The 127,176-nt window shown below is 46.9% G+C and overlaps 2 protein-coding genes across 14 annotated transcripts; one reads left to right on the top strand and one right to left on the bottom strand.

Annotated features, from left to right (window-relative positions):
- Positions 1-11,845: 11,845 nt before the first annotated feature.
- On the bottom strand, positions 11,846-36,187 carry LOC115336421. 7 transcript variants are annotated; one of them, XR_003921764.1, is made up of 4 exons: positions 35,921-36,187; positions 26,292-26,483; positions 21,807-21,953; positions 11,846-12,500 (listed from the first exon to the last, which is right to left on the bottom strand). XR_003921764.1 is itself a non-coding variant. In XM_030003278.1 (4 exons), exons 1-4 carry the CDS (start codon positions 36,087-36,089, stop codon positions 12,465-12,467), a joined length of 480 nt encoding a protein of 159 aa, XP_029859138.1. In that variant the 5' UTR covers positions 36,090-36,187; the 3' UTR covers positions 11,846-12,464. The 7 variants fall into 7 exon arrangements, 3 of the variants coding, with proteins under 3 accessions (XP_029859138.1, XP_029859135.1, XP_029859136.1); XM_030003278.1 differs by lacking the exon at positions 21,807-21,953 and adding an exon at positions 33,606-33,688; XM_030003275.2 differs by lacking the exons at positions 11,846-12,500; positions 21,807-21,953 and adding exons at positions 18,884-21,234; positions 33,606-33,688.
- Positions 13,085-120,823, top strand: PSD3 (pleckstrin and Sec7 domain containing 3). 7 transcript variants are annotated; one of them, XM_030003268.1, is made up of 16 exons: positions 13,085-13,236; positions 25,922-26,030; positions 39,165-40,239; positions 41,647-42,039; positions 55,697-55,903; positions 56,008-56,088; positions 59,175-59,287; positions 61,889-61,947; positions 65,609-65,698; positions 88,340-88,383; positions 97,189-97,382; positions 99,904-99,974; positions 106,633-106,790; positions 107,675-107,819; positions 111,023-111,166; positions 117,305-120,823. In XM_030003268.1, exons 1-16 carry the CDS (start codon positions 13,216-13,218, stop codon positions 117,515-117,517), a joined length of 3,117 nt encoding a protein of 1,038 aa, XP_029859128.1. In that variant the 5' UTR covers positions 13,085-13,215; the 3' UTR covers positions 117,518-120,823. The 7 variants fall into 7 exon arrangements, with proteins under 7 accessions (XP_029859128.1, XP_029859126.1, XP_029859129.1 ...); XM_030003266.2 differs by lacking the exon at positions 13,085-13,236 and adding an exon at positions 23,174-23,898; XM_030003269.1 differs by lacking the exons at positions 13,085-13,236; positions 25,922-26,030 and adding an exon at positions 35,417-35,462.
- The last annotated feature ends 6,353 nt before the right edge of the window (positions 120,824-127,176 follow it).

The raw sequence follows: 127,176 nt of genomic DNA, 5'->3' as shown, positions 1-127,176 counted from the left end.
AGGCTGAAATTACAGGAAGGGAAATTTAGATTAGATGTTTTCCACTTGTTCAGATAGTGAAACATTTGAAAAGATTGCCTGGGAGAAAGGAGGACACACAGGCCTGGAAATAGTAGGGGTAGTTAAAATGGTGTTCATGCATTCACACAGCTGGTATGGGCTAGATTGGCATTTTTAACGTGTGGAATATGGACCACAGAGTAACAGTCCATGAGACATGCGGGGTCCATGCAGCACGAAAGGGCAATGGGAAAACAATTTAAAGAAACCCCTCAGTCCGCAGCTAGCAGGGATGTGGCAGATCTCTGCTCTCTGCTCCGAGGGATTATTTGACATGTTGGGGGCAAAACCGGTAAAAATACCACTTTGTAAAATGGTAACGCTTTGGCCAAATGCTGAGTAATGTACGCATGCATTACCATCCCTCCTAATTGCCATCATGTTCTGAAATGCTAGATAGCTTGTAGCCTTTTCTTTCCTGATTAAAGAAGGTTGAGACATTTTTGACTACCTGTCTTTCTGGGTTCCCCCCAGATATCTTGCCAAAGATAATGTCAATTTCTGAGAGAAATTAACTCATATTTATACCTGGAGATTTTTACAGTGTGTTGATAACAAGCAGCTACTGCCAAGAGCCAGTCCTTTGTCACTGAAAGGCCACAAGAGCCTTCTACATTTTGAGTGAGTACCGGAACAGCCAGGAATGCCTCAGGATTAAACATTGCAATGCAGCTCTGCCCCCTATATGCCACGAAGAAGTTCTTGCTGGGATTGACACAGACTCGGGAAAGGGTGGACAACGGTGAATGCCATGCCATAACTTAGTTCAGCTGTTTTCTTCATAATTCCTTCTCTGTGATGTTGAGGCAGGAACCTGGGTGTTTACCAAAGAGTTGGCCTTTGGTAACCAGGAGCTCTTCCCTCTGCCAGCAAAGAAAATTGAGTCCTCTAGTTAGAGCTGGCAGAATTTCAAAGGGACCAGCTGTGTTGTTGGTGTTGAATCACCAGGAAAACTATGGCCTTTTTTGCCTGCTAGCAGGGCACGTGAATCACAAGGAACTTCTACCAATAGTAACAAAAAGTACAATGTTTTGTGAAGTCTCCGTTCCTGTGGATTCACTCTTTTGGCCCTATCTCATGCACTCCTATTAGTATTTACTATCTCTCATTTGTGTCCTGGTGGATACCTCTGGCAGGCAAAAAAAGTGCCTAGATGAGTGGACCACTTGCCAATGCTGACTGCTGCCCAAAGGGATGTGCTTCTCCCTGTCTTTGCCTTGGAACAAGCATTAATAAAGCGCTGATTTCCATTAACCTAATTTTCCCTGAGACCTCTGTCCTACTTTTGTTTGGAATTAGCTAACCAGTTCAAAAGATATTACGGGAAGCAGAGAGATTAACAAATAGATAACAGGTAGCATAACCCGTAAGCTCCTGTTTTCATAGAAAACCAGGCTAAACCGAGCACTGTTCAATCAAATCATTGGTGCCGGTGAGTTGTTCAAGTCAGGCACTCAAGAAAGCCTGCACCTCAAAAACCAGGGGGGCCAAATCCAGCAGACTCCTTGGGAGGACACCCTGAATATAAAATCCCTGCCCAGGCTGGTCTGATTGAATCCTCATTGATCCAATGTTCAGCACTGCTGTGAGTACTGTTTCAGCAGACTGTGAGCACAGGAGATGAAGACACCTTTGTGGTTGAAGGACAGGACTGAATTCAGAAGGACTGGGCTTGGTCCCCATCTGTGATGGTGCCGCCTTTTGGGACTAGAGGGAGAAGCTAAGGTGATAGGTTAAAAGATATGGCAAGGGGGGAACTGCAAAATCTCAGTACGAAGTATTGCCTTCCAGGACACCTTTATTAGCCTCTTTGTCATGCGATTCATAGCAAAACATCATCTTTAAAAAAAACACCACTCAGATTGAACTGGGAACTTTTTGGGTATGGAGCAATGCTTAGAAAGCATTCTGCACATTTTGGTCTCTCCCACAGGGTAAACAGTAGTTACATTAATAGTTTTGGGTGGTCTGTACTGTACCTTATTTACTGCAATACGCCCTGGTCTTTGAAAGCATTCCACTGTGTTCATCTTCAGGATGGATTTCATTCTCCAGTCCACTCCAAGGATATGAGTTTTCCCCATAGTGTCTGTCACTGCAGTATCATTTGAATTACATAGTGCCATCCCCTAAGGATGATTCCAGTCCATGTGGGGAATTTTTGACTGGTGGCTTGTCTTGCCATCTTTAGAGAAGATCTTGGTAGCTTGACATCCGTTAGTTGTAGACAACAGGTTGTGCAGTGTGCATTCTACTATCTCCCAGAGCTTCTGTGGGCTCTGATCTATAGGAGAACCCATGCTTGTGGTGGCCATTAAGACAGATGATGTCGATCTGTCCACTTCCACTACCTTCCTCCACTACATCTCCAGCCACACACATTGGCCAAAATAAATTGCTGGAGTCTGTGCCCAGCCCCTGCCAATTCTTGTAAAGTATCCCTTAGATCCTAGAGATCTGCTGGTTTTGTTCAATTCAAACATGGCTTTCTAAAGAGAAGAAATAAAGGATCTTTGGCAATCTCTTTTTGCCAGGTTACCTCAGTGCACATAGCACAATGCTTCTTTCCATGTGTTTGAATGTTTTATATCCAGAAGAGATCCTTGGTGAGGTACCTGCAAATCCTCAGGCTGCATTAAATGCAGCTGTATGGCTTGAGGCCCATAGCCTTGATACAAAGATTGCCTTTGCAATGTTCATGTTGCATTCCAAAAATGCATTCCCTGCAGGAAATGCAGGGAGGATGCAGGAAATGCAAAAAGGATTCCTGTCATGGCACCAGGTGATATGGTAGTTGTGTGTCATCATAAGCCTGCAGTATTTGTTTTCTTTGGAAATCAAAGCCATTATTTAAGCAAGTCCATCATTAAACCAGTTATTTTAGCAATAATCACATTCCCATTATGGGAAGTAGAAGGGTTTTCCATTGTTCTCTTGGCTGTTGTTAACCTCCAGTGCAAATCCGTCTGCCTCCCATAGGTGTGTCTAAAGAACTGCTGCATGAGGTGTTCTTTGGAAAAGCTGAACCTTTATATTTTACCTACAGAAAACAGTGATCTTCTGTTGGTATCAAGGGATCTGCTAACATGTTGACAAATACTGACTTGCAGAAAGAGGCTAAAATCTCCCATCCAACTCAAATAATCCCCTCAAATTAAAATCCAAAATGTGAGTCACCTTTATTAATCTGAGGTCACTGATTGAAAGGTGTTCCCCATTCAAGCAGGAGGGAGGAGGGACAAACCTGAGTGCCTGGGAATATCAGTCTCTTCTTTTTCCACTCAATTCCAACAGCTCAAGCTCAGGCAACCTGGGGAAATTCAGGCCCTCCTTGGAGGCTCAGTTCAGCAAAGCTCGCTCCTGAGATACCTGGGCTGACTGGGTATTTTGTGGCCACTTTGGGAATGGTAAATGCACTGGACATCACGCTTCAGCACTGTGCTTGACCAGCATCTAAAAATGTGAATGTGAATCTGAGATATTTGGGTCCCAGTTTTATAAAGCAGTTGTGTGCCTGCCTAATTTCATGTATGTGACTATCTTCAGTAAGACTGAACCGTGTGTTTAGTAGGAACTGAGAGGCGCCAAGCTGAAAGACCTGGTTTATTGCCATGCAAAGAGCAGCCTTTTCATATTGACTGTAACACTCACTTGCATCTGTGGTTTGATCATGTCATTTAACTTCTCTTCCTCGGTTGTTTCATCTGAGAAGTCAGATTGCTAGGGTTTGCCTTTTTGACAAGTGATGTAGGAGGATTAATTCATGACTGTGCGCCCTGGACTTCAGAGAAGTCTGTCAGTATGAAAAACTATAATTAAGAATTGTTTGCCCTGCACTTGAAAACATTTGCACAACAGCCTCATCCTGAGCACAGCTGACTGTTTGCCACTACTGCTTAAAGCAGTAAAGGTTCAATGTGCTCAGCAGGATCAGAATCAGACTAAAAATTTACTTTTAAGACAGGCATTGGAAATCCAAAGTTTGGGAAGAACCTAAAGCTTTTAGAACCAAGGGAGACTCCAAAGGCCAAAGCAGTCAGTGATAGCTTTCCATGGATTCCAGCAGGCTTTGAACCAAGCTTGTATCTCCCACAGCTGTCTCAGATAGTTATCACTTCATCACCATACATACCTCTTCATCTTCTGCTTCTCTCAGAAAACAGGAATCCAGCAAGCTCTTCAAGCCTGGGGACGAGTCTTTCTGATGTCAAGGAAAGGGGAGAAAACAGTATGTTGCTTCTGCACCAGCTATCAAAAATCTAGCATCCTAATTTAAAAATAAAAATGGAAAAGAATTGTCAAGAATCAGAACACATAATTGTGGGAGTGAGCAGCTTTTTCCCTTGGGCTGAATTTGGACTTGGATTTGATCTTGAGATAGCTATGGAGTTGTAAAGCTGGTTTGATGGAGTTGTAAAAAGTCAGTATGATGTTGAAGGGAAAAAAAAATCAAGCTTTTGGAAACAGAATAAAGAAGGATTTTTGGATTTGAGGGAGTCAGGAGCAGCACATCTGTTTCACCTCTGTAGACGCTGGATCCACATGGAGATGGTGAGTGATAGGGAGTGGGAAATGACAGGCAATGCCCACCAATGCCCTCGGTTGTTCAGATAAAACCCGTTTTGCAGGTGATTGGATTACATGCTATTGTCCATTTCCTGCCTTCTGCACTCCTGGTGAGGCTTTCCTGGAATTAAGGGGAAGAAAAGAGATAGATGCTGTATAGCCTGCTAGCCTGGCTTTTAGTACAGTTATCTAGGGTGCGGAGGAAGATGTATGGAAATGGTAAAAACTAATGCTGAGGGCTATAACACAGGAGCAGGCAGGAGCTGTTTTATCCAGTTGTTGATGGAAAAGTAAGGTTGAGGTAAAGGGTGGGCGGAGCAAAGGTGATAGCAGCAATTCATTTGGGGGAGAAAATGTAGAAAAAAAGCTCAAATGGAAAACGATGCTTCTTGGCTAGAGCATTCTGTCTGCAGAGGGTGGGCCTGGCTAGATGTGGCATTTGGCACAACTGCCCAAATGTGGGCAGGAATGAGAGTGGGGCGGGTGGGAACTTCCTACTGCTTTCCTGCTGCTTCAAGTGATGTTGAATGTTGAGTCTCTGTGCCCATCTCACTGACAGAGGGTTGAGCCCTGGCTAGGGACAGGGTGGGAATGAACAATTAGCTAGGGAAGGAGCAATAATAGGAAGATAAAGGATTGCTGGGGAGGTAGGGAGCACGAGGCAGGGGACGTACGGCAGTGGGGCTGGGACCCTTCCCCGAGGGAGCAGCAGTGGTATATAGCAGGAGGGCAGGGGGATTGAGAGCTCCTGTGTTGGGGTCTGGGTTTGAGTGCTGTAGGAGGCCAGGGCTGTGAGGAGCAGGAGGTGGGGCTGGTTGCGAGGGAGAGGATGGAAATTTAGATGATGCATGCTGAGGTTGACATTTAGGGAGAGGGGAGAGAGAGGGGAAGAGTTTGAAAGGAGGTCTGGGGTCCTGCTTTGGAGAGGAGCAGGAAACTGTAGGAGATTTACATGAGAAGAGAGGACAGGAGTCTTTCCCTGGCAGCCCGTTTTCTACCCACAGCTTCAGTGGGTAATGCCAATGTCATCTGATGCAAAGCTATGCCTCCCTTCTCACTCTGTCCTCCCAAGTACCTCGGGGCTCTTGCTCCCCTAGGGCTTTCCATCTCTTCAGATGACTCTTCAAGGCTGATGTTAGCCCAGGAGGCTGTGCAGCCACCTTGTGCAGCAGGCTGCCCCAGGAAACCAGCTACAGAAGGAAAAAAAGCCGTGCACCCCCACACCTGGTGATACAGCCCTCCACACTGCAAACCGTGGCTGTTTCCATGGTGGTGCACCGTGAGACTGGCTGTCTCTGGTGTCACGCTCCAGCCAGACACACGATACCTCCGGCTTGAGTTTTTTTCAGCTTTGGCTCCCCTTCTCTGTTGTGGGAATGAACGGCGTCTTCCTTTGTTTAGAAAATCTGCTAAAAGACCTGCCAGCAGAGACCTTCCACTTCCGACCAAAGTCATATCGATCCATTCACGTTGGCTGGGCTTACTCTGTCCAAGTGAGGTATGCTTAATTGTTGCCATTTAACCTTCCACCCATCGTTTGTGAGCTGGGCAGGAATATGGATGCACCCGGCCACTTCCAGGTGTTTGTTGTCGACACCCATTGCAGGTTTGTTTAAGCAGAGGAAGCAGATCTTGTTAATACTTTTCTTGTCAGTGATGTTGATTCCCTTTTTGGCTGCAGCATTTCAGGCAGTGGCTGCTGTATGAATGTGCCAGAGTTGCGGGCCATAATGATCTCATTTTGGAGAGGACAGAGGGGTGATGTGGCTTACGTTTGCCTGACTCTGAAGGCTGCTTGTTGCATGTCAGTGCAGCCATAGTTGTAGCTGCAGCAGTCATCCTCTGACTTGAGTTTTCCAGATACTGGTAGTGCTGTAAAAAGCTGCTACCAAAAAAAAAAGGCCATTGAATAAATGTTCCCTTCCCCTCACCTCTCACTGGCTTGGTATCTGGTGTGCAGTCTCAGTCCAGTCTGAACCATCTGTAGCAGGAGAAAGAAGGCACACATGAAAAGGGGAAAACCATACAGGGGGACTTTACAGGAGGATGCCAGTGTGTAAGGAAGCCAAAAGCACAAAGCCACAGTATCTTGGCTTGAACTGTATGCTTCCCTTGACCATAGCATACCATACAGTTGCAGTATTTGGGATCTCCTTTTGGAGGTCAAGACCAGAATGATTTTTGTGAGACTGGCTAAGGTTTCCCTAGAAAGGAGTACCATTCTGTAGAGTCACATATGTTATTCAGGAGGGGAAAAGACCACCTGGAGCTTTTCTGTTCTTCTCAAATACAATGTGCTCCCCTCACCTGTAACCATGCTTAGGCAAAGGTTTTGCAGACTTATTTTGAGATGGCCTTTGATTAATTAATCTGATTCAACAAAGCACTGTTGACTTGATGAACATATGGCTGGGTGCTTCAGTCTGAGAGAGGAAGGTCTCTCTTTCCTTACATTCTTCCTTTGCTTTTCTGCTAGGCAGTGTATCCTCTGGGACAGAGCTGAGGAGCTGTGTGTCTCAGATTGACTTGCAGAGCTGATGGTGCTAGTGTGATGCATGCTCTGTGCTAGAAGGAAGTGAAAAACCCTCATATCTTCCCAAAGGCCAGATCTTCCCCTTGCCATGTGGATGACACTGCAAATAAACCAACCCGTGACTCTCTCCTTTACCCTTTATGTGGCAAGGTGGGAAAGGCAAGAAGTCTTGGTGATTTGATCCCAGAAACCTCCCTCATTAGCACAGATCCAGCCACAGAAACAACACTGAGCTCCTGGGAACTGGCTGAAATTTGCTTTTCCCTGCCTCCACTGTTGGCGTTCCCATTGCTGGAGCATCCTGGGCTCCTAGACCTGGCCTCTTGCTTCTGTGTCAGAAACAGGATGGAGGGCTTTATCCCACCCAGAGAGATGGCTGGGTTGCACCCTTAGTGCTGGGGAGCAGCAGGAGCAGGACTCAGTAGGACTTGGCAGCCCAGGAGTAACCAACTATTTCTCTGTCACTTTTGGAGGTGCTTGGAAAGAACATGGCCAACCTCACCCTGGCTGGGACCCTTCCTTGGGTTCTTCACTCTAAGGAGAGCATTTAGTATGGCCCTTAGGTGGCACAATGAATGCTGCATGGGGTTGCCACTTTTGGAGGGAGTCAGCAAGGAAAAGATTTATTGACCTGTCCCTGCTGTGGGCTCATCAGTCCCGTACAAACTCCCAGAAGCTGTGGCTGTTTGCTGGGGAGGGGATGGTGCCCTTGGCTGTCACTAGTGGCCTGCTCAGAAGGTACAGACCCACTGCAGATGGGCTGATTTCAGGACCCTGCAGCCCTTTGCTAAAGAGAAGGCCAAAAAGAGAAGTTTGCTAGAGATGGGGCAAAGGTTAAGATTAAGAGAGGAGGTGAGAGCAGAGACCCAGGGGGTAACCATAAACTTGCCAAAGCTGGGACATTCAGCAGGGTTTTCTGTGTCCTTCAGTTTGGCTTGGGCTAATAAGGAGATTTCTAAAGACTCACCCAGCAGGGGAGGTACGTGTGCTGTGAAGTCCCTGTTTTTCAGAGATAAATGTCAAATTGGAAATCCCCAAAGCCTGATGGGTGCCTCTGAGATTTCCCATCAAATGCTCTAATTATGGCCAGTTACAGGGCTCCCCAGGCAAGGAATGTCGGTCATTTCCTTTCGTCCCAAGGAACATGTCAGATGGAGGAGGGAGTGAAGTGAAATCTCTGGAGACAAGAGATGGAGGGTCTGGAAAAATTATGTTTCCTGGAGTCCTGGGCATGGCAAGACTCTAGAGAATTGTCAATAGGGGAAGGAGCAAGACAAGAGTCAGTTAACGCCTAAAAGGGAAGTTTCCGGGAGCTTTGGGTGCCAGCCTGACAATCTGCGAGGAAAGAGCCATGTGAAGAATGATGATACTGGCATGGCTTGCAGCATACCCTTCCTCACAGCCGTGCCAGCTAACTAGCCCATGCATGCACTAACCCATTCCCTGTCGTGGCTGTCACCCTGGGCATTACTATAAAGATTTATTAGTGCTATCTGACTCTTCTTAAGAAATAATAGAAAGGTTACCCTCTTTACACATGCCCAGTTGTTTCCTAGTCTTCGCCTTACCTCCAAATCAGCTGTTCTGCTTGTGCTGTTGCAGCTACTTTTCCACCCTTAATTCAGAAAGAAAGGGTTGTGATGGTGACTCTGTTTTTCTGAGTAAAACAAGGGGAAAAAAAAGTTTTCCCAGCTGTGTCCCAAAAAATCCAGACACACAGAGGAAAATCCAATAAATTATTAACTCAGTCTTTCCATCTGCAGATCATGGTGTTTCTGGTTGGGTTTTTTTATTATTATAATTTTTTTTTTTTTTTTTTTTTACTGCTAGCTGTCTTCTCCCTGATGGAAAGAGAGAATCTCTATTTGATTTGAGATGCAATGTCCTGAGCCTTTTTCTGGCAAGTACCTGGATGATGGCTTACATGTGGTTTTCTGCCTTTTGAATGAGGAGAAATAAATTGGAAGTGAGCTTCTTGTACTCCTCTCATCTCCCTGTGAGAGAATAATGAGCAAGAGAGCACCTTTATAGGCAAAAGATTACAGAGTTTATGCATTGGTTATTCTTTACAGACGACTGATTGCGATACACTCTTTTTTTTTCTGAGGGGGTGGGGTGGTGAGAGAAGGTATTTTCGGGCACGAATTTTTGATCCAGATGATTAATGTTTGTTTTAGAAAGTGGTGGGAAGAGGCTGGTGCAAGCTGCCTGGAACAGGCACTGACACAGCAGTGCCATGATGCTCAATCCATGCCTCCACCCAGGTGCTGCCCTGCTGATGAGGGAAAGCACCCTGTTGTCCCACATTGTGACCAGAGGCAGGTTTGATCCATGTGATAAGGTCAGAAAAATGGGTTTTGTTTGCTGCCCTGGTCGCACTCTCTTGATCAAGTGTGGGGCTGCTTGATGGAGACACCTCGGCAGCCCCTTGACACCGCATGACTGACTTACCCATTTTCCTGTTTTCCATCCAAGACTCCTTGCAAACAGTTGAGCAATCCACCATAATTACTTTTTTGCCTTGCGTCCCAGTTTTGCTACGTGGCATACCCAAACACAGTATTTTCAATACTGTTACCTAGACAATCTCAGCTGAAAGGACTACCAGAGCACCACTGGCCTTGCAAGGCTCCGACTCCCCAGAATAACCCCAGGAACTGCCTCTGCAGTTTGGCCACTTCTCACACAACTCCCCCTTAACCAAGCTGTGAGATCCAGCCATCCCTTGTGGTGCTTTCATGCTGCTACCTGCTGCGGCCAGCAGTTTCTGATGTCGCCTCCGGTTTCCTGTGTCCTGTTCACCTAGCTGAAGCCGAGGCCAGCACCCAGGCCACAGCCTGCCTGGTGTTGGCTCCCTGCTCCCCATCACTGCCTTTGGCTGGAGGATTTGCAGCAGCTTCGCCACTGGCCCAGGCTGGGCATCCTGTGGAGTTGACTGACCGCCGTCTTCACAGAGGCTGACTGCTGGGTGCCTGCCTCTGTCTTTTTTTTTTTTATTCTAGGTTGGGCTGTGTCAAAATACATGCTGTATGCTTGAACTTAAATTCTTAGGCAATTCAGAGTGCTCTGTAGCTGTCACAAGCCCTCATAACTACTTATCAAGCCACCAGTTTTTGTGTCAGCTTTTGCTGCAAACATTTTTTTGATCTAACTAACTGGAAACTTAAATCAAGCCTTTGGACAAAAAATACAGATTTCCTTCAGAAATGCACTAAACCCACCCCATTTCTTTGCTGATTGTTCACAGAAATGTTTTGGGATTTAACACAACCCTTGTGCGATGGTGCGAGACATACCACCTTCCCTTGTGCAAATCTCAGGATGGGTGGTGCCAACCCCCACCACTCTCCTTTAGAGTGAAGCAAACCAACAGCTAGATGCCAGCGTGGCAGAGGCTTGCAGGATCATCCTCCCCTAGGCTACAAAATGCTCTCCTCTCCCAGTCCTGCAGCACAGAGCATATTCCCGGCAGCCTAAATGTCTGGGTGACTCAGGCCAGATGCCTGGATCAGAGAGAAAAGGTCAAATTCTTCTCAACTCAATGCACATAGGGGAAAAAAAAACCAAATTGGAGTGCAGCGGCTGCAGCTGCCACCTGGGTGCCCAGGGCCGGGTGATGGGCAGCTGCATTGCAAGGCGCAGCACCAGCCCTCCCCTCAAACCCAGCTTTTGCTACCAGCTGTGTCCTGGCCCACAGCAGCATTACCTCAGCCCTGCTGGGGAGGAGGGAGGCAGAGCACATCACCTCCTCAGAGACCCAGGCGCTGGGTGTTTTCTTTTTCCGCCGCGTTAGCCAGCTCAGATGTGGCACAGATGGGGAATCTGCAGCCTGTGCCCCCGCACCGGCTCCCAGGGCCTCAGAGGCGCCTGAAACAGATGGGACAAAACCCTGCCAGGGCCCAAACATGCTTGGCATTGCGGCCCTGGCTGGGGGAGAGGGGCGAAGCCCTCCAGCACATCACCCTGCCCCGATGTGGCACTGCGCTCCGTGGTGCATGTTGGCCACGGATGGATGGGCGCAGGGCTGCATCACGTGGACGTGCTGCTCCTGTGGGTGCCAGGGTCAGCGCTGGCACAAGGGGCAGAGGTGGACGAGGCGGTGCCTGCGGGCCCGCCCGGGGACCTTTTTGGGACCCGTGCCAGCCATTTTGGGGAATGGAAACCCAGCTTTTCATCCAACTGTTCCCAGAGGACAGAAATGACTGGATTGGAGGGCTGCTGAGCAGGGCTAGGAGACAGATCCTGTGCTGCTCCTGAGATATGTGGGTGAGCACAGCTTGTGGTGCTGGGGAGCTGGAGGGAGACTTGGGATGGGGAAAGAGGAAGTTGCAGGGAAAGAGCAGGGTGCCTTCTCAGATCCAGGGTACACCAGGCTTGAGGCACCCAGATGACGGAGGCAGTGCAGTCTCCTGCAGGGTGGCATGGGTGGAAAGCAGGAGCCACACTGCTCAGGTAAGTATGGAGCTGGAGGTGGTGAGAAAGAGGGGGTTTGGGTTAGGAGGAGCAGCAGAAGCTCTGCGTGCCGCAGTCCTGTCAGGAGGAGCACGGGGAGATGCTGCTGGATGGAGCCTGCAGGTGAGGAGGAAGAGCCCAGGGATGGTGCTGCCACCCCTGTCTTACTGCCAAACGGGGAAGGCTCCAGGCTAGGGTGCACCATGCTTTATGCCTGGACTTACCTTTATCCTGCCAGAAATTGATTTTTTAAAATATTTTTTTTTTTATGCTGGAGAACTGAAAGGCTGAGGTCGCCGTGTGCTGGCAGGGACCGTGGCTCTGGCGGTGAGCCTGGAGGCCGATGGGGAGCAAGGCAGGGCTACGCTTTCTCCTCGACTGCAGAGATGCTGCTGTGGCCGGGTGTGGTACACTTATGTCAGTGACTTCATGGTGATGCACTTCTACCACCAGCACCATCCAAAGCCTTTCATAACAGCAAAGCATCCGGAACAACCTTGCCTTCCACCTAACATGCAGCTTTGTTTTCCAGTGCAGGGGAAGAGGCACACATCAAGTGTTTAGCGAGTCCTGGCCCCTGCTCCAGAAAGCCTATCCTCAGTTTTGGTGCGTTAAAAAAAATAAAGCTTTCAACTGCTACTGAACAAAATGCAAGTATGCTGAAACTACAGAAACTAACATCCTTCTTTCTCCAGTCTGTCAGCTGCTTGTGTAGCTAACTCCTGTAACTGGGCCCATGAGATTTGGGGCTATTTTCTAAAGCGCAGCTTCTGACAGGGAAACCCCGCTTTTATTAAAAAGGACAACTTGCAGAGTTCCTGGTTAGAGAAATCCTAACAACGTGACTGCGTGCTCAGAAACCTGACGATGCAAGGGAACTTCCAGTGAACTGTGGGAAAGAAAAAAAAAAAAGGAAAATCAGTTTTGAATGTTCAGATGGGGATACTCCAAAGACATCTGTGCTTTCTTCCTTTTTGAAGTTGGGCTGTGAAGGAAAGCCCCAGGGCTGGAAAAAGCTTTTGGGTTGGGTTTTGTTTGTTTGTTTGTTTGTTTTTTTGGGTGTTTTTTCTCCCAGCAGCTGGGAGCCGCACTGAAGGGATTTAGGAGGGAGCAGAGTACAGCATGTCCTGGCCCCCGCGGGCTTTGGACGTGTCCCTCCCCAGCGCCGTTGCTGTCGGCGCGCGGTCTGGGTTGTGTTTTTCACTCTGTTGCGTTGCTAATCCTGAAATAATACCTCTTTTTTCTTTTTTTTTTTAATCTTTTTGAGGAGCACGTGGTGTACTCCCTTCGCCACCACTCCACCGCGCCGCCAACCCTCCGGGGCGGCCCCCCCGCCCCCCCGGACCGAGCCCCGCCCCGCCCCGCCCCGCCCCGCCGGGCCCGGCCCGGCCCGCGCCGCTCCCGCGCCCGCGCCCGCTCCCGCGCCCGCCGCGCCCACCGTGCTGGGGCCGCCCGCCGCCGCGCTGCCCGGCTCCGCCGCCGGCGCTGCGGGCCGGCAGGGCGCCTCGGCCCGGCACGGCACGGCCCGGCACGGCCCGGCACGGCGCGGCTCGGCACGGTCTCGCGGGAGGGCGGCTGCGATCCGCCGCGGCCGGCGATGGGAGATGGAAGGAGCCGGTGGTGCGGTAAGGGGCGGCGTGTGCCCGTGCGGGTGCGGGGGGTGCGCTCAGCCGGGGCACTTTTTTCCTTTCGTTTACTTTTTCCTTTTTTTTTTGTTCTTTTTTAATCTTTTTTATCTTTTTTTTTTTTTTTTTTTTTTTTTTTTTTCCTTTTTTTTTTTTTTTTTGTTTTTTTTCTTTTTTTTTCTTTTTTATTTCCTTTTTTCCTTTTCCTTTTCCTTTTTCCCCTTGTTCCTTATTTTCATTTCCTTTTTGCTTTTCCCCTTTCTTCTTTTATTTCTTCCTTTTTCTTTTTCCTTTTTGATTTGCTTTTCCTTTTCTTTTTTTCTCCTCCCGTTTTTTTCTCCTTCTTTTCACACTACCCTAAGGGAAAAAGCTCGGAGCCCACTTCTGCACTTATTAATGCTAGATCCCCAGAGTCACCAACCGCACCAGGGAGGCTGCACTGGGACCTCCGCCCCAGGGCTGGGACCCCCAGCCTGCATCCTGTACAGTTGGTTTTGCTTCTGTCTTCAGATAACTTGTCTGTGTAACCAATCAGCACTGTTGCTGTAGTGACAAGCTCTCTTAATCATATCACATTCTCGAATTGAATGAGATGTTGTGAGAAAGCCAGCATCTTTGGCTGAGTAGTAGCATTGTGCTTTCTGGGGAGGAGTGGGGTTGAGATGAATTCACCAAAGATGTAAAGTTTTAGAACATTAAATGCACGCAGGTACACTCTTGTGCAATTGTGGTGTTATCTTCATCCTTGCTTCCGAGGACTGGAGCTACCCTTCTCGATGGGAACGTAAACATAGTTGTAATGAGCTTGAACTTCACGCAAACTCACTGAAGATGCTAACTTCCCATATAGACACAGTATTTCCGTGCCATAAACAACAATTACCTGGCTCCCACAGGGTGCCAGTTAGTACATTGTCAGGCAGAGCAGATCTATGCATTATTGAAGCAATTTGGGTGTGTAATAGGCAACTGCAATTACTACTGCTTTTGCAGCTTCAGTCAGGCTTTAATTCTGTCTGTGCATAGGGCCATTAAAACAGAGAGAAAGTCAAATGCAATATTTCTAATGAAACTGGTGGTTGCACACCCAGTGTTTGAAGCAATTGTAATAGGCTGCTGAGAATCATCAAGCCTTTCTGGTTTAGCTAGTAGAAAGAAACCTCTTTCTACTCCAAATGCTTCTTCATCAGTCATAGCCTTAGCTGATGTGTTTTCAGCAGATGTTACCAGTTTAATGCTAGCCATGAATCTGACCTAGCTCTGTTGATTTACACAGACTGAGAGTTTGGCTACAGAGATGTTGGTTTGGGGTATGCCTTTGGTGGGAGAAAAGGTGAGGTTAAACCATGTGGGAGTCCCTATGCAAATGCTCCCCTTCAATTACAGCCTTGGTTCACTGCAGAAAAGAGTATAAGAAAATCCTTCGTGGTAGTGGTGATGTTAAAAACAATTCCAAGAAACTTATGCGCTGCTCTCTTCAAAACTCGATGCAACAAAAAAATTAGGACTTATTGATACATAAAGAAAATTCTTGCACAGCTTACCTATGTTAAAGGGGTCCTCTTGTGCTACTGGTGCTTGAGCAGATTATCTGATTTACTATTGCTATTTCTGTGCCATCAAATTGAGAAGGAAAAGAGCAGTGAAGATCCTAATGAACACATTAGTGGGGTTTTTTTTCAGCAATTCAGTGCATTTCTTCACTGTTGTCAAGCTGCATAGCTGAAAGACCTGGATGTCATTCAGACTATTCCCCCCCCCCCCGCCCCTCCTCCCCGACAGTCCTTTCTATTCTTGCCCATCTTTCCAGGAAAGTTTGGCATTTGGTTTTGCAGCTTTGATTTAAGAGATGGTTTGGGGTTTGATTCCTGTGGGATGAAGAGGCAGTCTGTCTGCTGGAGTACTGTGGACCAGTGCCACAGAGCATCTCTGCAGACGAGTGGTTGTCTCCATGGGTGTGCTGTGAGCCAAGTGCTGGGAGCTTCAGCGTCGGGGCTGGCGGTCGAGGCAGCAGAAATGACACCCCGCACATGGCCATCAGTGCAGAGGAAGGATGCTTTGGCCATGGCTGATAAACTGTCCTTGCGCATGCAGCAGAATTGCTTGCTTGAAACGATCCCTGCTCCATGGAGAGGTGGGCTGGCAGACCTGGTGATTTTTTCTGAGGCGTTGTATGTGTTTCTTTTTGGAGTTCCTCTGTTTAGTTTCAGCGGTCCTGAGAGAGAGCAAGAACCTGGAGTACTGCTGGGTGCTGGTTTAAAGATAATTAGAGGTAGCACAATGTAGTGGCTTAGGGAAGAGAGCCCAAGGGAGGCGGTAGCATCTGGAGAGTAAAGATTAGGTGGGTCCCCAGGGTACAGGAGAGCCATCTGCCAAGCTGCTGTGCTCCAGCTGAGGCTGGGCAAACCTGTGAACTGCTGCCGAGACTGAAAGGTCAGGGCAGTCAGCCACCAGCCAGAGTACCCCGCTCCATGTCAGCTCTGCGACGCGGGCGCTAGGGATCCCCGGGGTGCAGCAGCTGCTAGAGTTGGTTGGTGCAAGGTTCACGGGCTCGGCCAGAAGAGGTGGGAGCGATGTCCTTGGGCTCAGCGACGCATGCCACCCATTCTCCTTGAAGGGATGTTTCCTCGCAGCTGGTTCCTGATGGAAAGCTGGCTTCTGGCAGAGCAGGGATTTCACAGTCTAGCTCTCCCACCCAGACCCGCTCCATGGCCTGGGGGGTTTGTCACATCCCGGTGGGTTGTAAGACTGTGTGGGTCCTTCCCTTTTGAAGTTTGGCTGAGAGGGGGTATGTCTGATAGAGAGCTCCTCTGGATCGTCACCATGTGGCGAAGTGGGGCCGCCGATGGACGAATTTAGCTCTTGAGCAATTTGTGTCTTAAGCATCTGAATCTCTTTCTGAAGGGATTCGTCTCCTCTGGCACCCATTGTAACAGAGGCTGTTTCCACTCCGTTTTTCCTGTTTTCACAGAGGTGAAGTTGGGGGAGTGTAGAAATTGTATGCTTGCATGGGATGAAAAAGCTACTTGAGACCAGCTCTAAGTGTCTGCCCGACACTTCAGTGCTGCTCTAAGTGTGCTGTTCCTCTCAGGAATGGCACTGTTTGAAGTACGCTTCTGCAGTATGTTTCCAAGTGCTTTTTCTGAGCCCAGCCACTCCCTTGCTCTGAGATGCCTCTTGCTGTTGTGGCAGCGCCTGTTAGAGACCACAGGCTCCTGGGATGGTAATGCATCCGAGCATTTATTCTCTGCATTACAGAGATGAGCAAGGCGGGTTGTGGATGGGGCTTAAAAGCAGGGTGGGGTGAGGGCACCTGCACCTCTGGGTGCGGGCTAGGTTGCTACCGGTTGAATCAGGAGTCAGAGCAGTTCAGGTATTATCTAGCCCTTGAAGCTTGAATTGCTCCTGAATTGACCGTACTTCCTGGATGCTGGAAGCAAACAAACTTGCCGGGGCACCGTATCAAGCTGTCTGTCAGGGATCAAGCTGTCCATCAGAGCGGGACCTCTGCACTTCCACCTCCACCGAGCGCCTTGGCCACCAGCTCTGGCTGCGGGAAGTGCGTGGCGTTTGCCATGTCTTGCTTTGCTAACTGTACGAAAAGATCTTCAGTGCCATGACCGCTGGGGTAAGCCTGAGGAGACCAGGCTGGAGCTGGCTTGTGAGGATGGGCTGCCAAGGCAGAAGCACACTGGTCACTGTCACGCTTGCTGAGGGCTTTACGTCACAGCCACGGTAATTTTTTTGACCTCTGGTGAAAGGACTGAATAAGAGGGCATCGTCTTGAGTCTGTGGTACAGCAGTTTGGGAGCAGTAAGAAGATGACCCAAATGGCACAGATTACACAGTGCAAGCCTCCCTTTCTGCAGAAGCGATGAATGGGGCTTGCTTTCTCTTCTTGGCGTGTGGCACAGTGGAAGAGGTGGCTTATCTCCAAAGTGTACTCATTATTTTTTTACAACAGTTTTCAAACAGGAAGTGTCATTGGGGTAATAACCGCATCTCCCAGGCTGAACAAATGCCAAGTATGATGGCAAGATGCACTTAAGCCTGGGATATGGCTGCATTTCAGCATTAATGGGAGAACCTTTACCGGGAAAGCCCTTTTCTCAAAAGAAAACAAATTCTAGTACCAGCAAGTTCTGGTTTTCATCAGCTTTCTTGTCTGTGGACTCACTGTGGCCTAATGAGGAAAAAAGAAGTATTAACTTTTTCACCAGTGGGACACTAGTGCCAGCTGGCCTATGTTGTGCTGCTCTTGGGGGGATGTATCACCTTTGGAGTCTTCTGCCTTCATGCCATGGCTGAAGCTGCCGTGGTGGCTCCTGGCCATTCATGGGGCCACAGCTGCCTGAGCATGCTGGTGCTGGCGCTTCTGAACTCGCACTTTCTTAGCAAGCGAACAGGCTGCTCTTGCAACAACATCTTTTCAGTCCCCCAGCACTTGCACAGCAGGAGGCTTACGTGAAATTGGTTGGTGTGACTTCTTGCTTCTGCCTCAGTTGTGCCAGGGAGAAGATGGCTCAGATCAAACTTCCATCAAATTTCTGATCCGAAAAACTTCTGTTAAATCTAGTTAAGACTCAGAGAGAACAATTTAGGTGAAGGCTGTAAAACTAATTTAAATATGTGATAGGAAATAATCATGCAGGGTCAATAAGCTATGTCTAAGTTAGGGGGAGATACATACCCCTTTTTGCATTCTCTGTTGCTGTGTTGTAGCTCTACAGTTTGCCCTTGCCACAGAGGAAATGCAAGTTTTTACACCTTTGCAAATGTAAATTCTTCCAGTTGCTTTTGTGTAGAGTGGTTTGGGGGTTGGGTGTGGGATTTTTTTCTTGTTTGTTTTACTGTTCACTGAAATTGGGGTGCAAAGAGTATTTTATTCACTTTGGGATACTATCTTAAACCATGTTTGTAATATTGCTTTGAAAAAGGAAGATAAGCTCTCCTGATATCCCGTCCTTCTTTACTTCCATCCATAAAAACAGCCCTTATTTAGCTGGACATAGAGAATGTACAGCACATGGGAAAGGATGTGCCTTGCAAGTTCTCAAGGCTCAGCAGGTGTTGGCTTGGATTTTGGAAAGAATTCGGTTGCTTAAAGATACAGCCGTAATTTTTGCTAGGCTCATGAGGCACTTAGGAATACCCAAATTTTAGCTTCCATGGAGTTGAAATCCATGTGGGGCGGACCTGTAGCCTGCCTAAACATTGTTCCACTCTCTGAGATACGTAAAGATGATGGAAGTGTACTACCTGCTGAAAAGAAGCAGTCTGTCGGTTTGCTAAATATACTCGGAACAGACTGAACAAAAAAGTAAATGCAAAATGTCTAGCACATGCACCACTGAATTCTCTGAATAAAAGATGCTGGTTTTGTGCAATTTTTCTTAAATCAGACCCCCATCCCAGTGCTGTTTGCCACAACTCAGGAAAAATAGTTGCATTGTGGCTTTATTAAAAGTTTTGGGTCTTTTTTGCTATCCTTAATGTTTTATATCTAAGAACATGGTAGTTCATACAGTGAGCTGAAGCCTACCTCTCGATGGGCTTGCTTTGATTCTTGCACATGCCTTAGAAATAATGCATAGACATCCAGAGGTCCATACAGCACACATCAGAAATCACTGACTTGGCAAATACAAAATGCTGAGTGACCTTTAATGGTAAAGTGTAATCATACAGACTTTGAATTAATATGCTGTTCACATTCACGTAGTTACAGCTCAGACAGTGTCAGCCTTTGCATAATAAAAAGCACTTAATTCAGTATAACAGCTGACTGCTTCCTAACAACTTCAAACAACGAAGCAAGCGTTTCTTTAAGGGGAGAAAAACTCAAGTGCAGGTGTAAAACAAGATGACCAGACTGAAAACAAATTTTACCTGCAAGTACTTGATACTGCTGCTAAGGCATCCCTTTTTTGTCACCGTTCCCATGCCTTTTTTCTAAGCAGCAACTCTTTCGCTTCATTTCTGAATTGAGCCTCTCATCAGACACTGAACTTTTGTGAAGTCTGCCTTTGAGCGGGGAGAGCAGCTCCGATGGTATCTGTGCCCCTTCAGTTGTGCTCTCTCCAGCCTGACTGCTTCCCGGGAGGCTGCTCCCGGTGAACACATCCCACGGTGCTGGGAGCTGCACAGGAAACCTGCAGTGCCCCGGTGCCTTTTGGTGAATCCCTGGTGTGAAGGGGTGGGGTGCATTGCGGTGAGGACTGAGGAGTGGAGCTGGCTGGACAGTACCGAGCCTGCGGTCTGGCCAGTCCAGGGCCGTGCCAAAGCCCGGTGAGCGGGTAAGAGTGGCTGGCTGCACCGGTTTGGACCCAAGGTCACTTTAGCCCAGGAGCACATAGTTGGTTGTGGATGTCAGCAGATGCCTGGGAAGAGTTCAGCTTGGAGCTTCATGAGAAGGATGCAATTTCTATGTGTGTTGTGGATTTGTATCCCTGGAGCTTGTTCACCCTCCTTTTCAGCTCCCATAGGATTTTGGTTTCCATGACATTGCTTCTTTGCAGGGAGGTCTGTGGCTTTGCCTACAAACTGTGTGAGGAACCATCTCCTGTTTGGTGTGATGCTGACTCCTAATACCTTCTTTTGATGTCCTCTGGCTGCTGTGTTAAAAGAGGTGGTGAATCACGGATTGCTTTTTGCCTTTTTCAGACTCCTTATGACTGCATGCATCTCTGGCATGTGTCTCTCCGCTGCCTCTTTCCTTCAGCTGAGAAGTCCTAGCTGACTTGGTTACCCTTTTCTATAATGCAAACTTCTCTGCTGGAAAACGGCTATAGGCAATGCCCTCACGCAAGCCTTTTCTTTCCTCCCCCACCTTCTGGCTCTCTACACATCTCCCTGCAACTCCTGATAGTTAGGAATTAGTTTAAAACCCGAGCTGAGATTTGTTCTCTTTCAAAACCTTTACTAGTGTTAACTTCTGGCAGCTCCAGCTGAGATTCAGCCAGGCAAAACTCCTGTTCTTTTGAGTCTTAATATATTTTACTAATGCTTTAATTTAAGAATTGCAAACACCTATATTAGCATGTGGGGGTGTGTGTGTGAGGAAAAGACAAACCTGGTGTATGAGGTCACATGGAGGTAAAAACTACAAGCCTTGCTAGCAGTCTTTTTATGAGCACCAGCACTCTCTCTGCTCTCTCTTGTGCTGTCAATGCACTAGCTTTCACCAGCTAGCAAGTTTAACTCCAGCTTTCTGCATTTCATCCTGTTACTTAGGAAGGTGACTTAAGAAAAGCTCAACAGAAATAGTCTTTTCAGAACAATTAGTACAACCTGTTAAAAGCAGTGAGGCTTGCTAAGCTCACGCCCACACAGGAGTGATAACAGTGCTTGAAAATAAGGGCTGACCACTAGTTGTGCCAGGCTGTTGCGGGGGCTGTCCGTCTGTGATAGCAGAGGCAGAGCTCTGAATGTGTGATTCTGTAACAACTTGACCATGGATTGATTCACATGGTCTTTTTGCTCTGCTGGGAACTTGCTGGAGAAGGTTGTAAATCTGTGGAAAACTTCTATCCATCATTCCTGCCTTTCTTTTATTTATTTATTTTTTTTAAGCTAGCTCCATTAACCAGTTACTGTATTTCTGTCAGTCTTTGGGGAAACTCCTGGGGTGCAGAAGACAAGATGAAGATAGATGTTTAAACTCCTCCTGAGAGCATAAACTGACTGTATCAGGGTATATGATAGGCTGCTGCGAGGCATTTGGCTTTTTTGCTGCTAGAGATGTTGGTGAAGCAATAAGAATAGAGCAAGCACAGCCTGGGATTAGAAATGGTCCAGGTGTGGCTGTGAAGTCCTCCGTAGCTGGCTGTCCTTTACAGGCATCCTGCAGAGGCTTTTTCCTCCTTCCTTGCGGTAGTGCTGACGGCTCCATTGCGGCCGCTGTGGCATCTCCCCAGTAGCCTCCGTGAAACCACCAGAAAACACTGTGCCACCGGTGCAGGGGCTGTCACCCGCCGTCAGGGAGCTGGCACCCATCCGCTGTGCGGCCGAGGGGGAAGGCGGTCAGCTCTGGGAAAAGGAGCTGTGCACGTGCCAGAGCGTGCAAAACTGGGGCTCCCCTGAGGCTGCCTCATGGTATGGCTTAGCTGTGGAGAGACCCCCACCCCAACTAGCCAGTTCCCTCCAGGTTTTCCAGTAAGCCTAGGAGAACTGTAGTAACATTTCTTTCCGAGGGTAAAGTGGCTGGGTTCTATTAAGACAGCTTCCAGGGGTCCCCCTGAGGGTGCTTTGACCTCTCTGTCCCAGCTCACAGCCCTTTGTGAAAGGTCCTTAAACCCCTTCCTGCTGATGTTTTCCTTTAGCATGACTGGTCTCCTGCTGTCCAGCATTTTGGCTGACTCTTGCTCCCTGAAGGCTCAAGCTTGGGCACCCATCCCATTCTGCTTTTTCCCAAGCACCATTTTCCCAGGTCTCGTGCAAGGAGTCAGTCTGTCTAACAGCATCTGTCCTCTCAGGGGGTCTGAGAAACTACAGACTGACATTCGCCAGTTAATTATCTGCTCTTTCGAACGCTTCCTCCGTATTAGACGTTTTCAAAGAAAACATGTTACCTTAAGTGTGAATGCTTCAGGAGGCATGGGTTCACGCCGGCTGTTGGTGCTCAGACTGACCCATTCCTTGTCTCAGCAGCTGTGAACAGTGTCATCTCCTTCCACTGAGACCCACAGGGATGGAGCCCAGCTCTCCTGTTCGCTCAGCTGCAGATGGTGGTGAGAGAACAAGACTTTGATATTCCTCAATGAAGGAAACAGTATGTCCCAAAATAGGCTCCAGCCAGAACCTCAGTTAAATTCAAAAGAGGATGCTTTGGTGCTTTCCTTCCATGGAGAAAGGAGAAGCATTTTCTTCAGGCTTGGATGACTTACCATGCCTATCTAAAAATCACCAGGATTTTGGGAGGGCAGTTTGTGGGGACCTTATGACTGGAGTTGAAATCAAATTCATCCAGAGCGAGACATTGTGCTTCAGGAAAGGCTGCAGCCAACTCTCATCAGAGGCCTGCCTAAAGCCGCCTCTCAGGCCTGAAGCGTGGCAATGATTTCTCCTTGCAGCTACTGACTCTCTGCTCCAGTTTGCACATTCAGAGAGCAGAGCGGAGCAGAGGTGGTATGCGTGCTTCATGCCGGGCTGACTTACCTGTCCTTAGCAGCTCCTGCTGGAGGAGCAGCATCCCTGAGGTCTTAGCATCCTACTGCTGTTCAGTTCAGTGCTGAGACAGCGATTCAGCAGCTTTGCTTCCCGTGCTAACTTGAAGCCACCAGGAGAGCCGTGGGCACATCCTAAACAATCTCTGCTCCCTCAGCAAGGGACAGAAGCCCAGCGAGGCGGGACCTCTGTTGACCCATGCCAATGCCTTGTGCGAGCTCAACGGAAACTGGTCCAGTGTGTTGGCAGGAGCTCTGAGGGGTGAGGACTGCCATGTCCAAGCTAATGCAGTCTGATGAATGTTATATTGATGAATGATGAATATAAATTCACCCGAGAGGCAAATGCAGCCTCCCCAGCTCCTGACCAAGAACCGTGACCCAGAGAAGTAGGCTTGATCAAACATGTTCAAACAGGCAGAAAGCACTGCAAGAGTGGTGAACGAGTGGGCAGGAACTCGCTGCCACTCTGCCCAGAGTGTAATTGGATTAAAAAACAGTGTGTGTGTGGCTCATGAGAAATGTATGTACAGCTGGCCTGATTTAAGGGGATTGATGCTCTGAGCAAGCGTCACTGTCTCCGGCAGTGACAAACACCAGATGCATCAAAGGTGGTAGCTAAAGCCCTCTGAGGGAAGCAATTATGAAATGAGCTGACCCGGATGCAGATTTCTTTGCCCTTGAGCTGAGGGAGAAGGCTTAAGCAGGAGTTTTATATCCCTTCCAATCTTGCTTGTATTTAATCCTTGCTAATGCAGCTTGGAAAGCGCTGTGAACATTTCTCCAGCCCTTCTCTGAGCTCCGGGTTTGGGGCATGATGACTTCTGCAAGTTTGGGTGAGTGGCAGATTGAAAGAAGAAAAGGAGAGGACATGTTCTCTCTCGATTTTCTGTTTTCTGGGATTTTTTTTCTGTTTTTTTTCTGTCTCTAAGGAAGAACAGTAAAGCAATAGTCTTAAAAGCCAGCTCTGACCTCATAGCATCCTCATTCTCTCCCCCTCTTTCTTTCTCTTTTTAATATCTCTTGTTTGGATGAAATATCATAAACTTATCCTTAAGCCTGAATCTGGAGGCTCTGAACTGCTTTACCTTTACACATCTTTATAGTGCTCTGACAACCTAAATAGATGTTAGGTTCAGCTGTTCCCATGCACAAGCCAGCATCTGTAATTCTCATCAGCGGTGCTGAGCACTTCTGAAAATCAAGTTATCCCTTTCAGATGCCAAGACAAAGGTCTTGCAGTCTCCACTTAGGCACCTAACTCTGATAAATGCTGCCCTGTATACTGAAAAACCATTAATTTAACAAATAATTTCTGCCTATTATTGGATGATGCAGAGGGTGCTGTGAACCAGACTCTTCTTCATTGCTTTACGGTAATGTACAGGCAAATATAGACCCTTGGAAGATGGATTTGCTGGCAGGGAAGCTCAGTGCAGCAGATGTCTGTGAAGCTTCGAAGAGCAGGGCTGAGGGATGGAGATGCTGCGTCCCAGAGGTGTGTAGATCAGAAATTCCTGACTGCTCAGGAACTGGACTGCTCTGTCCATTTTATTTTCCTTTTCATTCATGTGTGAGTGGGATTTGGCACCAGCTAGTTTAGCCATCCCATCCCTTTGCATCCCTCTGGGTAGGCTGAATTTTTGTTTGGCTCTGTAAGCTACTCCTGTCCAGGCTATTGCAGACCGAGAGCCTCCTCCTGTGTGCTCTGGGTCCAGCTGTTCCTTTTCTAGCCCTTCCTGCCCCCCCCCTTCCTGCAAATGAATGCAGCCCTGTAAAAGCAGGGGAGACATGGAGGCTTCTTCCAAGCTCATTTCATCATGCTTGTGATGATAGTCATCTTTGTGCTAGAAAGCCCTTCAACTGTTTTGTCACATTTTTCCCAAAGTATTTGGTAGGCTAATGTTAGCAGGTCCATTGAAGTACCTGTTGGAGCCCTAGTGATGAATAGTTGGAGCAGTGAATGGTAAATAAATATATCCAAGACCCCTGCCTTAAGATCTGCTGCCCACTTACATCAGAGGTGTGTTGGACTAAATCCTGCAGAACTGGTGCAATGCAGAAAGGTGGCACAAGAAATGGGGGTAAAAGGCCAGGAAAACCTGGAGCAAAACAGTTCTAGGGCATGGGGCAAGATAGTTATTTGCCAATATGCTCTTGGAAGAAAATGTTATTGTTGGGAGAGCTGGCCTTGGAGGAATGTATGGATTTGTAATTCCATCCATCTCTGATTAAAGAGCCTTGACCGTGTGTTCCTGTGAATTATGTGTCTCCTGTACTTTGAATTTCTGTTTGTAGCTGACGCTTACCCTAAGGTATTTGGTGGAAGTGCATAAAAGTTATTGTTGTCCTGGGGGACAAAATGCTCCATCTGGCTTCTTTCTTTTAAGGAGTATTTTTGTAAGCTAAGGCCTTTGCCAATATGAACCGTGCAAGGACTTGCTATGCTGTAACAACTGGCTGCCTCAAACATAGGATGTGTATATAAAGGTCACTGAAGAATTTATAGAGTTAATGATTTATTTCATCTGTCACTTCAGACAGAAGAATTATAAGCTCTGTCTTGCCCAGCTAGGAAGAAACTTAATGCCGACTGCAGACAGTTTTTGCACTAGTTTATTGCTGGTGTGTGCTTTATCTTGGAGATTTGATTTGTTCCTACCTGTACTGAAAACTAATTTTAATCTTAGTCCTGCAGCCTTTCTCTCCTCTGAGAAACTGGACCTTCACTGTGTCTAGCTGCTTCTTATGAGTAGGAAGCAGTGGGAAGGTGCTGGTGGCACCAGGCCTGGGTGGCATTGGGATGCTTGATCCATCCGTCCATCCATCTCCCCCCAGGTGCTCCCCTGCTAGCTGGGTAGACCACCCTGTGCCCCCTCCCCGCCTCCTGGCCACAGAGGCAGGTTTGACATGTCGGTATCATTGTAAAAACAGGTTGGGCTATTGTCCTGATCTAGATGGAGGTGGTCAGGTGTGGGCTGCCCAACAGGGACCCTCAGACATCACTCACCACATGTTTGCATACCTTATTATCCTTCTTCCCATTTTTGAACATCCTTGTTGTAGCCCTTGCTCCTCCCTTTCTCCACCCCAGTCTTCTCCCAAAGAAACAGCCTGCCCCATTTATGGTTTTCCCATGGGTCCCAGTTCTGCAACATCCATACTCAAATTTGCTATTTCTGATACTATTCCCTAGGCATTTTTAACCCTAACTGGTGTTACTGAGATGGTTGCCCAGTGCTGCTGGCCTTGCAGTGGGCAAGCCAGCTAAAGATGTGAGGGGTTGGGTGCTCTGACATCACTGCTTAATACTGAAATGCTTGGGTTTGAAGACAGAGAGGTGAGCTCTTCAGAAGCACTCTTGAGTTGGCCCATGTCTGCTCTGGTTCATCTTGGTGGTGGTAAGAGTTAAATGAACACTTTGAAAATCCTACCTGACAGCCCACCTGAAGGGATTTCATGTTCCTGCTGCTGTTTTTTCACCAAAAGGTAGATAAGCTTTGTTTATTTTGACTCTACAGGCAGAAGCACTTGTGTGGGATAATGATGTATCAGCTCACACCCAGACTGTTGCCAAGGCCAGATATGAATTTTTATTTGGCTTGGAAGAAGAGAAGCATTCAGAAATGGGTAAGTGCTATTTATTACTATTGGGATTACTATTGAGGGGGGGAATAATAATCTCTTAAGCCACTCAGGAAAGTTTTGCAGAAGCTGCTCCCTAACGATCCCACAAGGGCTCGCTCACTGTGCTATGCTGTCCTTCGCTGGACCACAGTGCAAGTACCAGACCACACAAGCCTGCCCGTTTGGCCCCAGAAAATGACAGCAGTTCCCTCTCTTATGCACCGCCCCCCCCCCCCCCCCCCCCCCGCTTTCTCTTTGGCTCACCTGGGCCACCTCGATGTGGCAGTGGGGACTCATGTGCTGGAGACGTGTTGGCAGAGGGAATCCCAGCACTTCTCTGCAGCGGAGTTGTTCCAGCCGCGCGTTCTGCAATTGCACATGCTGAAACATGGCCATCTCTGCCTGGAGGTTCTTCCAGCAATGCCCTTCGTGGACTGCATGCTGCTCTTCCCACAGCTAGAAGTAGATAAGATTTTAATTTAGATGCTTGAGGTGGTATCTGAACTGCTCCGTCCTCTGTAGTTAGTAATTCAAGAAATCCAGATGCAGTATCTAATGTTATGCTAAGCATCAGTCTTGTTTCTGTTCTTTTCTTGCGAATACAGGGCGTTTTCTACCTTTTCGCAGCCCAAGCTTAGAAGAAAAGAAATGTCGTTACTATACCTATTTCTCTTGCCTCATTGTAATTATCAGCAATCCCTGCCCTCTTTGCAAAAGTATTTCCTCAGGCTGTTCTCTTTGCACCTTGATCCTTTCTGATTGCAAACTTTCTGGAATGTCGCTTTTAATTAAAGAAGACTCCCTTCTTGCCAGAGAAGGGCAGCACTTCCGTACAGAAACAAGCTGTGTAGGCTCCTCCACTTCAGTGAGGAAAGGGAAAAAAAAAAAAGGAAAAAAAAAAAGCAGAACTGAAGTCTGGAAAGTGAGTAAACAGTTTCTCCCTGGATTTTCTGAAGTTTGGTCTTCCATTTGGGAAATCCTAATTGCAGAGTGGAGGGGGAAAAAAACCCAAACAACGAAAGTGTCCTCATTTAGGAATTTTAAAAACTTTTACAAATTGCCACAAAGTGTGTATCGGATTATTACATGAATCATGATGACCTCATTTCTTGTTTGAAGAGACACAGTGTGAGAGCACTGTCAGCAGGCATTAGTACATTTCCGGAGATGGGCATTAAATAAAGTATGCTGCGTCTAATAAATCCAAGTGAATCTATTGTTATTACTAACCAAAACAATTATCAAATGTGATGGGTATTCTGAGCTGACTGAGTACTGAGCCCTCAAATAAAGGGTGGCAAAGAATAAGCCAGATATATTGGTTTATGTGTGTACTTTTCTGTATTTTTCCTGTGCTGCTTCTTGCCTTGTTTCTGAATCTGCTTCTGTTCCTTTATTCATCAGAAAAATATTTCAATCAGAAACTACCATTAGGGGCTAACAATTAGTGAAATGGGAGTGACTTCAAAGGAGCGTTTCCATATATTTAACGGTGGTTAACATATAATATTTGTGAATTGCACCTGACAACTGGGTGACCTTGTGCCTACGCAGACTGGCTTCATGCTGTCCCAGACAAATGCATACTCTTCCTCCTCCTCCAGAAAGATGTTTGACCTTAATGGATAAATGAGAGTGGTGCTGCCCCTTCTATTTTTTTTCTTCAAGTGAGCAGATTTTAACTGCTTATTAACTGGAGATGAATGAGGACAGGCTGACTGAGGACACAGTAGTACAAACCCAGGGCTCTGTGCACCAAATCCTGGCTTCCTTTGATTTGACATATGTTGAGTATGTTGTGACATACTATTTGCGGGAGAGCAGCTATGCCTGAAAGTCTTTCTGTCATTCTGTGTGTTAGATGGGGAGGGAAAAAATGCCACCAAAAATCTAAACAAACCTGCTTCTTTCTAAAGTTGCCTTTAGAAGAAAGAAGACATGGCTTTCGTGGGTCAAAGTATGAAAGATTTCAAGCAAATGAGAGATGGGGGCAGGGCCAGGAGAGGTATTGGTTTTTAAACTTGATCAAGAGAACAGCTTTTCACTGTGGGCAGTAAAGCTGAATTTTAATTTATCTAACCCAAAGCAGTTCACCCGTGCCTTGGCTGGTCTCAGAAACTGAGAATGTAACACGTAAGCTGCTGAACGGCTTAATTACTTCTGCCTCCCAGTTTATCCTTTCCCTTTTGGCCACAATCATATTACTGAAGCCCTGCTGGATACTGTTGAGGGTATAAATTTTTTAATTGTGTACTAAAATACTTGCATTGGACAAGGCAATTCACGAAGAAGGAAGAATAATTGGGGCCGACTCTAGGAAACACTTCTGTTTGCCTAGATGGGAGATGGCTGACTTTGTTAATAAGCTGCTGTGCCGATTTTTACCTTCCAGGTTGAAGCTTGTGGTCATTTTCACAGGTGAGAGGAGGGGAAAAAAAGGTTAGATGCCTGTAGAAGAGGTGTTTCATCGATGATATTCAAATGCTAATAAAGCTGCCACGTTAAAAACAGTTCCTCCTCATTTCTCTCCTTCGCTGCCCTCAGTCTGGTTTTATCTGGGATATTTGTGATCCCTGATGTACTCATGTGGTCTTATCTTTACTGTGTAATGCCTTGTCTGGCTCCTGTCCTCTCCTCTCCTCTCCTCTCCTCTCCTCTCCTCTCCTCTCCTCTCCTCTCCTCTCCGTTGCCCATCCTCCCGCATCACTCGGAGCAGAAGCAGGTCCAGGCCCCTGGGACCCTCATCACATCGTGGGAGGGCTCGGGGCTGTACACCTCCCTGCAGACCCCTGCTTGTGGGGCTGCTTCTCGCTGCCGTGGGAGCGGGGAAGGATGCACCACGCACGGCCACACGCCCCTGTGCTGCCTGGCCGCCTTCCTCGGTGAAAACCCCAGCCTTCTGCCTTCCAGCAAAAGAAAATGTTTTTTAAAAACTGAATTTGGCTGGGTTGCACAAGACGTCTTCTCAGCCTCGTTGACATAAAGGGCACTTGTTTTATATGGAAACATACCCTCCTCTGGAACTGGCTGTGGAAACAGTGATCTCTATTGAGCAGCCTTATCTTGAGGCTTGGGCACGCTACAGAGTACTGATTTTTATGACTTTGCAGTTAATACGTTTAAATACCAAAAAGAAAGAAAAAGTCCCGACAACATGACTTAGTCCTAACAAGTGCTTCCTTGGGGAAAAAAGAGGGGGATGCTACAAAATAATTGCTTGAGTAAACATGAAAGCCACGTACTCCATAATTCCTGTTATATGAGAAAATAAATCCAAGACAGTTGTTAGGAAGAAAATAGCTTGTTAAGACTCATAAACAGTCTTTTCTCTGATGCTTCTAGGAGGAGAAAGCTTTCACACACCTCCCCCCCCCCCCCAGTGTAACAGAGGGTTTAATCTTACCCTTCACAAAAAAGCCCTGTACAAAGAGTCCCCGTGTTGCTGTGCAAATCTGGTCTATCCCAACAGCTGTTGGAAGAAGCTTGTTTTTGAATTCTTGGTGAAACAAATAGCTTTTTGGAAAGCCTGTCACTTGCTGTTTTGTGTACAGTGAGGTGTCATGAGGCAACTGAGCTCCTCTAACAGCTTGCTTCTGCCAAAAGATATGGTCCCAGCCACACGCTGCAGTGGACTGTCTCATGCTAGTTCTTGAGCTCATCTGTTTTCTTAGCAAGCTCAAGCCAGCAAAAACAGTAACAAACCCAAAACAATGCCCAAAAAACAATTCTAAAAAAGATACTTTCTCCTGGCAATGTGCGCTGAATCACCTCTGCAAGGGGTTAAACAGTGCCAGAGCTGACACATGAAAGAAAATGAAATGCATACTTTAATCCATGCAACCTACTCATTACTGAACCTGAATCATGGAAATGATTGCTTTTGCTGTAGAATTGCTTTACCTTGTTTCAGGAGCAAAGGAAGCACACAATGGCTGCTTTTTTAGTACAAGCAAAGCCTTTTCTGGTCCTACGATGCTGATTTAAACAGCGTTAAGAAAATTACTCCAGTAACTTTCTGTAAAATGGGTATCACTAACTTACTAGGCTGTCTTTTGCTCTTCTGCCTCGCTTGCTTCCTCTGTGTCACTTCAAGCCATCCGTGTCCAGCTCTGCTGCATCCTCCTTGCACTGCACAGATGTGGCACCTTCCTGATCCTCACTCTAAAAACTGCCCTTAGACCACAGTCACTCACACATTGCATCACTCTCATGCTAGATCAGATCACTGACTGTGGTCTTGCCCAGTGCTTCAGCTGCATCCCTTTCCATTTCGATGCACCACCCTTTGTCATGTTTTCATCTCTTGGTCTTTCCATCTCCAGGCAATCCTGAAAGTCTGGGCTCCCTGGTCTGGTACCTTCCTCTGCAGCTCTGCTTTCCTGAAAAGGTACAATTCCCTGCATTTTCTGAGGGCTGAAGGATTGCCTGATTTTCACATTCATGTTGTGTAATTACAGGGGACAGAGCCTGTGAGGGTAGGTATGTCAGATGTGCATTTAAGAGTATGTCCTGCAACATTTATCAGGGACACATGCAAGGCTGGAATCTGGAAAGCTCAGACCTGTGGTGCCCCCACACACTTAATTAAAATTCCGTCATCCTGTTGTGCTTACTTGACTCTATCAGGGTTTTTTTGTTGTTGTTGTTGTTTCTAGTGTTCCACTGCATTTTCTGATACACTGAAGACCCACAGAAGTTTTTAAACAGTAGTGTGTAATCAATATAATAAATACGTTTTCTCATAGGTATCCCTGATGTTTGGTATTGCTGGTTGGCAATGATGCAAAGAGAAGGTTAACTTTTTTAAATCTAAGTCTCCAGAGGTACTGTAATAAAAGGTACTTTTCCGGTCGTGTTTGTGCACTCTAAGAAGTGATTACCTCTCTGGCACCAGCACATTGACAGGCTGTGCCGAGTGCTCCTCTTTCACTCCAATGCAGAGTAAACCAGGTGCTTTTGAACTACTGCTTGGATGCTCTGAAGAGCTGCAAGCTCCTACAGTGCTGTCATAAGAGCACATCTGACTGTGCATATGGACAAATTAATGCTGGTGAAGAAGGACAGGTTGCACTGTGCTCTGCATCTCGGCTGCATGACGTGGAGCTGTCTTTGCTGTCTCTCACTTTGAATTTCTGAGTCCCGCTTCCCGGGGCTGGCCGAGGCTGGCGCGTGCTGTGGAGCTGTCAGGCGTGGCATGGTGGATGTCTGGGTTTCCAGTCCGAGGGAAAGGAAAACTAAAGGGGTGTGAGGCACTATGCTAGGTCCCTTGCTCTGCAGGAGGAAACTGGATGTCTTGTGACCTGTACTTGAAAGCTGGATAGTTGAAGTTATCATCAGCTGCAGGGAGGAGATGACCACATCCTCGACTTGGTAAACAACAGAGTTGTTTGAAGGCCAAGGGTTTAGTACAAATAATCATTAAAACATGGGCTGTTTGTTTGTTGTTTTTTAAAGGTGCAGAGTTAAGCACTCAGAAGTTAGGAAATGCCAGAGTTAAGGCAGTAATTACCTCCCTGTCTGTGGGCTGTCGGCCGAAGCCGAGAGCCGTGCTGACGTGAGCGCACAAATATTTTGGGGTCCTGGTGGTGCTGGCAGCCCGTCGGTGGTGTCTGGCCGCTTCAGATGCTCTGAGCACACGTGGCACAGGCTGAGCTCGGCTGAAGCTGGCAGGGCTCAGAAACACTTCCCGGAGGCGGTCAGGCCCTTCTCTTCAGTCGGGCAGACGGAAAACACGCATCCAGGTCAGTGGGCACAACAGGAGAGGCTCAGACAGCGGACTTGGCTGGCTGTAGGCGGGTATGGCTGGGCACAGCTGCACTTTTGCTTGTTGTCGCCGTGGGCTCCTCTCCTTGGCTTCAGCCCCATCACCTGGTGAGATAGGCAGCACACCAACACGAGCCCTCCATCGTGCTGTAGCCTTGATTCATCTCTGAAGCTTTCTGAAGGAAAAGATGCATGTTATCCTGCTGCTGGAGACGGCTTGATAATCAACATGGAGGAGGCGTTTAATTAAAATTATGTGGGTAGGTGCAGTTCAGGCCTGGTATTGCACTGAAAAAGTGTAACAGGGTACAGCAAGTGTTTTTCCTCTTTGCAGTTCGCCACTTTAACAAGTGCCTTCTGCTCTAGACCCCCGCGTTGTTTACCTAACTCTGTCCAGCTTCCTGAGGAAGGGAATCTCATTCACTGTGCGAGCTTGCTGAAAAGTTACTGTGCCATGTCCAGCTGCGCCTTTAGCAGCAAATACTGGGAGCCCAGGAGAGACACATGTCCCTCTGTGCCCTATTTCTGTTTTAGCTGGGTGCGTAACTTGATATCCAGCTCCTGTGGTGCTTTGAGGACTGCTTAGCAAGCTTTCTCTTAGCCTGGCTGATTGGTCCCGAACCCTGAAATGCAGTAAAGGACATCCTTTTCTGCGGATCTGCCTTGTTTCTTCAGTGGCTGCTGGAAAAATCCAGAGTTTCTGAGATCTGTGAGTAGTAGTGTGCGTTTTTTTAAGCCATTGTTGCTTGCTAAAAGTCTGGTGATATGTTTTTTATCTGAAGAGATCTTTCTATTTGAAGGACTTTTGGAGGGTTTTAAAAAGATTCTTTAAAAATACAATATTTTAAATACGTAACATTAAGTACAAGTGGATTCAGAGAGGCTGTAAAGTCTTTGTAGACCCTGCAAGTGTCAAAGCAGCTGTGGGCTGTCACTGCTCCAGAAGTTTGCTCTTTCAGCTGAAGGCTCTTCGGGAGCTTTTAGAGTAATTCTTGCTATCACTGTGTGTATCTACACTTCGAAAATCACCTGTTAGCTGCTTCCTTTCTAAGTCACAGCGGTGGAAAAATGGAAAATTTCAGATTCTTTTTGGATCTGTCTTTTGAATTTGGGGTTTAAGACTTTCCCAAATATAAGTCTTAAACCAAAACTTGAGATTCTCACAGCCATGTCATTCCAGGCGGTGGGGCTTTAAAGAAGAAAAGTGCATTAAATATAGTAAGACTCACCCGCGCTTTTACATCAGGATAAAGAGCCCAGATACTCCCTTTGTATTCCCTTCTGTTCCCGCTCATGCTAGCAGCTGTTTCGCTCTACTCTTTTGCTTTCCAGGGTAATGACTCCTGGGACCAAGCTATCGCACTGACCATCTGTGGCCCATGCAGCAATTTGTAGTGGATAATCCCTCACACTAAACTCTCCCAGCACGTGCTGCATGTTAATTTTGGACTTCGTCCTGTTCTGAGCTCACTGTAGGCCTGTGAGCTGCTGCGGCAAGGTGCCATCCTTCCCGCAGCCCCGGGAAAGGTGTGGGACTCCCTGGAGGGCTCTTCATTCGGTGTGGTTGGGGTTATGCAAGTCCCCCCAAACCCTGTTTGCCACTGGGAAATAGTTAAAGATCTGTGGGGAAAAAAAATATGCAACCAAGTCACAGCATTGCTTACCTAAGGTTTTCCATCAAGAACAGGGTTAGAAGGTTTGTCATTGTAAAAAAAAGAAAACCCACACGCTCTCAAACAGGCACACAGTGACCCAGGTATTTTACATGCTCTTTTGGTCATTGCTTTCTTGACAGGCAGGATTTACATTCTTAACCTGGCAGCTTTTCTCAGTCTGTTTTTCAAGCCGTGATATCTTGGGCATCACATCACCACCTGACTCCAGGTGGTGGGACTTGGCTAGCAGAGAGATTTGTGATGAATTTACCTAGTGTGGGCATGGCTGTCCTGTGGCAGACTGAAGGTTCACTTAACACAGCCTCTGGCTGCCCCAAACCCCCAGAATTTAGGGAACTATGCAAGAGCAGCAGCGAGCAGTACTTCTCTGATAACTTCTTCCACTGTGCAGCAAGCCGTGGGTGGGGGATTTCCTGAGCAACACACTGCCCCTGGGTGCTTGCAGGGGGATTATTTTCTTCCCTGAACCGGTCAGTTTAATTTCTGGGTAACCCTGAGCTGCTGGCTGCCATACCACTGCCTGGCTGTTCAAGCACAGTGAGCGCAAGGTGCACGCTGCCTGTGCACGCTACTGGGTCTGTGTCAGACTTTCCCACTGACAGCAGCAGGGGACCCCACCGATCGTCTCTTTTTGGGGCAAGGGATCTCAGCCAACACGGTCACCACTTCTGCGTAGGTGCTGCCTTATCTCTGGTGCCCTCCACCTTCCCTGCGTGTTTGCTAAGACAGCAGAGGCATTTAACCAGGGCTTATGTTCTAGGCATCTCGCCCCTACCTCTTCCCTCTGCTCCCCTGGCCCCATGCCCTGCCTTCACTCAGCTTCCCCGTTTCCACCAACTTGTTGTTCTTGAATAATGCCAGTGTAACTTTGCAGGGATGAAGGCCTGTCTCCGCTTCCCCTGGCAAGCAAACTGCCCAAAAGCCTGGAGTGGGTGCAGGCTGCAGAAAGCCCTGCGCCCAGCCCAGTGTGGACATTTCCAGTCCAGTTACAAAAGCACAGAGCTTGCATTATGCTAATCCCCTGGCTTTGGCTAACGAAGGACCTCCGCCGGCCAGGCAGGACCTATCATGGCACGGAGAATGACATCATTTGGAAAAAGGGCCGCTGCGCAAGGCTGCCAGTGATTGTGCAGCATCCCTCCCCTCTCACAGGGGGAGGCCGCTCCATGTCGGCGTGCGCAGGCACTGCTTTATAAATCGGAATAGTTTTAGTTACCACAGAAGTTCCAACTTGAGGGAGTGCGGGATGATGAGACGTGTGACCCACCTCTCTCTCTGGCAGGCTGCAATAACGATACAATGCCATAATCCTGCGATACGTTCATTAAGCTCTGTCACCTAGCGATTCATTTCCTATTAACACATGCATTGTTTTTACTTGCCCTAATTTGCCATTTACAAATAATGGCAAAAAATGCTGGTACCAAGAAAGCGTAACTGGTGTGACGCTGCATGCAGGCTCACCCACGTGCTGCTTGTGATCGGCACAAGGAGCTCCAGAGACATATAATCCAAGTTGACTGGGCTGCTTTGTGAAACCTTCCAGTTCAGTAATGCCAAAAGCCCGTCAGGCGCCCCGCGCTCTGAAACCAGCACACGACTCTCAGCATCGCCATTCTTCCCATTTCTTCCCTTACAGACGCGGTAATAATAAACGGCAGCTAAGCACAGACGTCTCCCTGGCATACTGTCAGACAGCCTTGCTGGAGGAAATTTTTTTTCTCCCCTGCAAGCTGCCAAGGTGGACTCCTTAGCTCCTGCGATAGACTGAATGAGACTGCAGTTCCCCCATCAGTTTCATAATACTCAGAAAGCATCCATTTACATCATTGTGTGCAGTGCAGGGCAGCAGCTGCCAGGAAATTTGAAACTATTTTGATTCCAGTTGACTAGAACAGCAGCAATTGAATTAGCTGGTATCGCTATAGATAAACTGATGATCTGTGCATTTTATTTCTTTGACCAATGGGTAACTGCTGGAGCTACAGTAACCTCTGTGAGTAAGGAGACTGTTCAAGCAACTATATCTAATTTGTTGAGCTAGCTAATATATATATATATATATATATATACTGTATAGAGAGAGACACTCACACCATTCTTTTGTAAAATGTACCTGTAAACAAAATGTCTGTCTATGCTTGTAATTTGTGTTTTGCTTCCTAGAATTTCCTTTTATTATGCTGTAGACAAGCTTGCTTGACATGGAATGGTTATTTACCTATGAAATATCATATCTATGCCTGATTTAAGTCATGAATTCTTTCAACGTCTAGTCATCAGAAAGGCTGCCAACTGCTGTTAGGTTATATTTGCCCGGTCTCAGTTTTCTAGCCACTCACCCCCTTTCTATTTTAGCTTTTTCTCTCTCCGTTTAATTCTTTCTTTTTTTTTCTTTTTTTTTTCCTTTGTTGAAAGAAGCCACCTTCAATGCAAAGTAGAAATTGGTGTTACCTGAGAGTGTGTGTCCTTTCTTTGTTTGTTTGGTGAAGGGTATTTTTTTTCCCTGCTCATCTTCAGTGCGGTCCTTAAATTTTGTTGTTGCCTTTCTAGCCTTGTTTGTAATGCAGTCATATTGGGGGATGGGGTTGGACAGGATATGCCAGTAGCTGCAGCAAGACATGATGCTGTGGTGGTGGATGGGAATAAGGGAGGAGTTTCCCTTAAAGAGCTCAAGCACCTGTAAGCTCTGGTACCTGAAATAGCTCTCTGAGCAAAGGGAAAGGCTTTGCACCTTTTAGGAGTGGGGGACAATTGGTGGTGGTTTACCGCAAGGAGCGGAGACTCCGGCAGTCATGTGCATGGTAGTACCTAACATAATGGGGACAGACTGCTGCTTTGGTGCCATGTGTGAATTTTTTGTAATCGGGCAGTGAATTAGGCAATGTTCCTGCAGGATGCTGTGAAGGCGAGAATCCCGCTGACTTGTGCTCGCATACGGTAGCAGCAGCAGTCCTTCCAGAGCAGGGCTGCTGGTGCCTCACTATAGAAAAGGCCTTAAATTCCCACCGTGAAAGTGCTCCTCTCTTGCCCAGGTGAAATACAGCTTGCAAGCATGGCAGAGAGGAGTACCTGTGTGCACACTCCCTCTGCCTGCATGTCTCTGTGCCCATATATGCATGCATGTGCTCTGTACGTGTACCTCTTCTGGAGTCTGCTGGCCCTGCCAGAGGGTAAAGTTTGCTTGGGATGAAGTTCAGGAGGAGAAGTAAATCAGAAACTTGCTCAGGACTGCTTACCGCTGCCAGCAGCGGCCTTTGGTGGCAGATGGGGACGCGCAGCAGTGTATTGAGCATGCACCGCCAGAAATAAGGCCGCCTGTGTTTCCCTCATGTCGGTTCAGAAGCTAAGATAGCAATTAGCAGAGACGAGCCTGGCCCCTTGGCAGGGTCTGTGTGTGGTGCCTTGTCAGTGCTTGGCCTCCAGCGCATGTTGGCTGCATCCCAGACCCATGGGGGGCCGGGGGGGCGATGCTCCGGGCTTCCTTCCAACGAGGCGGGGTGCACGGGTGGGAGGGAAGCGTGGGGGGTCCCAGCTCCTGGGGCACTATGCATTGCCTTCCTTTGGGATGTGGCCGGCGCGTGCGGCCCAGGCAGCGGGGTGGCCAAGTGCTGCCCCACGGTGCTGGGGGCATGAGGCGATCCCAGCTGGGGCACTTGCCGCTTGCAGGTCTGCAAGCTGAGAGTTGCTGTAGGTGGAGCTGTGTCCACGGAGAAGGGTTCCCGGCAGTTCTTCTCTCTTGAAAAATCCCATCTCTGGATGTGTGCTGAGAGACCAGCCACTGCGTTAGAGCAGACCAGGGCTGAGGGGTGGAAAGCCGGGACCTTTTGCTGGCTTGGGCTGGTCCTGGTGCAGGTGTAGGGACGTTGCAGCCACACAGCATTGTTCTCATCTGTGAGTCCGTGCTGGTGAAAGTGTGTCCGAATGGCAACCTGGCGCCTGTGCCATGAAGTGGGTGGGCTTGGGATGCACTCAAGCACTGCATGGCTGAATAGTGTGCAAAGGGGGCTGTTTGTCTGGGGCTTCGGGCACTTAGAAAAAGCACCATGCCTGGAAATGTTTCCATGGAGAGAGGGACGTCACTCTCTTCCTCACACTCTCCCAGTGCACCTGCACCTGTGTGTTGGAAACCCTGCCATGATGGCAGACTGGTGATGCAGAAGTGGACAGGGCATCCGTACTCCTCACAGCATCCTGGGTCCTTGCAGCAGTGAAAAGATCCCTGCTTTGTGCAGTCGCTGTCCTCAACAGCAACCAAATCATCCAGGTGAAACCTGACCCACTGAAGTTTTATTATGGAGTAATTAAATCAATACCATGGAGGTATCTGGAGAACCTACAGGCAAAGAGACTGTGGTTTGGCATGGTCCGAGTCTGTCACTTTGATCCTGCACCATGCACAAGGTGCAGTGTTTACCCTGTGGCTAGATATACTGGATAGTGAGCTGGCAGGTGTTACAAACTACTAGCAGATAGATAGCCATTAGTGGAGTGCTGAGCTTGTGTGAAATTATTTTCCCTTTCACCTTGAACTCAGCCTATCATTAACCACAGCTACATGGCTTCCTCCTCAGAAATGGCTTGTGGCCAGCCTGCTCGGAGCGGAGATGGGGATCGGTTTGCAGCACAGCACCTAGAGATGCAGCTCGAGCAGGGCAAAGCATCCAAATGCAAGTTGGTGTCTGGTTTCAGAGCTGTCACCCCTGACATTTTTCAGAGTAGGTGTTTGGATTCGGCCCCCTCGTTGTTTGTTTTAAAGCACTTTTATACTCCAGGCCAGTTTTTTCCAGAAGGGTGCAGCAAATGCAGCTGTTGCTGGTTTTGTTTTGTTTTTTTTTTTTTTCAAAAGCTGAGTTTCTCCTTGGGCCGTAGTATAAGGTGGCCAAGTATCTGTCATTGTGTCATCCATGAGGTCCCTCTGAGGACAGCTGGTTCTCTGTTACCCCACAACAATGGGAGCCACTGGGTGCTCGGCGCTTGGAAAATGGGACCATCCGTTTTTGCTCCTGCTTTGTTTACATCAGTTGGAAAAGCAGCACCATGAGGGGAGAGGTAGCAAGCTTTCTGTGTAGCGGTGAATTTGCTGCAACAGAAAACGTGAACTGCTCGGTATGCGTACATCACTGCAACACGACCTTCAGTTACCCGAGTTGTTAAAGGAAGAGGGTAGTGCTGGCAGAAAGTTGAATTGCTCATTAATTGCTTTGTAATTTAGCTAATTGGTTTTGTCAAGGCTGTGGAATATACACGGTGTGGCTGATTAACTTCCCAGTGTTTCATCTTTACAAGTGAAAATGACCTAAAACCATTTCTTTTAAATAAAACCAACATGTATGGCGCATGCTGTGGATGGATGTCAGACCTCTGAATATCTGTTTTCTTCAGCCTTTGCGTCTGGCCTGTGGCCTCAGACTGTTCATGGGCCACTGGGACCCTTTCTGAAGTGTAGCAGACATTTCTGGCATTCCTTCCTCAGTAGTGCATGCTCCCAAAGTAGGGCTGCCCAAAAACTTGTATGTAAAAGGACCAGCTCTGGATAACTGCAGTGTGAGACTATGCAGAAGTGAGTTAAACCGAACGGTATTTTCCCTGCAGGGGAGAGTGTAGTTACTGTGTTAGGAGAGGGCTGGGAAGGGAGGTCAGGCTTTTTGCTTATGCACGCGGTAGATAAACCCACACTCTCTTTTCTTCTGTGCAGGTAGTGGCCATGCAAGCAGCACTTTGGTCCCTCATACCATCATCAATGAATTTCCAGAGTACGGCACCGTAGAGCCAAGTGGAGACGCGCCGAGGGCTTCATCGCCGTGCCAGGCAGAGCCTGTGACACACAGTCCAGAAAGACGGGTCAGTCACCACCAGGTACCTGGCAGGTCCCTTCCTCAGTGTGCGGCTCCTGCAGACAATTTGAGACCTGATGCTGGGGCAGCGCAGCTGCACACCCCAGAAGAAGGTTTGCAACCTGCCAGTAACCTGCCAGAGATTATGAAAATCTCTCGACGGCTGGAAACAACAAAGGTGCAAGAGAGAGCAAATACTTCTCTTGACTCAGAGACTCAAATGGAAAAAAAGAGTGTTACTGGCAGCCAAAATGTGCAGGCAGCCAGAGAACCAGTTCCAGCAGGCCAAGAAAAACCCTCAGACATGCCTCTTCCATCTGAACGAACAGCTGAGGAAAAAATGCATTTGATCGTAGAGAAAGATCTGGCTGCAATATGGACTGGAGAAAAGCAGTCCGAGTCCTTGCAAGCCATCAGTAATAAAGCCGAGGAGGTCCATGCAGTGCAGGAGACAAGCTGTCATAGACCATCTGTGACAAACCTGGAAGCAGCCAGCAGAGTGGAGGGGTGGGCGCATTTTGAGGAGTTTTCAGCGTACAGTCAAGGCAAAATGCAAATGGGTCCTGAGAGAAGGCTCTCTAAAGAGGCAGCTGTGAGCAAACACGTAGAATTTCAAGGGGTGGAGATTTTATGGCTGCAAAAAGCCGAGGAGCAGAGAAGAAAGAAGCACTCGCTGCTGGAGACTGTGTCCGTGGAGAGGAAGGCGTCCCCCAAAACGTCCAGCCACCCTGTGCCACTGACAGTCTCCCCAGGCTTGGTCTCCTCACAGGACAGCGCTTGGAGCGAGGTCTGTGAGGACCTGAGGCTGGGACCCGCTGCCTCTGGAGCCACTCCTCTGGTGCTGCTCGATGAAAGCGGGGAGGATGAAGTTTTTGTGAAGGACAAGAAGAGCCGCAGTGAGGAGGAGATGGCTGTGCTAGCGACAGGCCAGGGCAGGTGAGATGGTGCTTGGCGGGGTGCAGGGGGCAGGCGGGGTTACTCTCATCCCAAGCACGTGGCTTGTGCCTACCCCTTAGGAGCTGATGACAAACCGTGAATGTTTGTCCGCTGCCTGTGGCGTGGTGGCAATGGTAGCGGTTCATGCCTGGTGGTGGCTAGTGCGTGAAGTTGGGACTGAACCCCGTCCACAGCACCTTGCTGAAGTTTGAAGTCCATCCTAGGTTTGGAAACGTAAAGGTGTCTCTTGTTTGCAGAGTAATGGCTGTGTGACGAAGCATCTGTAGCAGGTGTAGTTGGGATCCAGGCATGGCATGTAATTAAATACAGGCAGCATGCAGGCCTGGCCGTGTGTGCCTGGCCAGATTTTCTGGTTTCGGGCAGAGTTCATGCAAGAATGTTGCAAGCACCTCTGAGAGGTTGGATAATAAAGACTTTTTACCCAGGGCCTTGTAGGTTATATGAGGGTAAATGCTGTGATGTGCTTTCTGTACTATCTATCTATCTATCTATCTGTGTTTATATAAGTTTAGCTATATATATTGCAAAAATTGTCTGCTGCTTTTTACAAGACCATCCCGATTTGTTCACTTTTCTTTCCTGATGCATATCTGTAACAAAGCAAATGGTCCCACTGGTGCGCTCTGAGCAAACTGCTCTGACCTGGCAGGGTGTTTGCTGTTGACACAGCAGGATCTCAGCAAGGGAGGCACTACTGCCTCTGCACCTTGGGATCCATGGAGTTTTGCTTTGGCTAGCACGTGGGATTGCTTGGGTGGGCATCCCTGATGCCGAAGTCCCGCAGTATTTGGTGCAGCAGAGAAGAAAACTCTCCGCAGGGAGATGCTACACGTTCCCCTGTGCATCTGCAAGCAGGCCAAGTCTTCCCTCTTCAGTTCTGGTTCTCCCGGCTCCTGGTTTTTAATTGCATTTGCTTCCCTTTGCATTTTGGAGGGGTTCCCTCCAGCCTTTCGCCAAAGACCCCAGCCCGGGGACTGCAGAGCCAGCAAACTGTCCTCTGGAGGCAGAGGGCACATCGGGGTGCACATCTCCGACCTGTGCAGCCTCTGGCATGGCAGTGGTGCTAGCGGAGACCTTACGCATTTGTGAGTGCTCCTCTCCTTTGCACATAAGCAGCTGATGCTAACTGTTAGGCAATATTAGGCTTTCCCCCCACCCCCCTCTTTTACGCAGAAGATTGTTTCTTTTTATGTCCCCAGAGAGAGAGATGGTGGCAGTCATGAACAGAAGTCGTGCAAGGAGAAACTAACATTTTACCCACAGTGTCCTCTCCTGCACGAAGCCACGTTGACCTTTCTGTTCGCAAAGGTGGAAGGTGAGGAGGTTCACCCAGAGGTCTAAACCTTGCCCCCGAGCTGAAATGATCTGTTTCTGATTAATTTCCAGGATGATGGAGGAGGGGGACACAGCCATGGGAGGATATGAAGATGTCCTTGGGCAGAGGCACTCTGACGTCTCCACTGATCTGTACAGCTCACAGTTTGAAAACATCCTAGACAATGCATCTTTATACTACAGCGTGGAGTCACTGGAGACATTGTACTCGGAGCCCGATAGCTACTTCAGCTTTGAGATGCCACTCACTCCCATGATCCAGCAGCGCATGAAGGAGGGCGGCCAGTTTTTAGATCGGACATCAGCCTCGGGGCAGCCAGATGTCCTGCAGCTTCCCCCTGACGGGGCGATGAAGGGCTGCTGTGAAGGCATCGCCAATGGCTTAAGGGATGCAAGAGAAACACTCTTCAGAGGAGATGTCACGGAAGTCCCTCGTTTGGAAAGGTAAAAGCAGTGGGTGAGCTTTCTGTGTGCCTGTTGATTTTTCCCTGATGTCTGTTTACTTCAGTGGACTGTCGCAGAGTGTAGTTTTGCCTCTTTCAACACTGCACATTTTCTACACAGAATAATTTCCAGTGTAACAGAGTGAGCTGCAGGAGAGGAGAGAGCCGTCCAAACCCACCGTTCATTAGAAAAGTGCAAATTTACTTTACAGAAGTTTTGTAGGTGATACTTGTGTTGATAAAAGGCTGGCCGGTATTGTCACATCTCTGGAACCTGTCCCTGGAGGGGTTAGTTACCGGTTACAGATGAACCTTGTTCAGCTCCAGTTATACCTGAATTTGTTAGCAGCAATTTTAGGAACAATAACACCCTGTGCACACGGACGAGTTGTCCGAATGCAGTTTGTGATTTGGATTTTAAAGGTGTGTCTCGGGGCATAGCTTTTCCTCTCTTGAGGTCAGCGGGAGTTTGGCTGGTTACTTCAGCTGGGACGAGGTTTTGCTCCCACCACATTCACAGGATGAAAGCCTGTTAGCTGTTTCTTTCGTTAGTGCACTAGTTACTGATTGAGAGAGGAGGGAGCATTGCAAAAATGTTAATAATTTCCGTTTAGGTAAAGGGAGAGATAAGAAAACCTATTAAGAGAAGAGTCATGTGAGAAGCAAAAACTAGGCTAAGTGGTCAGAAAATACTGTGTAATTGTCGAAACTCACTCTATGAGCAAACTTTCCTCATTGTGTGTTGTCAGAGAGGGTGGGGAGAGTGAAAGGCAGCGACAGCAAAGTGGGGGGCTGAGCCTAAAGCAGCAATCTGCAGAGGGGTGAGGGACCTTGTGAGCCACGAAGATGCATGGGGTCTCCATCCTCCAGGGACAGGGCGTTATCTAAGAGTCCTTAGACTATTGCCTTAGATGGGACTAGGCTAGTCTGGGAGTCAGTGGTGGGAGGTCTTTTATCGGTTTTACTTCTTTTGTGCCAGTGTGAAAGAAGTCCTTTGAGCAGAAGTAGTTTTGCTAACTTCATGGATTAAGCTACAGTTTGCCCTTAAAAGAACAGGCAGAAGGACTTAGCACTTTAGAATGTTTTTTCCATCAATCCTACTGGAAAAAAAGGTGTTTAAATCTTGTAGGACCCTGCGCTGCTTGGTGCCAATAGGCAGTAAGTGACTGCTGATCTGCTACAATCAGTACAGAGCCAGAAACTGAGGCTAGTCCTGACACTTGCAGCGCCTTACTTGTACTGAAACCAGAGATTGCTGTGAGACTGGACAGCGGAGAACAAGCAGCACATAGAGACCCTGATTCTGTTACCCTGTAGTTGCAGCATCTGGTATCTAAAAAGTACTGTGAAGGAAGGCCCACATTGGCTCATCAAGACGGAAGTTATCATGAAGACAAGGTGTTCTTAGATAATGCTTAAGAGACATGTTAGGTGCCTGCCTAGTGTGGATTTAATTAGGAATTAAGTTAATTTTAGTTTAAATTTGCAGCCATAGTGATAAACCAACAGAGGATTTTTAAATTCTTCTCCCCCCCCCCCCCCCCCTAATAAAAAAAGAAGAAAGAACTGTCCCCAGCAGCAGGTTTGTTAGGAAGGTCTGCTGTTGTAGTCTGCAGGGCTCTGTTAGGGACAAGCCCCGAGGGCTTGCTCTCTTAAGGTAGGTGCTGATAAAGAGTGGAGCTGCAGCAGTACAGCCAGCCACAGATGTGCCCAACAGGGTAATCCTCCGGACAATAACCTTATTAACCAACCCCCCCACCCCCGGTATTCCAATGTCATGTTGTATTGCACCAGGGTACAGGTGACTGACAGATCGTGTGTCCTGTACTGTTGGAGCCAGCGACGAATCACGGTGTTACAGCATGTGGGTGTGCATGCTGGGGGCTGCCTGGGATTTACTGGGAGACGGGTCAAGACGGTGTGTCACTGTGATGCTCAGGTGAAGCAGAAAGAGCCGCCTGAGCCCTGGGTGCTATTTCTAAGAGTTGTCACGCGTGGTTGTGTAGCCTGAAGCAATCCCGGACTTGTTTTTTCAATCGAAAGGCCACATGTGGGACAATACGCGCGCGGCCGCCACCGCGGCACCTTTGTGCCTTCTGCCCCGAGGCCTTTTTTCCAGCGGTGCCGCGACCCCGCGGTAGTTCCCACGCGTAGCGCCCGCCTGGCGCTGCAGAGCATCCAGAGGCACCCGCTGAAGTGGTCCGGCTCTCCCGGAGGACGAGGTAGGGAAGGCAAGCCCACCCCGCCCCGCCCCGCCAGGTCCGGGCAGCGCTCCCCGGCCCTGCGCGGCGCAGCCACCGGACCGCCCGGAGCTGGCCGGCGGCGCAGCTTGCCTGCGGTGTATCGCAGAGCCGCCGGAGGTCTCTGTGCCCTCTGCGGAGCTGCCGGCTCTGCCCGCAGGCAGGGGCTCCCGCCGCTGCCTCTCCCCACCCTGCGCCGGGCAGTCACCCGAGGGCGGCGGGTGCAGGCGGCTGGAGGGCCCCATCCTGCAAGGATAGAGGCCGGGGGGGGTGTGGGGGTGGGTGTCTCAGCGTCCGAGTAGTGGCAACTGCAAAGCGAAGCGGGGCGGTTTGGGACGCGGGGGGCTTGGGAGCAAAGCTCTGCAACGTTGTAGGGCGGCACAACAAGAGCATTAACTCCCCCCCCCCCCCCAGCCCGCTTTTACCAGAAACCGCGCTGCCAACCCAAGCGAACAAAAACCGAAACCAAAAGCCCAGCGGCTCCCCGTGCCGTGGTGTTTCGGCGACATCAAAACGCGTGGGAAGGCGCGTGGGGTGAGAGCACGCTTCCGAGTACCAGCGCCAGTTTATGGGGGAACAGCGTGAAATCCTGGCCGTTCTTCAGGGTCCGGTGCAGAAGGGGAGGGTGGATGTGAGAGCAAAAAGTTAATGGTTTACACCCGGAAATTGAAAGCCGCGTGCCAATTAGGAAAGGAGGAGCAGGTGCTCCCCACGGCCATGCCCTCCTGATAGCAGGTGGCTGAGAACCACAGCACTTCTCGCAGCTCTCTGGAGGGATCCTGCGCGTAACTGACACACGGACCCTAGATGGCGTGAGGTTTTAATGGATGATGGCAAGGAAACCTAGTCTGGTAATGAATAAGAGGGAGGGTAACATCCTTCTCTGCTGTTAGGAAATCGCTGGCTCTGGGAGGGGTCAGCTCTGGTATGTGAAGGCCAGTCACATGCCTTCAGAATTGAAAAAAAAAAAGGGGGGGGGAGGAAAAAAAAATATAAAATTATTAGAGGCTTGTGGGCTGCAAGTTCCTATGGGCTCCTGGGTGTCTGGATGTTTCGTCCCTGCTGTCCTCCCTATCAGCTGCTGGCCGTGGTCAAATGCAGTAAGTCCTGGCAAGAGCCGTGCAGCGTGCCTGCTCTGGCAGCCACCCGCCGCGCTTCCTTAGGGCAGGGGGATGTCAGCTGGCCCCTGGGTTTTCCTGCAGGACGGGCTGGCTTGCTTTTGCAAGTAGTCCTTTCCTAGCACAGCTTAGGTGCCCTTTGTGTCTGGCGAGTGGAGGAGGGATTCTTGGGAGAGAAGGGTATGCAGTTTGCCCTCCTTTGGGAACGGTTGCAGCTCTTGGTGTCTTTTGGGTGGCTTAGTCTCTTTCCTAGGTGTGTAATGATCGTTCTTCTGGGGGAAAAACAATTTTCTGCAGCTGAAGTAGCCTTAAGTTTCCCCAGGTGGGGGTGGGAGAACTGGGGGAGGAGGGGGAGCGTGTGAGGTTTCAGAGCTGAGGGACAGCCTCGCTGTGTATCAGGGCACCGTGGGGTTCCTGTGAAACATGCTGAGCCACAGGTTGCCAGTGTAAGGAAGCTTTGCAGTGGCAATAAAGATGCTGCATTTGGGCTGTGTTTGGTGCACCCCAGGTACTGCACTCCTCTCTTATCGTGCCAGTGGGTTGTGTTCTGACAGAGCAAGGCTCAGGCTTAGTATACGGGAGTTTAGTCTTACTTGCTGAGGTAATAAGGAAGACTGTTTCCAAGGTGCTCACCAGACATTGAGCCTGAGTTTGCATTGCCTGAACTAGGTGTAATCATTTACACCATATCAGAGTGGGAGGAAGGGGACATATTTCCAAAGCAGTAAGATTTCCCCCAGGTATAAGTGAGTTATCTTTGCTATGTGTATAGTGAGCGGCAGAGCACCAGTGCATCTAAAAGTGAAGTATGAAGTTCTCTCGGTGATGATCTCCATCTTTCTTTTCTACTTTCAGACTTTAAAGACAGAATTTCTTTTAATCTTTCTTTTTTCTGCATTCTTTATAGCAGACTTCGCTTTCCCTTTTCCCTAGTACACTGCAGTCAGAACAAGAAATTAAAAAAAACCCAAAAAACTTCTGGCATTTCGTTTCCAGAGTTGTCTTGGAAGGTGTGGTCTCTGTTGGTAGGACATCGCCCCAGATTTTTCTAAATCTGGACAGAAAGGAAAAAAATCTGTATTGCAGCTCCTAATCCTCAAAAATGCTAAATATTTGCCACCTGCCATCATCTTCAAAGAATTGCTGGTGCTCAGCAAATTCTGCAAGTCCTGTTATCTTTTTTTTTTTTTTTTTTTCCTCCTAGAGATGCAAACACAAATTTAGTCACAAATGTATTCTTTTGTAATTCGAGGGAGGAAGAAAACAAACTCCCTAAAGCAATCTAGTGCTTCTCAGAATAAATGTACAAGAACGTAGACTGCAGTTCCCAATGACTGCCAGGTTACTTTTAATGATTTGAGCCTCTCGTACTAGTTCCCATAGTTGTTTTCTTTCTTCTGTGTATGGGTCATTTCCAGCAGTTTCTTAGTTGGGACTCTGCTTATTCCTTCTTTGAGACAATAAACTTTGTTGACAGATAAACCCAGTTTTGTTCCCTTCCTCCAGTTTGATTCGCTAAGTCTCCTCCCAGTTTATCAGTATCTTGCATGCCAGTTATACTTCTGGTTTTCAGTTTGCACTTTGGTATTTTTGTCCAAGGTAACTTGTATTTGATTTTCAATGTGGATGTGAGAGTCAGTACTTACAGATCTAACACATAACTTTTATTCATTCATTTTATTAGTCTGTCTAACAGCAGTCTGGCAGAACTTTTTTCTGCTTTGATGACTCACCTTGCGACCTGGTTGAATTTTTTTGTTGAGCCTGAAATTTGCCAAGATCCCTGTGTTCCTAAGTGGATTTTTTTGGCCTTTGGACACACCTCAGCTTGTGACAAACTCTGGGACCTAGGAGAGCTAGGGCTGTCAGAAGGTGGTACTTCATATTTGCTGCTATCCATATGCCCAGGATAAGGAAAGTTACTCAGAGGAATGCCACTGGTGTTGTCCTAGAACAGTGAATGCGTCAAATGCATCTGCAGCTGGTGAGCAAGCAAACACGTGCTGGAGCCCATTTGCCTGCACATGGGCTACTGCATCTGTCGGTGGTTGAGCCACTAGTAAGCACAGTATGCTGGCACAGGTATATTAAGCCCAGGTAAAGATGAAGCGGCACAATCCGCAGGGGTAAATTTCTGAAACCGGTGGGATTTTGGCAGCTGAGGATTTGCACCTTTATTGCACAGCTTAGTAACTTCAAAAATATTAAGCCACACTGATTACCTTGGTATTCCCTGCAGGAAGGTGGCATCACTTTATCAAGGCTCTGGAAGTACAGCGTGCGAGTGTGCCTTGGCACTGGCTAATGAGGTGCTTGCAACACCAGTTTAGCAAGAGTATGTAAAACTGCTTCTAGTTCCTAAATAAACTGTTGTTTTAGGGAAAAAAGATCTGCTGACTTCTCGCCTCTTCAGTTCCCAGCCTCCTCTGAAAATAAAACAAACAAAACAAAAATCCAGGAGCTGACAGAGACAGAAAAGAAAATGAATATAAAAAAAGAAAAAAAGAAAGTGGAGCAGCTGATCAGTTCACTGCACAAAGTGCCTCAGTATAAAGCTGTCAGCAGCTCAGCTTCTAAGCTGGCATCTGTTGGCGTATCTCCATTAAAGTCAAAGCCATTTAGGTCAGGAAGCCTTCATTCACTGAAACCGAAGCGTCTCTGCCAGCTCCCAGTCGGTCCCAAAGTGCAGCCTGCCGTCTCATCCATTAGCCACGACTGGCTGCCAGTCAAGCCCCTCTCCATGTTATTGCTGGTTAACGCTCTTCTTCCTCTGTCCGTCTGTCTGTTGGGATAGAGAGAGGCAGAGCCTGGTGGCTGGCAGGTCGGCGTAGAGGCATGTATAGCTTCGTATGTGATACGGGAGCACCGTTGGAGAAGAACAGGGCATGTAACGTGCAGACTCCTTGCTAGCACAGCTGGGTGAGCTGTGGGTTGGTTGGTGATTGTTTTCCCTTTATTGTGGAAGTCTGTCTTTTATTATTACTAACTATTCTTTTTGAGGACAGGCGGTTCATTTTGCTGCATGGTTGCAATGTAAAGCTCCTCTGCAATACTACTGCCAGTGCTGAAACGTTCCATCTGCACATCTGCAGGGAAGCCTTAACCAAAAGGCGTAAACACCTGTGCTTTTATGGGTCTGTTCTGCTCCCTGCCAGAGAGGACCACCTGGACCAGCTGCCCCATTAATACATGCTCCCTGGGCCAGTCTCCAAACAGTTAATCTGAGCCCAGGGAAGTACTCCACTGGCTTCCCAGTTTTTCTCCTGTCCTGGAGGACCCTGCGGGAGCCTCATGGAGAAACACCATGGTGCTGAGCACAGGGACGGCTCCTGGCACCCGCAGCACGCGGGGTGCGGGTGGGCTCAGGGGAGAGAGCCCAAGGGCTCCTGAAACACTTCGGGGCTGAGTGTTTTCTGAGCAAGGTCACAGGGGTGCATTGCATTCTTTGGGTCTGGTTTTTGCTCGTGTCTGGGGGCAGGTGGGCCAGATTCTGAGCGTGGGACTATCCTGATGTATCCAAGAGACCGGTCTACATGTCAGTGCATCTGTCAGAAATATCCATTGCAGCGGGAGCGCTTGGACACCCTCTGTGGTGAGGGCCACGTTTCCACTTTCTAGGCATGGGGGCATTAATGTGGTGAGAGTCCCTTCGCAATCACTAACCCCCACCACAGCGATGTAAGGAGCCTGAGGTCGAAAGGGAATCAGACCTGAAGTATTTTTAGCAAAACATTTGTACTTCAGGTGGCAACGGGCCAGTGTATCTGTGTAATAAGGGACACACTGTCTCTCGGAAGGGCTGCAGTCCTGTCCCTGTGTGTGGCAGCACTTCTTGTCCTAATGCTGTGATCCCGTAACGATAGCGTTTGCGTTTGCTGTAATGCAAGCCTACCAGAAGTGGCATTTTCTGAGCACTTCAGCTGTTAGCTCCCTACTTACAATCAGTGGGAATTCTTTTAATAAAAGAAAAAAAGGCAGATAATTACAGGGAGCAAGAGGTTATTTTTAAGCAGCAGCATGCATTTCAGCCCCTGAAATTGACTTGGTATATGCATTTTATTGATAACCAATAGCAGATTACAAGGCTTGTTTGTTTATTTTTTACTTTGCTCCTCTCTGTGTGACGTGACAAGGCTGAGGTACTTTTCAATGGATCCTCGGTGGGTACTCTGTGTTGTAGAAACCGTCCTCCCTTCATGTGTCCTGGTTGATGCTGCGCTCGTGAGACACCCACTGAATTGAGTTGCAGCAAAGTGCAGCTGTGTCAGTCCTCAAAGGGGGATCTACTTCAAAGCGTGTCTTTGAAGAGAATCCATACGTAGGACTTCAAAGCTGATTAAACTATTCGGAGTAAAATAGCACAGTGAGTCATCTGCTAGGAAAGGGCATTATTTTTATTTTTATTATTTTTCTCCCCTTCCTACAGTTGTATCTTGGAAGAGCCCTGGAGCTGGAGGTAACTGGCAAGGTAAATTACTGCTTGACGTGATTTTGTGCTTGCTCGCTCCCGGCCCCAAAGAAGCCGGTTCAGAGCTGCAGCAAAGCTGCAGCAGAGCCGTTCCCAGCCCGTCTGTGTGGTTGGTCATTTGTAGCAGGAACTGACTCATCACGTCCCACTGCTGCTGGGATTTCTTCGCTTTCTCCAGTGGGGCTACTCCTTTCAGAGCCAGGCTGTTCAAGCATGGCTTTTCAGCTCCCTTGAAACAAAATTCAGCCTGTGTCACCGATCATTTCTGATTGGCTCTGAAACGTGGAAGGGTATCACTGGCTGAGCATCCACGTCTCTCTGAAGGGTTGTAGGGCAGGGATTCATTCCTGCAGGGCAAGACTTTTCCCAGAGGGAAGCCTGCTCCCCCTCTGCACTCCAGGCTGGTGTCAGGGGCATCTGAATGCTTCTGCCTTTCTCATGTCCCTGCCATGCTGCAAGGTGAAAGCTGCTGCTGAGGGCCTGTTGGATTAGAAACAGAGCATGCTCTTCACAGCTGGAGTTGATGATTATGGTTGAGGGGATGGTGTCCTGTGTTTCGGAACCCAGAGGAGAAGGCGGCTTGGAGTGAAGGCACTTAAAACAACAGGGCTGGCACAGTTCTGCAGAGGGTGATTCTCAGCCCCACTGTGGCTCCCTGGCGGATGCTGTACCCCTGCTGAAAACAACATTTGTTCTGGCCCTAGCTTCAGCACGCCAGAATGCTTCTCCACCCTTCCTTATTTTTAATCATTGCTGCGTTTTGCTCTGATAGAGTTTTCTGGCAAATGCTTGACTTAGCCTGCCTTGAAGTAAAGCTGATGTTAAAGGCGTGCAGATTTATTTGAGAGAAAAAGTTGGTATTCCTCCTGTTTCCTCCTCCTGTTTTTCCAAAAAGACCTGGGAAGGTCCCAGCCCTGTCTCATCCAAGCTCCCCCCCGAAATCAGTGCATCCAGTGAACTCCCTTGGACGTGCATGCTGGATGGATTAGTGTTCCTCAGGGAAGGGCCCCATGTGCATCCAGGGGAGACCGTGTGCCGCAGGGTGTATGCAACGCTTCGGTCTGGCAAGAGCTGCAGGCAGTGGCAAGAGCTGCAGGCAGTGGCAAGCTGGGATCGCGGATGTGGCTGGGCTGAGTTGTCACGCCCTGCCATTCAGTGTCAACTCCGAACATCTTCTCCTTGTTAGCAGCTGAGGCAGTTGCTCTGTTCTCCTATAAAGCAATGCTTTTCTTCCATGGGACAAAACAGAGAATTTTCTTTCCTCGTGGATTTGCTAAAAAATGAAGAGCATACCAAGGTTTAAGTCACCTGAAACTGCAGGTACTCATGCTGAGGTTTCCAGTTGCAGCCTAGTAGACTGGGAGAGTGGACCACTGAGATATGAGGTGCCTGTATCCTTACCATTATGTTACTGGCCTTGCTCTGTTTTTGTCTGGAAGTTGCAGCCACTCCCCAACTGTATGTTGCTATGGAGGGTTTCAGTTTTGGTGAAACCCAGGATGGGGTGGGGAGGGGAATAAGTGAATCTAGAATATTCTTAAACAGGTCAGGTGTGCCAAGTGCTGAGCATGACACAATTGTGATACCTTGGCATTGGGAGCTAAATCACTGTAGACCTGGTTGATAATGGAATAAGTGAAGAAGACAGTATAAAATGTTTTAGGCTCTGCCTAGCTGTTACGGTGTGTTATGGAAAACCAGCTTTACAGATGTTACAATCTGCCTGTGTTTCATCCATGAGCGTGGAGGGACAGCTGCTGCTGTTAGGTATTGAATTTACCATAGCAGCTGTTTTATCGAATTGCTGTAACTTCTGCTGGATGTGGTGGTCACAGCCTCTGTGCATTCACTGTGAACCTGGGGATGCCTTCGCAGAAGGAAGGAGGATGTGTCAGGAGTGCATTGCTGGGGATAGAAATAAGAAGGTCTAAGGACCTGGTTTCTGACCACAGCTCATACACTGTGAGACCAAAGGGGTCTAGTTTATTGTAGCTTCTGTTTTCTGTGTTTTCTGATAGCAGAGATTAATGTAAGAGTCTCTGGATGAAAATCAGCAGCAGTTGCTGCACAGGCAATTACCAGTAGTATTGTTACAGTCCCTTTTGGCCTTGAATCCAGGATTAGGGGGAATATAATCTATTACATTTTCAGCCTACTTCTGTCAGTGGAGGTTTCTCATTTTTATGTGATAAAGAGTAAAGCTGCATGAGAAGTCTGTGTCCAGTCTTGCTCTGCATCACGAAGCCCTTTCTTGGCTCTGTTTAGCTGGTAATGCTGCTGTGGACTCTTTATGTATAGAAACTGTAGATTGCAGAAGATACACCTATTTGCAGCCGTGGTTGCTCCTAGCCCTTGATTAGAGTTCATTATAAGCACTTTACAGATGGAGGCAAGTATTAGCATTTGTGTTTGGCAGCTGGGGAAACTGAGACATGAAAGGAAGATGATGCACCCAGAGAGACTTGGAGGTAAGAAAAAATGTCAGCCTTGCCTTTCTGAGTAATACCCCCCCTGCCCTGGACCCTGCTGAAATGACCTGTCCAGAAGGCAGCTTGCAGTAGTCCTGCACAGGGCGTCTGCATTTCCTAAGCCTTCAGTGGCATGGGCACCGAGTCCTCTCACCACCTAAAAGACCTGAGAACTGAAGTCTCCCTTTAATGTTAACAATCTGGCATTTTCCCTGAACAAGAAGCTTATGTTACAGACAACCTATATTGTTGAATTGATTGCCACCTTGTACTTAATAAGTAATAAGCTAATCAACTGTTGGAATAAGTGAAGGAAGCATCCCTTATTCTTTGACTTGATACATGTATGGAGACCCCCCATATGAAGTTTTAAATCAGGGAGGTTGGAAGCTAAGGTTTCTATGCAGCCCTGTCGGCTAGTTTTGGCAAGCAGGGGAAAGAGCATGCTTTCCTTCTTGCTGGGTGTTCCTCCTTCATATCCCAGCCACTGCTTTGAGAGGCAAAACAGAAGCTGGGAGCTGCCGTACTGTTTATTTCACTAAGTGGCAGATGCTGTCACTTCCTTTCTTTCTAAACTTACGGTGGTTTGCGGTAACGTTGACTCTCATAGTGCACTGGTTTCTAGCAGGGTGCAGATGTTTCTTGTCAGCTTTGGCCATCTTTCAGGGCTATAAATATTGCCTTTAATGAAGAGCAGTGGTGAAACAGGGTTGTGATTTATGAACGAGGCTCTGCAAGTTGGCATGGCTTTCGAAGCAGCATTTGTATGTGGAAGGCTGCATAGATGTGTTAGCTCACCTGGTTATCCTTTGCTCTTGTCAATTGTTAGAGCTGGGAGTTTGAAACCAGTTGTGCCTAATTTGAGTGGACAAGGCGTTGGCTTGGGGTGCGTCAGAGGACTCTGGAATTTGCTTTCTTCACAAGTTTGGAGTAGACCAAATTTAGGGAATTTCAGACATGGGCTAGTGCTTTTGGAAAAGGCTGAGAAGGCATTTCCCACAAAAACAGGAGGGGCTTTTTTTATTTTCTAGAGTAGCTGGTGGTCAGTGATGTTAACGCTGTTGGCATTGTATTGACGGTATTAACTCCCTACTAGAACACCTAGACTGAGCCCCTTTTGTTGTAGCACTTTATTATTTACACTGAAATAAATGCAAAATCAAATCCCCAGCATGTGTAGGAACAGGTTAGATGTCTGTTTCCCCAGATACTTGATAAAAAAAGTTGTACCCACAGTGTGGATGTGTGATACTTTTGAGGTTCTAGCAGCACTAGGAGGATGGAAACAGAGTTGAAGTGAGCAAGTCTCCTTCCTGCAGGAGCACCGCACACCTCCTTCTCTTAAACCATGCATGGGAAAAGAGGTAGGGCACAGGTGATGATTTGTGTGGAAGGAGGCATACAAAATAGCAAAGATTTTTATTTTCAGCTCACAGTATATGAAAATCTCATCTTTAAAGGGTTAATAAGTGGACATTTCAGTAAATGGCTAGATAATTGTTGCTGGAGCGCAGGATCGGTTGTTCTAACTGTGGCTTGCCAAGCCTGAAAATTACAGTGGTGTATGAAACTGTGGTATGTTGAAGTGTTGTGTTTAAAATCATCTTTAACTCATTCCACTCATATCTGCCCTGCGCTTGACCCTTGCTGATCATTCATCAGCCCTGTGTAAACGAGGATTTAGTGGAAAGAATTTCTGTATAGTTTTTTTTTTTTTTTTAATAGAAATGCTGTCACATACACACACATACACAGAGCTGAGATTTTGCAAGAATTTTCATGCCAGTGTCAGAGAAAAGCTTTTCTGAAGTTAAAAGCCTGCCTGTGTGCAGGGGTGTGTATGTGGGGGTGCGCTTTCTGGTACGGAGGGCTCTTGCCTCTTTGAGGGGAGAGGCAAAGCTGGCACACAGCTCAGCCCAAGCTTTCCTGCTGTAGTAGATGTGGGAGGAATCTATAATTGCATGATTTATGTAAAGTGCCCTGGGATTGCCATGCTGAACATCCTGACTTTGAGCAGCCAGTGAGGGAAATTATTGCCACCACAAGGGAGCTGGAGGAAAGCAAGCAGTTCTCCAGGCTGGCCTGGGTGGCTTGTGTCTCTCTCCTGTTCCCCAAACTGGGTTCCTTGCTCTGAGTCCTTCTTTTTCTAGCGGTGCCTCCCCATGGGATGCCCGCTGCTCATGGGTGGCACGGAAGCCGCTCAGACTTCTGCCAATGTTATTTTAGATTTGGGGAGTTGTATTGTTTCCAGGACAACTGGGGAAGAATGAGGAAGGGACTTGTGCTGAGTCAGCTTGGAGCTACTGAACACCCTGGCTTGTTCGCTGCATTTTCCCCTGGAAGAAGGCTAATGGCCTACTTTTACAGGGACCCCTTCAAGCCAAGCAAGCGATTTGGTTAAAAAATAGTAGTGCAAGAAGCAAATGAGGAGCCCATGTTGTCAGGTGCAGTTATAGGCTGATAACAGCAAACAGCTCTCTGTGAAGTGAGCACAAGTTGTGGACACTCGGCATGCTCAAAAAGTGAGTGCAGGGCAGAATGTGTTTCTGGGCTGGAAAGCCCATATTTGGGTCTCCATCTTTAACTCTGTTGTGCTTTAAGCCCCGCTAGCAACTCAGCACCACGCATCTGCTCGCTCACTCCCCCACCTCCCAGTGGGAAGGGAAGAGAATCAAAAACAAAAAGTAAAACTTGTAGGTTGAGATAAGAACAATTTAATAACTAAAGTAAAATAAAATACAATAATAATAATAATGAAAAGGAATATAATTTTAAAAAAAACAACAACAACCAACCAAAAAAACCCCAAGGAAAGACAAGTGATGCACAATGCAATTGGTCACCACCTGCTGACCGATGCTCGAGCAGCGATCTGTCCCTCCCAGCCAACTCCCCCCAGTTTATACACTGAGTATGATGTTCTGTGGTATGGAATATCCCTTTGGCTAGTTCAGGTCAGCTGTCCTAGCCACGCTCCCTCCCAGCTTCTTGTATACCTGCTTGCTGGCAGAGCATGGCACACTGAAAAATCCTTAACTTAGGATAAGTGCTACTTAGCAACAACTAGAACACCAGTGTGTTATCAACATTATTCTCACACTAAATGCAAAACACCCTGTACCAGCTACTAAGGAGAAAATTAACTCTGTCCCAGCTGAAACCGGGGGAAACTCTCTTAACCTCTGATGACTCCTAAATAAATGTCCCTGTTCTACACAGCTCCTTCAATTAAGTAGAATTCGCTATGTTGTGTAATCTTGCCTCTGTACCATTAATTGCCTTCTATTCTAAGAGGAATTAAATTCTTCTTGAAACTGTAATGTCATCTTATTTTTGTTCTTCCCATATTCTTTCTGTCTCATAGCAATGCTGAACTGCAGAATATGGTGTTAGACTCTGTTGCTGCCATGGGGAGCAATGAACTTCAGGAGAAAGATGCCACTGGAGCCCTTGGCCATGATCTCAGCAATGGCAGCAGCAGCAATTTGGAAGCAGCCAGGCGCCTGGCTAAGCGCCTCTACCATCTGGACAGATTCAAACGCTCTGATGTGGCAAAACATTTGGGTAAAAAGTATGTGCTGGTATGAGGCCTTTGGCCATGTTGTTCTTCTTGCTGGTTCTGGAGGGGTTCACTCTTGAATGATAATCTTTACTTATTTATTTGTTTGTTTAAAGCAACGAATTCAGCAAGCTTGTGGCCGAAGAATACCTTAAATTTTTTGACTTCACAGGCATGACGCTGGACTACTCGCTCAGGTACGTGGCTGTTTGTAGACCCTATGTTCTTGTTTTAGTAACGGTACTGTTTGCTGTGTTGTCCTGATTGAAGCGGTTGCTCTGGGGGGGCTTAAGAGGGTAAAGCAAGGGATGTGACTGGTTTTTGGGACAGAGCTTTTCTCTTCTGTTTGGCTTGGTGTGCTGCCGTACTCGAGAGTGCTACTGGAGCAGTGGCATTTCCTGGAGAGGGAGATCTTTGGGTGGACCTGCTTAGAGATGGTCCTTGATGCAGAGGAGATAGAGAAAAATGACCGGTCGCTATGTAAACAGGAGGCTTGTAGTCTGCCAGGTGCTGCTGGGGAGTGAAGGTGTTGCTCACAGCTGAGCCGCAGAGACTTTTTGTCTGATGCCTTTTGGAGCTTGCTCTGCCTGGCCGCAGTGCACAAAGCCAGGGCCAGGGTTTGATGTGGCTCGGCAGCCCCCCTCACCATGTCCCTCTGAGGCACCCAAAAATGTGCAGAACAGCAAAAGCTTCCATGTGGAAAATGCCATTGAGTTTGGTTGCTGCCAGCGTGGGTGTTTGAAAACCCAGCCCTTCAATTTTCCTTCCTTTTTACACTGGAGTTAGGCCTTGGCAATATTTGTTTTCAGCATTTTTTTTTTTGGGAGGCAAAACACCAAGTTTGTGTAGCAATGGACTGTTAGCACAATTGCTGGGGTTCTGGTATTTGAAGGGATTTAAAGCGAGTTTAAATCATCTGGCTGAGGTTACTCAAGTGGGTTATTGTTTTTTTTCTAACGATACAAACCCAGGAGGTCTGGCAGGCACTTGCCAGTCCCCTTGCAAATGTATGTCCAGGGGGGTTGACTCCAGGAGACTGTGACAGACCCCAAAGAAAGCCCAGAGTCCTGCCTGCCGAAGGTGGTGAAAACAAAATGTGTCTGCGGGAGAGTGAACTGACTGCTCCTGCAGCAGTGGGAGCAGAGTTGAGCTGGAGCGCCCACCCAGCACAGGGCGGGAGCAGCCGGGGTGGTGGGAGGTCTGCTGCTCGTTCTGGGTTTTAGTAGCCCTGAAGCATGATGCTAAATATACCCCTCTTTTAAATTGTGAAATCCAACACCTAATTGCTTTGTGGCACATATTTAGGAGGTCTCTGCTCCCGGTAGATCTCCTGTTAATATTAATAGTTGTGACCCTCTCTAAAATATGCCCTGGCTCATGTAGGACTTAGATGCGCCAGGGGTTTGCTGAGATTTCAGGAGAAGTTGCAGCGACTGCTGGCTGCATGCCCTGAGCAGGGGCTGGGGACAGAGCATCCTCCCGAAGCCTGGGGGAGCCAAGGCGTGCTGCCTCAGGCTCGCAGAGAGCGAGAGTTAACCACTCTGTTGCTGCTGGCTTGCTGACAAGCTGTGGTTTGTAACCATTTTGGAGCCCGTGGCGGCAGCCCGGACACACGCTATCCCCAGGCTGTCAGGAGGCCGATGTGCAGTGCATATCACCATCGGTGGCAACGTGGGGAGGGTTGTTCCTTCATCGTCCTGCTCTGCTTCCACACCCTGGCCCATGCATCTCCTGAGTGCATCTCACATCCTCTGCAGGACCGCAGGAGGGGAGGAGGTGGGACCGCTGCTCCAGCCCCTCTGAGAGTCCATCCTGGTCCTCCTGGTGGGCAGAAACTCACCTCTCCGAGGCAGCTTCCAGGGGGGTAAAGGTGCTGAAGAAGAGGAGGGGGTGTAGGTCAGTGGTGCCTGGCAGGGCAGGGGGTGTTGCTGGAAAGAGCCCGAGCTGGAGGAGGAGGAAAGATGGCTAGTTGTCAAAATGTGCCATGGGGGCATGAGGAAGGAAAGGAAGAGGAACCCTGCAAAGACTCAGTTGTATCTACTTGTGAATTGGATTATTTGCAATACATTACCTGTGAAATGAAGTTATTACCAGGCAGATCACACTCTGTATGCGTGCGAGATCGCTGCAAATACAGCCCGGCTCTGACCTTACATCAAAGAGAAAAAATTTACTTTTATTCATCCAGACTAGATAGACGTGAATGTTCCAGCAACATATTCCACGCCTCTCAGACCTGGTGTTAGTTTCAGTCTCATGGGGTATTTAAAAATTGTCTATTAGGCACTCATTTTGTATGGCGTCTTGCTTCAGACCCAGAAGGTTTGTGTTTTCAGGCTTTTCTTAGAAGCATCCTGACAAATGAGCGTAGGCTGATACTGCTGAGGTCATCTTTTGGCTCCAGGATATGGGGATTTTGGGAAGTGCAGAAGTTCTTTGGCTGTGAGGCGAGTTTTCCTAGCAGGAAGAATAGTGGTGTGGTTGAGAGGCGGGGTGGTTAAGTGTCAGAGGAAGAGTGGAAGATGCATGTGTGTCCCACCTCTTTGCACAGGCTTGCTGTCTGTGTCTAATGGGCGTGCCCAGGTGTGCACCAGCCCTGTGCCTTCGAATGTCATGAGCAGGAACCCAGGAGGGCCAGGTTGCTCCTGCTGCTGTTGAAGCTTGGTGGGAGATGTTATGACACTTCTGCCTTCTTCCCCAGATGTGTTCTGCAGGTCAGGTAGTCATGCTGCCCTCTGGAAGGCAACCTTTGTGGTCCTGGGCCATTCTGATGAGTGACCATCCAGAAGGAGGACCACACATTTGGTGTGGGCTCCGAGTCTGCAGCGCACCTGCTTGACTTCACTGCCTGGAGTAGCTTCTCTGATTTGGATGGGAATACTAATGAGTGTAAAGTTAAAAGGTGCAGGGGTGGCAGACAATTAGAAAAGGACAGAGAACACTCTGGATGTCTGTCATGCATAAACAACACCTGCTCCAGTTCCTTCCCCAAAGAAAAGAAAAATATTAAAAATAAGAACAGCTCTTTCAAATGGTGTAATTGCTTATTAGTTTGTATATTCCATGGCTGAAACCAGTGGTAAATTAACTCCTACTTCATTTACTATAATGTTGGGATTAACTGCACATGGGATAATAACCCATTTTCCTGGAAAGGCTTCTTGGAACCAAATGTCTGGTGTGTGCTTATGTACTTCTTGCTGTGAAGTGTGCTTTGCTCTGTGTGCTGTGTGAGGCAAAAAGAGATTTATGGCGTTAATTTCACCTTTTTCACTCCTTTTAGGAGTTTCTTTAAAGCTTTTTCACTTATCGGAGAAACTCAGGAACGAGAGAGAGTTTTAATCCACTTCTCCAGCAGATACTACCAGTGCAACCCAAACACCATTTCTTCTCAAGGTAACTTTGTTTCTGATATGAAGGTCTTTGGTTGTCTCCCTCATCCTTCATTCTTGCCTTCAATAGCACGTATGGTGCGTGCCTGGGAACTGAAGGTGTGTAATTGCTGTGCCACACTTGAGCGTGCCTGTGGTGAGCATTGAAACCCTCCACATTCTCCACACGTAATCATGGTAAGGCAGTGAAAATCTGTATTCATCCCCAGTCAGGAAAGGTGCTTAGGCCTCCTCAGTGTAAATCCTCAGCTGTAGCATCTCCAGATTTGAATGTCCTCATTTGTGGTTTCTGGTCTCGCTGACTTCCACCGTGTGTGGGTACCTGTACGCTAGCTACACGCACGTGGATGAGGATAGGTTCCATCTTCAGTGGAAGAGAAGCTGTTCACTTTCCATGCTCCATTCAGTGCTTGCGTCTCTGCATGCACTGGCAGCAGGCATGCCAGTTCTTGCCAGTTGTGGGGGTGAATTTTGGGTGCTGTATCCAGACCCTGGCATGGTTTCATTGTGACTAGCTAACATCAGCCGGAGTGCTGCCTCCTTGCCAATGTTTTCAGTCATTTTGGAAATGGATGGGGGAAACAAACAAGCACACAGATCAAACCTGAGAAAGTTGGCATTGTAGAAGAGGACGAAGTGTCCGCTGGCGTAGCTGCTGCGTTCAGCCAGCCATGCCGGCAGAGGCATGCGGCCCTGACTGCAGCGCGGGCTGATCACACGCTGAGAAAGGGAGGAGGCCGAGAAAGAAAATAAGCACAGGCCAAGCTGTGCTGTTAGTCTCAAGTGTAAGCAAGAAGGAGCTGCCTCCCTTGGACGTACTGCCGTACTTCCTTGCCCCTTGCTTTGTGACCTGTCCCCGTTGCAGTGAGGTGATGTTTGTCCACTTTGCATCGGTCAGCTTTACTGGCTGGCATGCCGGGGAGGGGAATAGCAGTAAGACAGGATCTGCTCCCATGCTATCTCTGTCCTCTTTGTAATGCCTTTCTTGTTTCAAGACACCACAGGCCGTCAGGCAGAGTAGGTGTGTCACATCCAGACTGAAATAATTACTTGCATATTGATGTGGCAGCCTTACTCTAGTCCAGGGTGCAGGAGGGACACTGCCACTTCTGAGCCTGAGTAAGCATTTAGATTAAAGTGAGTCCTGCAGTCTTTGCCCAGGATTCTACATAATTTTGATGCTGTATTTCTGCTGTCAGTAGTCAAGTGCTACACTGCAGAAATATGGTGGTTGTTCCTTTCGATGGAAATCCAGGACTGCATTTGCCTTTCTCTTTTCCTCTTTCCCTTTTCCATCCTCTGGATGCATTTGCAGTTTGCAAATGAGAGGACAGGCTACTCTAAAGAAATGCATAGACCTGAACTGGAGCACCACAGCCCCAGATTCAAGCTGCTTCAGACTTACTACTGCTACCGATAATAGTTCTTCTCTCATTTTGTGCTCAGCTACAGTTCGGCCACATTGCTTGGGTGCTAGGGCCTGTACGAACATCGTAAGAAAACGTCCTTTCCTTGGGGAACATCTTTTTGTGATGGCTTCATCTCACACAGATTCAAGCCTGTGATAGTCACACTGAGTCTGAGATGTATGTATCCTCATCCGCATTCCTCTTCCTTCACAGCAAGAGGGACCTGTCTGTAGTCATTATCTGGTCTCGGCTACAATGGTTTTTATGTACATCTCCCTGCAGTGTGTGCAGATCTCATAAATGTCTCCGTGTCTTTATGACACCCCTGTGAGAGAAGGGAAGGTGGCACCATGTGTTTATGAACGAGAGAATGGAGAAAATATTTTTCCTAGTGTGTTCCTAACGTTTGGAAACTGGCTAGAGGCATTTGGATTTTCAGAGGTGATAAATGGCACCATGGGCACTGTCACCTTTGTCTGGATTTGTGCACAGCCAATACACTTTGGGTATTAAAAGGGGTGCCTGGAAAATGAGGACTATGAAATTGGTGTCCTCTTTTGCAAATGCTGGTCTACCCTGACTTTCGCAAGTCTGCCACAGTGACTCCAGGGATGGAGCTAGGGATATAATCTGTCTCTTCTGGCTCATTGTTGAGGGCCTTTGCTACAGGACCACCTTAGAAATTGCTGGAGCACTCACTACACAATATGGAGCCAAGGCAGTGTAAACAGCTGACTGAAGTTCTCCAAAATTTAGTCTAATTGAGCCCTGAATGAGGAGGGGGCCAGAGGAGGGGGAAAAGAGGATACCGTGTTGTATCCACTCTGCATGGAAGAATGGGTGTATTTTACTCTTGCCTTTCTGCCCTGAAATAAATGAAGAAGAGGGAGCTGATTCAGGCTGTGGTATTGGTATTAGCAAGCAACGGGTGACAACGTGGTTTCCTGTCTAGTTTGTCTCATCCATGGGTGCTGCAAGATAGTTTTGACAGTCATTAAAAGATGAAAGAAAGGCTGTTCTGGCTTGGCAGCTGTAGGATGACCTCACTGTTCATTTATTTAATTATGTGTATTTCTTGATAAAACAGATTCTTATTAAGGGAACAGACTCAATTCAGCTATGAGGCCCAGTTTCAGCTGTTCTTAAAGGTCCAGTTGTGGGTTTGCATGTGACTCTGGTTATGTCTCTTTCTGCAGATGGAGTTCACTGTCTCACGTGTGCCATGATGCTGCTGAACACAGACCTGCATGGCCATGTGAGTATGCACAGCTTTGTGTAGACTGCTCCCGTCGACTCTGTGCTTGGAGGGGGTGGTCTTCTGGCAGCAGAGTCCCCTTGCTGGTGGCCTGCTCCTAAAGCAACCGTGCAGAGAGCAAACAGTGAGAAGGCTGCACTCCCAGGCTGTTGTCCTGGGCAGGGCTTTCTGGCATGCCCAGGTCAGTCATATGTAAGCCGGTATTGTGCCTGGCATTGCCATAATGTGTGAGGATGCTCCTTGTCCTCAGGCCCCTGTCTACCTGGTGTGCTTCCCATCCTTCACTGGTTACAGCAGGTGGCCCTGGCCAGGAAGCTGTGGTTGGGATTGGCTTCCCCTTTTCAGGACGCAAAAACTTTTGGGAAGGCAAAAGAAAGAAGGGAGGTGAAGAGTTGCTGGGAAGGTCACAAGGGGAAGGTGATGTCTGCAGGCATCCAGTTGCAGGGGGCAGATCTGGTGGAACCAGAGTTCTGCTCAGCCAGGTTAATGTCAGGTATGCCCAGAGCCAAGAGAGCAGAGGGGGGATGTGGACATCCTGAGTGGGAGCCCTGTGTTCCCCCACGGCACACCTCTCCCCGCTGCCTGCCCGGTGGAAATAATATGCCAGTTTGAGTCCTCTAGTCACACTGGTACAGGGTGCCAGCAGCCCTAGGACATGTATTTCAGCACCCGTGGTGCAATGTGCCTGCTATGCATGGTATTGCCATGCTAACGGAAGGCTTCCTCCATCCTGGAGTCAGGATGGAGAGGGGAAAACACAGGGAGCATGGCATGGTAGCATGCAGGAGCAGTGGCTTCAGCCAGGTGGCTTTAGGGCTTCTCTCTGGCTGAGGCCCTGCACTGCCAAGGTGGTGGGTTGGGCAGCAGGAGATAGAGGCACCCTGGGTCTGTCTCCAAGGGCTGCTTGGCCCCTGTGGGTGCAGCTCTGCGGCGGGTGCAGGTAATGAAGCCGAGGCTTGTGTGTGCTTCCCCAGGGGTTTTGACGCCCACATCCCGTTAATTGAATGCCTTTGTCTGAAAATTGTAGAAGTGGGGGGGAAGGGAGTTGCGAAGAATTTTTTTTGCTGAAGGCTGAGCCTTCCCTGACAGGGTGAGCTGAGGTACGGGAACGTGCCCCAGTGTGCCTCTTGGCATACACCGCTTTTCTTGAGCACACCTGAGACTGCCTGCACAGGTATCCTGCTCCCCAGAGTGATGAGCAGCCCGGGGCACCTGCTCTCCAGCCTGCCTGGCGTTGCAGTCCAGGAGGGAGACTAAATGGTTGTGTATCAGCCTGACAGCATTTCCCAACGCTCCCTGTGATGCTTTAGTGGGCCCTACTGTCTTCATTAGGTACTGGAATAAACGATCTGTCTCTGACCCATCACTGACGATGATGATTTGCAGCTGAAGCTAGGATGACTCTGGCTGTTGCAGTGTGGAACTTTGGAGGCTTATCCTGCTGGCAGTCATTAGTGTGGTGTTATATGTGTGCAGCTGTAATGTTTGCCAGACTCCTGCATGTGTCTTTTCTCTGTCTCTCCCTCTCTTCCCGATTTCCTGTAATTTTGGTCTTCCTCTTATCGCTTTACGTTTTTCCACATAGGTGGTAAGTTGGGCATTTTTGACTTGGAATGCAGCCCCTTGCAGATATACACTACTTGCCTGTTTCCTAGCAAAGATAATGCTCTGACCCATCCTTACCATGGTTCTGCTAGAACAGGAAGCAAATGAGTCACAGGGCTTGTCTACACTGAGCTCCATTTGTTGCTGACATACTGATCATAAGTGTGGACACTTATTTCACAATAAGCTCAACTGCTTGTAGGGCTGTAGTGCAGCTGCTCTGCCTTCAGTTCACAGTTTCCCTTAACTCTTGTAGACAAACTCTGACTTATTCCTTTATTTATCCCTGTCTTGCCACATTTCATTCTCTTTTTAACTAAGTCATTTTTGCTAGCTGTGTCTTGGAGATGCATGCTTGCTTCTCTGCAGGGACATCATCACCCAGACTGTGATGCTAGAGATTTTTAAGGTATCTCTAGACTGCCAGGCACATCTTATGGAACCTGTGTGGCACTGTGTGGAGATGTTAGCTTTGGTCCTGGAGCAAAATAGCCATTCCTCTGCAATGCCACTTTTCTCAGTGGATGAAATGAGCCACACTGCTGTTGGTTTTGGTCAGCATGGGGAGGCTGCAAACTGCTGTGTGGAGGAAACAAACAGAAGCAGGCTGAAGTCTGTCTCAGGGAGGAAGGGAAGCATTTGCAGGTCTCCTAGAACATCTCCAGCCTGCACCCAAAGACTGCAGTTATGAGCTATGTTCTGGAAGCTTAGCAACCAGAGAGCCAGGGGTTACAGCCAGACTGTGTTGTCAGGAGCCTTCCTGATGTGGGAAGCAGTGTGTTGTTCCAGTGTTCCTGCCTGCCTTCTTTCTGCTGGTCTGTGCGGGCCACAGGTTGCAGAATCTTCCTTTGTGGCTAGCTGAGGCTGACAGTCAGTGTCTGCTGGTTTTCCATCTCTCCCTGATCATACACTACGGAAGGGAAGTAGAGGATGTGCAGTCCAAGCTGTCATGTAACTGTAACATCGAATGACCTGTATTACCGACTGGTGTGCTTCTTTGGGCTCCACTCCTGTGTTAACTTGGGCTCTTGCTCCTAACCCAAGTCACTCTCTGCACATAAAGCTCTTCCACTGTATTTCTGCAGCCAAGACATACCTTGACAGTGGAGAAGTCATCTTCACCCCCTTCTCCTGACTGGCAGCAGTGGCATCCCCAAAGATATGGTGGTCATCACGGGGCCCTGTTTTCCCTCTGCCTTTACCATGTTTCACAGCTCATTCCAGGCTGCTTCCCTTTCCTCAGAACTCTTTGGGCTCCTTTTTCACCAGCTCAGTGTTGTCATTGCTGCCCACTCATAAGGCTCGCTGCTTGCCAAGCGTGGGACTTCTAGCACTCGGGGCACGCAGGGGACTGAATACTGACACCTTCTCTGAGGGGTGATGGAGACGTGGAGACTGTGGATCCAAGACCAATTTAGGGCAGCCTCAAGCCTCCAAATGGAGCAGTTAGGATCCTACATGAACATAGCCATTCCTTTCCTGTTTGTGGCTCAGTTGGGCAACTTTCAGTCTGAGAATTAGACAGAAAGAGAGAAAAGAGAGCAATCCTATGGAAATGTCAAGACAGCCTCAGCCTGTGAATCAGAAAAGATAATGGCTGTTCCTGGGCATCTTACTCAAACTCAGGGCAGTTGCAAATGGAAGAGAACATTGGAAATCATAAGAGAAAGGTCTGGAAAGGGCCTCAGTCATCTGCCCCACAGCAGGCTCAAGCAGAGCTTTTGCATCAGAGGCTGGTAGAGCCTCTGGAGACATGGGGGTGTAAGGCACCATGCAGATACCAGGGAGATTTATCATCATCATCTTCATTACCTGCCAGTATTTAGCTGGTTTTGGGTGGGTGTGTGGGACTTGGGGTCCAAATACACCTTCCCTTTTCTAACTATATTCACACAAGTATGCTTGTCTCTGAGTAATTTTGGGAATGCCTTCTTGGTGCTGCCTGCCTTTGGCTTAAATGAGAGTGGGGAGATGCAATTAATCGGGTGTTGCTTATTTATGTCATTTTCAAAAGCAGCATGAATATGAAGCTGTGTTTCTCTGCCATCCCTTCCAGAACATTGGGAAAAAGATGACCTGCCAAGAGTTCATTGCTAACCTCCAGGGGATGAACGATGGCAAAGACTTCCCGAAAGGGCTGTTGAAGGTAAGGAATGAACTGCAGAACATGGGTTTCATTTTTAGTGAGAGGTGGTTGAAAACAGAACACGCTGCTTGCATTTTCTGAATCTTAATTGTCAAACACAACAAGTGATGGGCACCTTTCTCGTCCCAGAACATATATTATATATACGCAGTGTTTATTCTGTTGTTTTCCCTCTTGCCTTCACTTGATTGTGATTGAGACTCTGGACAGCGTGGAGAGGTGAGATTGAACTCCAGCAGGGCCAGCTCCAGAGCTGTGTCTTGTAAGCTCATGCAGTCATGCTGTCCCAGAGTGCTGTCTGCTGATTAAAGTGGACAGAAGCAGCCAGTTGGTTCTGACTATTGAGTACCTAAGGGCTAATCTTGAGCTCTGTGTATCTGGAAGGCGTGTGTGTTTTTTTCATCAAAGGTGCTTTGGGGTTTTCACATTAGAGCAGGAGATGTAATTTCAGATTAGAATGTGTTGTCTGGCACAGGCTGCTTTGCTTCAGGTTTTGTTCATTAAGTTTGTGCCAGGAGTTAAATGTGAAGAACAGGGAAAGAGGCTGAGCAGGACGAATCTTGTTTCATTGTCAATAATAATGAGACTGTTTCATTTCCCTTTTGTCTGATTGCTGGCATGAAGCAGCAGTCTGTTTGAATGAAGAGAGGAGCACACACACTAGAGTTCATAATATTCTTTTTTGGTAATGGAAATAAAAATGAGAGGTTGCTGCATCTGAGAGCTGACCCAAAGCCTACCGAAGTAAATCAAAAGAATTACCATCTCTTTGGTGGGTTTTATGTCAGGCCTGTTGTGAGATGTGTATGTACCTGCATAGTTACAAGTGGCAGACTTTGTTTTCTACTATTGGTAGGTTCTTCAGTTTCTCCAGCCTCTTCGGGGAGCTTCTTGTTGGGTCCTCCTGCCTCAGTTCTTACTGAGGAGTTAGGAATATAAGCTCAACCCCCTTGTTTTTAGATTTAATGTCTTTATTTTTTAATACAGAGTATTAAATGGATACAGAGTATTCATCTGTCAGCAGCAACACTTAATTTTTTTTTTTTTTTCCCCAAGGAATCTCATTTCTCAGTCTCCCATAGACAGATGTCTTGAGATTAATTTGAAGGCTAATTACAGCCCTTATTGAATAAATAGGTCTCCAGACTCTGTTTAAATAACCTTCTGAGTGTACTGACGAGAGACTTCCACTGGTGCTCACCTGCTGTTTATTTTCCTGCTGACAGAATTACGCGGTCGGGGCTGTATCTTGGTGTTTAGTGCTGACCTGCTAATGCTAAGGCTGCCTGGCTTTTCACCAGCCCACTCAAAGCAAGGACCAGGGCTCAGGATTTTTTGGATGTAGCAGGATGGAAGAAATCCGGTGCCCTGCCTTGTTTGAGGCTTTCTGCCCTTTTCTGCGTGCTGCCCTGACGTCTTGGGGACAGAGGTGGCACACAGCCTTGATCTCTCATCTGGCTTGTCTGAAGATTTGCGGATGATCTGCCCCTTGTTGTTTTGATTTATCAGTGGAGGGGAATGGAGCGACTGGCAGTAATTGTGCATTTCAGTAGCTACATCACTGTGTCCGCAGCAGCCACACTGCCACTATTTGCGCGATTACAAAGACTTAGCAGAAATTAAATTTGCATTAGTCTCAATAAATTAAATTCAGAGCCCTGCTTCAGCACAGCGCCGAAGTGCATATGGTTTGCGGGTGCATTAGCAGCGCTAGCTAAGGAGCATCGATCGGTGAGGCTGCGAGCCATCTCCCCGCGTCCTTCCCCATGAGCCAGGGAGAGGAAGGACCGTTTCCACGGGGTGGCAGTGTGTCCCCGTGGGAGTGAGGTCCCGGGCACCCACCGTGGGAGTGAGGTCCTGGGCACCCACCGGTGAGGGATGCAGAGCCATGGGGAAGAAAGTGGGCTTTTCTGCCTCTCCAGTCTTTCTGCATTCCCCTCGTGGCTCTGCTGCAGCCCTGTGAAGCTCTGCCGAGCCCTGGAGCACAGATGAGTGGTGCTGGAGGGGAAAGAAGAGGGGGGAGACCTTAGCAAGTGCTTATTTGCAGGTAGTGTTCACCCAGGGCTTGGGAAGCTCTCTGTAGCATTTACCATGGTCCCAGTTCACAGAGTCAGGGGTGCAAATACTGCCTGGGCTATCCAGGACGGTCAGCTGACAGGCAGAAGTCAAACATCACTCCCATCACCCTTAGTGCTACTGAGTGCAGAATGCAGCCCTGAGTGTTTGTTTTGCCTGGATAGGAGGATAGCCCTTCAAGGGGCAGACATCAGCATGTGAGGAGGGACACTTCTAGCTTCTGTGTGATCAGCCTCAGAAAACGTCCCACTGAGATCTGATTGCACCTTTCTCTCCAATCCCATGAGGGAGCCATCTCTTTGTTTTATTAATTTTTTTTTCTCCCAACAATAGGGACACTTTGGTAAACACCAGAAGGCCTTCAGGACATGATTCTCGGTGTGTCACTGACAGTGCTTTCAGAACAGAGATTTTACTGTGGCTAGAGATGGAAATGAGAAATGCTAATATGAACTTGCTCACCTTGTATTTTTCTGTCTGTTCATTAATACTGAAAAGAGTTTTGCTTTTGTACACCCATCTGCACAAAGATTCATCTCTTTTTCTTCTTTCTCGTTGCTTTTGTCAGATCTGAGGTTGCTTTTAAAGTTGGGACCCATAAAGGCAAATACACCAAACTGTGATTAAAAGCATAGTTCTCCCCATGGGATCTGCTTGCAGTAGTCATATATTCAGTACTTTGCCAGGAAGGCAGATATATGTACCTTCCCTTTTATTCCATCTTAGCTCCAGTTCGACTGTCTGTCACACATCCCATTAATCTGCCATCGCCTGCTAGTAAAGACTAGACATGGAGACAGTAGCCTGATTTCCAGTTATGTACTGTCAGTGCATGCTGACCTGAGAGCGGTAGTTTATACTTACTGCAGAGTTCTGTATGCCTTCAAACTGGGGCAAATTCCTTGTAAATTAGAACCAACATCCCAAGCTGTGTTTCTCTTCTCTGGTGTAAATCAGGAGCATCTATCTCTGTGGGTCGGGCTGGTGTAGAAGGTGAGTCAGGTCTGTTAAATCCAGGCGGTTTAAGGTTATTGAAAGCGAAAATCTTCAAAAGCAAGAAAACTTTTTGAAACTCCCATCCTTTGACTCTGAGCTGTCACACTCCAAGCACACAAATAATTTTGTATTGTATCAAGCTGTGATCAGGCAAGGTGATCCTGAATTCAGCCTTGATCTTATACTTCCCTGTAGCAAAGGTCCTTTTGTCCTGGTGAGTTCAAGCCCTGGAAGGAGTGCTAAATACCAGGAGCTGTGACAGCCCATGTCCTAGTCAGTGCAGCAGTACTCTGCTATGGATGGGCTCAGTGCTCGCTCCTAAGGCTGGTGGTGAATCACACATTTACCACCATTTACAGGTGGGGACAAGTGAGAGGTTTACTGAGACTGAGAGACAAAGGGACCCAGCTGCAGCGCTCATCTCCTCAGAGCAGATGTACCTGACATCCTGGATTAGCTGCCACAGACGCTTCTGTGGACAATGAGGGAAGCCGGAGGAGAGATGCAGAACTACCAGGACTGAGAGCAAGCAGAACATCAGAAACAGTTAAAACAACTAAGTCCAACCTGTGGGTTGTTAGCCTAAGAGAATCACGACCAGACCATTGTTCATTTATTCCTGTAGAAAGGGAGGCCATGGCTAGGGTTCCCCTACTTGGAAGGGAAACAAAATCAGTCTGGGGCAATGTCAGGAACCTCATGACTACTGTAGGAGCAGTTTATCTGCAAGCTGGTTCCTTCCTCCTCTGCTCACGCCAGCTTTAATCTGGTGCAGTGATACTATCTTCACTGATGATACTCTGGGTTTGCATTATGTGACCATAGCTTTCTTCAAAGCTGGGGTTCACAAGATTGTCTGCAATGAGAAGAGGAGGAGATTGGCTCGGGAAGAGCCTAATTTTGGCCATGCACACTTGCTTCATTTCCTACAGGCGGTGCGGTCCCCACGAATAAAGTGCTGGTATAGAGCTGGCCACTGTCTTCCTCTTGTCACCTTGTGGCAAGGCATGTGCGACTCCACTCCAGCAAGGTGGCAGTGATGAGACCTTTCTTATGCAAGGAGAGAAAATGCCTGCCCCAGCCCACAGAGAGCCTGAAAGGTGTCACCTCGGAGGAAATGGATCCCTGCTTTTGTTAGGCAGCATCCTGGGAAGGGTACTCTGTCGTTAGGTTGTATGCTAAGTACCACCTGCCTGTATTGTCCTGCGTAAGTAAATGTCCTCTGCATCTGCGATGTCCAAGGTACTTCATTCCTGGAGTCAAGGGCATCACCCAACCTCTGGCGTGGGCTGACTCTGGTGGCTGTGCTGCCCCATGACATGAACACTGGATGCGACAGGGTTGTACCTGGCTCTGTGTGTCTTCTGGTAGGAGGTGGTAGCTCTTTGCTGACCTATGGTGCTGGCAGGGAGCCCCTCTATCATGCTGAGGGACCTGGGATGCTCTGCGGGATCTTTGCTAGAGCCATCCTGGCAGGGGCTGCTGATGGAGATAAGATACCAGTCCTGTGTAAAAGGTCTGCTTTTTCTCAAAGGCTCTTTTTTGGCTAGGCCTTATCTCCTGGAGAAGCACTGTAATGAAGTGACCAAATTAAGTGGGAGTTGCTGGACTCTTCTGAAGAACCAGTCCTCCTTAATTTCCTAAATGATGTGAATTCTTGATCAGGATTGCTGGGATATGCAATTTCCTATAGAAGCTGCAAGGTAGGGTTTATCTTATTTTGCTGTCAGTTCCCTGCACTTTAATTAAGGATTTTTTAAAATTTTTTTTTTGCCACTGTCTTTCTGCCTCCTCTCTCTCTCTCTCCCCGCGCCCCCCCCCCCCCCCCCCCCCAAGCCCTCCAAAGCAAACACTCAATTTAAAGAGAATTACTGGCTTCTTGCTTCATCCTTTCCAATCATTTCAGGTGTTTAGTGGAGAGAATGGAGTGAGCATCAGGTGGCTAACTCCCCCCCCCCCCCCCCCCCCCCCCCCCCCCCCCCCCCGCATTTGCGCAGAGGAAATCACACTAATCAGACTGCTGTGTACACCCTAATTGCTGTCATCCTGCAGTCTCTGCATTTCTTCCATTTCAAGGGCGAGGCTCTTCGGCAAGGAATTCCCACCTTCCTGCTACTGCTGAATGGAGCCGGGAGCCTGATGAATTTGCGGAGCTGGGAGCGTGTGGCAGCATGCCAGAAGGGCCCCAGGAGGACAGCGGTGACTGCTGGAGCACCCTGTGGCTGTGGGCAGAGGAGCGGGGTGGAGGGGTCTCTGCTCCACTAAAGAAGCCAGAGCTCTGCTCAGTTAGAGAGCTTGCCTCCTTGTTTCTCCTCCAAAATGAAGTTTTTCCTGTTAAAAATATTTTGGTTAGGATAATGTTTCTGGGGCAGCCATTTTTTATCTGTTTGAAATGAAAGATCTGTTACTGAAGGCCCCTTTCAGCTGCTAGGAGACAACAGAGTCTAATCTGGCAGTATAAAAGTCAGGGAACGCAGGATAAAACCATTAATCCTTGTCTTAAACAGTTGTTTGCGAAAGCATACTTTCCTTTCGCTCTCTGAAGAGCCACAGAGCCATAGTGACTGAAGGGAGCACCCGGCTTGTCTTCGCTCCCCTCCCTCCTCAGCAAGGACCTTCCTGCTGTGATAGCCTTTGTTTCCTTTGGCTTGTGATTTTTTTTTTTTGGATGTTGTCACTTGTCCTGTGTAAGAGTAATAACCAGTTAAAGCATGCCTGTGCAGAACTGTGAATTAAACCAGGTTATGATGGTGCATGCATTGCTTTGGGTCTCACGAATAATGGAGATCCTGACACCCCCCTGCCCCTTTCAAATGCAAATGTATTTTCTTTTTGCGCTCCAGGAACTTGCTTCAATGCATATAAAGAGAAAAATCTGAAATCTATGCACTTCTCTCAAGTCAAATAAGCCCAGGTATTATGTCAAGGAAAGCAACATAAGATAACAGCAAAAGCCTAATGCTCTCCACCAACTCTCTGTCCCTGAGCAGGGAAAGCAGAACTTTAGAAAGGCTGAAAACATATAATTTTTTAATGGTGATCCAGGAATAAGGATTCCTCTGCGTGGTCTAGGGATGGTACTAGGGATTGCTTATCTTGCTAGGAAGCAGGCATTTTAGGATGGGCCTGTTTCTGCTTTCATGATCTGCATTTCTTTGAATTGTTTTTGCTCCTCCATCCTTTCATCTCTGCTTTCCAATTGTTATTCAGAAGATCTCACCTAGCCCACCAGGCTTTTGTGTCAGCAAGGAGTGAAACCCAAGCAGAGTCAGCTAAGAATTTCCATTACTACTAGCTGCAATTACGTGGCTCAATACCAGGCTCCTAATGAATGTTTGGGGGGTTAATTTTCATCTGTGGAGGCAAGATCTCTGTAGTGTCTTGTCCAGGTTGATCAGGCAAGTGAATCATTTGATGTTTAGCTCCTCCAGCCTGTTAGATAGCCAAGGCTGTCAGTTGTCCCCCGGTTTAACTGAAATGCTTAACAGCTCCCGAGGATGAATGTCACTGTTCAGAGCTTCCCATTTCTTGTGCTGTCGCTGTGGAGGATACAGACGGGTAGTCTCCAGGAATGATGCGCTCTGCCACTTTTAAAGGAGGAATTTTGGGCTCTTTTTGAGCTGGGAAATCTCTAATACAATGTCACACATACATTTTTGTCCCTGTGACATATTACTCCCACCTCCATGTAGGTAGAAAACAAATTCTGGAAAACATTCTTTGATCTTCCACCCACTGATCTGCTTGAAATTTAAGTTCTGTGCTGCAACTCAAGGGAAGGAGGAGTAGGAATATAATTTATACCATATTTAAAAAAAAAAAAAAAAACAAACCCAAAAAACCACAACAGAGAAGAGGAGAAAACATTACTTCCACCAGTTTTAATTATTGCTGTATACATCTTTGGTATTCCTTTCTTCTGTTTGTCACAACACTTTTCAAATGACATTGGACTATTGTCTCTGACCCAGTTACACTGTTTTCTTTCAAGCAAGAGCGCTAGTTGCTCCTTAAATTTTGATTTTTTTTTTTTTTTTTTTTTTTTTTTTTTTGTCCTCCTTTCTTGTGATATTAAATGGAACATTTTGTTTCCTTCCGAGGTCATGCTTCCTCGGGTGATGAAGTATTCGTAAGAACCTGGTACAAACGGGGCAAATCCAAGCCACCTATTTTTTGCCTTGTGGACAGATAGGTTCTGGCAGGAGTCATGAGGGTTAGGAAAGATTTCTTCTGCTTTTGGCCAAGACAGCTGGACATCACTCCACAGGTACATGCATTTGTGGAGGAAAGGGATGTCAAAGGTTATGCATATTTTCGCCCCTGGAGCTGCTCCTTCCATGGTGCAATGCTTGCAAGTGCAGGCAGCACCCACGTGAAACCCGTGTGGTTCTCAGAATGGCCTCGATTCCCTTCCCCCCCTTTCTCCCTCCCCTTCCCCCCCCCGTTTTGCCCTTTTCCTACCCTTCCCCCCCTTTCTTCCCTCCTTTTTCCCCCTTCAACCCATTCCCTTCCCTTCCCCCCTTTTCACTACCCTTTTTTCACCCCTTTCCCCCATCCCCCCTTCCCCCCTTTTTTTCCCCCTTTCCCCCCCTTTTGCCCTTTCTCCTCCCCTTTTTCCTTTCCCCCCTTTTGCTTTTCCCCTTTTCCTTTTTGTTGTTATTGTGTTTGCTGTCTGAATCAGAGGGAAGCATTGAAGGGTGGTTGTTTTTTTATGCACATCTCTGGGGGAGTGCTGGGTGGTGAGGGGTTTATTTTGGTGTTGTTGACTCGAAGCGTGTTCACTGCAGGGACAGAGGCAGGAGTTGTTTGCAGCCGATCTGAGAGAGTTGGTACACTTTGCACCAGTGCTTGGTTCACCTCTCTGTGGGTTTCTGTCACAGCCGTGCAGAATTTTAGGGTTTTGGTGCTTTTATGGATTTGTTTGAGGTGCTGCTGTTTTCTGTAGCTACATTTGGCAGCTTTAACTTAAGGAACTTGGTGGTCCGTGTTAGTTGGTGCCTACTATATGGCTCACTTAATTTCTGTCAGCTCTGTTGACAATAGATGATAGTTCCTAAAAGGAGGAATGCAAGAGGAGAAACTTTTTCCCCTGGAGACTATAGTGCTTTGCCAGGAAACGCAACAGCTAGTCTGTGACACAGAGCTGTTTTCAGATACGCTGCGAGGAAAACGAGGATGGGTAATGGCATCTTTTCACTTGCAATGCTTATCAGGATAAAGGGGGCATGGTTTCTTTGCGTCCCTGTTATTATCAAAGCACTTGTTTTCATTAAACCTGTGGTCTCCCACCATTCTCAGCAGGGCACTTACCTTAGCAGTGGTTTCTTTTGTCTCAGGATGCAGCATGGATCCCAGAGAAGTACAGTGATACCAGGGTTGATTCGGTCTTCCACCAGCCAGTATGGTTTTGTCACTCTGCTCACTTTTAGAGGCTTACTGATGTAAAAAGTCAGTAGTAATGACTTGTGTCTGTGACCACAAGCCAGCTGGACGTGCTTTTAGCCTGCTTCTCATGTAAAGTAAGACATACAGACTTCAGTTGCCCTCATGGGGTCATAGGAGCAATACTTTTGTTTTCCTGGTGCTATGAGTTGATGTGCTTTGCTTCATGGTTGAAGTGGCCTAAGAGCACATGCCTATGCAGCTACAATAGCCTAGTTGACAGGGGATAGCTTTCTGGGCTGTAGTAATTTGACCGCTTGCCATTGTAAGGATTACTTTCCGTATTGTAAGAGAAATCAGAGTCATCCCCAGGGATTTCTTCAGACCCTACAGCACAGATGTATGTACTACAATATAAACCATGTGAAAATGAAAGATTCTTTCTCAAGGACATCAACAGATGTTTTTTGCTGGTAAATTCAGATTGGGATAAAACGCAGCATCTCTGTAAATGTTTGGTACTAATGTACTCTAGTTGGTGGAGAGTAGGAGTCTCTCATGTGGAAAGCTAGGTGGATAATTTTGGTTGATAATTTTGAAATTTTCTGTCAATATCCATCAATCTCCCACCATAGCTGCTGTTGCCCTGTTAGGGTTCCTGTTGACCTGATTGCTTACGTATGAAGAAATGAAGTGGTTGCTCTAGTATTTCTGCTCTTTACAGGGATGGCAGTTGGAGAAATTTAGATTTAATCTTGATTGTCAGCTCCCCCTGGTCAGCAGACCTCAGAAGTCATTATCTTAGTATCCCAAGAATGTCAGTTCAATAATGTTACTGTTGATCAGTTGTTGAGCTCTAGTTCTGTAGCCATCGTGTACGAATAGCTTATCCAGCAAAATTAACTTTCCCCTCCCTGTCTGTTATGGGGAGAAGAAAAAAACAAGCATGAAGGAAGAAGGAAAGCAATCTTTTGAAAGATTTAATGTTGTTTATTTAACAAACAATATGTAATAGCAGCATTAAAGAGTGCTGCTTTTCGGTGCTACACAAATATGTTACTGGCTCTTGAGAGTATATTTTAGGTAATTCACCTAATTTAGGTAGGTGCGTTTATGTATTTTGTTGACTTTTGTTGTTGGCATTTTTGTCACTGGGATCAGGCCTAACTGATGCTAATGGATTCTTGTGGCTTTGTGTGAGGACACTGGAGTTCTTCAAACACAATAATGTGGTTCTTGGGTTTGGTCCCTAAAAGCCAGTATTGAATTTCACTTTGAATTCCACAGCTTTTCTTCTTGTGTTGTTAATTTGCTGAATGACGTTAGGAGGACCAAGCAAGGACTGAGTACATTTGGCCTCCCAGGGAAGCTTGACCAGTGTGGGGAAGAGACGGGAGGGAGCTCATTGCACAGTAAGTCGGAACGGCTGCCTGTTTCCTCTATGGGTGATGTAGTCTGCCATAATGCCTGTGACAGGTGAAAAGCTTTTGGGTGGCTTTAAAAGGGTGAGATGGGAGCAATGGTAGAGAGTCTGGTTTTCCCCTACTGCATCTGTATTGGCCTGAAGTTTCAAATTCTCCTGCTGGTTTATGGTTTGCTCTGTAGAGGTGCTGGTATGGAAGGTCCATAAATAGGGTCACCATCCTTTTGGTCATCCCAGTGGTATCACTGGGCTGCTCAGACTAAATACTGAATGAGTATCTGCATTCTGCCCCTTTCCCACCATCTCTTTGCTGGCCCCTGATCAAGGGGAAGATCATGGCTTCCTGACACACATGGAGGGTCCCCTGGGTGTGGACAGCTTTGATTTTTCTGGTATTGTACAGCCATTTCAGCCCTTCTTTAAAAAAATACCTTCTATCCCTCTATTTATGTTAACAACCCACTTCTCCCTCAGAAATCCCTGTTGCTCAGTTACAGACAGAAATCAATCCTGTGTGCATGCTAATTTCTAAAATGGTGGGAGTTCTCTAATGTTGAGGAGTGGTCTTTCCCTAGAAGACAATGGTCACTGTGTACACAGGGCTACTGGCTCAGTCAGGAGTACGAGATTGTATTGTCACTTGCAGATGAAAATTGTGGGCACTGATGAAATCTGAGCTGAACCCCTGAGCTGGAGACATTTAAGGCTTCCAAAGCATGATCTCAGGAGGCTCTCTCTTTCGGAGAGTGTGAGCTGAGAAGTGTTTTCCATACTCCGCTGGAAAAATAAAGCAAAATTGAACAAGATGCATCCTGTCACCCTTGGCTTTTTGGACTGCTGCTTAGTTCCAGCTGAACCAGACCCGTTCCCTCATGAATTAAGGCTCCTGTCCTGCCTGAGGATGATCTGCTAACATCAGCTCAGAGGATGCTAGGTGGAGAACTGCTGCACTTAGGCAGCAGTGGTTGTGCTGTGCTGTGGGCAACAGAAGAGAAACGTTGCTGTGATTCTGTCTAGCTTGTGTTTAATAATGAAATTGCTCTGTGTAGTTCACATTGGCCTAGGTCTGAGTGTGATATTTAGGGAATATAATTATTTCTGATGTGTTCAGGGTGCTTGGGGAGGTGGCCTTATAAATCCAAGAGCAAGTATAATCTAGGCAGGGGGCTGCTAGGATAGGGAGTGATTTGTGGCCATTTATGTAGCACCTGTCGGGACCTGCTGCTTAGCTCATCTGGAGCTGTTTGATTGCCGTGAAAATTTCCTCTAAGAAGAGATTTTCTTTGAAAAGCTTTTCTGCTAGCAGTGGATAATTTCAGGTGGGTTAAGTAACATAAAACCTTTTCTGGGAAGTGGCATAAGTAACTTAGAGCATGCAGTTGCTTGTTGCCAGAGAAGAAGCATCCTCTGTTCCTTCAGGTGCCCCCTAGTAATGACAGGTTTGTGTAAAAAGGCTAGAGCACACCTGGGATTTGATCTTAAAGTGTGAGGTAGGAGTGGGCTTGCTAGACCTGACTGTTGTGGAAATGAAAATGCATTTTGCTTGTTTGCCGAGTGGGAAGAAGTCTGTACCTCAAGGCAGGGCAGAGGCAGGATCTGTGGGGAATCAAAAGTTTCTGACCCCAGGGACGGTTTTTAAATTGATATTTAGGTTCCTTGTTCCCTGTTCACTGACTGTTGTCCTTCAGCACGGTCCTTGCTGCAATCTGTGGGAAGGATTTGCACCTGTAACATCCTTGGGGGTAACGTGAGCGCAGGGTGACTGCTGACCGGAGGGCTGCTGCATACTGGGGAGGCAGGAGTGTCTTTCACGAGCAAAAACGCTCCTAGGACCGTAACGTGGCTGTCCGGCCGTTTGCCCACTAAGGACGTAAATCCCTGATTGCAAGAGGCTGGGAAGGTGTAACCAGGGGAAAAGCCCACTCAATTAGTCTGCTTCGTATCTGCTCTTGGGTGCTGTCGTGCAGGTTGACGTAGGGCGAGCAAACTCTTGCTCTGCCTTCACGTGGCTCGGCTGACGCTGAACTCGGGTGTGAATGGGGGCTGGAGCTCCTCCACCCGGCTTTCAGCTGCCCGACGTGTTTCGGCGCGGGACATTCGCATCGGTGGGCCAGGGCAGCGACCCCCCCGTCCCTGGCCACGTGCGTGGACTCGCAGCTCCCCGTGCGTGGTGGCGGGAGGGAGTGGGACGAGGGGCTCCGGTGTCCGCCCTGACCGCGACCCAGCTGCTGCCAGCCTCGTCCTGCCCGGGGGGCTGGCGGCACGGGGCGGTCGTTGAAGCCGGTGTTGGCCCGCCGCGAGGTGCCCGTGCCGCGCAGCCTTCCAGCGACTCGCGCTCCCTCCGCGCAAGCTCTTTGCCCCTTGCGAGTTCGGGATGATGTCCCCGTTGCCCTCTTCTGCCTGGGCGCTCGCACGAGCCGCTCCACCTGCCCCGGGCGTGTGCCGGCAGCTGCCACAGCCCTCTGCCAAGCAGAGATCTCCCTCTCCCATCGGAGCAGGTTTCCATGGCAATGCACGACGAGTCTGCTGCGCTCTAGGTCTCCAGGAGCCAGAAATGATGGTGCTTTTGCAACATTGAGGTAAACATCTCTCTTTTTCCCTTATATAGCGCATCCACCCCTGGTAAGAGCGCGGGCTGCCATTGGTGCCGGCCTCCCCTCGCCCCGCTGCGTGGGGGAGTGCGGCTCCGGCCACCAGTGGTGTGCTTGGCTGGCGGGGCCGGCCTCCTGTGGGTTGGAGCCGTGCCTCCGGCGCACGTGGGCCCGTGGCAGTGGCCCTCCCGTGGGCGGTGTGGGCTTCCTGTGGGGGAGGAACAGGGTGCCGCTCACTTGGGAGAGGCGTCGCTCGTGGGGTTGGCCGCTGGAGCCTGCGGTTTGCTTGCAGCGGGGGGTACAGCCGCAGCTCTCCTGGATGCCGAGGGGGCAGATGGGTCCCCAGCTGCTTGCTCACAGCGCTGCCACGGGTTCGCACTGGTCCCCTTGGGAAAGTCATCTCTTTTCCCCTCAGCCCCTCTTAGAGCGTGAAAGTGGTCTTGCTCTCCCTTGCCCCCTGGGAGGGCCCCCCAAGGACTCTGGCTAACGAGTGCGAGCGCTTAAGAGTTGTGGAAATTCGCTGGGGCATCTCGCTGGGCCTTGCCAGAACTTTGTTATGGTGCGGTGGACTTTCACTTGTTTCTCCAGTGCTTTGCAAATCCATCGGTATTTCTCACATCCAGAAGCCTGTAGCTGGCAAGTGACTGAAGACTTTTTACGGTGTCCTTTGTTACTGCAGGCAGTAATGAGCATGGCAGGCTGTTGCAGGCAGGGAAGTGTGGCTGTGTGAACTGAAAATGAATCTCTTGCTTGATCTGCTGGCATTTGTTCCAGCATCTTTCTCTCCACCTCTCTCCCTCTCGCTGTTAGTGTGTGTATGAAGGGGGAGTTGATGCTGGAGAGGGGAGTGGAGCAGGGGAGGAGTTTCTATCAGCCTCTTCTTTTTCTTTCTTTTTTTTTTTTTTTCCTCCCCCCCCCCCCCCCCCCCCCCCCCCTCCAGTGACGTGAGCAATGCCTGGAACAATCAGGCTGGCTCCAAACAGTGTGCCTGAAGATGCTGGAGAAAACAGCCTAGTGTGCTTTAAGCAAACACTGATTGCTTGAGCCTGGGCTCTCCAGACGTAACCTTTTTCAATTCCTCTGCCAGGGATTGGGAAGTGCCATTAGCTTTCTTCTTCCCCATCCCATACGCTCACTTTTGGAAATGATTGGAGTTAACAGTGTTCAGAGCACCAGCAAAGTCCGGGTGAGAGCCACAGGTTCAGTGAAATACTCCCGAGAAGAATCTCTCTGGCGGCAGTCCCATCGGTCAAAATCTATGAAAATCTCCAACTCCTCTGAGTTTTCTACTAAAGAAAGCAAGGTAAATAACTAAATATTCATAGTGTTTCTCTTGGCTAGAAGTGGATGTCGTGGTGTTGAAAAGGTTATGCTCTGCAGAAATTAAGGGCTCTGGATGATCTGCAGTGATGACAGAATTGCTGTCAGGTCAGAAAAAAAATCTCTAGGTTTGAGGAGAAACTTGAAGGTGAAAAAGGTCTGGTGTGTGATAGTGATTGGGTCTTAGAGGAATGCCCTGTCACTGAGCTTGGTGCAATAGTAAACAGTGAAAACTTGCTAGTGAGAATGCTAATCAGAGCTCTGCTCTCAGCAAAGATGCTGGAGTTGGCAAGTGATGTCCTTGTGATGATCTGTTTAATGGGAATGGTTTTCTGTAGAAAAAAATAGTTTTTGCTCCTTCTCTACAGCTCTGTGGTTTGGTAGGTGTGGGTGCTAGGTAAAAATATCATCTCACTTGCATGCATGATTAACTATTGCCGTCAAGTATTTATTAGGAAGGCATCACTTGTGTGTTTATAGGAATACATCAGTGTATTGTAGCGGTTGGTAGCACAGGCTATGCCCAGCTGCTACAGTGGCTGTGTGCAGCATCTCCTTGCCCAGCCCAGCCCAGTTGTTCGGTTCCTAGGCAAACAACCCCCACTCCATGCAGTATCTCTTCTTTCCTCATTCCTTGCACCCACTCAATAACTGAGAGGCACCTGGGAACTGCTGGCAAGTGCTTTAATAGCCGTCTCCCTCCCAAAGGTGCTTCATGTCTCCGAGGGTTGGATGAACTTTATGCAGTGACTGAATATGCTTCTAATTTCATTCCTGCTGCACATTGATTCTGCCTTGGGATTAGAAGATATAACCATTTGCGAAAGTCTGTTGAATGAGGGTGAAATATTTTAGAGCATCAGCCAAAGGCATTTACCCATGTCTTGTGTCTCTGTGCATGCTAACAAGCAGGCACATGCATGGTTCTTCCTGTACTGTCCCTTCCCTAAATCTCTTATCTGTCCTGAGAGAAACCTCCTCTGCTATGGTGAAAAGATCCCAGTGCTGCACAGTAGTACCTAGCAGATCACTCTCTGCCAGCTTACAGATTGTATGGTATTTCAGAGCCTCAGCTGCAGAGGTTTAATCACAGAGTAACGCAAATAGAAATAAATGAAGTATTTTATTCAGTCCAATTTCAGAAACGTCTGTTTCGAGGGCCTTATTGACCATAACTAAGAAATAATGTACTGCTAAGGTGGTGGCAGAGAAATAGCATGACCGTTGTTCTCGGGCTGTTGCTGATGCGCTGTCTGCTACTCCAGCAAACACCAAAGTAAAGGCTGCATCTTGCAGGTGCTCTGGGACCCTGATCTTGTGATCACTTCCACCCTAGGTGTGGGAATAATTGCATGGTATTCAGTGGGAGGATTTATGTACGAAAAGTCTCTGCATATGGCAGAAACTCAGGTCTTGTGACATTGGGTGAATCACTTAATCTCTGTACCTCTGTTCCCTCTCCCAGGCTTTGTGTCCATTGTGTGTGTGTATGCATGGTGTAATGTCCTCAGGGCAGGGACTTTCTCCCAGGGATGGTGTCTGACACAGTTAGTTAGCTACTGCGGTAAAGAATGCTCTGTGTTCATCCCTCTGTGGGATTCACATTTCTGCCTCCTGAGTGCTGTAGGTTGTTGTGCGAGATATACCCACTTCTTCTCCTGCCTAGCTTAGTAAGTTGGGAAGCATACTGCAGCTTTGTTTGTGTTCGTAGTGTTGTTTCCTGTCTTCATACAAAGGTATTTGTATCTGTGGAGCGTCTGAGACATGTAAAAGCTGTGTTATGGAGGGCTGAGAAGATTCCTGCATGTCCATCAGTGATGCCTGCCCAGTTGACGAGATGACAAGCAGCTCTGCCACTGATTAGTCCTGTGATTTTGGCCAGCCCTGTTCTTTCCATATGTCTGTTCCCCCTTCTCTTCTTTGTCTGCCCATCTATTTTGCTCAGAGGTCACTGATTTAGAGAACTGATTTATATTTGAGCTTTAGCTCTTCTGTACTATTGTGTTGGTGGAAGAGACCTGGAAGTTGTTGTCAATGTGTAGCGTGGCAAAGGAGGTCTCTTTATTGGTGTGAGCCTCTGTATGTGTGTATATCAACTCTCACGAAATGTCTTCAGTTCTAGGCTGGGCTTTCTGGACAGTGGTGCCATGCAGATCCCCTCAAGTCTTGATTTGTAGACTTGTTCTATTCCATATTTCTGTGGCTGTGTTTCCCCCTTTGTGTCTTGGCTGCCTTGTATTTTATCTGCTCCCCATACAAAGTAATTACAATGCTCAAGACCTATTTCTGTGACTGCTTCAGCTGACTTTGGGCAGAAGACAGATTTAACACATTTGTGCCTGAGAAACGTACTCCTCTGATACTTGGCACTTTAAGTGACTCAGCCTATTTTGCTGAGCTAGAGAGTATTATATATCCTCATGCTCTAGCCAGTATGAACAAAGCACCAACATGGTGCCTGCATATGGGATCTGCCTCCTGCTGGCGTCAAAGAAGCTAGGTAGCCCGAGGACATACCATCTCCTTGAAAAACATCAGGTAGTGCTTCTGTGCACACGTGTATACGCACATGCACCTGTACGTATACAGGCTCCACTAGGTGATGCATGTCGTGTGTGTATTATAGGCAGGTGTCACAGCCTCAGGCCAGCAAGAGAACCTGCGAAAAGGATACTGTGAATTGGTGTACCATTGTTCTCTGGAGAGTGGGCTCAAACCCAGGCTGCATGCAAGGTGAGTCAGAGGACCTTACGATCATCTGTGACCCAGCGTGATCAGCAGTCTGTCCTCCTGACAGACTCTGTTTTCCCACAGCCATGGACTGAATTGCAGAGTGCCAGTGCCTGTCCTGCCTGCAAATGCACAGGGCCAGTAAAAAAATTTCTGAAATAGGCTGTGTAGGTGCTCCACTATCAAGAAACACTTCTCTAGCCTTTTCTCTGTTCGCCCATAATAATTCAGTATGCTGCCTTTACCAGTAACACTGATGAAACACTCCAGCAAGTACAGAACAAATCTTTTCTAGCAACCCCCATGTATCAGTTTTACAGAGGACATGATTCTTGTGTGGCATTAATTTCTTGGCTCTCAGGAGCACCAGCTAACCATCTTCTCTGTTTTATGGTGATATATCTGGCACAATCTTTCCTTCCTTTTTTCTTTCTCTCCCTCCCCCACTTCTCCATACAAACCAGATTTTTAACAGAGGAGTTTCTCTTAGCAATGTTCTCCTCCAGTTGGTGACGCACTTGAAATTCCCTGGGTGAAATGATCTCCTTTCCTTCCCCCTGAAACATTCCTATCAACCCTATCTCCACCCACACCAAAACAACATTCATCGGTTCCATATGCTGCTGAACAGCTCTGTGCTGTTTTATGAATAATGTATGCCGGCTTGTTAGAAGAACGTTTGTTGTACAAACCAGTGGAATTTGAAATTGAGAGCGATATCAGCAGACATGCCATGCTGTGCACTAACCTGCAGGCTTCTTGGGGTAATACTCTGGCATCCTTGCTGCATCCTCATTAGAAGGGGGAGAATGCGTGAGACATAGGGGGCATGTGGTCTTTGACCCTGGCAAGGAGCTACAGGCACTTGGCGATCAGAGCCCTTATCCTCGTGTCGCCAAGTGTTACAGATCTGTGCATGGGGACAGGAGAAAATGTCAAGATCTGGATTTAGGGGGAGAGTGACAAATACAAGATGGTGAAGTGGTGTAGATCTGTATGCAAGCAACAGTTCTGGGGGAGGGTCAACCTTCAGGTAATCATCTAAACAGCAAACTGGGAGTGATATATAGTAATGTGTCACACCCCATCCAAACCTGGCAGAAGGTAATGACATAGAGACACACTATTGTCCAAAGGACGGGCACATTAACACCTATCAGGACTGCATGCAGACACCTGCGATGTCTGGTATCTGTTGCCTCTGTAACCTGTTTTATTTTTGTAGGGTTCTGCTACTTTTGTTGTTTTTTCTCTCTCCAATAAACCACATATGGTGGGAGCCACAGCTGGTGCCTGGCTGACTGCTGTGGTCCCAGGGGCAGAGCCGATGGATTGGTGCTGAGTGACTGGGGGAGATGCTGAACTTCTGACTGAGCACTTCTGACTGCAAAGACTGAGCATGTCTTTGCCCAGAGGTCTGACTGGGGCTTCCTTGGCTGCCTGGGATCAACCATGCCACTATCAGCTGGAGGTGAAGAAGAAACGTCCCGAGGCAGGGCTTCTTCTGATGGTGGCTGCAGGGGAGGGTGGCAGGGTCCTGGGTCAGAGACCACAAGTGCATCCCTGTCCTGGGGGCTGCAAAAACCACCCAGGGTATCTCCTGTAATGGTCAGATGGTCATTCCCCCAATTACTCCAGAAGTCAGGGTGGTATTGGGTGTGAGCAGAGAGCCTGGGAAACAAAAACTGGAGAAGACAGTCTGGGTCATCCCTGCTGGTGCTCTGAACTCAGTTTTGGTTTTGCCTTTTTACCTGCTCACAGCAGGCATTTCTGGCTCGTTGTCTTTTGTGCACGGAGCAGGTATAAGAAATACCGGCAGTGTATTCCTTTACTTCTTGGCAGGCTTTTCTGGATGGGCTAGTGTGTAGAGAAAGTCAGTAGTCCGCTTCAAGAGCTAGCCCTATGTTGCCTTTCAAGGGAAGGGCTTGCACGGTGCTCCAGGACCTCTTCAACACCTTGCACCCTGCTGGCCGGGCTTAGGGGACCCTGTGCCTACTTGTTACATAGATGATTTACCGAGATGAGTATCTGGGTAAGTGGTTATGTCTTTGTCCCTGTGTGCACACCTGGTTGTGCCTTTCTTTTGTTCACTGCTTCTGCATGCAGAGGCTGACTCACAGCACAGCCAGCAGTCGGCAGGTGCTGAGAGCAGCCTGTTTAAATGGGTCCAATGGTTTGTGCATGTGACAAGGTTTTGAGGGAGGTGAGGATGGCGAGTGACATTTTTATCTTGGCAGCTTTGTAAAATAAACAGGAGTTTTCAGAAGCACTCCCTGCATGCATAGTTTTGCTTCTCTTTCCAATTGGAATAAAAGTACCAACTGGTGAGAGCTTGTGAAAATCTGGATTTTTAGTTGACCTGCTTACCAAAGGGAAAATGCGGATGGAATTCAGCAGCTTCTTAAGAGTTACAGGCTTCCACTTGAAAAAGAAAGTGTCAGTTTCTTGCCTAGTTTATGAAAAAATAAAAACAAATCCCACAAACACATAACACATCCCATTGTCTTTTTTACACTGCAGTCTGCTAAGGGTCAAATTGGAGTTGTAGGAAACAGCATTGGAGTTGAAATAAGAAAGGTGTCTAGGATGTTGCATGGTATTCTGTTTTATGCAGCAGTTAATTTCTTTTATTCTTCCTTCAAAACTGCATTTGTTTCTCCAGGGAGCTTAGAGCAGTGCTGGGTCTCAGGTGTGGTAGGCCCAGAGATCAGAAATTCTCAGAAGGGGCAAAGCTGTAAGGAGTAGGTTTTTGCGGTCTGGGTAATAGAGCTTAGGAGTTGAAGCAGTGAAGTCAGACATTGCCAAGTAGTCGGTAGCTGGGCGTTTGGATGCTGCCTACAGTAGCCTTGGGTGCCAAAAGAGAGAGAAAGTCTCTCCCGTTTCCAAGTGGTATAGGTCCAGCTTGGAAGATAAGACCTGTGCAGTATTCGTTCTGGCATTCCCTGCTGTGGTCCAGCCTCCAGCTTTCTGGCTTAGATAGCAAATTTGCCAAGCACTTCCTAGGCTAGCAGGTAAGAAGCTGTAGTTGTTGTCAAATTATAAGAGTGCTTTAAATCAGAGCTTTTTTTTTTTTTTTTTTTTCCCCCAGAGAGAAAACATAAGTTAATAAAACCTGTCCTTGCAACTAGTTAAGTATGGTGAAAGTCATGTCCCTGCCATAATCTCTGATCAGCTTTGTTGCAATTTAGTGAAGCATTTAACTGCTTGTCTCCAAGTTTGTTTGATTTAATCATGCTCTGGAGAAATGTGTGCTGAAAAGAGCTGCTGTCTGAATCAGGGCCTTGGGAAACAACCATGAAATGATACAGCAGCTGCTGGGCTGTACACGTCTGCGATTGGCTGCAAAACATGGGAGGAGGAAATTTTTCTTCTCCAGATCATGCGAGAGCCTGGTAGACATCAGGAAAAAGTTAAAGCATAAATTGCCTTGGAGAAGGAACGTAAAGCAGCTCTAAAAGGCTGGTGAGTCAGGCGGTGAGGGTGCAGTCTCTGCCAAAGAGGTGGGTTGGGGGTCAGGCATGAGAACTCATGTATCTCCATCCTTTGGGAGGTCTACTCACTGAGGCCTCACTGAACATGCTTGGTAGGCACACTGAACATGCCCTGTACACAGCTGCTGGGGCTGTGGATACTCTCTAGGGTTTTCTTTCATTTTTGTAAATAGCAGAGACTTTCTGAGAGGCTATATTTGATGCTCTATGGGGGGCACTGTGTCCTTCGTCAGATGTATGCCATGTGGCTGGGTTGGTGTCTGTTACTCCCTAAAGAAGGAAGATGGAGCCTGGCTCATTAGTAAAGATCAGGACAAACACATGTCATTTTCCACAAGGCAAAAGCCTGGGGCATTTGTTGTTCCAGCACCAATCTGGAGTGCTGCTTTTGTGTGTCCTGCTCTTTGGCTGTGGTGATCCCTAGAGACTTCCTTATCAGCAAAACCCCATAAAAAGCAGTACTGCCAAGGGCAGGTGTTAATTTTCAGAGGTCGTGACCCAATCTTACAGGCATTTGAGCCAGAGAGCAGCAAAAGGCGTTTCTGATACCCTAGGCCATGTTTTTGCAACATTTCAAAAGCTCGTCCAACCAGCCGGGGAAAAAAAAAGCTGCATCTGAAAAAAATGAGGAGGCAACTGGGGAAAAAACACAGCCTCTTTGCCTTATATTTGGAAGTACCTTTCTGGCTCAAAATGTAAGAGAATATTTTAATGAAAGCAAGAAAAGGACAAGTCAAAGAATAAGAGGGGGGCTTTGGCCAAATCATTAGAAAAATAGTGACTTCTAATAGAAAATATTGGGTGACCCCAGGGAATCAGTGTCAGCATCAGCTTGTGCAGAAAAATGGAGGTGCGTCTAATTCTGCTGGACTGCTGGCTGCATGGTAGGAGAAATGTTAGCCTTTTCTTTTGCTTTCTTCCTGCACGGTGGTCTTAAAATCTCTTCATAGCTCTCACCTGAAAATTAAGCAAAGTGCCTACAAACTGCCAGCAATGTCCTTTCCTTCACCTTTTGCCATTTGCCTTTGGATCAGAGCTCCTTCTACAAGTTTGGGGAAGATAGGATATATGGAAATACACCGTGAAAACTCCAGAATTGGAAATATTTCATCATATTGCTGTGAGTAGCACAGCAAACCGCTGTTAGCAGTGGGGACCTCTCTCTGCTAGATTAGTATAAGTAGGACGTGGGACAATTCCTCCTGGAGGTTGTATCTGTTATGTTGCTCTGAGAAACCTGCTTTTATGGTACACTGTGACTAAAAGTTGCTGCATGTATAGCATCAGCGTGAGGCGAGTTGTACCAGTATGTTTGAGCTGCTTGTGTATGGTTCAGCTGAGCCAGATTTTCACAGAGCTGAATATTAAGGATCTTCAAATAGACCATGCAAGATTCAGAAAGGAGCCAGTGGATCACAGGACGAGCAGTGGGATATGCTCATGTGATTCTCGTTGCAAGTTCATCTGTGGCATATGCACAAGACTAGTTTCAACTCTTTAGTTTTCCAAATTATTTTTGTTTTGGGTCAGAGTTAAAGCTATTTAAATGCTAATGTTTCTGTTGAGCTTGTCATAGCTATTATAGTATGTGATTTTCAGGCTTGTTCATACTTGATGTGCTACTTTTTGGTAATCATGTGCATCAACAGTTCTTCTACACGTTAACATATTTTGAGGCTGTGTAGGAGTTATGTGCCAGAGGGAGTAAATCTAGCTATGTATATAAGGTAAATTACAAATGTGGATTATAAGTGCGAGAAGCAGGGACATTCCATACCAAAATACTTCACTTGAGTCAAGTGGCCTATTTGAAGAACTCCATTAGCTTGTAGTAATAGCAGGCATTTATCCATTGTATGCATCAGCTACTGGAGCACTGAAATCAGACACACTTACCCAAGTGATACACCTAAAGAATTCCATCCCAACTGTCTAATATCCACTCGGGCTTAAGTCAACCTCCAGACCCTTTTCTTTGCAGGCTGGTATCAACAACAGAATTGTGACCTTCGGTGTCAAACCTGCTGGCATCTTTCCTATGAATTGAAAGAGTAACAATGTTAGCAGGCAGCAGTCCAAGACGTTGATCTTCAAGCATGAAAACTACGAAAGCTGCCTATCGTTTATTTTCTGTTTCGCACTTAGAAACGGAACATGTTTATGTTTGGGTGTGTGACTGGAAAGCATTAAGGTGTCTGTGAGGCTCAGGGGCTTTGAACAGCTATTCTGGCATAGTTTTACAGGTAAAGCCCGCATGGTACAATCTTGGCCCCATTAAAGTCAGTGACAAAAAAATCTCACTGACTATCAGGAATTAAATTGGACCTTGAATTTCAAGGCTGTAGTCTCGTGGTTTCTGCAAAATTATCAGGGTTATTTTTAAAAATCCCAAACTATAAAACCCAAAAACCTGCTTGAGAAAATGACTGTAATCTGAAGCCCTGCATTCTGATATTTTTTCCTTAGATGAGATTTCTGCTCAAGACTTTTGTGTTACCATGAGCAGATATGGTACTTCCTTGATCAGACCCAGCTCGCTTGCTGGTATTAGTTAGGTAATTTTCCTCAGCATATTAATGTATGTGTAGCAGGGGTCAAACAATAATCCCATCTCATTTCTCTCCCTTTGCAGGCTCTCTACAATTCAATCAAGAATGAGAAGCTGGAATGGGCTGTGTAAGTATACTGCATAGAAATTAAGAGTTTAAAAATAGTACCTGTGTAGTAATCTGTTCATATGTCATGTGTCACCATCTGAGTGGGCTCCAAAGCCTGCAGAAGGTAGCCAGTGTACGTAATGAGTTTGCTTTTCTATGAATGAACAACCTGGCAATACAGCCTCATCTGTTTCTCCAGCAAGGGGAGTTGTTAATGATGGGAGCCAACTGCATTTGTAAGGAAAGAGGACATTTCATTTAGTAGGAAACTTCAGCCTGAAAAGAGAGAAATTAAATCCTCCGATGTTCTATGACTGCATAAATAAAACAGAAGTTGACTTCTCCCTTTATCTTTCAGTACCTTGTGTCAGAACCACTGAATAGAAACACACGTCTTGGATTGAGTTTCCTGCTGTTGGTTTATTGTCTTGGTTTGTCTCCTGATTAACTATGGATAACTTGACAACAACCTAATATGAAAGATGATAAATTGGACAAAGTCTGATATCCCCCCATCCTTAGCTGCTTTCGACAGGCTAACACTTGTTAACTACAGAGATACTGCAGACAAGAAAAAGCTTCAATTTCTGATCATCTTAAATTGACATTTCTCTGTGCTTAGGTTTCATGTGCTCTAGGTATGCCAGCAAAGAGTAGAAGGGTCTGCTTTAGATTTTGCCACTTGCAGAACAGTAGGTTTTGGTGTAAAATAAAAGAATTATGTCTTTTATCTATTTTGGCTGTACAAGATGTTTACCTGCATGGATTTACATATCTGAAACCTCATCTTCTTGAGAACAATGTGTGTCTGGGGTGCATGCTCCTGTAGCTTTTGTGCTAGAAGTCCTAACAACTGCATAGATCTTGCAGGCCCATTGGCTTCTGATCTTCCTTGGTTTAAGTTCATCATCTGCAAATGAATTTCTTGTCAGGGTGTGCAACCTCCCTTACAAGGTCTGCTGGTCCCAACTGGGATTGCAGCCCCTGCTCAGAAGTGTGTTAGGTAATGTCAGAGTAGTGAGGAAAGTATGCTGCTAAGGGGAATCATCAAGAAGTGCCATCTCTGATGAGCTTCATAAGAAGCACAGTGGGAGACGTTTTCCCAGACTGTGGTTTGGACCTGGAATACGCTGTGTGAATCTTACCTGTCACAACACCCGAGCTGTTTGGAAGACACTCTCTCACAGGTACTTTAGACCCAGCAGAATCCTTTATGTGACTTTCTCGATGTCAGAATTTTCTTCTAGCTCTTGCCAAGAGACCATACCGTATCTAATACACTTGGGCAGCCTCCAGGTGGGAACTGGCTCATGCCTGGCTCTGCTCCCATAAGCTTCAGTCAAGGTGATTTATGAGATAGCTTGCTCCTGTATAGGTAGTAACTGCTTTGGCATTTACATAGTCCAGTCCGTGTCTCTTGCTAATTAATTATTTGGGGAAGAATTACAAGCAGGCTGGAAGAGGGACAAATCAGAATCCTTCTTAAATAAGGCTTTGGGATGTGGGTGTAAAGCCACCTTCTCCGAGCAGAATGCTCACAGGCGCTAATTGTCCATTCCAATCTGAAACTCAGACAGGTAGCTGGGACTGATGTGGCAATTACTTTCCATGCTGAGAAACAAAGCTCATTCTGGGCATAGTCAAAGAGGTTGTGCCTTTACCTTTAGGGCTGAAAGTGCTGGCTGGAAGATGGAGTGTGAACATGTGTCTTCTCACTTTTACAGAGATGTGTGATTGGTGTAATCACCCCAAGGAGCCTTGGGACTGCCTGAGCTAGAGGGAGGAGGCACATCACTCTGTTGCTCTGCTGTTGTGATCTGCAGAGAAGGATGGATAGGAAGGGAATGTGGTCAGTTTTGCTGTGATGGGACTGACAAAGATCCTCAGTCCTTTCTAAAGAGTGTGTCTTTGCTTCCCTGATGCATTTGGCAGGGGAAGAAGTGGGAGGTAAGGCAAAGGTGGAAATAGGGCTGCAAAACCCAGCATAAGCTCCCTCACGATGCTGGCATGTTGAAGGAATGCCTTTCCTCGAGCCAGAATCCCTTTGAGGATCTAAGACTCTCTCTTATGAGCTAAGCAACAGTTTAAGAGCTGCTCTGGCAGTACATTATTTGGTGGATTAATGACTGGCAGGCAATAAGTCCATAGGCAGGGGACAGTAACAGCGATGCGTAAGATGGGGGAAGACTGCTACATGATTCTTATCTTACTAGTTCTGCGGTAGGTGTGTCATCGTCCTAAATGGTTTGCTGTCCATTTCCAGTAGAATTATAGTCTGATCCAAAGCCCACAGAATGAAGAGGCTACTATTCACTCCAATTTTGTAGTCAAGAGAAGTGGCACCTTAATCAGCAGATGTGCTCCAGAGACTTTCAGTAGTACTCGTTTATCCTTTATGAACAGGGAAGCACGAGTATGGCTCTGGAAGAGAGAATTGCATTACAGTTCTTTTTCTGCAGTAGTTCCAGGTTCAAGTTCTTCAAAAGGTTATAAGTGAATCACATACTATGATCTGTAAAATAAACAGATCTGGCATGGAATTTACCCTGAACTGGTGAATGTGGGATCCTGAATGCGCACTCCTACTCCACGCTGCACCCCCCCCAAATTTTTTGGTTACTTTTCATAATAGAACCGCCAGAAAATGTTCTGCCGTTTACTTGCTTGCCATTTGCTTAGCTTGCCATTTCCTCTTGCCTGTCTTTGTGTTCAGTGTCCTGGGAGAAAAGAGAAAAGCAGTACAGGAAACCTAACAATCAGAAATAATATTATTCTGTCTTTTGTCCCATTCCATATTTCCTCTCTACTGCTTACAGTTCTAGATCTCTACTGTCTCTTGGACTGTGGGTCTTTTCTTTGAACAGCAAGCAAAGCACTAAGTAGTGATTGGACCTCACTGAAGTCACTGGCAGAAGTTGCTACTGACTGCAGTGAAGCCATGTACTGTTTCATCCAGTTAGTCCAATGCATTCCGTTTTCAGTGTGCTGAGGTCACTGGAACCAACCCAGGAGTTCATGTAGCCCTGATAATTGTGTCATTATTTCTCATACTGCTTAAATTTTCCTGAGGGATTTGATATTTCCATGAGGTTTTTTTCATACTTGAATGGTAAACTTGTTCTTCAACGGTGGCGTCACCTGTGAGATGAAATGAATTCAAGATACAGTGAACATGAGTGGTGAGATTTGTTTAGTCAGAAAAGGAAGCACTGAGGAGAGGGACACGAGTGTGTTTTTTTCAGTGTGTAAAGGCTGTCACAGAGGAGAAGGGTGTGAATTATTCTTCACACCCATTGTGGATGGGCTTAAATTTGAAACAAGGGAAGTTTGGGTTCAACATTAAAAAAAGCTTTCTAGCAGTAAGCCTTTTAAACCAGGGCATAGGTTTGCCTGGACAAGCTATGAAAGTGCTTTCACTAGAGGTTTTTGTGAACTGGTTATTCTGTCCAGAATGGGTTAGGAAGAGTGGATCCAGCCTTAGAGGTAAAGAGATGGATTAGCTGGTCTCTTAACATCCCTTCGGTCCCATTGTCTATGATATTATGGCCCAGGTTTTGTAGATGTTTCTCATCCTTTGGCTTTTGCACTGATCATCGTCAGCTTTAAACTGAAAAAAAATCAATTTGATTTCAAAGGCACCAGAGCTAAATGTGTTTTATTTGCATGATATCTACATGGAAATGTGGTGGTGAACATTATTGTTCTCCATTGTTTGTAATATATATTTGCTTCCTATTGAAGGTGATAGAGATAATAAAATAATCATCTTAAAATAGAACGGTGATCTAGAATTAACACATGAAACCCCAAAGCATTGCCTACAAAATTGCAAAAACCAAACAGCTGCATTTGAGCCAGTTGTATCCTGAAAGCTTTCTCTCAGCAGAACAGTGTAGTTTGCAGGAGGATCACTTAGTTTTTGAGTAGTTGATGATAAAATTTTCTCTCCAAAGAAGTTTAGACATGGACATGGTATATTCTTTTTTGTTTTTCTGGACTGCACTGAAAAATCATCTCTTTCCAGCCAAACCAAAATAGTTCTTTGAGGCAGTGGTAGTGGGAAAGGGTCACTGCCAAATCCTTTCTGTGTTTCGTGCAGCAAACTGTGACACCGAGACCGGGGTGGTTATAAAGATGTCTGTGCTGAAGCTCACCTTTTTCTGGGTCAAACCAAGAAATCTCTCCCTGTTATAATTAACTCTTCATATCCCAAGTTCTAAGATATTTCATGTTTGCAACTACATGATTGGTTTTAGAGAGGGGTCAGGTGGTAATCACCAGGCTCTCCTTTCTTCTCTCCTCCCTTTGGGAAAGATTTCTCTCCACTGGTTTCTCAGGTCAATTTCCTAATACGGATGCTACCAGTTCCACAGATTCATATAATTATATGGTACAAATCTGAATATTTTTTTAAAATGACAATTTTTTAAATGGATAAACTCAGCCTTTTGCCATGTTGTGTAAGTTTTCTATTTGAATAAATGCAGAGGCAAAGCAGACTATTAAAAATGAAGGGCTTGACCCTGTCTTTCCAGCTTAGTGAGTTTGAAGTTTTCCAAGGCAGAGCCTCAAATCAGACCATAAAGCGTACAGAAATGTTTTTGTTACTGAGAGAACTGAATGGTGGTTTTCTTCCAGAAGACAAAAATGGGACTTTCTTGGATAGGGTCTTTCTGGGGAGAGGCAAAAATATATTTCTTCACCAAAATGGCGACATCTGCATCTTCTTTAAATCTGTGTGCTTAAGAATAAGAGGTAAACTCTTTTTGGTTGTCAGTGATCACGCATTTGGGAAGGAGAACATTGCTGTTTCAATGCTGTGTGTTCAAGTGATAGAGTGAGCAGATCCTGGCTTCGGCGTGCTGGTGTCATGGGCAGCCAGTACCCTGGTTACTGCTCTAGCTGCAGGTCCTTTTCCAAAGAGACAAGCTAAGGGAGGTGGAATTGAAGCTCCTTGTTTTGGGAAACCTTGCAAATATCACGTGCCGTAAGCAGAGTCTTGGAGAAACTCTACAGGTGGTAGGCTTTTCCTGTCACCAGTACTCTGCAGAGCAGAAATACTGGTAGGTCCCACATTCTGTGGATGGAAGGTGGGACCTACAAGAGGGTTCACGGCCATCGGCCCCTTTCAGTCATCAGAGGTCACCAGAGGAATTGCTTCCAGACCCAGCGCCAGGAATTATGTCCCTCAGCTGATCAAAGACAGAAAATCTCTTAAGACTTCTGCAAAGCTAAGTGGACCCTCATGACAATGTTTGGCTACTGAAAGTTGTGTTGGCACCAACGTGGGTTTTTCTCCCCAAGGGAACAAGGATTGTGCTATTTCCCGTACCAAATGGAAAGGAGAGGCACCGAGCCTGCCCCTGACAAGGATCTAAGCTCCGCCTGTGTGCCCATAGATCCATACCTGCACAGAGACACCACCCGCTGACTCTTACCCCCACATCACTGGAGGCCCTTCACGCTCTGGATGTGACAGCACTTGAATCATCTGTGAGGGCCATCTGAGGATGAAGAAGTAGTTGCATCCCCCACAGGCCAGGGTTTCAAACAAAGATCGGTTTTCAGGTGTACGTATCCAGAGGCCAGCTGAATTTTCTGCAGCTCTTCCTTCTTGCAGCCGTACCCCAAAGGCTGGTGAGGAGTAAGCTCATATTGTTACATCCTTGATAAAGCTTATCCAGGACCTATCTCTTCAGCCAACTTTGGAGGTACATAAGCAAAGGCTAATACCTAAACTGTTTTGCTACTTTGAAACTCCTCCTAATCGTCCTGCTTTCTTCTTATGCTTGACCACTGAAGCAACGTGAAGTATTTGAAGAAGTGAGTCCCAGATCCCCTGGTTTTATTTCTACTGGTATTTCATATTTGAGATCAGAGGGAGATAGAGGCTCCTTTTAATTCTATTTTCTCAGCTGTTCATCCATTTCTGGTTCTCTGTAATGAGTCCCCCTTGCCTCTCTGGTTCCCTTCATTGCATCTTACAGACTGGCTCATGCATCTTGACCTCATGCATCTTGTCAGAGCCCTCAGCTGTCACAAGTGCCTGAGGCTTCTGAGTCTTGAGGTTGTCCCATTTTCAATGACAGATTAAAGGTCCATTTAAAGGTTTGTTCAATGCTACCAGCAGTCATGACAGCAGATGCCATTTTGTCCTTGTGTGCCCTGTCAGCATTTGTCTTTTGAAGAACTCCTGTTTGATTGGTGCCCCAGGAATGCTGCGTTTGAGAGTACTGGCCCCAGCACTAGTAGTGTCCAGGATCCCCAGGATTACTCGTCACAACACCTATGGCTGCTTGGATAAGGGCACTGGTACATTCCCACAGGACAGTTGATCTGTATAAGATAATTTGCTCTCATAGCTCCAAAGGAGGTAGCTTATTCCAAAAAAATGCTAAGCCATTTACTGCAGTAGGTCTCTGCTGACAAGGAGAAATCCGCTGTATCCTTGGCTGAAATCCCAGAATTCACAAGGCACTTCTATGTGACAAATCAGCCCCAGTGCTTGTGCCCTATGAGAGATTTTAGTCTGGATTAGGTACCAGACTTGTGTTTGAGAATTTGCTCTTGGAATGGACACATATCTAAGAAACACACGTCATACAATGGTCCAGACTTGCCAGCAGCTAGTCAGTGCATTAGATGCAGGAAGGGTGGCGACAATCAAAATTGTCAGAAATTCCTACACTTTTTTCAATTGGGAGAGGGCTTCAACCAAAGCATCCATGAAGAAATCCTTATTGCTTTGACCAGCAAAAAGTTTTTTGCAGATCTGTCTGTTCTGGAGTAGGAAAACACATATCAATAGGCTGAAAGGTGCAAGTACTGCTCTCCCTTGCAGGAATCAGGTCTTCAGGTAAAAGTTTTGTTCCTCTTAATCAGGAGACCTCGCAAGAGACCATGAATCATAGAATCATTTAGGTTGGAAAAGACCTTCAAGATCATCTAGTCCAACCGTCAGCCATGCCCACTAAACCATGTTCTGAAGTGCCTTGTCTATGTGCTTTCTGAATACCTTCAGGGATGGTGACTCAACCACTTCCGTGGGCAGCCTGTTCCAATGTCTGACAACCCTCCCAGTAAAGAAATTTTTCCTAATATCCCATCTAAACCTCTCTTGCCACAACTTGAGGCCATTTCCTCTCGTCCTAAGGTATGGTGAAGGTATGGTGCACCACCTTGGCTATATCTCTCCAACTAAATCAAATGTCTGGCACCTTTGTGTGACTCTCAGGCCTAACACTGATGTGTAGCATCTGTATCCATACCGTTCAAAAGTCTTAACCTCCAAAAGAAGATGCTTGCCTCTATACTGCCTGTTCAGGTGTACAAATTTGATTGTGCTGATTCCTAAATGGTGTCTGGGAGTTGTTTGGGGGTGTACTGGGCTAAGACCACCAAGCACGAAGTAATATGAGGTGATCAAAGTCAAATGCCTGGAAACATTCCTTGGCATTGCTGAGTTTGCTAATACAGCCTCCGTGTCTCTGGATTTGGTTTCCTTGTTGTCAAACCACTCTATTATCCTTGTATCTGCTCAGACTAAGTTATTCCCCGGAAGACCATTTCAGCAGAGATCAGGATAACATGGACTGTCGCTCTGGCCTCCAGTTCTTGGAGGACATTTCTTTGAATGGTCATTCCCATAAACAGACGTGGTTGCAGTGTGCCTCAAAAGGAGATTTTGGACGGACATATGCCTTGCTAATCCTCATCTGATACATGCCTTTGAACATATGCATGTGATTGGAAGGTCTGCCTGAGCTTGTTCTGTCTGCTGATAATCTGGGTCCAGTGAGATGCAGCAGCTTGAAGCCTACCCCTCCTACTGGCCATCATTACACTCGTGATAATGATTTTTTTTTTTTTTTTTTTAATCAGGTGCTTGTCTTTGGAGAATCATTGCTACCATGGCTTTCCAATGACAGCCTTCATCCTCCCTGACACACCTTTCCCAGTCACCTGGAGGGGAATGTGTGGGGACTTCAAAGGACACAGGGCTGCTCTGTAGTCTGACACTAACTGTGGTTCCTCCAGATACACCATCCACACAGAGTCAGTGGCCTGTTTTTCTCTGAAAATCATTGTCCTACTCTTGTGATGGACACCCTTTGTTTTCTAGGTTGGCTGGTCCCTTTTGCCTTTGGCTGTGACAAGCAAAAAGGCATTTATTAGTCAGGCAATGGTTGTGACTTGCTGAAATGGGTTGCATTGTTGTCCCTAAGAGCTGTGTTGAATACATTGCACTAATAAGTAACATTTTGAGGAGCATTTTGTTTCTAAAATACAGATAACATAATTCACCTAATGTAGTTTTTATTTTTAAATTACTACTTTTATGCTAGTCTGTGGAGGAAAATAAAGAAAAGGAGGTAGAGTCTGTGTTTCATATGCTAAGTTAAGGGGTAAGCCACAGTGATCTGTAGTAATCTAATTCTTTTCATATATGTGTGAACTCATGAGGAAATTGGAAATTTTTCAGGAGAGCCCAGCAGGCAAATATTTCCCATTGTAGCACTCAAATAAATGGAATTAAAAATAGGTGAAGTTGGAGGACACGGAACACTTGAAATTCTGCTTTTTGAAATTGTAAAAGGGAAACGGGCTTTTTAGAATATCCGGCTCCTATGTCCTGTGCTGGTGAAGTAGGTGAACTGAAGCTTTGTTATAATCCAACTATGTTTTGGTATGTGTCTAGGTTTCTCTCTAAATAGAGCCCCCTGTAAAGATAGAGGTATGCTTTGACAAGGAGTGTGCAAGAATTACTGAAATGAAACTTGCTGGTCAGTCCCTTGTTCATGCTTGGTTTTCACTGCTTTTTAAGGGATGAAGAAGAGAAAAAAAAGTCTCACTCAGATGGTACAGATGAAAAGGATAATGGGAGCCAGACAAAGGCTGTCAGTCGAATTGGCAACTCAAATAACCCATTCCTGGACATCCCTCATGACCCTAATGCTTCTGTGTATAAAACTGGATTTCTGGCTCGGAAAATCCATGCGGATATGGATGGAAAGAAAAGTGAGTATCTTTCACTCTTAACGTCTCATTTTCTTGTTACCTCTGCATAATGCCACTTATGATGAGCCCATGTGCTTCTCAAGGCAAATAGTGCTGCTTCATTAGGGGAAATTGCAGCAATAACAAACAACGTAGCAATTGGATTATCACACTCTCACTATTAGGCCAGGATTTACAACATTCAGTCCCATTTGCAGCAGCTCTAATGCATAAGCATAATGAGTAATGTGACACAGCAAAACCATGTGAATCTTTTGTGCTAAAAGAAAATGAATCTCGTGGTTTACAGAAGAGAAAACAATTTCAAGTGAATTACAGTAGCTGTTCCATAGTAGTTTGGTAATTCTCCTTTTGCTTATGTGACATGAGATTGTTTCAAATCTCCCCTCCCCTCTGAGTCTGTCTTTAAAGAAAAGCTGTTCTTTATCTCTTCTTGTAAGATGCTATAACGGTTCCCTTCCCTACTTTCCTAGTCTTGGGTCACATACCCAATGAAGTTCAGCAGCTTTTGGTAACAGCCAGATTTATGACATGCAGTTCCTCCCTGCCCCTTTTTTTAAATAATCCTGCTGTGTCCCTTACTTAAATTATCCTCTTTCCTTCTTGTCCTACTTCCATTTGTGGTGCACTAGTTATTGAAGGCCTCTGATTCACGTGTGTGTGTTTTGTTGTTTGGATATCTTCATTTGTTTGTTTTCTATTGATCTTGGAAACAGCAGAGGCTACTCAGAGCATCTGTATTTTCCCCAATCATTGTTGATGATCACCTACTCATGGTTCACAATGTTGGGCTGAATCCTGAAGGCAGTCTGACTTTGTGATGGGTTTCCAGTAACTGCAACTCTCTCCTAGCTGGGCTAAGCATTTTGGTGTTTGCATGTTTTGCTAGTATATTTTAGAAGGTACAACTGGAGGTCAGTGTTTTCAAGCTGGAGGCTGACAGCTGGACAAGTAAATCCAAACAGAGGTGTCGAAATCAAACTGACCTCATTCTTTGTGATGACTGGATGTTCTGAATAGGTTCCTCTTTATTAAACTTCTGTTTATTTAACCTTAATAAGTAATTGTATCTAGTTGCCTTTATTAAATTATTTTTCTAATTATAAGTAATCAGAATTGCTCATTATTCAGCACACTGGATGCTGGCATTTTGGGGATAATCCTTTTATGAGTAAGGTAATTAGGGCTGTGTTTTCCTAAGTTCCTGTACATCTTAGAGGTCTGTCTCTCATTGTCATGCAGCTGTTGAAAAAGTTACATTCTGACTTTCCAGGTTCAAATAAAATGAAACTCAATTTTTAAAGTTAGTTAGACCTTTTCATATTTCATTTCCTAATGGAGTTATTGCAGAGCATAGATCAGCTTGTGTGGGATTGCTAATGAAATGATGTGCTAGCATGCTATATGTATTTTCACAGGAAAGGAGTGCTGCGGGCTAAAGCACTTAGGCAGTCTAGAGGAGAAGGTTGTAACAGGGGCCGATGCCTGGAAGCTGAACCGAACAAATGCCAATTAGAAATAAGGCCCGTCATGTGAGATGAGAATGATTAACCTCTGGAGCAAGGGACTAATAACCTCTTCACCATCACTTGCTGTCTTCAGATCAGAATGGGATGCCTTTCTGAGGGTGATGCTTTAGTCATGCATGGGTTATTAATTTCAGTGTAGAGGCAAGTGGATGCTGGTCAGTAGTGCCTGCTTGGTGGAGAGTGAGCTTAGGTGCGGACTCCTAGTCTCTGGCACTGTGACCATACAGCCTGTGCCTTCTCTCCCTCTGTTGCAGCTGAATTTCAAACTGGAGCCTTCATACTGAATCCCCTTTTTTTCTTTTTCTTTTTTTTTTTTTTTTTGTTTTTCCCCCACTTCTTGTTTATAGGAATTTGTGGGCTGGATATGTTGTCTCTGTTACATTCTCCAACCTCTAACTGACTTAAGATTTCTTGAGGCGTGATTTTTTTTTTTTTTCCTTAGGATTTTGTTTGGCTCCCCTCTCCTTTCTCTTCTTTGGCTTCCCCTGCAGCTGCAGGAAGAGGGGAAGGGACCAAGAAGCCATCTGACCACTCAGTGCCAACTTGGGTGTGCAGCAGCAGCAAGGGGGAAGGATGCTCTTGAGAGGCACTGATTTCTGAGCAGTGTCCTGTTGGTCCTGAGCAGTGCCTGCCAGCCTGCTATGGCATGGAGAAAGGGTGTTTCCTTCTGAAAACTGGCACACTGCAGAGCTCAGACCTAACTGTGTAGGGGCAGTGTCCACCTACCTGCAAGAGCACAAAGACTGGATCTCTCTGGCCTGCTTTCTGCATTGCTGCTGTTCCCTTCTGATCCAGTCCAGGGCTGTCATCAGGGTTGTTTTATTACTCTCTCACGCAGCAGGTATGTGCAGGCACTGTGCTGAGTTGCATTGTCCTTTGAAAAGGAGAGTACAAAGGAGGTTTAACACAGGACTAATGTAGCTCTCCTGTTGCCTAGATAAAGTGTAAAAATGGATCCGAGTTAAATGGGTTTTCATTTGTTTTCTTTGCAGCTCCCCGGGGAAAGCGAGGCTGGAAAACCTTTTATGCTGTGCTGAAGGGAACAGTCCTGTACTTACAGAAGGTACGGGAAATCACTGTCTTTTGGAAACTAATTAATGAGGGATAAAGCAGCAGGCATCCTCTCTGCTCTCACAGCCCACCTTCAGGCTCCTTTCCCTCTGACACACAGTGCAGCTCCTCTCTCTGCCCCCCCACCCTGTTTACACACACACTCAGGCATGAATTCTTTCATTGACACCCTCCCCCTTTTTCACACTTTCAAGTCAGTTCCATTGTTCCCATCCACATGTGCACCCTATCAATTCCAGTTTATACCATTGCTGTCACTCACAGCTGAAAAAATAGCCAGCTTCACTAGCAAGGGCAGCATCATCTCTGTTATCTTGCACGCATTCCTCTAGGCTGCTTTTAACATTGCATTTCATACGTATGACTTCCCCTCCTGTAAGTGTGTCCTTCTTTCCCATCTTTTCATAGTATACTTTTCTGCAATGCCTGCAAGACCAGCTGCAAAACAATTGAACGGCAGCTTGGCCTTGGTAGGAATCTGCAGCTTCTGCTCCACAGCAAAATTGAAGGAAAAAAGGATACTTTTTTTTTTTCCCCAAAGCAAGATGAGACACTGGTTTCTAACAAACTTTACTCTCTGACAGCAAGAAGTCTAAAAAAAAAATGTCAGCTGAAACCCATCAAATCTTTTGGCGCAAGCTTAAATATATTATAGTACAGTTTTAACTATACTCTTGTTACATGGAATGCAGCATATGAATAAGAACTGTCAAAATCAAATAAATGGTAGCAGCTAAGTAGATTGTTAAGGCTTTTTGTCCCCCAGCGTAGGTGAAATATTCATGAAATAGGTGGTTTTTACCCAGACTGCCCTATATTCTAGAATTATGCTCTTTGGAAAGCCTTTTCACATTTCCACTGTGTTTTGCAACTATCAAGAGTGCAAGTTCAAGTGCATACTGCTGTTTCCTCCTTCCCTGCTGTGGCCTTCTGAAGCTGTTGATTTCATTGGAGCCAATCTGGATAGTCTCTGAGAAGAGAGAGAGAGGTTTGGATCAAATTCTTACAGCATGAGGTTTACAAGGTGGATGCTCTGGGTGCAGTACCTTTTTGAAAGGGCTGAAATCCTGGAACAGACAAAACAGTGTGCAGTCAGGATGGAAGATTTGGGCTGAAAGTTGGATGTGACATGCTCAAAGCCAGTGAAAGAGCCTAAAACCAAGTCTGCTGAATCTCAGCCGAGCCTTCCCTCTGGTCCTCTTGCTGGTGGCGGGTTCAGATTTTACTGAAGTGGCCTTCATGGCAGGCTTGTACTTGCGCTTTCCTGGGTGAAATGGACTCACTTGCTTTGATTTCTGAAATAAGTCATCTTCAGTGTTCACCTGAAAAAACTGCATGGTTCCCTAAGAAGTAAGAAGGCTCTGTGTCCATAACACATTAATTAATTTCTTATTTGATCCTTGAGGGGGGATTAGTAAGCTTTCAAGGGGAAGAAATTGAGATGCTATCTATTTTAGAGTCTTAATTAAATACTTTTGTGAGTATCACTGGCGTACTAGTTTAAAATGCTTTCTGTTTGACAAAATGTAGAGATGCTGATGTAGCATGCAAATTTTCTACAGAATGGTGCTCTCTCCACTCTCACTCTCCATCCTTTGGAGAGCAAGAGAGTAATTTCACATCTAGCTGACTGCATCTTTGCAGAATCAAGTGCATTGCTGGAGTTCTTGTTCTTACTTGTTTGTTATTTGTGTGTCTTGCACTTGTCACAGCACTTGAATTCAGTGATTACAGGGGGGTTACTCTGCAAAGCCGCACTCTCCCACTTGGTCCTGAAGACACTTGGACTGAAGCCATCTTACTGTAGCACAGTGACAAGCAAGGCTTTTACTTTAGTGCCGTAAAAGGTTGACAGAGAGGCCTGGTGGGAGTTGACTCATTCTCAGAGTGATGGGGTGGCTGTGAGCCTCCCTGGGGTGCCTCTGGCCCCTGCTCAGCCACAGTGCCTCATGCTGCTGCTGTGAAACTGCTGTGAAAATCCTCTAATTTCTCTTCAGCTCCAGAAGGTCCATCAGGGCTTTGCTTCAGCCCTGAAATAAACTTTGCTCTGTTAGGGATGTGGTATCACAGAAGTTGAAGATGCCAGGGTTTTAAAATACACAGCTAGACCAAGCTGTTATCGTAAAAGTTGCTGAGCTGTTGTTTCCTTTTACAATATACCAGGAGACTGAAATTATCCTAATTTCAGAAAGTTCAGGAGCATTTTAAACCAGCTTGATTTCTTTCTAGAAATGCATAGCTCTGGCAGTAGTCATGGGCAAAGGATTTCCTTGCCTCTGTTTGCCTTCTCTCCTGATTATGGAGTGCTGTTGAGCAGGGTGCATTCACGTATGCATACACACATTTTCCCTCTTTCATTATCTGTATATTATCTATATATTATCTATATATCTGCACAGGTAGTATCTGTGATGATGGTTTCATTGCACTGAGTGCTATTTAAGCAGGGGAGAGAGAAATCCCAGTGTTCTAGGTGCTGTATACACACAAACACATGTACAAACCTCTGCACTATTGCTTTCTGTGTTTATCTGTAACTCAGCTGTTCCCTTAAGACACTACTGTAATATAAATATTAACTGTTTGTAGCAGCTGTGATTCCCCCAGTGGGCAGTGTGATCCCAATTCTGCTGTCATTCTGTTTGCATACCAGTCCAGTTCTCCTTGTTTTGCTGTCAAAGTGCACATATGAGAGTAGTTTGTAAATGGTGGTCACTTGAGATTTACTGGGAAGTTTATCGGGGCAGTCTTGTCTCTGTGCCCATGTTTGGTTTGGGTTTTTTTTTTTCTCATTGGAACTGTTGCATTGCTAATTCCTGTGCTGCATATTGCTTTATTTTTAAATGAGTGATTTAAGAGAGATGGTTTCTGAATTAGTGAGCACAGAGGCCACCGGAGGGGCTCAGTGGAAGCGTTCACAATTAGCCAACTACACATGCCTGCACAGTATTATATAAAATGAGAGGTTTGACATGTTTGGGATGTTGGCCCTGTCTCTCAGCATCCTCAGGCCAAGGTTAATTTCCTGCCCTCTGTTCACAGCAAGAGGAAATTGCAAAGTAGGAGCTTGACAGAATGTCTGTTCACTAGACTGACATGGGATGTGATGTGCGTACAGAAGAGAGGTTTATAAGGAGAGGACATAAGGATGACCTTGCTTCCTTGCTAGAAATTGCTTCTGGGCAAGCAGTGCAGGACATGGACCTTCATGTTTTGTTCTGACTCTTCTGTGGGGTTTGCAACACCTTTGCTCTTTGATGTGGCATTTTATTATCTTGTGGCCTTTCAGGTATTTTTATATAACTTTTCTCAAATGCCTTTCCTCTATTAAAATATATTAAAAAAAAAGAGGGACCAGAATGATATAAAGTGTTTTGTGATGAGACTTTCTGAAAGAGAATTTTGCAGCCATCACATGCAGCTGAGTGGAGATACCCACCTACAGTACATTGACTGATAAAAAGCCAAATGCCATTCTCTGGACTATCAAAAATGGATTTAGAAACATGCTGACTCCGGGTCAGCAGGATGTGGGAAAGTCATTCTCCAGGAGTCTGAGAAAGATTAATTCAGCATGTTGTTGCGTTGTGTACAGCACTCACATCGGCCTTCAGTTGATAGAGAGGTCACAGTTCCTTTCTGGCTCCTCATATATTTCTTGCCACTGTCTTGGTCTAACTTTAGTGAGCTGCCTTCCATTTCAGCTCAACCTCCATGCTGACACCAGCATATCAGAACACTTGCTGTCCTTGATGGCATGGGAGATACGGATGTTCCTGCTGCCCTAGCATTCCCTGCCAGCTGAAAACAGTTGGAGGCCTTAGAGGAGGAATTTTGACAGCACATTCGTGTCCTTCCAGCTTTCTCTGAGGCTGGCCAACGACCTGGAGACATTTCCGGTATGCTCATCAGTGCCTTTGGGGAAGCTGGCAGAGCCCCAGCTGTCAAGGTAGATTGCAGCCATCTGATCCAGTGGGATTAGCAGGGATTATCATGAATGCTCTCTGTCGGTAAGGAGGGGTTCTCAGCCAGGACTGCTTCTGAGACTGCCCAAGTGTGGAGTTCTTCTGGAACAGGTTTAGACACCAGAGAGGGTTGTGGACGTTGGATGCATCTCACAGAGGTAGCTAGGAGGCAACAGGCAAGGCGATAGCTGACACTGTATCTAGGCAGTAACTTGAGGAAAGCCAGAATATCATGTTTCTGAAGTCTGTCTAAATCCATTTCCTGGCCCTGAATTTTTCCCAGTCTTCCTGGACAGTGGAGCCTGTCATTTCCCCCCAGACTACCATCAAATAAATCAGCTTTTGAACCGGTGAAGGAAGGGACTTGACCTTCGGGCTTGCTTCCTTCATCTTGAAGATGGGGCTGGGCCAGATGTTGGACAGCCTCCTCCAGTTTTTGTCCTTCGGCTAGGGACTTTCTCAGATCTTCCCTGAGGAAGGTTTAGTGAGTGCCCTTCGTGGGAGTAGCCAAAGTCCATCATGATGTGGAGATCCCTCCAAAGCTTGCTGGGACTCAAGCTATGAGAGAGGAAGGACGCAGCTTCGCTCACTACCAGACTTTCAAAACTCCTTATGTCACAGATGTTTAGGTTGAAGGCTACCCTTTGGTGACACATGCAGCAGTGCTCTGCCTTTCTGCTAGGCCTGCCAGGTCTGTGGTGGATTATGCCCTTGTCTGGCCCCAAGTGGAGGTCGTGCTGTGACAGTATTGCTGGTTAGCTGCATCTTGAGCTGGTTAGCTGTGTCTTGAGGAGCAGCAAGTTCTGGGCCTGCACTGGCTGGATGTCTGTGAGGAAGGATGAGGTGTGGCAGAGAAGCAGGACACTTTGTCCTCCCTGCTGGGAGGTGGTCACCACAGCTGGTGACTCCCCATCCCTTGAAACTAATTCTGGAGAGCACCAACCAAACCCAGCCTGGCCGAGGGCACAGATGCCTTCGGCAGTAGTGTAGTTGCTTCTGGCTGCAACCCTGGTGTGTGTGCTGACAGATAAGCCCTATAAACCAATTCATGCACGCTAACCAACTCTTCTCCAGGGTGGGTGCCTCTCTAGGTGTTTAAGCTAGTGCTGTCCCTGCACATGCTCTGCATCCTGCACTCTGGTGCCTGCTAAACACCATCTTGTGTTCAAGTGGAGGGATCAATAGTTATCATGCCTGCAGGGAATTATTCCTCTGTTTTGCAGCTGTCACACCCTTTCCCTCGGTGGGTGTTTCAGATGAGACTGATTTCTGTGATGTACTAAGGGGGAGAAATGGAGTCAGTTGCAGACTCCTTTGGCCTCTCTTTCAGAAACTGCGTACGCAGCATTGCTAGCAAGTGACTTTTCCTTGAAAAAGCTCCTGGCTTTCCCAAGCTATTTATAGTCAGGTGGGCTTTAAACTGAACTTGTGGCTACACCATGACTGTGTCCTCATTCAGCTTCTATCACTCAGGAGGTCAAAGACTGCTCCTAGGCTGACACTTGCAACACAGAGGAGTTTGACTCCCTTTTGTCATTTGGTGTTAGGAGTGGTACTGTTATTGTGTCAAAAACCTGGACGGTGCTGTGCTTGCCATTTGCAGATGCTGAGCAGAGAGATTTAAAGGAGGTTGCTGTATTTGCTCTGTGGAGACTGATAAGAAGGCTTCTCTACTGTGTGAGGGCCTACCTAGGAGGGCATACAAAGGTAGTTGTTTGAGAAAAATAAAAATCGAGCACTGGAGGCTGAGAACCCAAGCAGGAACCAGTGGAGGTGGGGAGCTAGCCATGAAGGATTCCTGAAATGAAAACAAATAGTCCACAGTTGTTGTGATAGTCAAATACTCCCTGTTTACCCTGTTTCCTGTCAAGCAGGTAGTGGAACTACTTCTCTCCCTTGCAAAGAGATCAGAAAAGAGAAAGAAAGAGAAAGGAAAAGATGTTAAAGGTAGTAGAAACCACATGTGCTCAAGTCAGGTTGTATGCAGTTCATACACTTTAATAATATCCATGACTATGGAACAAGGTTTTTCCCTAGGTCGATGTCACGGTTTAACCCCAGCCAGCAACTAAGCACCACGCAGCTGCTCACTCACTCCCCCCCACGCCCAGTGGGATGGGGGAGAAAATTGGGAAGAGAAGTAAAACTCATGGGTTGAGATAAGAATGGTTTAATAGAACAGAAAAGAAGAAACGAATAATGATACTGATAAGACTAATAAAATGACAACAGCAATAATAAAAGGACTGGAATGTACAAATGATGCACAGTGCAATTGCTCACCACCCGCCGATTGACACCCAGTTAGTCCCCGAGCGGGGATCCCCCGCCCCCACTTCCCAGTTCCTATACTAGATGGGACATCCCATGGTATGGAATACCCCGTTGGCCACTTTGGGTCAGCTGCCCTGGCTGTGTCCTGTGCCAACTTCTTGTGCCCCTCCAGCTTTCTCACTGGCTGGGCTTGAGAAACTGAAAAATCCTTGACTTTAGTCTAAACACCACTGAGCAACAACTGAAAACATCAGCGTTATCAACATTCTTCACATACTGAACTCAAAACATAGCACTGTACCAGCTACTAGGAAGACAATTAACTCTATCCCAGCTGAAACCAGGACAGTTGAGGAAAAAGGAGTAGCACATGGAGAAATTGGATGCCATTTTTCTTGTTAACTCCTGCAGGATGAATACAAGCCAGAAAAGGCTTTGTCGGAGGAAGATCTGAAGAATGCCGTTAGTGTGCATCATGCGCTGGCATCCAAGGCAACAGACTATGAGAAGAAACCCAATGTCCTCAAGCTTAAAACAGCAGATTGGAGGGTCCTGCTTTTCCAAGCCCAGTAAGTGCTCTCTTCTGATTTGTGCCAATTGTGGAAAAAAAAGTAGTGCTGAAGGAGGGGTAAATTCATGCCTGGACAGGTTAAAGCAGAGGCTTAAGAGTTTCAATCTGTTTATTTGATCAGAAATAAGATTAAGTAGTGATTTGATTAGAGTGCACAAGTAGTTCATGAGAAAGAAACATCAGGTTTTAAGAGGCTTTTTGATCTAGCTGAGAAAGGCATAACAAGATGCAGCAGCTGGAAGCTGAAGATGCAGGAAATTCAATTTGGAAACAAGGCACAAACTTTTAACAGTCAGGGTGATTAATCATTGAAACAAATGACCAAAAGCAGCCTTGGATTGTCTGTCTCCTGATGTCATCAGGTCCTAGGCGGATGTCTTTCTAGAAGATACGCTTTGGTCAGAAACAAATTTACTACTTAATACAAGAATAATTTGATTAAGTTCTTCAGGCTGTGATATCCAGACAGAACAGATGACCTGCCTTTTGCTTCTGACATTAAAAACCTGTCCATCCGTCCTGTGCGTGAGCCCTTTTCTACTGAGATCCATGTAGAAACCTCCTAGAGATCTGTGGTGTCCAGCACAGCTGAGACCTTAGGACATATGTCTGAATCAGGGCATTGGTTGGCTCTGTTGCCTGTGTCATTTGAATTGGATTAGGAAAAGATGCGTGCTAGGGTGAGTTACGGACCTAATCACGAGCCAGCCTGTGACTGAGACACCTGACACTAATCACTTGCAAACATAGACCAGAAGACTGAGCAGACTCTTAAGACTTGTCCAGTTCTGGTTATTCTCACTTTTAAAATGCCATTGAAGGGGTGGAAAAGAGGTAGAGGAGGCTGAGTCAGCAGGTACTTAATACATGTTTCTTCCCCAGGAGCCAAGAAGAAATGCAGACTTGGATCAATAAGATTAACTGTGTGGCTGCTGTCTTCTCTGCACCGCCATTTCCAGCGGCAATTGGCTCTCAGAAGAAGTTCAGTCGCCCGCTCCTGCCAGCCACCACAACGAAGCTATCTCAGGTGAGCTGTTTTTATATAGAGGATAAGGGATGGCGATTTCTCTGGCTGGCTGGAAAGCGGACAGTGGTCCTTGGCATTGTTCTGTGGCTGTCGCCACTAGCATTCCTAGGAGAAGCAGGCTTGCACAGTAAATCTCTGCTCGTTTCCTGATGCAAGATTTGAAGTGGGGGGAGAGAAGGAGCAGACTTGAATATAATTGGTTTATATTTTTGAAGAAAAGAAATAATCACCAGTGTTCCTAGTACCAGATACAGAATTTTCATCCCATGGTTATGTGTCTGCAGAGGACACTTCAAATACTGATTGGTGGTTTTTTGAATTTGAGTGTTTTTTGCCACTCATTTAAGATGAAATTGATGTACTCCTGGTCTTTGGCTGATTGGGGTGCTAAAAGGCGAAAGCTGATACGTCAATTATATTTCTCCCACAATACTTTTCCGGACTCCAACCCTTATCAGCTCAGGGATTTCCTGTTTAATGTATATTTATAAACTGTCTCTTAACATGAATGTCTTTGGTCTCCCCTTGTGATCACATAAGCTTTTAGCTTCTACAACATCCTGCTGCAGGGAGTTTCACAGCTCTATTACTTCTTGCACGAAAAACCACGTACTTCTGCTTGTTTCAGACTGGCTGTGTCTGATGCTTGTGCCCATAGCTCTGTTTACTTTGGGAGCTGTGATGCATGCCTGCAATTCCTCCTGCACTGGCAGGAACACAACATTGATTGCGTTGATCAGGTTGACAGAGTGGCAGAGGTGATAGATCCCAATGCTGGGTGTATACTTTATGAGTAACCTCCTGTAGATTTTGAAGTCATCTGCCCATGCTGGATGGCTTCTTAAATGCATTTTTTGGCCATCTTCATAGCTTAGCAACACTCCTTAGAAACCAGTATCTCAAAATCTGCATTTCTCTAAGGGGGTGGTGTTTTTATGTCACCCCTGTTTTTTCGCTCTCCATGGCAGTAGCCTTTCTTCTTACAGTGTGGTGACTGACTTCCCATCTTCTATTCTAGGTTAAAGTTTAAAACATGTCTCATACAGAATAATATTAACTTGTCTCATCCTTGTGGTTTTACCTTTTACTCATGCATACCTTTTTTAAAATACTGTATGGGGCTTCAATAATTTACCCCCAGTCAACAAAAAAAGCTTTTTTACTCATTGTTGTTCTGTGTGATTGTTCCATTTAGCACGTTGTTTCCTGGTCTCACTGTTTCCTTTTAATCTGGAAAGGAAAAAAATAGAACACAGCCCTGTGGTTTGTGTCTGAAAGAAGGGGAGACACGAAAAGTGGAATAAGATAAGCTGTTTTAGCTAAAGGCAGAAGAATGTTAAGTGTTCAAAGCAGATAAATTCAAAGGCAAGCAGAAACATGTCTGCTTTTATCCGTCAGTGTGGAAAAGCTGCCAGCAGGCTGCTTCTCATTTGGCAGACAAAAAAATATGAATTGTCAAATCCCTGTGGTTGCTGTTTAGGATTCTGTGGGCTGAATCATGATGGACAGTACTTCTTCAAAGGGCCTGTTCTTGGTCAGGCAGAAGTCGGGATGCAGTGAGAACCTAACACGGGTGAGGGAAAGAGGTTGGACATGACAGGTTGTGCAAGATCATTGCACCAAGTTTGCTTTCAAAAGCAGATCAGTGTCTGATCTTGGTTAGTCCAACCAAAGAGGGATGTGGCAAAGCTATATATAAGGGAACAACCAGTCTAGAAAAGATCCGCTCGGGGTTTTTTTTCTTTTTTTCTGAGAATGTGCATGCACACACAAAAGCTCCAAAGGGCTGCTGCCCTGGAAATTACAAGTGCCAAATTAATAGCTGCTCAAAGACCTGCTGTCATCAGGCTGTAGAACTCACTGCAACAGGATGTCACTGGGACCAGGGATTCAGCACTAGGTAAAGAGTGATTGGGCACTAATAGAGAGAGCAGGCAGATCCAGGGTAGTTACTAACAGCAACAAGAATTTTTGGCAGCCAATAGCGAGTGGTTCAAGCCCTGCCATGTATAGGCGGAGGCAAATTATCCCACATGTTTCTTTCTTCGGTTCTCTTGCAAAAGAGTTGAAACGCAAGATTAGCTGGAGCTCAACTATGATCCTCTGTACAAGTTTTCCCCCTTTCTGCTCTCTTCTGCAGCTTCAGCTCAGTGAGCTGGGAGGCTCCGTCCCTGGTGTGAGTCACAGTGCAGTGCAGGCAAGTCGAAGCTAGGCTTGAAGCTGCAAGCTGCGCAGCCACACCACTGGGGGACAACTACTGGCAGCTATCCCCTCCTCTGAGGCTAGGTACATACACGGGAGCTGAGCTGGGTACTACCTGCTGTTACGACTTTGGCTAAGTCACTGAGATCTGCATGTTCATGTCTATATTTTGGATTTACCTAATTCAAACATAATTTCAGATCCAAGCCTAGAAATGGCCAGAAGGCCATGCTGCAGGAGCTGGAAACCTTCTGAGCTGAGGGAAGGTTAGCTGACAGATGGACTGGAGGAAGTGAGTGGGCCTGGGATTATGATAAAGGAAATTGCCTAGAAAGGGGGAGTAGCAGCTCCTCACTTTATCCAACTGCACAGTGGGATACAAGCTGGTAGCAGCTTAGCAAAACGAGATACCTTTGGGGGATTGGACAGCCCTTCCTCTTCTGGATGCGTTGTATTGTTCTGAACAAATGGAAACCAGAGAGCGTTTGGTAGTGCAGAAATGGAAGGAAAGGCCCTGACTCCATGTCCTTTCTGTCCTAGAAGGAACTATTTTTACATTGCGAAGACCTGAGGCAGGGTCTTTGCCTGTCTCATTCTGCCCTTGGTCTGACTACATACACAACAGCCTTAATTAATTTGCTAAAAAATGTATTAAAGCAGAAGTGTCATGTTGTCAGGAATGCTCTGCAGCAAGCTGCTTCTGGTGCTCTCAGCAGGGCGAGGGATGACAGGTTTGCTATCCTTCCCGGTGGCATCTGCAAGCTGCTGAGTTTTTCTGCAAACTTAGCCACTTTTCTTGGGTGCCTTTGAGAGAGCTGTTGGGGACAGAGCTCTAGGATAACAGACCTTATCAATCTAATTAAAATTAGAAAAGGAAAGAAGGAGAGAAAGAAAAAGAAACTACTTGGTGTTATTGTACAGACATCTCTCTATTTTCCTTTGCTTATCGAATATTTTAGATAAATAATTTAGTCACTTAAGTGCCTAATGTATTTCTGAAGGATGAACAGCTGAAGTCCCATGAAGCTAAGTTGAAGCAGATCTCCACTGAGCTTGCCGAGCATCGCTCCTATCCTCCTGACAAGAAGCTCAAAGGCAAGGAAGTAGATGATTACAAACTGAAAGACCACTATCTGGAGTTTGAGGTAGGTATGGGAAACATTATTACTTTTACTTTACTGCGAATGGAGCAGCTGGTCTTATACTTGGGGTACAGTCCTAAAGTTCTGCATTTTTCACCTTACTTCACCAAGGAGTATGTTCTTGTTAGACAGGTCTGTCACAGCAATCCCAGAAGCTGGGATGTAGCTCCTCTTTCTGATAAGGATTTCCTCTAACCTTAGCCATGAATTTAGCTCCTCATCTGTAAAATGGAGGATAAAAATGAGACCCTCCATCCTTGCCTGATATATCTATTTGAAGAGATGGTAAGGTCTTCAGGCAGGAGCTGTCTCGTATTGTAATACTATGTGTTGCCTAGTGTGTTGGCACCTCAATCTTTACGGAATGACTGCATTCAGCAGTAATGCAGATCATGATAATTGTCTTCCATTGTATGTTCTGAAGGAACTGCTCTTCTAAAATTGTCATAGGCATGCCTCATCAGAGCCATCTGTGTTGTGTACCAGTGAGCTGGATGTCAGTACAAGCAGGAAAAGGGTAGAATTAAAGATCACAGGATTGAGTGATGCAACTTAGGCAGCTGTGTTAGGAGATTGTTCTGAGTATCTGACAGCATGTTTTATCCATCATGGTGTCTGCCACATTGTAGGGCTATGTGGGAGGGGATTGACAACCCAGCAGGTGCCCGGTGTTTTTCATGGCTGCACCTTTGAGCTTTTACCCCCAGAACTGTGAGTCAATGTTGCCTTGGCTCTGAAAGGATCCTACTCTGGATAGCCACTGCCTGGCAAGGACAATCCATAGTCTGTAGAAGAGAAAGAGCAGATAAGACAAAAGTCAGAGAGGCCACCAGAGGAGACGCTGTAGGCAACGCAAGCCTCCACAACTGTAAGCCCCCCGCCATGTGTTATATGAGTTTCTTTTGGAGGAGCTCTTTTTACTCCTGGGCTTGACTGGTTGTGTACTTTTGCTTCTGCAGAAGGTTGTAACTGCTGTGTTGGCTTTAACTTTGCTGTAGCTCTGGGCTGCATTGCATACGGTGAGCTTGAGATGCCTTGCATAGATGTTTTGATACTGTTTTGTACAGGCAACACAGTTGGCCAGTTTGTTCTTCCACATCCCACATACCTGAAATGATCTGACCAACAATCAAAAGAGGAAGTGGTGGACAGGGCTGGCAAGCAAAGGGTACACTATAACGTGAACAGGAGAGACTACATTATCAATAAAACAGGGCTAAAGTGAGATAATGGGATAGCTTACATGACTGGAGTGCTGTCATGAGTGGATACAGGCTTTTTAGAAAGGACAGACAGGGATGGCAAGGAGGGGGAGTCACCCTTTATGGGAGTGAGTAGCAGGCACATATGAAACTTTGTCTAAGGAAGGGTGATGAGCCAGCTGAGAGCTTGTGGGTCAGGATTAGCGGGCACACCAAGATGGGTATTGTTGTGGTGGCTGTCTGCTAGGCCTTTTTCAAAAAACTGGAAGAAACCTTGTGTTTGCAGGCCCTGGTCCTCATGGGGGAACTTCAGCCACCCCTGTATCTGCTGGAGGGACAACACAGCAGGGCACAAGCAATCCAGCACATTCTGGAGTGCATTGACAACAACTTCCTAACACAGGTGACCGAGGAGCAGACAAGGAGAGGCACTTTTCCTGGACCTCTCACTTAGAAACTAGGAAGAACTGGTGGGGGATATGAAGGTCAGGGTCAACCATGGCAACAGTGACCATGAGATGTTGGACTTCATAATCCTGAAAGGCGGGGTCAAAGTAAAAAGTAGGATCACAACCCTACACTTCAGGAGAGCTGACTTTTGCCTGTTCAGGGAACTGCTTGGAAGAATCCCATTAGACATGGCCTTGGGGGGAAGAGGGCTTTGGGAGAGCTGGTAACTTTTCAAGGATCACCTCCTTTAAGCTCAGAAATGGTTCACCCTGACAAGCAAGAAACCAAGCAAAGATGGCTGAAGGCCTTCATGGATGAACAAGTTGCTCCTGGCAAAACTCCACCATAAAAAAGGAAGTGTGCAGGAGGTAGAAGCAGTGGCAGGTGACACAGGAGGAATAGAGATACTGTCCAAGCATGTAGGATTGCATTTAGGAAAGCCAAAGCCCATGTGGAGTTGAATCTGGCAAAAGATGTGAAGGGCAAGAAGAAAGGTTTCTACGGGTATGTTAACAGCAAGACAACTAGGGAGAATATGGGCCCTAGCTGGGGCCCATAATGGGGCAGGGGACCTGGTTACAAAGAACAGGGAAAGGCCAGGGTACTCAATGTCTTCTTTGTCTGGGTCTCTGCTGGTAAGACAAGCCTTCAGCAGTCACAAATACATAAGCCCAGTGGGAAAATCTAGAGCAAGGAAGGCTTACCCTTGGTGAAGGATGATAAAGTTAGGGAATACCTAAACTGGTCATACACAAGTCCGCAGGATCTGATGGGATGCACCCATGAGTGCTGAGGGAGCTGGATGATGTCGATGCAAGGCCACTCTTGATTACCTTTGAAAGGTTATGGTGGTCAGGGGAGGTCCCTGAGGACTAGTGGAAAGCAAACATCATTCCTGTCTTCAAGAGAGGCAAGGAGGAAGGTCCAGAGAACTACAGGCTGGTCAGTTGCTTCTCTGTCTGTGGGAAGGTGATGGACCAAATTCTCCTGGAAATCACTTCCAAACACTTTAAGACAAGAAGGTGATTGTGAGTACTCAACATGGCTTTATGAAGAGGAAACCATGCCTGACCAACATGAGCCTTTTACAATGAGACGTCTGGTGTGATGGGTGAGGGGAGAGCAGTGGATGTTGTTTGTTCTTGACTTTAACAAGAATTTTGACATTGTCTCTCTAACATCCTTGTAGACAAGCTGATAAAGTGTGGTGGACTAGGAAATGGACAGTAAGGTGGTTTGGAAACTGGCTGAACAATCAAGATCAGAGGGTTGTGATCGATGGCACACTGTCAGTTTTGAGCACAGCACTCGCATGTACAGAGCAAGCCACACACTTTCACACTGTAAGGGGTCTTGTGCAACTTGGGAGAGCGAAGAGTTTTGTGGCTTTGGGTCCTTGACACAAAGTTTATTTTCTATCACTTCTAGAAGCGTGGTGAGTTAGGATGAAATGTAGACTGGAGTGTTAGATGATTTTAGAAAGATTGATGGAGAAGGAGATCATTGTGGGTTTTTTCTGTTTTCTGTCAATTTTATCATGGTGGTCTTTAGAGAAATATTCCTTAGGTACCTCAGTACAAAGCAGAACCAGTACAGCCCAGGAAACAAAAGATGCCTTCTTCCCTAGTGAGAGCCTTGAAGAGCAATCAAACCGTGCAGTTCAGGTATGTGATCAGCACTGCAGGAATGCCTGTCTAGGCAGAAAAGCAGTGGCAGCAACTTCAGTTGAGTGTGAAAGCTGGTGATTCAAGGTGCTGCTGTGCAATGCTGTGTTACTTTCACACTTATTTTGATTTTGCAGGCCATGTTGAACTATCAATAGGCAGTAAAAAAAAAAAAAAAGTGAGCTATAGGAAAATCCTGAATGGAAACTTTCCTCTGGTTTTGGAGTTTTCTCACCTTCCCTTCAGAACAAAGTCCGGTCAGGGTCCAGCAGGAGCTGGTGACAGACTTTGCTGCATGGGGTCAAAGCAAAAGGGCAAGAGGCAGGTGGGGCAGTCTTTTGTACTTGGCTCTTTCAGGCTGAGACTGCAGACCAGACCTTGCATCTGTGTACAAAGGGCCGTACTGATACATCTCCAGAAGCACACCAAAAGGGCCTGCAAGTCCCAACGGAAGCAGTGTAGTCCCATTAGGAGCAAAGAAGCCAGATTCCTTTTCTGTAGGCCCTTGCAATTCCTTTTTGTTCACCCACCGGTGTCCTTTCATTCTTGTTCCTGATGAAAGACAAGTGAGATGGTGTTTCCTGCTGAGGGGAGGTGAACCAGGAGATGCCTGGTCCTTGTTCAAGGATGCAGCCAGGAGTGTTTCTTCTTGCTGGTATCTTTGCTTGTAGACACTAAGGAAGGAACATTTCTCTTTGCTTGCTCTCTGAGGAGGTACAGCTCCAGATGATGGTTGCTCATTGCAGCGAATTTATGGTTTGAGAGAGATCTTTTGAGTGCTGTCAGGTGAGAAGTGAAGCCAGAAATTTGATGGGTGGCTACCTCATCTCCTCCTTATTATGTGCATTCAGTCTTCAGAGATAATATTGCAGAAGCCTTTGAATCGTTTTAACTTTCATGGTTTTATTTTCTTGACAGAATTTTCCAGATTAATTTCTTTTAAGGAAAAATTACCACCAGCTTTAATACCTACCTTTAAATGTCAGATCACTGAAAGAGCAAGTTTGTTGCAACTGAAATAAAAATAGAAACTTCCAAAGGCATTTGCTTAATTGCGATAGGAATCATGGGCCCACAAATCCAGGGCAAAATGGCCATTGGCAGACATGCAGCACAGAAGCTGGTCCTGGATATCCATTCTGATTGCTGGGTCTTGTGACCCTGGTGGGGTTTACTGGACCAACAAAACACCAAAGTCTGTATGGCAGTGAAGACCCTCTCTCCCATCATGAATATTATGCTGATCCCAGGCTTAGAGCACTGGCTTGCCTCCTTTTTTGCAGAGGTGTCCCGTTCATTGTGTGATGAATCATTCATCAGTCTGGTGCATCATCAGGATTCTGCTTGCTGTTTCTCCATTTCCTTTTTTTATTGAACAACACATCTTACCTGCTTCATGTGTTTGTCTCTCACATTGTGGAGCTGGAGCTCCAGATATGGAATTGATAAGAATGCTTTTTTGTTTAATTTTTAGGTGGATTCTTTTATGATCTTCCTCTATGAGGTTTTGTTTATTCAAAGGACTCTTTGGAAACCCAGTCACGTTCTCTGCTTTTTTTTTTCCTTTATATTCCACACTTCAAAACATTTACCCAGCTTTTTGACTTCCTGGCCTTGAATTAAGTGTTGTTACCAGAACTTTATTATTTTATTATAAATTGGAAGAACTTTTCTTAAACACCTTTTCCTCTGTCAGGAACATAATAGTTTGGCAGCTGTTTTCCCACTTGGAAATACAAATTAACAATCGGTGCAGATGTTTTAAGTCCTCCTTCCCTGGCCCCCAGCTGACTGAGATCACTTTAATTACAAAGCTTGCACCATGTCTTTAGTGGATATGTCAGGGGCAGGTTATTAAACAAATCCCAGGAGGTGGGTTGCTCTGTTCTCAGGTTCTCCTGCCCCAGCTTCTGGTTTTGAGGGCCTGCAGGGATCTTCTGTTACCTGTACCCTCATTTTGCTGGTTGCTGAGTTGTTCTGTGCAGAAAGACATACTTGTGGCACACAAAGTGAAATCTTCCTGTTGGATAGGGAAAGCTCTGCTCCAGACAAGGAACAGAAAAAGCGGGCATGGGGCATAGTAAAGTGAACTTTTTCCAGCTGGAAAATACAAGTGTCTGGACAGAGAGCAACCTTCTTCATTCACCTTGAGTGGCCCTGTCAGGGGAACATGCTGTGCTGCTGTCATAGGCTTCTCATCTGTTCCTTTTTGTTAAGGTCTGGCCTTGCAGAGCATCCTCTCACGGGCTCAGTGGTGGCCAAGCTGGTACAGTCTGAGCTTAGCAGGACCCTGCTTTGGTTTCTCCCTCGAGGTCTGAAGCAATGAAAGCAGTACCTGCTGGCGGGAGTACAGGGTCACAGGGGAGAGCTGTAGCCAACCAGAGCAGGATTTTTGTTGTCCCTCAGTTTGCTGCACTTTATTTCCCTGCCTGTGTGGGGCACATAATGTCTCAATATGTGTGAGCACAGAATATGACTCAGCGTGACGAAGGTCAGCAAGCTTTCACTTGGTGGTGTTACTTGGGAATCACCATGCGCTCCGACTAGCTGGGAGCCACTGTTCAGCAGAGCACCAGGATTTGTGTGTGGCAGAACTGAGTGCCTCTAATTGCACAGCACCCCTGGGCTCAGCCTGCCTGAAATCCTTTTTGTACAGTGTAATTTATGTTAGCCACCATTGTTCATGTCCACATCAGGCACCATTGTTCGCAACCATATGAGGTTCCTGGCTTTCAAGGCCAGCAGAAGTGATTAAGTTACCCAGACTCAAGCGATTCTGCTGAATTTCTTCCAGACTGATTTGGGCCTTTCTTTTCATTTCCCAGAAAAATCGCTATGAGATTTACGTTGGCCTCCTGAAAGAAGGGGTGAAGGAGCTGCTGAGTGGAGGAGAGAATGATGCGCCAGGACTGAAGAAATCCCACTCGAGTCCCTCATTGAATCAGGAGTCTCCAGTTAGTGCCAAGGTGAAACGCAATGTCTCGGAGAGGAAGGACTACAGGCCAGAAACACCCAGCATTAAGCAGAAGGTCACTTAGGGTGGAAATGACAGCTAGGGGAACAGCCATGCAGCAAAGTACCGGTGGTCAAAATTTTTTCATTTAATAACCTGTCATTCACAAAAAATAAGTGCATCTGCCTGAATGGGGTGTTAGTGACATTTTCTATTGTATATTTTGCTGTTTCTGTGCAGATTGTGGGAGATGTCTTTGCTCCTGCTTTGCTTTGCTTTGTTAATTTATCATTTAGCAATTGAAGCATCGGGACTTTTTTGTGTTGTTCTGTTTCTGAAGGAGCTGGGGGAGGGGTAGAGCGCTGTGACATATTTACTGTCTCTTCCCCATTTATCTCCTCCCATCGGCACGTGGCTTTCATCTCTCAAGTCACTTGTCACTTTATTTATGTGGTGGGTGGGAAAAGTAACTGGACAAATGCTGCAGTGCTGAGAATGCAAGCTGTAGCTGTGAGAAAAGCTGTGCAAACAGGCAGCTGCAGAAGGCTGGTTAGAGCCTAGGGTGCTGGGAACACTGGTTTCCTGACAATGCAGAGCATGTTGGTACTGGTACTTAGCAGCAGGTGCTATAGTAAATAGTCACTGTTGCTTATTGTTATTGCATTGACTCTGGACCCACGAGTGCAAAGGAATGAAACCTGGAAACCGCTGGCAATGCTGGGGTGACAGCATTGGAATAATTTGTTTGCTTCCTTCCAAGCAAAGAGTATTCTCCTGAGTTAGCAGGCTGGGGAGTATCCAAACCCATGCTGTCTCTGCGGTCAGGGAGATTAGGCATTACCCAGTTGGAATGACTACCTGGGCTTTAAATTTATTTGTGGAGGAGGCTGCTGTAGATGTCAGCCATTAGCATTGTAATTTAAAGACAAAGGGCCTCTGTGTAGTTTTTAACTATACGCTCTCACTTAGCTGCTATGTAGAGCCTTATGATGTATCGTGCCCTGATACTCCCCCTTCCAGGAGTTTCCTTGTTGGTGTGCACAGATAGGTGTTTGCAATTTCTCTGCTAGTGACAAAGCACTTTGCCTTTTCTCTTCAGGAAGAGATTCTTCTCAGCTCTCCGTTTTCCTGCTTTAGCTCACATATAGGTGGAAGAAGCTGATGCAGACTGGAGAAGGGGACAGACGTGTCCTCACTGTGGGCCAGGGTTTGATGCTGTCCTGGTTACTCCATGCCTGGAGGCCAGCACAGGGCTGCCTCAGCTGTGGCAGATCCTACCCTCCACCCACAGGGAACCAGCCTGCCTTGCAGCTCCTGCGTACCCTGTGCCAGGCTTTCAGAGTGGAGCGCAGGACAGGGACAGACCACCATGAGTAGAGCTTTCCGTACCTGAAAGCCCCCTGTTTGTGCCACAGACCCTCAGGGTGGCCAGCAGTCTTCAGGCACAGGGAGTAGAAAGATGATGTAGAAATAATTTTCTTGCTTCCTAGCCCCTCTTGCCTGGGCAGCATCATGGCTCTGCAGAGATTGCTGGCTCACCTGTTACTTAACACCCTGGGTTTTAATCTCAGGTTTGATTATGGCCTGCTGGGTGAGCTCGGACTGGTCTGTCCCGTTTTGCCTCACCCTTCCCCTATGCGGAGGACAACCAAACTAGCCTTTCCTGCAGAGCACCTTGGGAGAGAATGTTAAAGGCCAGTTGAAAATTGTTTGTTGCTGTTATTTTTGTTGTGCCTGGCACAGGGCAGCCTTCCTGGTGGATGTGATTCTTAACGCATAAAGAAATGTCAAGATCAATGCAAGGGCTGTTTAGAAATGCGCTGGTGTTTCTAGCCCAAATAGTCGAAGGGCCACACATCAAAAAAATTACGACCTGAGTGGATTTGTGTTCTGCCAGACTTCCCAAAGGGTCCAAGTCAATTAATCTAACTTATTGAACTGCCAGTTTAGTGGGCAGGTCAGGGAGTGATCTAAGAGAGAAGGATGTTAACAGGCGCTGCATGACTTGCCTCCCCCACTGAGGACCACAATGCAACAGCTTTGCCGGTGTTGTGCTCACCATTGGCTGTAACGAAGATGTTGCACTCTCAGATGCCGGGAGGTATTAGAGCAAATTGATCCTTGCAGCTGCAGCCCAGCAGCAAAACCAGATGGGACTGTTTCCATGTGTGATATTGGGACATGCACACGTCTGGCACCTGCCACTGAGAGTGACCACTCCATGCTAGAAGCCAGGAGGTTGGCCCCTACCCCTGGGAACGTCAGTAAAAACTGCAGAGTCCTGAATAGAAACTGTCAGTGCTTCCCAAGTGCTGGGGCTTTAGAAGTTGTGCATGCTTACTACAATGGAGCAAACGTTCAGTCCTCTTCTTGAAGAAGCGTGATGCCTTCTTCTGCTGGAGCCAAAGTGATGTGGTGCAGCATAGTGGGTTAGGAGACTCAGTGTAGACAAGTGCATAATAGTGCTCATTGGGAGAGATTGTTTGAATTAATCAAGCGTGGTACATCAACAGCTCATGGAGGGGAAACAAAGCCAGGAGATACCTGCAGCTGTTCATTGTGCTCTGGTGGTTTAAAACAAACAAGCAGAAGAGAGAGTAGAAGAAATTCATTCGGGGAATGCTGAATGCACATTTGAGAAGAAAACTTGCGCTGGTTTAGATAATGGTGTTAGGAAGCATGCAGCAGAAACAAAAAAAATGTGCAGATTTGTAAATGGGCCCTGCTTGACTGTCAAGGCGGGGTTGTCTAGGTGAGCTTTTTGAAGGCAGGCTGGAACATGTCCAGCAAACCTCTTGTGATTATGGAGTGCAGTGCTTTAAAAGGCAAAGAGATGGCATTTAACTTTTTTTCCCTGGCTTTTAAAATATTCTGGTTGCTGTAGACTGCAGTTAAATTCCTGAGCTCAAAATGAAATTATTCCTGTAAAATGCATTTCCCAGCTTTGACACAGAAACTGGATAATTCCTCTTCAAAGTCATTGCAGAGGAGATGATTTCAAGCAATACGAAAAGTCAAAAAGTGAACTGCAGAAATGATAATTTTTTTTTCATTATTTATTCTCTATTTAAACGGTTTAGGGTATATTTTTTAAGTCTCATCTGGGCTTAGCAAACAGTTTTTCACTGCGTTTTTTTAGTCATTAAACATTTGTTGAGCTTGGAGCACTCTTAGTCAGAGTCAGACTGCTGAGGCGCGCAGATTAGTTTACTGAGAATTTGTCAGGTTCTGCTCAAGTTTTAATTAACACCGTTTTGCTCCATTGCTTTATAAATTCTAGGCATCCCAGGCACCCATGTGAAAATGCACATTTCGGAGGCCAAGAGAGAAAGGTGATCCTGTTGTGAATGACTAAGGCTCTTGGACTCCCTTGGGAATAGGATCATCTGCTGAGCAGTACTGTAATTTGCTCCCCCCCCCCCCCCCCCCCCCCCCCCCCCCCCCCCGATGCTATTGTAAAGGATGGGTGCAGATTCTCAGGAGGTCTCAGTGTGCATATTCTTGAGTAGCACCACTGAGAGTCTGGCCAGATAGCTTTGCATGGTACCCGGTACCCTGCCTTTCTTTGCTGAAATACTTGCCTTTTGCAGAGATCAGTGCTTGACCTCTGTGACTCAGAAGCTCTTGTTGCAGTATGTAAGGATACCCTGCTGGTTTCCAGCTCTCCTCTGGGATCCACCATGCACTTGAACTCCGTATCAGTGGAGGAGTCTGCAGCTTTCTGGGGGTGCTCAGTGTGAGCAGGAGTTACTGGCAAACCACCGTGAGCGTGTGTGCGTGCAAGCCAGCCTTTGCGTTGGCGATACAGGGAGGTGTCATTCTTCCCTGCCATCCTCCCTGCTGCAGGCATGCAGCTGTTGTTCAGGCAAAGCCTCTGCCTGCGTGTCAAGAGGGGGAATGCAAGGAAGGGAGCAGGATGGGGACAAAAGGCTCCTCGCATCCCCCCCTCTCCAGATGCATAGAGAGGTCCTGGAGGGACCCATCCTGCTCTGAAGCATTGCTGGTTGCTAACCCTCCAGGGGCTGGACCATCTCTTCTCCCTGTCTGAAGGAGGAGAGGCCGGAGAGGACCTCACTGGATCTGCACCTGGCAGCAGAGAGGCGAGGGAGAAGGACAAAATTGCCTTCCCCTCTTCCCACTCAGCAACCAAAGCAGGTGAGATACTCTCCCAAAGCCAAAACTACACTGTCCTCCATGAATCAGCAGGATGCAGGGGTCTGGTTGAGATGCTTGTCGTGCAGCAACGGCTGTGAAAGAGACTCTCTGGGCTGGCTGTGTGTTTGTGTGCGTCTTGCAGATAAGTCACGCATGGACCAGTGAACATGACTACAGCTTTTAAATCCAGTATTTATGTTGTGTCTTTAATTGATGTAGAGAGATAAGTCAGCCAGCTGAGTGATTAATGCAGCAGAGCTGTGGGGGAATGCCATTCAGCTGCAACGCCAACTCAGACAGTTTTTCATCTGTAGCCAGCCGCTTGTAAATGGTTACCAGAAGCTTTCTAAGGGCTTGTAACAGCTCATCCCTTAACCACTTTCCCTCTGATCCCACCTGCTCCCAGGGTGCGGTTTGTCCATGTTTGGGGGCTCGTGTGGAGAGCGGTGCTCAGCACAGCCCTGCTTTCAGCAGGAGTTTGGACTAGCAGACCTCCAGAGACTGGAATTGTTCAGTGACTTTTCACAGCTCCAGTGCCTTCTGGTAACAAGGCTGGCTGTTCTGACTTGAAACAGCCAATATTTTTGCCTTTTTCCGGCGGGGGAGTGAGGTTCTTGCTTGATTAGAGCAGCCCCTTCAGTGAGGAGGTGGTTGTGGCAGTGGAGAAAGTCCAAGGTGGCAGGGTTATCACCGGGCATCTGGAGGCATTACATGGCAATGTTCTTCTTGAAAGCAGGGGAGGCTTTTCTCTGCAGACGGTGTACCACTTACCGTGTCTGCATTCTCCATCCCTAAATCAATTTTGGCCTTCTTGCAGTTAGTCTGACAGCTCCTCCTCCTTTTCTGTCAAGCTGCTCCTGTCTGTCATCTTAGCACCTCAGCTGCTTCTGTATAACAGGTCTCTTTTCTTCCATGCTTGCAAGAAATCCAGAAAATTTGACTGTCCCGTCTTGCCTTGAGAAAACCTGCTCTGAAGCAGTGCTGTGTTGAATGGATAACGCTGTGAACAGCTTTTTCATTCTGCTCGTTGGTAGCCTGTGTTTCCAGCCACAGTTATAGCTGGGAGGTGTGAGATCGAGTTTCAGACTGCTGTGATCCCCTAGTGTTATGCTGCAGGGACGCAAGGACCCCCTAGTCTCCTTTCCAAAAGTCGCAGAGGTAGAGGCAACCCATGCTGTGGGGAAAGTGAAAGACTGTTTTGCAAGGAGTTGCGTACTTTCCAAATCAGGCCATACATTTTCAAACCTTTTGCGGAGCTGTGTAAAAAAAAAAAAAAAAAAAAAAAAAAAAAAAAAACCAAACAAAAAAAAAACCAAAACAAACAACCCTTTTTCAACCAGTGTCCCCCAAGCATGGAGAGGTGGTATCCAGGTTGTTGGAGACACCGGCTACTTTGTAGAGGCAAAGGCAGTATACACACCTGATCTCAAGCAATCTTCCAGCTTGCTGCTTGTTTAAACTTTCCCCAGTGTTGCTCTCCCTCTGGGACATCACATCAGCTCTGAGGGCAGTTATGAAGTACACATTTTCCCCAGAGCATGACCAGAGCTCCCCAGTGTGTGTTCCCAGCATCTGATATCTAGGCTGCCTAGAGGGGTTAGCCAAAGAAGCTATCTCAGAAATTTCTTTGAAAGAGCCAGTCTCCAGCTTGTGCTTTTTAGAGGATATTTTTAGTGCATGTAGAAGCAGTATGCCTCCTCTCCTCTCTCCCAGAGCTGTCCCAGCAGCATAGGTGTAGTATACTGAACTGCTTCACCATATGAAACATGAACATTTGCTCCAGCAAAAAGAGGCTTTGTCAGCCTCCAGAGAAATGATACCACCTAAGCTGAGCACCAGTGCACAGGCAACAATACTGTAGGAGGATAAGCAGAAAGCCAGTGCCACCCTCCCTGGATGGTCACCTGCTGGGGACTGTGTGCTCAAGCATTGCCCTCAGTCAGTGTTGTGGGTAATTAGAAATGCTGGCTTCCTTTTCCACCTACACTGTGCTTCTTGAGGAATTGTCCATACCACCTGCTGCTTTTCTCCCTTGTGACAGCAGCACCCTCATGCAGGGGTGCCACAGTCCTGTTGTTAGGAGGCTGGTTTAAATAAGAGTAAGGAGGATGGGTCCTGGGAAATGTGTCCAGATGCCACCTGGGACTATCTGCTCTCCTGTTGGCACCATCCAGTTGAACAATGAAAGGAGGCAGGCTCAGCCCTGCCTGAGAGAAGGTACCTTACTTGTTCATTTTGTTAGCTGCATTGAAGCTGTATTTTAATTATTTATTAGAGCACTTTCCTTAGCAAATGCAAGCAATGGCTTTCCCCAAGGCCGCACCATTGACCTGACTTTGCTCCCGTGGTCAGGAGGAGCAAATTTAGGCCAGCCCAAAGCATTCTCTGTCCTCCTCTTTGAACAATGAAATACTCTGTAAAAATTATAAATGTTTAAACAATGAGGGACCTCCCATGGCATCTGCTGTTAAATCTGTGCCAGGAATCAGTTGGGGTACAGACCAGAGGTTTATTTGGACTGAGAAAAAGTACATCACTTAGCAATGCAAGGATTGAAAGTGCTACAGACTACAAGGGCAGGATTTTTCTCTGACATAAACCATTGTAATTAGTAGCCACTCCACAGCAGTGTTCCTGTATGTAACTCACCTGAATGAGACCAGCACAAGATACTTTTTATCTAAGCTGGCAAGGTTTCAGCTTTACCTTGGGCCAAGTGAATATCCTCACAGAGCAGCTAGCCAAGCTGTCGTGGAGGCTTGTTTGACACAAAATTCTCTGACTCCCCTGAGCCTCTTGCTGGGAGAAGGGAGATTGGTGATATCCAGTCTGTGTCACTACACAGGGCAAACTCTATTGGTGATATAAGTCTTAAATCACTTACACACTTACAAAAACCTCATGCTCAGTGCTGTCAAATTCTGAAAGACTGTAGGATGAGAACAGGGGTGGATTGTGTGGGGTTTTTTTAATTTGTACATATTCATGACAACTATGTCCTCTTACTTGAGGCTGGGATTATAACTTGGCTAAAAGAACAGAGTTTTTTGGCAGTTTGAAAACTTTAAAATCACTACTCTTTGCGTGAGGTACAATCTGAGGCTTACATTACTTGGTGAACGTGTTTAAGTGATGCCTATAGATGTGTGTATGTATTTCATAGGTATAGTATGGCTTCTGTGGCTCAGCACTCCAAAGCCTGCTGTTCTTTTCTGAGGCTTATTTTGGTCAAAGCACTTCAGCAGCTGCAAACTTTGTTAGGATGCTTGTTGTTCTAGTTGTTCTCAAATTAGGTTAAACAGTCATCAGAGCTTTCGCAGATTTAGGGTATCCCTTGAGCTGCCTTGATCTCCATGTGTTGTCCACCAGGGGCTGCCTGTTGCTCTGCATGTTGAAAGCAAAGGCATATATTTGAGAGTCTAAGCAAGGATTACTGGGTGGCATTTTCTGCTAGCTTAACACTGGGCTAACTGTCCCTGTTGATGTCAGCCGATGCCTGCACCAGGAGCATCTGTGCTGACTTCTTCTGAAAATCACACTCTGGGGATCTAATACACAGCTTTACTTCTGAAAATGTTGACCTCACTCTGTGAAAATTCAGCAAGGGGACATCATGTCCAAAAGTGTCCAAGCAGGACAGGTGCCTGTGATGTCTCCTGCAGATACAGCTGTACAGCAGTAGTGAGGGTTTCTTTCTGCAACTGTACAGATTTCCAGAAGAATGTCTGGCTCATCAGCAGGGAAAAGAGCAGCAGGGCTGAAATATCTCTCTCAGGCATCTCGTAGACCTCCCAGAGGTTTCCCTTGTGAGGTTTAAACAACCTTTAAAAAAAGTTGCTGGTCGAAGTAAAAAGACATAAGGAAACCCAGTGGGTTTTCCTATTGTGCTCTAGTCAGGGCAACACTAGCATTACCTGCATTTTCCTTGGAAAGGGAGAACAAAGCCTAAGGGTGGGATTCTTACCTGGAGTCATAAAACTCTTACGCAGTTACCTTGAAGCACTTGAGCAACCTCAGTGAAGCCATGCCTTTGTACTTCACTGGACCATGGCCAGAATGATTGTGTCTTGCAGGACTAAGATGCGAGTGGACTGCAGCTCGGGATGGAATGAAGAGAGACATCCCCATCACCTTGCTTTGGGCGAGCTGTAATCCAGTAATCCTTTTTCAGGCACTGAGCTTCTCTCTTGGGTTACCTGCCTCCCATAGTGATGTAGTGGGAAGATGAGGGTGAGCACTGTCGTGCTCAGAGTCGCAGTTAGGAGTGTCATTTGCCCTCCACCTGAGCTGTTGCAGTGTTGTTTTCCTTTAGGCTGAGAAAGGGGACTGAATTTTCAGTTATCGTTGTGTGGTACCCATATGGGAAGAGTAACTCGTGGTAGTGCAGAAAAACATGTTGCACATGTGTGTACACACACCCTGTGCATCTCCTGTGTGCAGACCTAACCTTACAGGGCCTGACAGCAGTCCTTGCAAAACCTTTCCTCTGGGTGGCCTCCTGTCCCTTTTGCCAAGTGTAGGAACCTTGTTTCTGATAACCTTGAACTCAGTTTACTCTCATAACTGAATCGCTGGAGTGTTTTTCATGCAACACACTAGAGACGCAGTCCCGGTCTCACTGCTTTGTGGTAACTTCCTGGTCTGCTGTGAAGCAGCATTGAGGTAATCACTGAATCTTTTCCAGCAGCGTGAAACTTGCTGCTCTGACTCTTGGGGTGGTCATCGTCTCAGGTTTGAGGCTGTCCTACCAACAGGGCACCCCATTTTGTCCCTGGGAATGTGCATGGCCAGGAAAGCGTACTCCTCAGTGGTCAGAGTCAGAGCTGTGCAGACTTAAGTCAAGCCCTGGTTCATGGGAGATGTTTCCACGTGCTGCTGATGTCCATAAGGACTCAAACATATACTTGCTTACACAGAGATGCTTTCCTGAAGCAGAGTTGTCACTCTTTTCTACAGGTACCACAGGATGCCCTCCCTATTCTGCTTCATGTAACTGGTACTAGAATGATCATTTCCTGATAAATGAAGGCACTTAATCAGTCCTCTTCCTCTTGGAAGAAGGACTTTTGGGGATATTGTTATATCATTTAAAATAATATTTTGGAATTTAAGTTTACATTGCTTTATTTTTCACTTGAGGTGACTGTATATAAATATTTTCCTCTATTTTATCATTGCTGATAAAGTAAGCCTATGGTATACAGACAAATAATTTGCCTTTGATGTATTGAAACTGTGAGATATAAAGTAGACTTCTCTCTTGTGTCCATGTTCCTGACTATAACTCTGTTCCTCTGTGTTTTTATAAGTTGGAATAAACGTTGCTTACGGGCAACAGAGAGCCTGCAAGCTTCCCAATAATTTTTATGTAATTGAAATCAAGCAACCCTAGTGAAGGATCTCACATATGTATAATGATATATGGATATGTACAAACTTTAGAAAGAAATAAACCAAATGTATTTCATCTTCTGCAGTTGAATGTTTTTTTTATTGGAGCCCTTACTGTTGCTTCCTATGAGTAAGAACATGAAGGTGGCTTTACCAGCTCATAGAGCAGCCTCTCGCTGTCTTGCTCAGGAAGATACA

The sequence above is a fragment of the Aquila chrysaetos genome, chromosome Z (genome assembly GCF_900496995.4).
Source record: "Aquila chrysaetos chrysaetos chromosome Z, bAquChr1.4, whole genome shotgun sequence".
NCBI lineage: Eukaryota > Metazoa > Chordata > Aves > Accipitriformes > Accipitridae > Aquila > Aquila chrysaetos.
The sequence above is the reverse complement of the archived record's forward strand: the minus strand, read 5'-3'. Positions and strand labels throughout refer to the sequence as shown.

Coding starts and splice junctions, on each gene's coding strand:
- PSD3 (XM_030003266.2), top strand. CDS start 23,809: ATGGATTTGCTGGCAGGGAAGCTCAGTGCAGCAGATGTCTGTGAAGCT. Junction 40,240..41,646: donor CTAGCGACAGGCCAGGGCAG/GTGAGATGGTGC, acceptor ATTAATTTCCAG/GATGATGGAGGAGGGGGACA. Junction 55,904..56,007: donor GCAAAACATTTGGGTAAAAA/GTATGTGCTGGT, acceptor GTTTGTTTAAAG/CAACGAATTCAGCAAGCTTG.
- LOC115336421 (XM_030003275.2), bottom strand. CDS start 36,089: ATGTCTTGCTGCAGCTACTGGCATATCCTGTCCAACCCCATCCCCCAA. Junction 33,689..35,920: donor GAAAGGACACACACTCTCAG/GTAACACCAATT, acceptor TCTCTCTGCTAG/CCAAGTCCCACCACCTGGAG. Junction 26,484..33,605: donor AGACTGAGAAAAGCTGCCAG/GTTAAGAATGTA, acceptor ATCTACTTCTAG/CTGTGGGAAGAGCAGCATGC.